Source organism: Artemia sp. Qi Xiang Cuo, chromosome 11, assembly GCF_049724085.1.
Source record: "Artemia sp. Qi Xiang Cuo chromosome 11, ASM4972408v1, whole genome shotgun sequence".
NCBI lineage: Eukaryota > Metazoa > Arthropoda > Branchiopoda > Anostraca > Artemiidae > Artemia > Artemia sp. Qi Xiang Cuo.
This window is the reverse complement of record NC_142804.1, coordinates 50,730,228-50,874,406: the sequence shown is the minus strand read 5'-3', so window position 1 is coordinate 50,874,406 and position 144,179 is coordinate 50,730,228. Positions and strand designations below refer to the sequence as shown.

The following is a 144,179-nucleotide window of genomic DNA, read 5'->3' as shown; positions in this document are numbered from 1 at the left end:
AATGTATATGTACAACAATGTCTTTAAATCTTCACTTTTAGATTTCTTCATCTGTGTATAGGCAGCTGTCGTGAACCACTAATGGTGGTAAATCATTTGGATTCACTGTATATTGATCTTGATTGACTGCAAAGCCAGGGTCACATTTTCTGCAGTACAATGTAACTTCACTCTTGTCATATCTCTTTGTATAGTCAATGATACTATTTGCACTCATATTATGAAATTCACGAGTTTCAATCTGTCTATTTGAAGCAATATCACATACAATTTTTTCAAGTGGTGAATCACATTCGGTAACTGCCAAATAAAAATCACTTGGTTTATAGTCATAGTAGGCAGTGTCGTCACAAACACGAGTGGGGATTACGCCCTTTAAGCCCTCTAAAGACCAGAGGGTCGATTGCGCTTTACTGAAAACTTTTTTTTCTTCGAACAGTGTGTTTTGATTTGTCATAAAAACATAAACAAAAACAGAAAGAAAATCACCAGAATGACCAAGGCTGACTGAACTATGGTTGACAAGGTATACTGAGTGTTTAACATGCAATTATGTTCGTTGTTTAAAGTCACAAAAAGAAAAGACATTTAAAATACATTTTGTCTGTATATTATCAGAGAGCGATTGGCATAATTTACATTTGATACGCCAGTATCAGCAATCTGTATGCACATAGTATGTTTTGATTTAGTTCAACTTTCCCTTCAAAGTTTCCTTAGATGTTCATTTCGATATACTCAGGCTTGGTAGTACTCGCTACAGATGCAGTAGTTCCGGTGATAGAAGTGGTAGAAGAAGTAATAGTAGTTGTGGTAGTAGTAGTTGTGGTAGCAGTAATAGCAGTAGTAGTTGTAGTAGTAGTAATAGTAGTGGTAGTAGCGTGCGAAGATTGTCTTTTCGGTCAATTTATCATGTCGCTTATCATATCCTGACAGTTCCAAATTAATAAACTCATTCATAACGTGTATTTGATTTAGGTCAACACTCCCCTCAACATTCTCTGAAAGGCTCATCTGAATACCCTTCATCTTTTTGGAAGGTAAAGGTCAAATATGTCCACCTTTCTCAATAACATATACCATATATAAACCATGAACGAATTGTCTAACTTATAGTCCTTGCCCTGATGGATGTAGTGGATTTGACATGCTCAACGGCATAATTACTAGACCTTTCAACAATGTTAAACAAAATAGCTATCTCGAAATTTTGATTGGATGTGTTTCGGGAAAACGATGAGCATGGGGAGGGGGATGGTTACCTTCCAATCACTTTCGACTTTTAAAATGGCACTAGAACTTCCCATTTTACCAATCAAATGAGCCCCATCACTATCATTCATCGCTCGTCACGTAAGAAGCACGTGTGCCCGGCGTGTGTTGGATTAAATTATTGCTTTGAAATGAATTTATAATGAGAAGAGCGATTCCGAGCTTGTGTATTCACCGCTGCTGAACTTTGTTCGGGACAATTTAAGTGGTATTCATGAAGCCGTTATTTTATGGAAAGGAGTGGACTTTTTTAAAGATTTGGAAACTATTAAGCCAGAGAAAGCCAAGCTATGGAGTTGTGTGACTGAAGATGATCCCCCCCGTCAGAAGGGGCGCAAATGTAATTCACAATCACTTGCAAGATATTATAGACTTTATGAAGAACTGTGATACCGATGGAGAAGAGCCCTCCTCTTTCGTCATCAAAAAGCCATCAGAAGTTCCTGTGATCCCTGCAACAGCGTTTACGCAGGTTACAGCCGAGCTTACGAGCCTTGAGCAAGCGATTTTGCTAGTTTCTGCCAAGATAGATTCGTACAATCTGAACTTTCCTCAATTACTTGTGATTAGCCAACCTGCTGCGTGTGATACGCATACTACAATTTTGATCTCCGATCCCCTGCTTAAGCATGGTGACCCGCTAAAGCAAAAATCAATAATAGACTCAATTTCTGGTCATCAGCTGTTGACCAGTGTGCGAGCGAATGAAAAGCGGTGGAAGGTGAATATTGAGAGATCTGCAGCTGAGGATTTTTGCAAATCAGCAAATGAGGCTCTGCCTGGTTCTGGTGTGAAAGTATTATCTATAAAACACTCAGGTGTTATTCGAGAATTTCTGTCTGATTTTGAGCTTGAAATGCTACGGACCAGTTCGGTATACTCGGGTCTAGTCGATTTGGAACAAGCAAATCGGTAAGCTTTAATTTGCAGACGCGATTTCCAAAGAATCATTTCTGCGAAACGGTGTGAAGATTAGGTATGAAAACTTCCGTGTTTATGAGTTCGAACAATTGCCAAAGTGTTGCTTCAAGTGTCCTTCTCCTGGCATGTGCGAGTAAAGACCATGTCCGAGTAAAACTCCTAAGTGCGCTAGTTGTGCTGGGCTGCATTTATCTACGAACAGCGATCGTTGTACGGAATCTCCGAAATGTACCAATTGTGGAGGATCTCATCCTTCTTACAGCCTACGATGCCCTGTGATTAAGAAGATCACGGATAAGGTCTATTCTGAGAAATGAAGCCGGAGATAAGTACAGTCTCATTTAATAATAATAGAACGAGAAGCAAGGACCTTTTTATGGATGATTTGTATGTTAATTACGACGTTCTTTGTCTCCAACAACATTCACTGACTGCCTTTAGTGAAAATTTTCTGAGACGAAGCAGTGACCAAATTGTTTTTAAGCGTTCAGCAAAAATTACGCGCGGCCGCCCTCTTGTGATTTAGCTTGTGTTTTTAAGAAAAATATTTCTGGTGCGAGTCCTGTGCTTTTCCAATCAGATGACACTTTTCTTGCTGTGCATCTTGGTAATATTGTATCAGTTAGTGGTTATCTGCCATATAACGATTGTTCCACTCGTTCGCTTAAGAAGTTCTCTTGTGCTTGTAATGGACTTCAAACCTTAATTCAAAAGATATCGGATCATGCGTTGCATTTTGTTATTGCTGGCGATTTTAATACCGATCTGGTTTCTGAATAGAGGATATACTGCACAAATTAAAGGCTGTAATTTCTGTCTTAAAGAGGTGTATGACTCTCACACTCTAGAGGAAACCTAAGCTCCAATGGTCATTATGATAAATGTAATCTGTGGTAGAATATCTATACTGGTAGGATTGGAAAGAATCTTAAACGTAGTTTTAGTTTATTATTAAGAGACTGCTTTCGTCGTGGCTTTAAATTGTTTTGGGAAGAGGAACCATGTCTACGATTCAACTGCTGGAATAACAAAAGAATTTGCTTTCTATGTCATCATTTTAAAGACAATGGCTAGTATGATTATAAGCCTGTTGATTTTTATTTAGATGTTACAGAATGTGATTCACCATTTAAAGAGCACTATATGTGAGACAGTTTAAAATACGTAAATTGAAACACACCAATTTTACAATACGAATGAAATTAGTATCATGGACTATCCAATTTACATGGGTTATATAATCTACACTTTTCATCATACTCGTCAATCCTTGTACAATTCACACATGATAACCAGCTGCCCAGTGTATACATTCATAGTGGACATGTATAGAACATTTTTTCATGTGTTGACACTTTCACCACCTAAATGAAACTGAGATACCATCGGTAATTTGAGAGGGAGAGAGGGAGAGAGAGGAGTAATCGAATGATATCATAAAACCTGTTTGAACAGGATCGTCTAAATTTTCGATTCAGTATTATTTTCATTAAGAAAAATCATAGTCTTAAATTGCTAAGGTAGTGTGTTCAAAAGCAAATCCACAATATCATTTTGTTCTGTTTTGATTAATATATCAATAACGTGTGTAAATGCGTTTGGATCACGACGTAAAAGTTTCATACAATAGGCTAAGGATGGAGAATCATTTTGCATTATATCGTCAAGTATTCTTAGAGAAAATATGTTCCTTTGAAGAGATAACTCTCTAGAATCATCATCTAGAATCAAACATTTTTCCATAAACACAAGATTCCGTATAATTTTCTCTGTCTCAAATCCATCCATTTCTTACAATCCTAACAATCTCACAACCAACTTCAGACTAAGCAGGATTCTTTCTACTTCAAGAATATTCGCTATCCTGCTATAGAATATATTTTCGGTTTAGAAACATTTTTATTAAATATAATTGCAATAACAATAATAATCACTGATACAGCTTATTTTCCTCAATATATTTCACTGTTGTATTTAAAGTAGCTTGAAGTCTATTTATATGCACTACATCAAGTTTTGCTGCAAAGCATAATGGCTCCTCCAATTTAAATTTGCTCAATGATATCACATATCTTGCATACAAATCATCCCATTCAAGGTTTAGTCGAGATCCTCTTGTGATTTCTACTGCTGTGTTTGGTACTCCCATTTTTGTATCGTTGCTTCTGCCTGCTCCACCATCAACTTCTAATAGCGTAAACATAGTACTTATTTTCTATGATATTATCTTGTCAAATAATAGAGTATAAACAAACTATTCTCTCTCTGAATTCAATTCTCTTTCTAATATTATTTGAAAAAAACTACGTTTTCTAAAGAGTTAAAGAGGCTGAGTTACAAGGTCGAACCTTAAAACGTACAGGGATTAGAAGGCACAGTTGGGGGGCTGCCGCCTCCCAACCCCCGCTTTCGCAGCCTTTAAATAAAAAAAAAGTTTTTTAAACTGAAAGTAAGGAGCGACATTAAATCTTAAAACGAACAGAAATTATTCCGTATATGAAAGAGGCTGTGCCCTCCTCAACGCCTAACTCTTTACGCTAAAGTTTTAAGTTTTTTATTGTTTTAAAAAATAAAGTTGTGAGACACAGTCAAACTTTAGCGTAAAGAGCGAGGCGTTGAGGAGGGCACAGCCTCTTTCATATACGGAATAATTTCTGTTCGTTTTAAGATTTAATGTCGCTCCTTACTTTCAGTTTAAAAAACTTTTTTTTATTTAAAGGCTGCGAAAGCGGGGGTTTGGGGGCGGCAGCCCCCAACTGTGCCTTCTAATCCCTGTACGTTTTAAGGTTCGACCTTGTAACTCAGCCTCTTTAACTCTTTAGAAAACGTAGTTTTTTTCAAATAATTTCTGCACGTTTTTGTACAGTTTATTACTTATTATTGCTTGACTAACTGTTAGCTGATCATGTCAGGAGTTAAAGTTGGGGGGCTGCCACCCCCCAAACCCCCCGCTCTTAGAACACTCCTGTGTTAAGGCTTTTAATTCCTGAATACTCAAATCACGTCGTACAGGGTGCCTGAAGCGGGGGTTTGGGGGGTGACAGCCCCCCAACTGCACCTCCTAATCCCCGTACGGTTTAAGGTTCGAACTTGTGACTCAACCTCTTTAACAGCCCCCCAACTGTGCCTCCTAATCCCGGTACGTTTTAAGGGTCGACCGTTGTAACTCAGCCTCTTTAACTCTTTAGAAAACGTAATTTTGTTCAAATAATTTAAAAAGGAAACTGAGTTTCTTTTTTAACGTTTAAATTCAGTATATAAAAAATTTGCTCTGACGGTGAATCGAACCCGAGTTTTCCGCCTGACAGTCTGAAGTATCAACCGCTGGACTAATGAGACACAATTGTAATTGTTTTTTAGTAAATGGAATCTTTTTTCGCAAAGCGAATTCCCACAAAACTTGATATTTGGTTTTTGGAAAACTGGGAAGGAGTGATCAGATTGAGCTGAAATTTCGAGGATAAGCTCCCAGTCCCCAGCAAAGCTTGTCCTCCAAATTTCAGCCCGATCAGACAACGTTAAAGGGGGGTTGTGGTAGGAAAAATTAACATGGGCTATTATAGGAAAACGAGGTTTTTCGTAAATGTAAATTCGGGGGATAATATTTTCGGTCTGAAAATATCAAAAGGCCCTAACAGGTCAAATTCTGCTTCGAATGAGTCCTCATTCACCCGGATCAGTTTCCAACTGTGGCCTGTAGGCGTGGATAAGAAAAAAAAAGAAATGATGATGATGAATTTTAAGTGGCTATATTTGGTTTTTTGAAAACAGGAAAGGAGTGATCGGATTGAGCTGAAATTTCGAGGATGAGCTCCCGGGCCCTAGGCAAGCTTAACCTCTAAATTTCAGCCCAATCGGACAACGTTAAAGGGGGGCTGTGGTGGGAGGGTCGAAACTTCCGGCCCAGTTTACCCCATGAAGATAAAGTCGGAGAAGGATGAAATTTTGCAAGTTTCTTAGTTTGAGCTTGGGCTACAAAATGCGATTACCGCCGTCTCTCTGCGACCTCTAGGACCTGAAATCGCTTAACATTGTGGTGGGTCGCCTCTTTATAGAGGCACAAGTGTGCCTCCTTGATGAATTACAGTCAAAATCACTCCTTATATTGATTCTGGTTGCTATGGATTGGTTGCTATGGCCTCATAGCTACAATATCCCATGAGTACTTATGACGAGCAAATTATGTACCGTCTGTATCCATTGCAGCTGTTAGGCCCTTAGGCTGTTTCTTCACTATGCAGCAATTGGCTAAAAAAAACAGTTTTTTTTAGTTCTGAATGTATAATGGCCTTACTACTCCCCTTCCATAAAATCTTATATGCCCCAGAGCAAGGCCGTATCCAAGGGGGGGGGCTACCCGGTTTGAGCCCCCCCGAAATTTTTGAGCGAGTCAAAAATAAGTCGAAAATTAGTAAACCGAGGTAAAAATCAGTAAAATTAGCCAAAAACTAAGTCAAAAATTAGTAACCCCCCCCCCTGAAAAAAATCTGGATCTGCCCTTGCCCCAGGGGCATAACTTACAACCGTTGACCCCAGGCTCTGGGATTTGTTTCGACCCAAAAGGCTTTGTTATATTATCTATGGACTATTTTGAATAAAATTGCTATCTCAAAATTTCTATCGGATGCATTTGGGGAAAAGAGGATGTGGGGGGGGGGGGAGTCTAGCTGCCTTTTGATCACTTTTGACTCTTAAGAAGGGAACTAGAACTTTTGATTTCCAGTCAAATGAGCCACTTCCGAACTTTATAGGACTTTCCTTGCATAAAAACCTTTTATGTTAATAATGAACACCTAGCATAACTCTTAGCCCTTGTCCTGAGGGCTGTAGGGGGTTGTCATCCCCAAAGACATAATTACTGGATCTTCAAACTATGTTGAACAAAATGCCTATCTCAAAACTTTGATTGGGTGAGTTTGAGGAAATGATGGGCGTAGAGGGGGGGGAACTTTCAATTTTGGATCGAATGAGCCCCTTTTGAAGTTCCTACGGTAACTCCTTTTATACGAGGTGCCCTGGTCTGAAAAAAAATAATAAATTGTGTCAACATCGTTATTTACTTAGGCTGCACTATTGCGCTGCCTAGGACTCTGCTCGTTTTGGGGCCATATACTCAATGATAGTTATTGCTGTTGGTTGTAAGTTAAAACATTATTTGACTTTATTTGTGCTCATCTTAGGTTTAATTTACCTCTTTACCTTTCTTTGAAAACCTAATTTTTGTTCTAACGTTCTGTTCGCTATTAATTAACATTGTTTCTTTATTTGCAGATAAAAGGAATATTCGTAAATTCTATTTTGGTTTTCAGCTTAATAACTAAGATTTTGACTTGCTATTTATATTCTTAAGACATTTGTTAGTTAAAAGTAATTCATATTATTCGGAATTTGTTATTGTCAAAACATAAAAGCTTTTAAAACAGCATTTCAAGAATTTTTCTTTCACGACAAATTATCAAACATTAGATAAATTATCGGCCTCCGAAATGACACCATTAATAAGGATCTCCACTTAAATCGCCCACCTGCTCTGCATAATGTTCGTGTTAGACAAGGTTCCCGATACCTAAGTAATAGAAAGAGGTAAAAACATGGGATAGCACTTAGCACGTGGTGTCATAAAAACTGTGAATTGGCATGTTTTCGTGAGATGTGTAAACTTACTGACACAGGGACTTTTGCCAATTCCTAAAGACATGACAGGACTATGTGGAGATTCCAAATTTGTTGGTGAAAATTTATGCGACGATGTTCAATTCAAACCATCTGACCCAGAAACAATTTTTATGGATGGGTGAGGGCAAGGCCGTACAAAGGGGGTTAGGGGTTTGCCCCCCCCCCGAAATGTTTGTCTGACTCGTAAAAACGTAACATAAATGAATATAAGCAAGTTTATGATAATATTTTGTTTTGTAAGCCACCCCCCAAAAAACTTGATCTAACCCCCCCCCCCGAAAAAAATCCTGGATACGACCCTGGGTGAGGGCATGGGCAGATTTAGAGGAGGGTTAAAGGGCCACCCTCACAAGGTTCAGAGTTATGCTAAGAGGCAAAAATACAAATCGGGTGCCCAAATGTTTTTGGTGTCCCCAAACTTAAATTCTGTATCAGCCCGAGGGTGATGTCGAAAAATAAAAAAAAAATCCAGAGAAAAGCCAAGTACCTAGAACGTTACAAAAATATTATGATATATTATATTTACAATACAAATGACTAAGTTTAATATTGACGACATTGTTAAAGACTTTCAGGCAATTCGGTACCCAAATTATAAAAGACAAAAAGATCTTATTAGAATACACAAATTAAAACTAGTTAGGTTAGTTTTATGGGTACTGTTTTATTAGCTGCAAACTACGCAAGAAGTGAAGTTTGGTTAATGCTAATGAAATAAAACAAAATAGGATGAAAATATAATAGTTTAGAGACAAATTTCGGCTATATATATATATATATATATATATATATATATATATATATATATATATATATATATATATATATATATATATATATATATATATATATATATATATATATATATATATATATATATATATATATATATATATATATATATATATATATATATATATATATATATATATATATATATATATATATATATATATATATATATATATATATATATTTTTATATATATATATATATATATATATATATATATATATATATATATATTTGCAAATTAGGGGTGGGGGTAATGCATAGCATATATTAAATACATAACCTAACCTTACCTAACCTAGGTACCTTTTCCCCACCTAAATCCCAAAAAACAAAAGTTTAAATATTGCAAACGCAATGACAAACCACGGTTTGCAATCCAATTCTCTATTGAAAGAAACCCGTTTGTCTAGTTGCTTAAGCATCTTCCCTATATAATATATCGCGTGGATTCCAACTAGTACAACAGTGCCGTCTTATGTCATATGTTGCAAGCAGTGGTCTGCCACTACACTCTTACATATCAAGTAATATTTTATGTAGTTTGACGTTCATGCTTACGTAAATCTGAAAAATATTAGAAAGTAAAGTAAAAAACTCAAAATCTTTCTAAAGAAAAAGATACCGGAGTCAATTTGGTCATTAGTATTATTTTCAGTACATCACCGTTGAATCGGCACTATAAACTGAGCATTACTTCTGAGATATAACACATAAAACACATTCTGAGCCCAATGTATAACTGTACCTGGAATATCCCCCTTTACAAGGATTATTTTGATGGACTTTGTCTTAAGGAGTACAGGAAAGGCAATAGGAGAACACAGAATCAAATGGGGAGGAAAAAGTCTCCTGGACTTGGATTATGCTGATGGTTTAAGCATCCTAGATGAAAGTGTCAGCAAAATAAATGAACTTTTAGAGGTTTTGCGAGTTCAGGGTGAAGACTAAGAAGACTAAGTCACTAAGGCTAGGAATAAGTGAAGATGAAAAGGTGACGTTGGGTAATAAAAAATTTGATCAGGTGGGCAGCTTCACTTACCTTGGTGGTATTATTACTAAAGACGGTGGGAGCAGTAAAGATGTTAAAAGTAGAATAGCCAAGATTCGGGGTGTTTTTTCAAAGTTAAAAAAGTTTGGAAGAACAGGAAGATAAGTCAGCAAACCAAGAGTAGAATATTAGAAGCTACAGTGATGACATTGGTCAAATATGGCTGTGAAACATGGGCGCTCCAAAAAGCGGATGAAGATTTGGTAGATGTTTTCCAGAGAAATTGCTTAAGGATTGTTATGGGTACCCGGCTGACTGACCGTACTTCAAACAAAAGACCACATTTACGAAAAATGTGGTTCAATACCGCTCTCTAGGGCCATAATGAAAGAAAGGTTGAGGTGGGTAGGGCAAGTTGTGCGGATGAAGGATGACAGATTGCCGAAGATTGTTCTTTTCGGCCAACTGTCCAGGGCTAAACGGAAAGCAAGTCGTCGTCGTCTGGGGTGGGAGGACGTCATAAAGAAAGATTTAAAGGATATTGGAACTTCGTTGGAGGGTATAAAAAGGGAGGCTTTGAATATATTGGGATGGAGGAGGAGCATGCGTAGCTGTGTTGGCCTCAGGCGGCTTAGTGCTGTGGTGAGTTGTTAGTATAGTAGTAGGTTGTCGTATAATATCATCGTATAAGCTTCAGATACGGTCAATTAATTAGAAATCAGGAGTCCTAGTATCCTTTTTAAAGAGGGTGACTAGCCCTGTAAAGAGCAAAGCGTTGAGGAGAGATAGCACTTTCATACACGGAATAATTTATGTTAATTTTAGTTTTAATGTCGCTTCTTACTTTCAGTCAAAAAAAATTTGAAATTTGAAATCGTTTTTCAAATAATACAAAAATACATAAAACAGTTTGATGAAAATTTTAATTACTTTATGTGTTAAAGTTCAATGTTATACCACTTCACTTCCTTTCTGACTAAAATTAGGGGACAACCACGTTTGAACCGGTGATCTTTTGATCTGTAGTACATTTTAGTAACAAGTATTATGTATAAACAATATGGGTAAATTTCATATTTCACAGCCCTTTCCGGTATATGAAGGGGACTGACTTCTTCTCAACACTTCGCTCTTCGCACTAAAGTATTTTAGCACTTTTATTAAAAAATCTTTCAGACATTAGCGTCAAGAGCGAGGTGCTGAGGAGGGGGCAACCCACTTCATATACGTATTATTTCTGTTCGTTTCAGGGTTTAATGTTTCTCCTTACTTTCAGTTGAAAAAACTTGTTTTTTAAATTTATTTTTTGATGGTTTTTAATTATACTGATAAATTTGGCTCTACCTCCACGGAAAAACGTTTCCCCCACAAGAGAAAGATCCTTGAGACAATTCAAACCCGGTGAAAATATACCCCGGGCAATTACCCTTAACATCTCCACGCATAAAATTGAGTCGGCAAAGAGAAAGTACGGCAAATAAAAAGAATTTCGTACAGGAGATCTGGCATATTTGCCAATAACAAATACTACTAAGTAAACAATGGGCAAACTTTATAACTGAAGAACCTTCCTCCAGAGGCTGTGGGGATCATGTTATCTCCATAGGTATAGTTTTTGGATCTTTCAACTATGCTGAACAAAATGGCAATCCCAAAATTTTGATCGGATGATTTGGGAGAAAAGAGGGGGGTGGGAGGGGGCTAGCTGCTCTCCACTCTTTTTGGTTACTTAAAAAGGGCACTAGAACTTTTAATTTCCGTTCATATTATCCTTCTTCCGATGTTATAGGACCATTGGTTCGAAATTATCACCCCTTGGAAAAGCAAGAAACAAAAGAAAAAATAAACACGTATCTGTGACCTTTCTTCTGGCAAAAAATTTACTAAGTTCCACATTTTTGCAGAAAGGAGCTTGAAACCTTTACAGTTGGGTTATCTGATACGCTGAATCAGATGGTGTGGTTTTCACTAAGCCTTTTTGAATTTTAGGGAGTATTCTCACCATTTTCTAAAATCAGGAAAAATATTCTTAGGCTCGTAGCGTCTGATGGGTAATACTAAAGTTAATTAATCTTATATATTTGGAATCAACATGATAAGCTGAATCTTTTGATATATCTATTGATATCAAAATTTTATATTTTAGAGTTTCGGCTACTATTGAGCCGCATCGTTCCTTACTTACAGTTCGTTACCACGAGCTGTTCGATAAAAAAATGTATCAAGTGATGTATTCATTTTCAGCCTTGCTAAATTATTTCAGAAACTTCAAATTTACCGAAATGACAATTTTTTCTCCCAAGACATTTTTTTTCCAGAAAAATATTTTTCACTTTTTGTTACCATACGCTATTTTGAGCCCTCTTAGTCCTTTTGAGGGCTCAAACTGTAATTTCCTCAAAATATGGTTATTGGAGTAAAAAAGAGCATAACCTACTAGAATTTTGATGACGAGGCTTAAAAAAGCTTCGCTAACCTTTCTTGTTTCTCTTCTTTTTATTGGTTCTTACTTCTTTCCATGACTGAAAACAAGATTAAATCGGATCAAATTCACTGAGCACCAGATTTCAAACGTTCAGGTTCTTTATTCTTTATCAGTTGATCGAACTGCTTGAGCTGGTATGCCGTCAACAAATTAGAGATGACGCTATATTCTAGTCACACTACGAACTCAGAAAGGTCGCTGTTGGCAATTTTTTTTTTCTTTCGTATACTAAAGTCAATTCTCTAATAGACAAAGAAACTGTACCACTTCTGTGTGATGCTTTCCGGCTTTTCATGGAAAATTGCGGTTTTCTGTACTGTACGCACAACAGTACGACAATGACTAAAAAAGTGCGACAAAAGCACAAAAGTGCGACAGTTGACAACCCTGCATTGAACTCACTTCGCTCTTTACATAGGTGGTGCTATTGCACTCCCTATGATGGGAGGCTGTTTCACGTGGCAACTCATCGCCATTTTTTTTTACATATGCATAACAACCTACCTATAATAGTTTCTCGATGAAGCTAAAAAGAACCAAGTTTTTCAAAAATAATTCTCATTGTCATCCCAACTCTGGCAGGTAATGTACAGGAAATTTCCCTGTAACCTAATATTCACAAAGACAGGTGCGTTGCGGAAAACGCACTGCGGTGCGTATTCCGCAATGAATCGCCACAGCAGTGAAACCGCAGACTCTGTTCACATAAAAAAATGTAGAAAGGTAAAAAATTTGATTTTGAAAAATGCTGACGATTCCATTCAACCATATACTCTGTATTCTTTTGATGTTACGAAGAGGAAGGAAGAGATTAAGTAAAAAATTTCCACTATTTGTTTTTTAACTTATCTAAAAACATATCAAGGTTAAAAAACAAACTTCGCTTTCAGTGGATTGTGAGCTTTGATCATAATTTGGTGGATAGCTTGCGATTAAAACAGTCTAGTGCACTGTTCAACGCATCCTTACCTGGCAAATTCGTCTGTCTCGAGATATCTTCCCAAGCCTTCCGAATACAATGGGATCTTTTATGCTCAGGATGACTTTTTTAATATTATTTGATGATTTTTTAACGGCTAAAATCAGTCTTTCAATGCCTCCATGTTCTTTCCTTCCGTAATCCGCAAGTATTTTAACCGCATGTGTTGGATTTTGTCAAAACATGAGTCTTAACGCCAGGACTGGAAGTACTTGCTTCTAGAACCTGACTTAGTTGCCCCATTAAATGTTCACAAATAGACGCTGACATTTTTTGAGGCCCATACTTTTTTATGGTAGTAGGAGGAGACAAAATAAAACATCAAAACAGAATAATTACTCCAAGAAAAAAATTGATAAAATTGAAAAGATACTGAATTTTGAGGCGATAAGCTGGCTCAAAGGCCTTCTCCTGCGTGTGCGGTAGCTCCCAATTAAGTTTATGCAAGATTTGGTGCAATTGAAAAGTCTTTATTGGACTTGGGAAAAATCTTACCTTACTGCAGATCGAAGCATAGGCAACTCCACTCACTGACATGGGAACTACATATTGAGTCAACAAAGTAATAATAGTCAGCCATTTTGCATATTCCATAGCCGGCTCAGGAAACTGAATTCGGCAACGCTGGAGACGTCGATAGGTGAACATTTCCACGACGTTTCCATAAACAGCGTAGGGTAGTGCTGCTATTGTGGATGTGAGCCAAATTGACACTACTATCAAAAATCCATGACAGATCCTTAGCCTAGGCTTAAGTGGTTTCATTATAACTTGATACCTGAAGATAATTAAAAAAATTATTTTATGTCTTTAAACAGATTCGAGGGGAAACATATTCGAGAAACTGCTCGTTTTATAAATATAGCGTAATTTTTATACATGGTCGTTTCCTCTAGAGTGATAAAAAAAACAAAAAAGTATAGAATTATGGCTACAGCAGGGTTTATAACACATAATTATCACAGCATATAATTCATAATTAATTTTAGGTTATCCCCTCACTCACAGACAGGTGGACTTATAACTACGACGAAGTATTACGCTGTCTAAAATATGACAAAAACCGGTTTGCCTCTCCGGAATCGGTTAGGATTTGCTTATTTTGAGTGAGAAAACTACGATATAGGTATGTCTCAATTAAATATTTAATATTTAGAGGTGGTTGGGTTTAGGCCAAAGTATCACCTACGGAACAAGTACTGACAAAACTTATCCTCTCCACACAAAAAAGTGACCCTTTGTCCGCGTCTCCGGAGACGATTCCATACCTATGCGAACCTGGCAACTAAATACCGTAGTTACACAATTCAATACAACTTTCCCGGTCACTCGTCGCCTGAATCACGCTCTAGCATAATTTATTGGCTCGTAGCAAAGTACTTTGGCTCGGAGCGATTAAGTCGTACAGCACTTTGTGTCTAGAGGCGCTGAGGTACGCGGGGTCACTTTTGGAGAGTTTTGTCAGTACCTGTTCCGTAGGTGATTATACTTTGGTTTAGGCTAGTTAGGTTAGGTTAAGTGAAGTACCTAATATAATGCGTTCTGCGCGGCTTGCTTTCCATAATTCTTTGTCATAGTTTCTATAATTTTGTTTCTAAAGTATTATGCTATGATTATGATAAAATAAAAGTTCAAATAGGGATAAAAATCCTTTTTAATAGACAGTGTATAGAAATTCACAAAAATACCAGATATTTCGGTCACATATACAGTGACCGTCATCAGCAGTTTTACTACTGATGACGGTCACTGTATATGTGACCGAAATAGCTGGTATTTTTTGTGAATTTCTATACATTGTCTATTAAAAAGTATTTTATCCTTATTTTGAACTTTTATTTTATCGTCATGGAAAGGCAGTGTGGTCACCGAAATTATCTACTATCATTATGTTTTGGTATATTTAATTAGGATTAACCTAACTTCATTTCTTGTGTGTGTTCTGTTTAACAGACAAGTACCTTTTTATATTTAACACTCTATTACCCCCTCCCCCCTTCCCCATATAAAAATAGAATTACAACTACGACCGTTCTTATGACGCAAGCATAAGATAACGTATGAGACTTTTTAAAGACTTTATATATTATTACATATATACAAGACTGAATGACAGCTATCTGTTGAATGACACTAGCCGATGAATAATGAAGAAAAATAAAGATATAACATTAGCAATAGACATTTGAAAGATCGATTGGGTGCATTTTTGTTAACACAATGCTCTCGTTGGTATTTGGAAAATGACAGGTAATTAGTCAACGACAATTGCTGGGATTTACATCAGCGAAAATCTACATTGAAGAAGTGCTAAAAGTAGGTAATTCAACACTATAGAAGTAGACGAGACGAAATGCAACTTCTTGACATGGATATAGCTATGGAAGCAGAGGCCTGCATGTTAAAACGTTTCCCTTGAGGAGATACTGGGAACTAGTACTTGAGGAGAATAAAAGGGCGATTCCTTTCTAATTAAGCATTCTTTTATTTTATTTTAGTTTTTTTAACAGCCCATTTCAGAATCTTTTCTTTTAATAACCTATTATGTAAAAGGCCGATGTATTGCAGTAACCAATTTGGAAATCGCAATTTTAGATTGTCTGATAAAAGTGTATCGCATGTCGAGACCATTTGGAGAGCGCTACTTTAGATCAAACAGCTCGTGGTAACTGTAATTAGGAGCGACTCGGCCCAATAGTAACCGAAACTCTAAAAACGAAATTTCTTACAGGAGCAGATAAACCAAAAGAATGGGCATTTTATGCTGATTGCCAAATATACAGAATTCATTAAGTTTAATGTTACCCACCAAAGGCTACGAGCCTGAGAAAAATTGTTTAATTTTCGAACAAATGGGGAAAACATCACCAAGTAGTCAAAAAATCTTAATGAAAAATCGCACCATCTAATTTAGCATACCAAAGAACCCTGGTGTAGAGGTTGCAAGCTCCCATCTAAAGAAATGTGGAATTTCGTCTTTTTTTACCTGAAGAAAGATCAAGGATGTTGTTTTTTTTTCCCAGGGCTGATCGTATCGTACCAATAGTCCTAGAAGATCGGAAGAGGGCTCATTCAAACCAAAATTCAAAGTTCTAGTGCTCTTTTTAAGTAATCAAAAACATTGAAGTATAGCTAGCCTTCCTCCCATGCCCATTTTCCAAATCGTCCGAACAAAATTTTGTGGCAACCACTAATTTCAATATAGTCGAAAGGTACAATAAGTGTAGCTCTGGAAATTACATGACCCCATACTGCCCCCTGGAGAAAGGGTTGTAAGTTATAAAATTTACCCATTGTTTACATATAGTATAGCCGATGTTATTTGGAAGAATAAAGACAATTTTTGGGAGGGGGGATTTCTACGGAGGGATTTTCCACAGGAAGAATTTTCTATGGGAGGAATTTTATGGGTGGGGGAGGGGGGTTAGGGTTTACAGGGAAAATTATAGACGGGGAAATTTTCCAGAATTTATATATAAAATTCTTTTTACTTGTTTTACTTTCTCTTTGGCGACTCAATTACTAAAAAATGTAAACTTTAGACAGGGAAATTTTCCAGAATTTATATATAAATTCTTTTTACTTGTTTTACTTTCTCTTTGGCGACTCAATTACTAAAAAACGTTAGTGTGAAGAGTTAGATATTGATGATGGAAACACCTAAAGTACGTAATAATTTCTGTTTGTTTTCATTTTTAATGTTGCTCCTTGCTTTCAGTTGTAAAAGCTTGTTTCATATTCAATTTTTAGCCTGGACCCTAAAAATCACTGAATCAACAAAGTAAAAAAAAGAAAAGAAACATTGTCACAGAAAACGTTACAGAAACAAATCTTCCTAAACAGGCAACTCATCCAGGAACAAGGGTTTTGATATGTGAAATAAAAACCAAGGTATAAGTCGTCACAGACACAAAACAAGTTATCCCAGGCAAAGCAACACAGGAACATCCTCACTAGCGCCTTTAAACATTGAGAAAAAACGATCTAGATAGATCGCGACTTTCGGAAAAATCGTTCAGAGCCTTAATTTTGGAAAAAAAAAATCTTTCATGCGAAATGTATATATTATTACTGCATTCGCATATAGATCGATGCTTATTTAACTGGGATATTTTAGAATCCCCCTGCTTTTCGTTTTTGCCCTTTAACTGAGTTAAGTCCCTCTCCCTTCCTGTCAATATTTCTCACCAAACTATATGGTCTAAATTTGCGATTTTATACTTGTAAAATAAATCCTCATAAGGTACATACACAAGTGTTTATTTGGGGAGGGAGGCTGTAAATAAAAGATTTAAGACTAAATTTAGCTTCTTTGGCAATACTAAAAAAACCTAAAAAATGGGACTTTAAAGCCTAAAAAATGGGCGATATGCATCTTTGGTAATCCTATATAATAAATCAAATCGATGAATAGTCTCTTGAATTATATTATTTTGAATTAGCCAATGTACAAACTATTAGGATTGCCGTCCGCGTTCTCTAAAGAATTGTTTGGTTTTATTATTCCACTTAATTTTTTCCCGAGCAACATCCGAGCGTTTTGATTTCCCCTTTGTGCTTTTAATCTGTCAGTTAATTTTAACTTACCAATGTCAATAAGTCAAACACAAAAATAATTTGTAATTCTGCTTATTTTAGCTTTTAATTACCTTTGGCTTTCAATTGATTCATCTGAGAATTTTTTATAATGAACTATATAGTTTTATTAATCTGTTCAATTTACAAATATATTTTGAATATCTCTGCATTTCTGTATATTGACAGACAGTCAGAATATTCTCACTAAGATCGGGTCCTTGGCCCGAGCCACATTTGGTGTTTTTACTGAGGTTCCTGTTTTACCGAGTGTTTTTTTTTTTTTTTACATTTTTTTTCTTTTTTTTAAATCGAGCGTTTTTTTTCGCCGTTGGTACTATAGAGCGTACACACTGGGCACTAAAGAATCTACCGTCACATCTTCTTCAATTGATGCAATTCCTCTGGTAAGTTTTTTCGAAGAAGTTGCCTGTTAAGCAGGAGAAAGTTTACAACTAATTATTCCGTATTTGTTCATTGAACAAAACCTTTTTAAAAATTGAAATAATCAAAAAATAACAAATTTGAAACACATTGAAAAACAAATTGTACGCCCCGCCCCTCTACACGTAAAGGTATTGGGATGAGAAGTGTTTAAACTAGAATTTATTCTGAAAACTAGTAGGTTGAACGTTTGTTAATGTAAATGAATTTAAACTTTGTTAAAATAGCATTTAGTTTAGGGTACATAAATTAGATTAATACTCTTTTTAATTTATGAAAAATAGGCTTTGATTTTCTTAGGGTCGAAGGCAGGGGCTGATTTGGGCTTAAACCCCTGACACTTCAAACTTCCTTGATTTCTGGGCACTTCCACATTAATTTATCTATTTTTTTCTAATGATTACCCTCTCTCTTCCCAGGAAAAAAAAATTCATTTGTGACTTCCAATTTACTTTTTTTTCTTAATGTATGCAAACACATTGTCTCATCAACAGTCGTCAGCGTAAAAAAAACGCCGAGTTTGTATTCTTCCATTTAGTTCCATGGGGTACCATCTCGGCGTAGGCGTTAAACTCAACAATCGCTTATCTTGCTGTTCTTTTATTGCAGCGACAAGGAACGGCTGCATCGCTGCCGTTGACGTTTGTTTTACCGAACATTTTTTACCACCCAATGTGTACGTCGCAACAAGAGCGGATCCGGGATTTTTGTTCGGGGGGTGGTTTTACCCGATTTTTTCCCGTCTTTACTGGTATTTTCGTCTTTGCAGGTATTTTTTAGACTAATTTTCGACTCGGTCAAAAATTTTGAGGGGGGGGGGTTCAAACCGGGTAACCCCCCCCCCCGGGATAAGGCCTTGCGTAGCAATACTAAAGAAACGCTCGGTAAAAAACGCCATTCGTGTCTCGGGCCTTTCGTACACTGGCTTTTGCTCTTTGAGATCTAAAAATGGGGTAGCAGTTTGCTAAATTTGGAACCCAAAGGTATTTAAAGTCAGTATAACCAATTACAAATTCCGGTATATCATGGGAAATCCAGTAATTTGTCCTTTGTTTCCGAAAGATGGGGTTTTTGAGACATTTTTTTTTTTTAATCAAAATTAGTAAGATGCTGCCCCTACTTTTAGACGAATAGAGGCCCAGCTCTGATTGAAGAACCAAATTTAGTTTTATCGCTAAACTAGCAATTATGTCTTAGGAATTGTTTTAAGCTTTTCCCGTCAAAATGGTATTTTTCCTGTTTTGAGGGGATTTTGAAAGCGGAAGACACCAACTCATAATGCTACATTTTATTATTCAAGGTACGCTGCAAAATTTATTTTTCTGTTGTGCACTCAGGAAAAACTTAGTTATTTAAGTTTTTAGACGTTTTGTGCAAAAGAAAAAATGGCTGGTTCTAACTATAGAATAGTCTATCCATGTAAAATATCATTTTCCTTATAGTTCGAGGTTCCTTGTAGTTGCGATTTTTCAAAAAATTCTTGTCGTTATTACAAGAGTAAGTAATAATCACTGGAAAGAAAAATTCTGGAATGTTTTTGACTTACGTTAATGTTTAGAAGAATTTTAATTCCATGTCCTGTATGTAAGATCTGAAATTATATTATTCTAGCAGAATACATTGTAATTCCGTACTGTAAATGTAATTTTTCAAAATATGACAAGTTTTCTTTCAGTAACACTTAATTTAATTAAAATCCAAATTCTACTTACTGGTGAATTAAGTTGCTTCAATTTAAAGGAAACGTTGAAACATGTGGCAAATATTCAATCTGAGCTATAATAATCCACATTAGGGGGGGTTAGGGGTAAAGTAAAGAAAAGCGCTTTTAGGAATGATAGAAGATTACTTATACCATCCCTAAAAGCGCTTTATTTTACTTTATCCCCCCATATTAGCAAAAAGGTAGACAAATTACATATTTTTAAAGCATTTTGCCATATTTCACTCTTTTATTTCAACTTGCTATCAGTAAACGACTAAAAGATACATTATAAATCGTGGTATATGTATCACAGAAAAGATCTGTTTCTTCCTTAAATGACAACAAATCAATACCGTACCCCGAGGGGGGGGGGGGGGTTAGGAGGGTTTCCCCCCCCTCCGAAATATTTGTCTGACTCGTAAAAACGTAAAAACAATAGATATAAACAAATTTTGTACACTTTTTTTATTTATTTTTTTGTGTAACCCCCCCCCCCCCGAATTTTTTTTAGTAAAACACCCTCCGAAAAAAATCCTGGATATATTAAATTTGTAACAAATTAAGACTTTTTGGAATAGTCTATTGTCTAGTAGATGGTAGACATCATAGTTGTTCACCATAATTTAAGTTAAAATTAACCTTAGTTTAAGCATAAAAAGAACCAAATATATAAATGAAGAACTACCAACAGATTTTACAACAAATAATAGTTTTGCATATAATCTATATATAATTACAATTTTAATATAGCCAGTATTTATGAATGTTATCAAAGCTTATGGAGTTATACCGCAAATCATTGATATTTACGTATCGATTTTACGTGGAAATTATCGATACTTATGTGAAACCTGTGTTTATACCCTAATAATTGAACGGCCTAAATTGATTTTAAAAAAGGCGTACCTGTCTATTGCAATACAAGTCATCGTAAGGGTTGAGACATAGGCTGAAGTAACTTGTATATGCGGGACAAGCTGACACATAAAAACACCAAAAGGCCAGTGGTCTGATAAAAGTCTGACCAAGTTAAATGGTATATTTAAGACAGTCATAAGTAAGTCACTAATTGCCAAATTGGTAATAAATAAATTGGTAACAGTTTGTAACTTTTTGTGACGAAAAATGACATAGCACACCAATGTATTTCCAAAAACTGACACTATAACTATTATTGAGTAAGCTAAAATTACACCTTTATATTTTTTGTAGTAGCTGTCATCATCAACTGAGGTACTATTGATAGTGAAATTTACTAATTTTGTCATAAATTCCCAATATATTTCCTTGTTTTCTTCAAAATAATCATCGACATTTATGTTCATTTCATTCACAGAACGATTGTAGTCTTTACTAAACAGTATTTCAAACATAACTACAATGCGTCTCATCTTAATTCCCAAGAAAGTATTAACCTATTTTTGACAGGGCAACTTTTCTTGAGACCGCCCCCTTTTGGAAAATGCGGAAAGGGATTGGTTAACCACATAAGAGTTAAGGACAAGGTTAAGACCGCCCCTTTTTGGAAAATATGGAAAGCGATTGGTTAATGATTTATTACCGGTAAATTTGAAATCAAAATTGGAGCACCCGACACAATTAGCCTTTCCAGGCACTGATTTCAGCATCTCAGTGGGCAAATGATACCAAAACAGTGCCTTTTGCACGAGATTTTCAAAACCAAACGTCATGGACACCAATAGTCAACTGCAGATCTATCTATAGTTGCATGATTGATCTCAACTTATTATTTAGTTCTTTACTTATTATTATTATGTAGTTCTTCCGAAGGAAATGATTGAGGATTTTTTTTTATGATCATGACGAAAGTTGGCGCCGTTTTTGTAAATCGGCGCTAAAAACTCGAGATTTTTTCAACCTCAAATAAGCGCCGAAAAAAGCTACGTAAGTCCGGCCCTTGAAGGAATATCAATCTTTAAATCCAGGAGTATTGGAAGCCAGGGTTGCCACTACTTTGAATTTTTCCAGATTTGGAGATAATTTAATATAATTTATACCAATAAGTGTATCAACACTCGTACAACATAACCCATTTAACTTAACCCCCGTTCAACTAAACCTCTATTTGACCCCCACCCTTCTGATGCAGATGTAAATGGGACCCAATTTTATTACCGTGCATCTGAACCCGTTTAATTTAATCCACATTCAACCGAATCCCCGATTTTTGCATAACCTTCCTTTGTCTCAGCCCTCATGCAACCCAGGAGATATTTTTCAGCAAAAATATCAAAACGCGCAAAGGAGGATATTCTATTTCGAGAAATTCTTGTTCCCACCCATCCTGCGCACTGCGGGGGAGTTTAGTCAGTGTCTACTCATTCTGGGGACGAAATCCAGACTTCGGCTAGGCGACAAAGGAGGTTAAAAAATGGTCATGCTCGAGATAACTTAAAAAGTAGTAATGATAGGGAAATTATTATAGAACTTTTAGGACATGCACACCTCTGACGTCACATCATCCCTGTTTCTAGCACTCAGATAGCAAGATTCCCACCCCTGGCAGCCCACCCAGGATTCCGGGGTTCCTGGCCATTTTTTTGAATATTGTTATCCTGGAAGATCCCCAGGATATCCACGACCAGGTCTAATATGAATGAAACCATTATATCTGACAAGCTAGACTAAAAGGACCCCATGGGCCAATCCCCCCCGAGCACAACACACACGTGCGCTGCGTAATAACGGCGGTGCACATCTTAAGCAATGACACCTAATGGGAGAGGTTGGAAGATAAGTAGTTCATATTACGAGAAGGGTAGACACCCAAACGTTTAAAAAGTATATTTATAGCCCAGTGTGGAATGGGGCTGCCAAACTGTTTTCACACTGGTACCAGCCCTCATAACCTGCTAGTCTTAAGTTTAATATGGCTCTTTACTTTTTCTTGAAAAACTTCATTTTCAGAAAGTTTTTTAATTAATAACAAATTTTACCTGGTCACGTTTTTGTTTAAGCAATTCTTGTTATCTAATTCAGTGGTTCTCAGACTTATTTATACACTGTACCCCTTTTTTCCTACAAAATTTTTTAGTACCCCTTCTCAGTTACTAGTACTAAGTAAACTATAGCTAAAATATAAATAAAATTGCCCGTCCTAGAGTTAAAGGGTTGTTTTATTTTTTGTTGGCTGGCCGCGTTTCCCTCTAATATATCCTTCCAGAACAAATTCTTTACCTAATGCCCCTCCTAAACCAATTTTAAAAGTTGAATTACTCATCCTTTTCACCCACAACTTTACTTTACGACTTTTTGAATACCACAACATCAAGCAATACTTTACAAAAGGCATTTCAGAACAAGTTCTTTGCATAATATCCCACCTAAACCCATTTTACAGGTTGAACTACTCATCTTTTTCAGCCTCAACTTTACTTTAGAGCTTTTTGCATACCCACAACATCAAGCAATACTTTACAAAAGGCATTTCAGAACAAGTTCTTTACGTAATGTCCTTTCAAAACCAATTTTACATGTTGAACTACTCATCTTTTTCACCCACAACTTTACTTTGGGACCTTTTGAATACGATAACATCAAGCAATACTTTTCAAAAGCATTTCAGGACAATTTCCTTTCTTAATGTCCTCCCTAAACCAATTTTACAATTTGAACTAATCATCTTTTTCACCCAAAACATTATATTACTGCTTTTTGCATACCTCAACACCAAGCAAAACTTTTCAAAAAGCATTTTATATTTTTTCAGAACAAGTTCTTCATGTAATGTCCCTCCTAAACCTATTTTACAGGTTGAACTACTCATCTTTTTCAGCCACAACTTTACTTTACTGCGTTTTGCCTCCCCAAAACATCAAGCAATACTTTTCAAAGGGCTTTATTATATTTTTTCAGAACAAGATCTTTAAGTAATGTCCCTTCGAAACCAATTTTACAGGTTGAAGTATTCATCCTTTTCAAAACAACTTTACTTTACGACTTTTTGAATACCACAACATCAAGCAATACTTTTCAAAAGGCTTTTTTATATCTTTTCAGAACAAGTTCTTTATGTAATAACCCTTCCAAACCAAATTTACAAGTAGAACTAGTCATCCTTTTCAGCCAAAACTTTACTTTACGGCTTTTAGAATGCCACAACATTAAGCAATACTTTTCAAAAAGATTTTCAGAACAAGTTCTTTTCTTAATGTCCCTTCTAAACCAATTTTACTAATTGAACTACTCAACCTTTTCACAACAACATTACATTACGGCTTTTTGCATACCCACAACATCAAGCAATACTTTTCAAAGGCTTTTTTACATCTTTTCAAAACAATTTCTTTATGTAATGCCCTTCCCAACCCAATTTTAAAAGTTTAGCTACTCATCCTTTCCACCCACAACTGTACTTTAAGACTATTTGAATACCACAGCATCAAGCAATAGTTTTCAAAAGGCTTTTTATATCATTTCAGAACAAGTTCTTTATGTATAGTCCTCCCAAAACCAATTTTACAAATTGAAGTACTCATCCTTTTCAACACAACTTTACTTTACGACTGTTTGAATACCAGAACATTAGGTATTACTTTTCAAAAGGCATTTCGGAACAAGTTCTTTATGCGTAGTCCTCCCTAAGCCAATATTACAGTTTGAACAACTCATCCTACTTACCCACAACATTACTTTACGACTTTTTGCATACCCCAACATGAATCAATACTTTTCAAAAGGCTTTTTATATTTTTCAGAACAAGTTTTTTATGTAATGTCCCTTCTAAGTCAATTTTACAATTTGAAGCGCGCATCCTTTTCACCACAACTTTACTTTACGACTTTTGAATACCAGAACATCAGGCATTACTTTTAAAAAGGCTTTTTTATATCTTTTCAGAACAAGTTCTTTATGTGTAGTCCTCCCTAAACCAATTTTACAGTGTGAAGTACTCATTTTATTTATCCACCTTTTCACATTACGACTTTTTGCTTCCCCTAACATCAGGCAATTCTTTTCCAAAGGCATTTTTATATCTTTTCAAAAAAACTTCTTTATGTAATGTCCTATCTAAACCAATTTTACAGGTTGAAGCGCGCATCCTTTTCAACACAATTTTATCTTATGACTTTTTGAATACCAAAACATTAAGCAATACTTTTCAAAAGGCTTTTTTATATCTTTTCAGAACAAGTGCTTTAAGCATAGTCCTCCCTAAACCAATTTTACAAATTGAAGTACTCATCTTTTTCACCCAAAACATTACTTTACGACTTTTGCATACCCCAAATTCAAGCAATACTTTACAAAAGGTTTTTTTTATATCTTTTCAGAACAAGTTCTTTACTTAATGTCCCTTCTAAACACATTTTACAAGTTGAAGTACTCATCTTTTTCACCACAACTTTCCTTTACGGGTTTTTGCATTCCCCAACATCAGGCAACACCTTTCAAAAGTTTTTTTTTATATTTTTTCAGAACAAATTCTTTATGTAATGTCCCTTCTAAATCAATTTGACAAGTTGAAGTCCTCATCCTTTTCACCACAACTTTACTTCACGGCTTTTTGAATACCACAACATCAAGCTTACTTTTCAAAAGGCTTTTTTATATTTTTTCAGAACAAGTTCTTTATTTATAGTCCTTCTAAACCAATTTTACTGGTTGCACTACTCATCTTTTTCAGCCACAACTTTACTTTCCTGCTTTTTGAATACCTACAAAATCAAGCAAAACTTTTCAAAAGGCTTTATTATATTTTTTCAAAACAAGTTCTTTATGTAATGTTCCTTCTAAACCAATTTTAAAAGTTGAATTACTAACCCTTCTCACCCACAACTTTACTTTAGGACTTTTTGAATACCAAAACATCAAGTAATACTTTTCGAAAGGCTTTTTCATATCTTTTCAGAACAAGTTCTTTATGTATAGCCCTCCCTAAACCAATTTTACAAGTTGAACTACTCATTTTCTTCATCTAAAACATTATATTACGACTTTTTTGCATACCCCAACATCAAGCAGTACTTTTCAAAAGGCTTTTTTATATTTTTTCAGAACAAGCTCTTTTTTTTATGTCCCTCCTAAACCAATTTTACAATTTTGAAGTACTCATCCTTTTCACTCACAACTTTACTTTATGACTTTTTGAATACCACAATATCAAGCAATACATTTCAAAAGGCCTTTTTATATCCTTTCAGAACAAGTTCTTTTCATAATATCCCTCCTAAACTCATTTTACAATTTGAAGTACGCACCCTTTTCACCGAAACTTTACTTTACGACTTTTTGCATACCCCAATATCAAGCAATCTTTTCAAAAGGCTTTTTATATCCTTTCAGAAAAAGTTCTTTACGCAATATCCCTCCTAAACCAATTTTACTGGTTGAACTACTCATCTTTTTCAGCCACAACTTTACTTTCCTGCTTTTTGCATACCCACAACATCAAGCAATACTTTTCAAAGGCTTTTTTATATTTTTTTCAGAACAAGTTCTTTTCATAATATCCCTCGTAAACCAATTTTACAATTTTAAGTACTCATCCTTTTCACCCAAAACTTTACGACTTTTTGAATTACGTTCTTTTCATAATATCCCACCTAAACCCATTTTAGATGTTGAACTGCTCATCTTTTTCGCCCACAAATTTACTTTAGGAGTTTTTGAATACCCTAACACCAAGCAATACTTTTCAAAGAACATGTCAGAAAAATTTCTTTTCATAATATCCCTCCTAAACCCATTTTACAAGTTAAAGTACATATCTTTTTCACCCACAACTTTACTTTATGACTTTTTGAATACCCCAACACCAAGCAATACTTTTCAAAGGATATTTCAGAACAAGTTCTTTTCTTAATGTCCATCCTAAACCCATCTTACAACTTGAAGTACCAATTTTTTTCACCCACAACTTTACTGCTTTTTGAATACCCTAACACCAAGCAATACTTTTCAAAGGGCATTTCAGAACAAGTTCCCTTCCTAATTTCTCTCCAAATCCATTTTACGAGTTGAACTACATTCCTCTTCACCCACAACTTTACATTACAGCATTTTGAATACCCCAACACCGAGTAATACTTTTCAAAGGTATTTTTGAACAAGTTCTTTACGTATTGTCCTTCCTAAACCATTTCTACAAGTTGAACTACTCATCTTTTTCACCCACAACTTTACTTTACGACTTTTTGAATACCTCAACAACAAGCAATACTTTTCAAAGGCATTTCAGAACAAGTTCATTTCCTAATGTCCATCCTAAACTAAATTTACAAGTTGAACTACTCATCTATTTCAGCTTCAACTTTACTTTACTGCTTTTTAAATACCCCAACATCAAGCAATACTTTTCAAAAGGCATTTCAGAACAAGTTCATCTCTTAATGTCCCTCCTAAACCCATTTTACAAGTTCAAGTACTCATCCTTTTCACTACAACTTTACTTTACGACTTTTTGTATACCCCAAAATCAAGCAATACATTACATAAGGCATTTCAGAACAAGTTCTTTCCTTTATGTCTCTTCTAAACCAATTTTACAAGTTGAAGTACCTATCCTGTTCACCCACAACTTTACTTTATAGCTTTTTGAATACCCCAACACCAAGCAATACTTTTCAATGGCATTTCAGAACAAATTCTTTACGTAATCTCCCTCCTGAACCCATTTTACAACTTGAAGTACTCATCCTTTTCACCACAACATTACTTTACAGCTTTTTGAACACCCCAACACCAAGCAATACCTTTCAAAGACATTTCAGAACAAGTTCTTTTCGTAATGTTCTGCCTAAACCCATTCAAAAGTTGAATTACCCATCCTTATCACCCAGCACTTTACTTTACAGCTTTTTGAATGCCACAACACCAAGTAATACTTTTCAAAAGGTATTTCAGAACAAGTTCCTCTCTTAATGTCCCTCCTAAACCCATTTTACAACTTGAAGTACTCATCCTTTTCACCAACAACTTTACTTTACAACTTTTTGAACACCCCAACATCAAGCAATACTTTACAAAAGGCATTTCAGAGCAAGTTCTTTTCTTAATGTCCCGTCTAAATCAATTTTACAAGTTGAACTACTCATCTTTTTCACCACAACTTTACTTTGTTGCTTTTTGCATACACACAACATCAATCAATACTTTTCAAAAGGCTTTTTTATATCTTTTCAGAACAAGTTCTTTATGTAATGTCTCTCCTAAACCCATTTTACAAGTTTAAGTACTCATTCTTTTCACCCCAACTTTACTTTACAACTTTTTGAATACCACAACATCAAGCAATACTTTTCACCATTTTTATATCTTTTCAGAAAAAGTTCTTTATGTATAGTCCTTCCTAAGCCCAATTTACAAGTTGAACTACTCATCTTTTTCACCCACAACATTACTTTACGACTTTTTGAATACCCCAACATCAAGCAATACCTTTCAAAAGGCTTTTTATATCATTTAAGAAAAAGATTCTTACTTCATGCCTCTTTAAAGCCCATTTTACAGTTTGAAGTACCCATCTTTTTCCACACAACTTTACTTTATAACTTTATGAATAACACAATATCAGGCATTACTAACAAAAAGGCTTTTTTATATCTTTTCAGAACAAATTCTGTATGTATAGTCCTTCCTAAACCAATTTTACAAGTTGAAGTACTCATCCATTTCACCCAAAATATTAATTTACGACTTTTTGCATACCCCAACATCAAGCAATACTTTTCAAAAGGCTTTTTTATATCTTTTCAAAATAAGTTCTTTATGTAATGTCCCTTCTAAACCAATTTTACAAGTTGAAGTACTCATATCTTTTTCACCACAAATTAACTTTACGGGTTTTTGCATACCCCAACATCAAGCAATACCTTTCAAAAGTCTTTTTTATATTTTTTCAGAACAAGTTCTTTATGTAATATCCCTTCAAAACTAATTTGACAAGTTGTAATCCTCATCCTTTTCACCACAACTTTACTTTACGGCTTTTTGAATACCACAACATCAAGCAATTCTTTTCAAAAGCCTTTTTTCTCTTTTGAGAACAAGATCTTTATGTAGAGTCCTCCATAAACCAATTTTACAAGTTGAAGTACTCATCTTTTTCACCCACAACTTTACTTTAGGACTTTTTGCATACCCCAACATCAATCAATATTATTCAAAAGTCTTTTTTATATTTTTTCAGAGCAAGTTCTTTATGTATAGTCGTTCCTAAACCAATTTTACAAGTTGAACTACTCATCTTTTTTAGCCACAACTTTACTTTACTGCTTTTTGCATACCCACAATATCAGGCAAAACTTTTCAAAAGGCTTTATTATGTTTTTTCAAAACAAGTTCTTTATGTAATGTTCCTTCTAAACCAATTTTACAAGTTGAATTACTCATCCTTCTCACCCACAACTTTACCTTACGACTTTTTGAATACCACAAATTTAAGCAATACCTTTCAAAAGGCTTTTTTATATCTTTTCAGAACAAATGCCTTAAGTATAGTCCTTCATAAACCAACTTTACAAGTTGAACCGTTCATCTTTTTAACCTACAACATCACTTTACGACTTTTTTGCATACCTCAACACAAAGCAATACTATTCAAAAGGCTTTTTTATATTTTTTCAGAACAAGTTCTTTTTATTATATCCCTCCTAAACCGATTTTACAATTTGAAGTACTCATCCTTTTCACCCACAACTTTACGACTTTTTGAATACCACAACATCAAGCAATACTTTTCAAAAGGCCTTTTTAGATCCTTTCAGAACAAGTTCTTTTCATAATGTCCCTCCTAAACCCATTTTACAATTTGAAGTACTCATCCTTTACACCAAAACTTTACTTTACGAATTTTTGCATACGCCAACATCAAGCAATCTTTTCAAAAGGCTTTTTATATCCTTTCAGAAAAAGTTCTTTACGTAATGTTCCTCCTAAACCAATTTTACTGGTTGAACTACTCATCTTTTTCAGCCACAACTTTACTTTACTGCTTTTTGCATACCCACAACATCAAGCAATACTTTTCAGATGTTTTTTTTTATATTTTTTCAGAACAACTTCTTTTAATAATATCCCTCGTAAACGAATTTTACAATTTGAAGTACTCATCCTTTTCACCCACAACTTTACTTTACGACTTTTTGAATACCTCAACAACAAGCAATACTTTTCAAAAGGCTTTTTACATCCTTTCAGAAAAAGTTCTTTTCATAATATACCACCTAAACCCATTTTACATGTTGAACTACTCATCTTTTTCATCCAGAACTTTACTTTAGGACTTTTTGAATACCCTAACACCAAGCAATACTTTTCAAAGAACATTTCAGAAAATTTTCTTTTCATAATATCCCTCTTAAACCCATTTTACCAGTTGAAGTACTTATCTTTTTCACCCACAATTTTACTTTATGACTTTTTGAATACCCCAACACCAAGCAATACTTTTCACAGGACATTTCAGAACAAGTTCTTTTCTTAATTTCCATCCTAAACCCATCTTACAACTTGAAGTACCAATGTTTTTCACCCACAATTTTACTTTACAGCTTTTTGAATACCCTAACACCAAGCAATACTTTTTAAAGGATATTTCAGAACAAGTTCCCTTCCTAATGTCTCTCCAAAATCCCTTTTACAAGTTGAACTACCATCCTCTTCACCCACAACTTTACATTACAGCATTTTGAATACCCCAACACCAAGTAATATTTTTCAAAGGTGTTTCTGAACAATTTCTTTACGTATTGTCCTTCCTAAACCATTTCTACAAGTTGAACTACTCATCTTTTTCACCCACAACTTTACTTTAGGACGTTTTGAATACCTCACCAACAAGCAATACTTTTCAAAGGCATTTCAGAACAAGCTCCTTTCCTAATGTCCATCTTAAACTAATTTTAAAAGTTGAACCACTCATCTTTTTCAGCCACAACTTTACTTTTTTGCTTTTTAAATACCCCAAGATCAAGCAATACTTTACAAAAGACATTTCAGACCAAGTTCTTTTCTTAAATTCCCGCCTAAACCCATTTTACAAGTTTAACTACTCGTCTTTTTCACATACAACATTACTTTACTGCTTTTAGGATACCTCAACACCAAGCAATACTTTTCAAAGAGAATTTCAGAACAAATTCTTTTCTTAATGTCCCTTCTAAACTCATTTTACAAGTTGAACTACTCCTCCTTTTCACCCAAAACATTATTTTACAGCTTTTAAGATACCTCAACACCAAGCAGTACTTTTCAAAAGGCATTTCAAAACAAGTATCTTCTTAATGTCACTCCTAAACCCATTTTACAACTTGAAGTACTCGTCCTTTTCACCCACAACATTACTTTACTGCTTTTAAGATACGTCAACACCAAGCAACACTTTTCAAAGGCTTTTCAGAGCAAGTTATTTTCTTAATATCCCTCCTAAACCAATTCTATAAGTTGAACAGCTCATCTTTTTCACCCGCAACTTTACTTTATGACTTTTTGAACACCCCAATATCAAGCAATACTTTTCAAAAGGCATTTCAGAACAAGTTCCATTCTTAATGTCCCTCTTAAACCAATTTTACAACTTGAAGTACTCATCCTTTTCACCAAAACTTTATTTTACAGCTTTTTGAACACCCCAACACAAAGTAATACTTTTCAAAGGAAGTCTCAGAATAAGTTCTTTTCATAATATCCCTGCTAAACCCTTTTAAAAGTTGAAGTACTTATCTTTTTCACCCAAAACTTTAATTTACGACCTTTTGAATTCACCAACACCAGGAAATACTTTTCAAAGGACATTTCAGAACAAGTTCTTTTCTTAATGTCCTCACTAAGACGATTTTGCATGTTGAAGAACTAAACGTTTTCACCCTCAACTTTACTTTATAGCTTTTTGTATAACCTAGCACCAACCACTACTTTTCAAAAGGTATTTCAGAACAAGTTCTTTTCTTATTGCCTCTCCAAAACTCACTTAAAAGTTGAACTACCATCTTTTTCACCCACAACTTTACTTTACAGCATTTTGAATACCCCAAAACCAAAGCAATACTTTCCAAAGCTATTTCAGAACAAGTTCTTTTCTTAGTGTCCCTCCTAAACCCATCTTACAACTTGAAGTACCAATCTTTTTCACCCACAACTTTACTTTACAGCTTTTTGAACACCCCAACATCAACAGAGACATGCAGAAAGCTGGGTTAATTTAGGTTCACTTAGAATGGTGCGCCACTCTAAGTGAACCTAAATTAACCCAGCGTTAAGCATGTCTCTGTTGATGAAATACCTTTTGAAAAGTAATTCTTGGTGTTAGGGTATTCAAAAATCTGTAAAGTAAAGTTGTGAGTGAAAAGGTTGAGTTCTTGAACATGTAAAATTGGTTTAGGGAGGACATTAAGAAAAGAACTTGTTCTGAAATGTCCTTTGAAAAGTATTGCCTGGTGTTGGGGTATTCAAAAAGTTGTAATCCTAAAAACAGTATAAGTAATGTTGTGGGTGAAAAGGATGAGTACTTCAAGTTGTAAAATGGGTTTAAGAGTGACATTAAGAAAATACTTGTTCTGAAATGCCTTTTGAAAAGTATTGCTTGGTGTTGTGGTATCTTAAAAGCTATAAAGTAAAGTTTTGGGTGATAAGGAGGAGTAGTTCAACATAAAATAATGAGTTTAGGAGGGACATTAAGAAAAGAACTTGTTCTGAAATGCTGTTTGAAAAGTATTGCCTGGTGTTGAGGTATCCTAAAAGCAGTAAAGTAATGTTGTGGGTGAAAAAGATGAGTAGTTCAACTTGTAAAATGGGTTTAGGCGTGATATTAAGACAAGAACTTGCTCTGAAATGCCTTTTGTAAAGTATTGCTTGATGTTGGGGTGTTCAAAAAGCTGTAAAGTAACGTTGCGGGTGAAACGTTGCCTTATGTAAAGTATTGCTTGATGTTGGGATATACAAAAAGTCGTAAAGTAAAGTTGTAGTGAAGAGGTTGAGTACTAGAACTTGTAAAATGTGTTTAGGAGGGACGTTAAGAAAGGAACTTGTTCTGAAATGCCTTTTGAAAAGTATTAATTGGTGTTTTGTTATTCAAAAAGCTGTAAAGTAAAGTATTGGGTGACAAGGATGGGTAATTCAACTTTTAAATGGGTTTAGAAAGGACATTACGAAAAGAACTTGTTCTGAAATATCTTTGAAAGGTATTGCTTGGTGTTGGGGTGTTCAAAAAGCTGTAAAGTAATGTTTTGGTGAAAAGGATGAGTGCTTCAAAATGTAAAATGGGTTCAGGAGGGACATTAGGTAAAGAACTTGTTTTGAAATGCCATTGAAAAGTATTGCTTGGTGTTGGGGTATTCAAAAAGCTACAAAGTAAAGTTGTGGGTGAAAATGATAGGTACTTCAACTTGTAAAATTGGTTTAGGAGACACATTAAGGAAAGAACTTGTTTTAAAATGCCTTATGTAAAGTATTGCTCGATGTTGGGGTGTACAAAAAGTCGTAAGTAAAGTTATAGTGAAAAGAATGAGTACTTAAACTTGTAAAATGGGTTTAGGAGGGACATTAAGGAATGAACTTGTTCTGAAATGCCTTTTGAAAAGTATTGCTTGATGTTGGGGTATTTAAAAAGCAGTAAAGTAAAGTTGTGGCTGAAAAAGATGAGTAGTTCAACTTGTAAAATTAGTTTAGGATGGACATTAGGAAAGGAACTTGTTCTGAAATGCCTTTGAAAAGTATTGTTTGTTGTTGAGGTATTCAAAAAGTCTGAAAGTAAAGTTGTGGGTGAAAAAGATGAGTAGTTCTACTTGTAGAAATAGTTTAGGAAGGACAATACGTAAAGAACTTGTTCAGAAATACCTTTGAAAAGTATTACTTGTTGTTGGGGTATTCAAAATGTTGTAATGTAAAGTTGTGGGTGAAGAGGATGGTAGTTCAACTTGTAAAATGGGTTTTGCAGAGACAATAGGAAGGGAACTTGTTCTGAAATGCCCTTTGAAAAGTATTGCTTGGTGTTAGGGTATTCAAAAAGCAGTAAAGTAAAGGTGTGGGTGAAAAAAAATGGTACTTCAAGTTGTAAGATGGGTTTAGGATGGAAATTATGAAAAGAACTTGTTCTGAAATATCCTTTGAAAAGTATTGCTTTGTGTTGGGGTATTCAAAAAGTCATAAAGTAAAGTTGTGGGTGAAAAAGATATGTACTTTAGCTTGTAAAATGGGTTAGGAGGGATATTATGAAAAGAACTTTTTCTAAAATGTTCTTTGAAAAGTATTGCTTGGTGTTAGGGTATTCAAAAAGTCCTAAAGTAAAGTTGTGGGCGAAAAAGATGATTATTTCAACATGTAAAATGGGTTTAGGTGGGATATTATGAAAAGAACTTTTTCTGAAAGGATATAAAAAGCATTTTGAAAAGTATTGCTTGATGTTGAGGTATTCAAAAAGTCGTAAAGTAAAGTTGTGGGTGAAAAGGATGAGTACTTCAAATTGTAAAATTGGTTTACAAGGGACATTATGAAACGAACTTGTTCTGAAAAAAATATAAAAAAGCCTTTTGAAAGGTATTGCTTGATGTTGTGGGTAAGCAAAAAGCAGTAAAGTAAAGTTTTGGCTGAAAAAGATGAGTAGTTCAACCTGTAAAATTGGTTTAGGAGGGACATTACGTAAAGAACTTTTTCTGAAAGGATATAAAAAGCCTTTTGAAAAGATTGCTTGATGTTTTGGTATGCAAAAAGTTGTAAAGTAAAGTTGTGGTGAAAAGGATGAGTACTTCAAATTGTAAAATGGATTTAGGAGGGATATTATGAAAAGAACTTGTTTTGAAAAAATATAAAAAAGCCTTTTGAAAAGTATTGCTTGATGTTGTTGGTGTGCAAAAAGCAGTAAAGTAAAGTTGTGGCTGAAAAAGATGAGTAGTGAAACCTGTAAAATTGGTTTAGAAGGACTATACATAAAGAACTTCTTCTGAAAAAATATAAAAAAGCCTTTTGAAAAGTATTTCTTGATGATGTGGTATTCAAAAAGTCTTAAAGTAATGTTGTGGGTGAAAAAGATGAGTAGTTCAACTTATGAAATTGGGTTAGGGAGGACTATACATAAAGATCTTGTTTTGAAAAGATGTAAAAAAGGCTTTTGAAAAGTATTGCTTGATGTTGTGGTATTCAAAAAGCCGTAAAGTAAAGTTGTGGTGAAAAGGATGAGTACTTCAACTTGTAAAATTGGTTTTGAAGGGACATGACATAAGGAACTTGTTCTGAAAAAATATGAAAAAGCCTTTTGAAAGGTATTGCTTGATGTTGGGGTATGCAAAAACCCGTAAAGTGAAGTTGTGGTGAAAAGTAGGCGTGCTTCAACTTGTAAAGTTAGTTTAGATGGGACGTTACATAAAGAAATCGTTTTAAAAGATATAAAAAAGCCTTTTGAAAAGTATTGCTTCATGGTGGGGTGAACAAAATATCGTAAGTTGAAATTGTAGGTGAAAAAGATGAGTATTTCAGCTTGTAAAATTGGTTTAGGGAGGACTAAACATAAGGAACTTGTTCTTAAAAGATATAAAAAAGCCTTGTTAAAAGTATTGCTTGATTTTGTGGTATTCAAAAGTCGTAAAGTAAAGTTGTGGTGAAAAGGATGCGTACTTCAACTTGTAAAATTGGTTTAGATGGGACATTACAGAAAGAACTCGTTTTTAAAACTATAAAAAAAGCCTTTTGAACGGTATTGCTTGATGTTGGGTTATTCAAAGAGTCGTAATGTAAAGTTGTGTTTGAGTAGAATGGGTAATTCAAGCTTTAATATGGACTTAAGAAGGACAACACGGAATGAGCTTTTTCTGAAAAGATATAAAAAAGCTTTTTGGAAAGTGATGCCTGATGTTTGTTTATTAAAAAAGTTGTAGAGTTAGGTTCGGGGGAAAAGGATGAGTACTTCAACTTGTAAAATTGATTTAGAAGGGACATTACATAAAGAACTTGTTCTTAAAAGATATAAAAAAGCCTTTTGAAAAGTATTGATTGATTTTGTGGGAATGCAAAAAGCATTAAAGTAAAGTTATGGTGAAAAGGATGAGTAGTTCAACTTGTAAAATTAGTTTAGAAGGGACATTACATTAAGAACTTGTTTTGAAAAGATATAAAAAAGCCTTTTGAAAAGTATTCCTTGATGTTGTGGTATTCAAAAAGTCGTAAAGTAAAGTTGTGTTGAAAAGGATGAGTACTTCAACTTGTAAAATGGGTTTTGAGAGGACTATACATAAAGAACTTGTTCTGAAAAGATATAAAAAGCCTTTTGAAAAGTATTGATAGATGTTGCGTGAATGCAAAAAGCAACAAAGTAAAGTTATGGATGAAAAGGATGAGCACTCCAACTTGTAAAATTAATTTGGGAGAGGCATTACGTAAAGAGCTTCTTCTGAAAAGATATAAAAAATCGCTTTGGTAAGTATTGCTTGATGTTGTGGTTTTCAAAAAGTCGTAAAGCAAAGTTGTGATGAAAAGGGTGAGTACTTCAACTTGTAAAATGGGTTTTGGGAGGACTATACATAAAGAACTTTTTCTGAAAGGATATAAAAAGCATTTTGAAAACTATTGCTTGATGTTGTGGTATTCAAAAAGTCTTAAAGTAAAGTTGTGTCTCAAATGCGCAAATAAAAAATATTAAAAATTGGGGCTCAGGGCACCTTTGGGGGCTTGGGGAGGGAGGGGGGGGTCTTTGGGGGCTCGGGGCCTTTGGAGGCCGGGGGGTTCCTTCGGGGTTGGGGTAGGGGGTCAGGGACCTTTTGGGTTGGGGTAGAGGACCTTACAAAATTGTTCAAATGGAACTTGTGTATTATAACGACCACAGAGTTTCACCTTCAAAACATCTTCTAAAATCATCTTCTAAAATGCCTCAAACGGTTTCCCTTAAATCATCTTCTAAAATGCCTCAAACGGTTTCGCTCAAATAATCCCTAAACGTAATTTCTGTGTGTTCCTTTTTTTTGGCATTCCTGCGCTGTCACATTTAAAATTCCTAGGAAACCCTTTCCCGCGTTAATCTCTTCATCTCTAAGATCAAAACATTCTCTCCACCGATAATATGCATGTGCAAACTTTGCCCAAAGACAATTCTCCTGGACGAACATCAACAAATCAATCAACCTTGACATCATCCATCAGACATTAATAAACTTCGCCCTGAGAAAATTCTCCTGGACAAACACCAACAAATCAATCGACCTTGACATCATCCATCAGACATTAATAAAGTTTACCCTGAGACATTTATCCTGGACGAACACCAACAAATCAATTTCTCGGAAACGTGTTCTCCCTGGGGATTCTATGCCCATATATGGTGTACTGTCAGGAGTTATAGGGTCCCCCCTACAAATATCAAACTTCAGGGACAAAGGAAGGTCCCTCTCCAATACATGGAATAATTTCTCTTTATTCTACTGTCAGTCTTTATTTTCATTTGAAAAAAGAAACAACTTTTTTTTATTTAATACAGAAAAAGAGCTAACATTGTCGACCGTTTTGCTTATAGCAATACAAAGTGCTTATAATTTTGTGTTATCTGTTATCTGGGAATGCAAACATTAGCAAATAATTTATTATCATCTATGATAATTCAGTCTGGAACACACTTATAATTTTCAAAAATTTGAATCAGGACCACAACGTGGGAGCAAGTTTTGGCTCAAGCATAAGTACCTTGTAGTTTAAAAATCAGATGCACTAGTCACCTTTTTTAATTAGATCTTCAATTTCCTTCTTAGAAAGTTGCTTTCCTAGCCCCCCACAGCCAGATATGCCAGCAGATGCTACATCCTTATCATCACTTCATTTTACACTTTGAGAAGTGTTCATACTTTGATGAACAGCTTTATCAAGTCCAAGCTTTTTAGAGGCTTTGTCAAACATTTCTCTTTCATATGTGTTTCTATTAATCAATCGGTAAACTTTCACTGTTTCTGATTGTCCAATTCGATGCCACATTACCTGTGCTTGTAAATCATTCTGAGGGTTCCAATCAGAATCATAAATAATCACTGTACCGGCAGCAGTTAAATTAATACCTAAGCCGCCGGCCATTGTACATAAGAGGAATACGAATCGATCTGAGTCCGGTTTTGAATAGCGATCAATCGCCGCTTGCCGGAGGTTACCCGTAATACGACCGTCAATCCTTTCGTAAGGATATTTCTGATAAATAAGATAATCTTCAAGTATATCTAAACATTTGACCATTTGTGAAAATATTGAAACTCGAGGCCCTGCTGCTTTGAGCTTTTGCAGAAATTTATTAACAAGTACAAGTTTGCCAGAGGACTGAACAAGTGATCTAAAATAGAGTTCATCATGATCGAAGTCATGACCATCCACTGATTGCTTCATATCATACTAAATTTGATCTTCAGCACCGTTTAAGACAAAAGGATGAATACAACATCTTCTTACTTACATTATAGTATTCATTAAATTCGGAATGTTTTGATAGTTAGTTCCTTTCTGCAAGAATGCAAAGTTACGTTCTAAAATTCCTCTATAATATTTCTTTTGAATATTAGTCAGTTCAACTTGGACGATGGTCTCAGTTTTGGGAGCCAAAGTTTTCTCAACGTCCTCTTTCAGTCGTCTTAACATCATTGGCTTCAAAAAAGCTTGTAGTTTCTGCACATGCTCTTCTGTCACCAGATCCCCAAACTCCCACAAAAAACTTTCACTATTATTAAACTGCTGAGGCTCAAGGAAATTCAAAAGTGAAAATAACTCACTAATATTATTTTGCAACGGAGTACCAGAGAGAAGAACAAAATGCTCGGTATTCAATAGTCTCAAACCTTCCAGTAATTTACAATTTTTGTTTTTCAGCCTATGAGCTTCATCAATAATACACGATCTCCATGGAAAACTTCTCAGTTCAACACAATCAGTAATAATAACTTCAAAAGTAGTAATTAAAACGTTAAACTTAAAAGCGTCCTTCACTCTTTTCCCGTTTTCATCCTTAAAATACAGCTCATATTCAGTAATCATATTTCTATTATTGGATGATCCATGATAAACAATGACGTTCATATTTGTCCAAGTTTCAATTTCTCTTTGCCGATTCGGAATTATTGATAATGGCGCAACGACAAGGAAAGGACCACGTATACCATACTTGAACACGGCATCAATAAATGTCAGTGACTGGATAGTTTTACCAAGACCCATCTCGTCAGCCAGAATACATATTCCGCCTTAAATCAAAAGATCAATTAAAAATCGCAAGTCTTGAAGGGTTATAGAACATAACTCTTTTTCTTGTCCAAGGATTAATGTTCCAGTAGAGTAATTGAAGTTCTAATGATAATAAATAACGAAAAAAATAAAGCGTTCTGCGTTCCTTAGGCTTATAACAACAAATTTTTTTGTAATCTTTGGGCGTTCCATAGGAAACTACAATTATTGAACTGCGTTCAATAGCTCTTATCAGAACCAATTAAAATAACTATTTGGTTGTTGTGCGTCAAAGCTCAATAAGCTGCAATTCGTTTTTTCTTGATAGAAAATTCTTGTTGTATTTATGTATAGAGAAAAATTGAAAATTAAATTAAAAATCTTCATCGAACATTCTGCCAGAACCTTCCTTAAAAGGTGTTATGGAAATGCAAAATTTTTAACTTTTTATTTTACTTTTTAACTATAATTTTTGGTGCAATGGGAATACCATAGGTGTATAGAGGGAAAGTTATACCAACAGACTTTGGCCTTTTCTTCCAATTATCAAATTATTCACGTAAAATTAACCTTACTGTTCAAATGGCGTTCAATAGAGCATATTACACTCACTCAATAAGTAATTTCAATTAATAAAAATCAGATCTAATTTTTAAAAATCAGATCATATTGTTGATTCAAGGGCACCAACAATAGAAATAACACCAAAACTAATCGATATAATCGAAAATATATCAAGAAACATTAAAATAGACAAGCTAAATGAATGGAGAGACAAAAATGGAACATGGTGAGCAAATAGAAAACAAATACTTAATTTGAAAGAAAACTATATGAAAAGCTTAATAAAAAAGAAAGCAGTATTATGTTTACACTGAGATCTACCCATGCTGGTACCAATGCATATAAAGCCAAGTTCTTAGGTGAAAGTGAAAATTGTGTTAAATGTGGCCAAGTTGAAACTACATAGCACGTATTAATTGGATGCCAAAGATAGAGAACAGAAAAAAAAGAAATAACAGAATTTTAAAGAAAATTAGACGACCACTCAGTTCAACTGTGTTACTATGTGACATAGAAGACGGCAAGCTGGCAGTTGAGACGGTTAAGCTACCGACAAAATTCTTGAAGAAGATTGGAAGAACAGTGACCATCTAAATAAGTCAATCAACAGAAGATTCCGTCCTAAGGCCACCAGACAAGAGAGGACGGTTAATCAACCATCGTCCCCATCATCAAATAAGATCTGTTGAACACGGGGCATGCTTTATATTAGGGGAAACGTTAGATCTTAAAGGACACATACAAAGGATGTTCAAGGAGTGGCTTGTGTTATGAGAAAAAGAATAGGATGCAGTTGTGTTGCACAAATTTAAGAGGTATATTTTTAAACTACAGCTTTAGTCTGTTTTTAAATGGAAGCCCCAGTCAGATCTATTTTCCCTTTACAGCTCTTCTTTTAATGCATGAGAAGAAATATTAGTTTTTGATAAATCGTTATTAATCTGAGATTTGGACTATACATTTTACGCTACTTGTAAGATATTACATGTTCCATCAACAACTAAGAAATACTACTAAGTAAACTCATTTGCACATCTACTTTTATTTATTTTTTTTAATATCAATTTTTGACAACAAAATGAAAGCAAATTAAACTTGGTACATTACTATATCATGGGAAGAGGGGCTGTTTAGGTATTTTCCCTAATAGTGTGCCATTCAAAATATATATATATATATATATATATATATATATATATATATATATATATATATATATATATATATATATATATATATATATATATATATATATATATATATATATATATATATATATATATATATATATATATATATATATATATATATATATTTATATATTTCACTCAATATGATTAGTCACATTTTAGCAACTCAAGAAAGCCAGTTATAGAAAACTTGAACATTTGAATTCATTCACTAGAACGGAAATCAATTTATTTCATCATTTTAGGACAATTTTTCGTTAAAAGACAAAAACAAGCAAGGAAACTCAAAATACTACTAAATCATAGCTAAGGTAATTTTTTTTCAAATGTTATGTCACTCAAACGATAATATTTACCGTTGGAACATTTATAATAATTCATTTTTATGAAAATCTGGCTTAGGCTCAAAATTCGGTAAAATTTGAAATTTTTCAGACATTAGCAAAATTTTGACAATTTGGAAATTAGGCTGAAAATTTGGTTTCCTGAAACGAGATTAACCAACATTTCTGACACGGGGCACGTTTCTCAAACAAACCTTAAGTAGGACCTAAGCTACTATTCTTTTCTCCATTTATTCATGTATTTAGTCACTAAAAGTTCTATAGTTAACTGGGAAACCAAAAAGAAGACTAGTTAAGGGAGCTTAAGTCACGAAACCTGAATATTCACCCTTTATTACATAAGCCTGTATGGCGGTAATCAACTAATTGATTCATATAACGGTAATACAACTGGCAGTTCAAAGCAAATTTAAGTTTTTAGTAAAACTATTATCCAATTTTTTGAAGCACAAATTTTTAGCAGGGAAACAAGCAAAAAATAAGAGTTGCCTGAAATAATTTATATTATACCAGAGTATGGGAGACAATCCAACTACTTCTCTGGTTATGTGACAATCAAACAGTGGTTTTTTTAGACGAAGCTTGCAGCAAGGTATTAACGTTTGAACGCATGTTTTTAAAGAATTTGTGAAAGTAATATATAATATCTTTGGAAGAAATAAGACAAGATACAAGAAAAAGGGAAGCTAGAAATAAGACTTACCCATTATACCAAGAAAAGACGAGCCAGTTGAGACCTTCTAGTTGGCACTCCCGTAATGTATTACCACCCAAATAAACTAGAGACTCTTCAAGCTTTTCCCACTCGTTTGGTTTGAGTCGTGGTTTCTTCTGCAAAATTATGGGATAGTTGATGTGGACGTAGAATTAGAAAATTAAGGTTACAAAATTTGAAACTTGTCAGTTCGATCTGTTCTACTCATAGAACAAACCCTGAGAAGGCAGTGCTCGGTATTAGCATGGCTACAGTCATAATTCTATTCCAAAGGTAAAATTAAGATCAACATATTAATGCACAAAATATTAGACATATTGTAGTGTGTTGAACAGAGCTAAGGAGTTCGTCAAACAGTTCGTGGTAACGAACTGTAAGTAACGAGCGACCCGGCTCAATGGTAACCGAAAATCAAAAAACAGAAATTTGATACCACTAGATACATCAAAAGAATCAAATTTTAATGCTGATTTCAGATATATAAGTTTCATCAAGTTTAGTTATACCCATCAGAAGTTACGCGCCAGAGAAAATTGGGCTCATTTTAGAAAAAAGGGGGAAAGATCCCCTAAAAGTTATAGAACCTTAATGAAAATCACACCATCATATTCAATCTATCAGAGAACCCTACTGTATAGGTTTCAAGCACCTATCTACAAAAATGTGGAATTTTGCATTTTTTGCCAGAAGAAAGATCACGGATGCGTGTTTATTTGGGTTTTTTTTCCCAGGGGTGATCGCATCGACCCAGTGGTCCTAGAATATCGTGGGAGGGCTCGTTGGAACGGAAATTAAAAGTTCTAGTGCCCTTTTTAAGTGACCAAAAAAATGGAGGGCAATTAGGCCCCTCCTAAGCATATTTTTTCCCAAAGTCACCTGATCAAAATTTTGAGATAGCCATTTTGTTCAACATGGTCGAAAATATGATAACTATGTCTTTTAGGATAACTTAATCCCCCGAAATCCCCGGGGGAAGGGCTGAAAGTTATGAACTTTAACCAATATTAACATATAGTGTTGGTTATTGGGAAGTATACAGACGATTTCAGGGGGGATTTTTTTCCGGTAGTGGGGGGAGGGGGTGGGTCGGGGCTTATGTGGGAGGAAATTTCCATGAAAAAAGTTTTCTTGGGGGAAGGGACATTGTTATAAAGGGGGCGCCGGATTTCCCAGCATTATTTAAAAAAAATAAGAAATTATATTAAAAAAAACAAGTTTTCAACTGAAAGTAAGGAGTAACATTAAAACTTAAAACGAACTGAAAATATTACGTATATGATTGGGTTCCCCCGCTGGTTAATACCTCGCTCTTTAATCCCAAAATTTTTATTACTTTCATAAGAGCTATTTATTCTAATTAACGGCCTTTGTGATTAAGGCGTCATTTTTAAAGAATTGGAACAAAATTCGAACTTTAGCTTAAAGAGTAAGGTATTGACTAGGGGGCGAACCCCCTAATATACGTATAAAAATATATGAATATTGAAGTTCGTTACCTAAGTTAATTCGTAAGTTACGTATTATTATTACTAATAAAAATGTTCGTAAATAAAATTAAACAACTTTTGAGAAAGCCATTTAACCAAATAAAAGTAATATAAATATGAAAATTTTGTTGTAATTATTCATGTACGGTTAGCCAAAATCAAAACTTGCATTAATTCAAAAACGTTCAAAAATTAAATAAAAATAACAAGTTTTTTTTAAGTGAAAGTAAGGAACGGCGTTAAAACTTAAAACGAACAGAAATTATTCCGTATATGAAAGGGGCTGTCCCCTCCTCAACGCCTCACTCTTTACGCTAAAGTTTGACTTTCTCACAACTCTATTTTTTTTAAACAATAAAAAACATGAGCGTAAAGGGCAAGGCGTTGAGGAGGGGACAGCCTCTTTCATATACGAAATAAGTTCTGTTCGTTTGAAGTTTTAACGTCGTTCCTTACTTTCAGTTTAAAAAAAAAACTTGTTTTTTTTATTTTCAAATAAATATTTCCTCCAAAACCTGATGATCTACTACTAAGAACCGTCTGGTGAGTGTTAAATTAGCCTTTATATATCTAGTGAGTCAAATTTCCAACTTTATATGAAGCCGTAGATATAAACTATAATTAAGATAAAAATGATCACTATATCCACTTCCATTACCCAAATATACTCAAATAAAGCCAGAGAAAATATTTATTGAAGCAGACTTTAAGGTCATTTGACAGTTCCGTTGGGTGAGTAGAGATCTAAGTTATACTTCTATGGGACATATAGGTAAACATTTCTACGGGACGTATACACCTTTTCAAAGAGAGAGAGAATCCTCTCACTTAGCCTTAAACTTCTATGGAAGCTATAGGAAAAACATTTCTATTATAATATGGTCAAACATGTTTTGAGAGCATGGTCGTAATTATATAACTTGAGCAGGCATGTAAGCCATATATAAATTATGAAGTAAAAATATGGTCTACATGAATTATGTCAAACTGGTATGGTATAAAGTAGTCAAACATGTTTTTGGGAGTATGCACGAAATTATGTAACTCAACCAGACTGGTTTTTCGAGTTTCGAGTCAACATCCGTTTTTTATTCGTTCTTGAAATTCTGTATAAAATGTTCATGCATTACAATTTAATTTTCATTATGTTTTGATATATTCTAGATAATATATCAAATATTATTAACTTTGAAACAATGGATATTTTATTTGTCAATGTGAGTATAGTTTACTGAATTTCTTAATTTATTTCCAAATAAAAATCATTTTACCAGTAAATTCAAATTTCAGTAAATATTCAAAACAGGACAGTCAGTGTCACCATAAAATGGCTCTCTCAAAATTGAGTTATGACATAACTTACGAATTAACTTACATAACGAACTTCTATATTTATATGTTTTTATCACCTGTATTAAGGAGTTTACCCCTAGTCAATACCACGCTCTTTACGCTAAAAGCTGTTAGCACTTTCAAAAAAAGCTTCCTATTCTAATTAAAAAGTTCCTGTTTTTTCGAGTCAACAGTTTTATTACGATAGTCGAAACCTTACGATAGTCGAGTGGCTGAGAGCGTGTGCACTGATCGAAGGTGGGCAGGTTCAAACCCTCCTATCGTAAGGAATTCTTGTAAATGAATATGAAGGTCCAGTTTTTTAACTGTTTGAATTAAGCATGGGTACTGTTTCTGTTCTGTTTTCAAAGTACCTATTTCTGTTCTGTTCATGCAGAAAACAGAACAGAAATAGATGACCTGTTTTTTTGTTTTCCTGTTCTATTTCTGTTTTTATAACAGTTATTTTTCCTATTTCTGTTTTTATCTGAGTCGTTTTTATTATGTTCCCGATTTTATTTTCGTGTACGAGAATGCGATATTCGGGAATTTCTACTACTACTACTATTACTAACAACTCACCGCAGCACCAAGCCGAGAATGATTTACTCGGAAATTTCAGACTTACAAAATAGTGTTTCAAATCGTAAAGAAGCGCGGTTATAAGTTTCTATTGTAAATAAGCATGGTCTTATTCTTTTATTAATTTTCATAAATACATCAGCACAAATTTATATAAATTCTGGAGGGGGGATCGCATAATCTTATATTTACGCCTTTGAAACAGTGGTAGATCCAGAGTTTCTGGAGGAAGAGAGGCTCGGTTTTTCCCTTGGGAATGAACCACAAAAACAGGACTTCATAATCAAAAGAATGCCCATTCGTATTGTTAAAGCAAAACTTTGAAGTATTAACAATGTCAAACTTGTATACCATTTACTTGTATACCATCGGATTGGTTTATCCAAACCAATCCGATAAAAATTATGAGACAGACATTTTGTTAAAAATAGTTCAACCATAAGATAATAAAAGTTCCGGGGTCAACAACGCCCCCCCCAGGACCCAGGGGAAGGCGTTGTAAGTTAAGCCCTGGAGGTCTAGATGGTTCTTATAGAAGAGATGGTGGTGTAAACTTCAGAGAGGGCTCATTTGATTGGAAATTAAAATTTCTAGTGACCTTATTATGAGTCAAAAGGGATTGGAAGTCATCTACCCCCCCCCCCTTCCCCCAATCATCAGATAACAAAAACTTTGGGGTCAACATACCCCCCCAGAGCCCGGAGGAAGGGTTTTAACATATGCCCTGGGGGCATACAACGAATTATATTACAAATATTTTATTTTGTACTTATTCCAACATTGAAAACATTTAATTTAAAAAACTTTCCGAAAAAGTAAATTTAGTAAATTTGCTGCGTACTACGCATTTACTACATTTAGTCAAATTTAATTCAACCCAAATTTTCATGTTTATTTTTAATGTTGTAATAAATATAAAAGGAAATATTTGTAATGTAATTTGTTTTATGCCATTAATAGTAAAATTACCATTAAATTTACTACATATTACGCATGTATTGGTAAATGTAGTAAATTTAGTCCTTAACAGTAATTTCTTGTTATTGCTAGTTTGAATTTTAACAGGCAATTGTATCTGCTGCAACTTAAGTTTATTATGGTGTGGTTTTTTTTTAATTAAATGTTGAAAGTTTCAACATAAAACATGGTAGTATGCATATAGTGCCTTCTGTTTAGTTCAAAATTCGCCTCAACATACCCTGAAAGTTATAACTTAATGTTTTAAGCCGTTCCTGAGATATTGCTGGTAGGCCTACACCCTTTTGACAATCTACATGCCCATAGTGTTTTTATTTAGTTCAACATCCCCCTAAAGATTCACTGAAAGGTTCACTGTAGTTGTAGTAGTAGCAGTAGCATTAGCAGCAGTATGCACATAGCAGCATTCGTTTTTTTTTGCAACATCAAGCTCAGCATGCGTTGAAAGTTTCATCTTAATGCACATAGTGTCTTTTGATTTAGTAGTAGTAGTAGTGTGCACTTATTGCCTTTTCGTCCATTGATCATACCCCTCATAATATTTATAAAATTTCAACTTAGGAGGCTACCCTAAGCCAGGCCTTCCTAAACTATGGGTCGCGACCCCAAATGGGGTTGCGTAGCAAAATCATGGGGTCGCAAGAGATTTTAAAGTCAAATATTTAAATATTAAAGTCAAATATTTACAACATACTACAGGAAAAGACATATATTGTTAACTTGATAAATTTGTAAAGACTGAAGGTCTAAAATGGAAAAATTGCTGTGGAAGATGCACAGATGGTGCAAGAGCGATGAAGAGCAAAAACATTGGTTTAAATCATTTTTTAAGCTACTCATTATGACCATATAACTTTTACTCGCTGTCTTATTCACCAAGAGGCCCTTGCAGCAAAATAAAATTAGCACCATAATTGAAAAATGTGCTTCGGAATGATTAAGATTATAAATTAAGATTATAAATTTTATTTAGAGACACGCCCTTAACAGTGACTTATTTTCAAATTTTTGTAAGGATATATATACCGTCTATAATTCTTTTTTATAATAAATAAAATCTAAATAGTGAAATTTTTTTTCAATCTTGATTCACATATTTAATTGAAGCTTTGTTCGTTTTAAGATTCATTCATGTACGCTTCTTCTCGATCCCAATCTATTTAAAGCCTCACCCTTTACCCCCTCCCATAAAGTTTCCTTTCTCTTAAATATTTCCTTATGAATCTTCCTATTCCATCTGGGGACAACCTGTTTTTTCGTTTTTTTCATCTGTTATTTCTCAACAATTTGTTTTGCAGAATTGCTCAAAATACATTTTGGATGTCTGGTAATACATTATATATGCATAAAATAGGGTATATCCAGCTACTTAAAAATAACACTTTCAGTGCCGTAGACGGTACTTCTGTATTATCCAGTACGCACTCGAGAAGTTTGCTAAATTTAAGATCTAAGAAAGCCAGTTTCATAGTCACAAAGACAAATGACGGGTGACAGAATGCATTGGTAATTCGACATTCTTCGCCTGAAGAATGCACCCTAGCCATCTCAACCTTTCTCTCATTATGGTCCTAGAAAGTGGAATTGGATCCTATTTTTTGTAAAACCTTCTATTTGGATATCTAAATAAATAGGATTGACAAAGTCAAATTCTGCTTCATAATAAATAAAATTTATATTTTACACAGTTTTCGGGGGGAGGGGGGCTTCAGACTCATTTATTATTGCAGAGTAAGACACAAAAAGCCAAAGGAAATATTTGTCTTGCCTCTTCGAAATATCAAGTCCATTTTAAATCTGCATGGTTCCTATTTAGAGTTTGATTCCATGTTATTTAAATGAAATTAAAAAAAAGAGAAACCTTGAAGGTATTTTAGACCGGGAAATTTTCTGAATTCACCTTCCCTCCCCTAGTACAAAATTCACTCACTTTCTTCTCTGTTAATAATATATGATTAATTTTCTATGTTTTATTGACCTCGGTGGTTCTTAATAAATTTACATTGGTCTGTAAAAAAAGTCTTCAAACAGAACGAACAGGGCTCTTCAGAAAGAAAAATCATTGACGTGGTATAAATTTGACTTCAAATAACGAGAACTAGTATTTTCATACTACTTCAAAAAAGCTCATTGATATGCTTTAAGTTTTAGCTCAAATGACTATAATTCTATTTCTAATATTAAACTCAATGAAATAAAATAACTACTTTTCTTAAAAAAATACTTGACCATTTCTTTTCAATCCTTCCCTCCCCTCGTCTTAAAAAAATATCATTTCTTTTCATTAGTGTAAAATACGCCATATTGTATTGGTCTCAAGTGAAAGTAAATCTTTGAACGCCCATAGCCTTCGAAACGTTTTGCGTTCGTTTTGATGCTCTGAGCCACTAAATTTCTCAATGTACAACGTTTAGTATTATTATAGTGTTAGCATGTTATAATGGAATTTTATTGAAGAAATGTTGCTTAAAAGTGAAGACATGAAATGGGATTTGATGTTCATTCTAATATATACTTGAAACAATTTATTACTGGTAAGAAGTACATATATATATATATATATATATATATATATATATATATATATATATATATATATATATATATATATATATATATATATATATATATATATATATATATATATATATATATATATATATATATATATATATATATATATATGTACTTCTTACCATGTTATATATATATATATATATATATATATATATATATATATATATATATATATATATATATATATATATATATATATATATATATATATATATATATATATATATATATATATATATATATATATATATATATATATATATATATATATATATATATATATATATATATATATATATATATATATATATATATATATATATATATATATATATATATATATATATATATATATATATATATATATATATATATATATTATAATGGAATTTTATTGAAGAAATGTTGCTTAAAAGTGAAGACATGAAATGGGATTTGATGTTCATTCTAATATATACTTGAAACAATTTATTACGAAAATAGTAAGAAGTACATATATATATATATATATATATATATATATATATATATATATATATATATATATATATATATATATATATATATATATATATATATATATATATATATATATATATATATATATATATATATATATATATATATATATATATATATATATATATATATATATATATATATATATATATATATATATATATATATATATATATATATATATATATATATATATATATATATATATATATATATATATATATTGTCAAACTAATGATAATATTATCATTGATTTCTTACCTTATATGTACGTTTCAGAAGGTCATGCGTTTTCCCCCCAAAGTCCCGATTTCATATCAAGAAAAAATCAAACAATCACAATACCTATTGCCCAAGTGAATTGGATTTTCCCAAAACCAGCAAACAATTTATGTAATTGGGTTTTCCCCATGTTACCTAGTATTTCAGTGGTTACCCCATATTGAAGGTATATTTTTCCCCAAGGTCTTCCCCTGGTGAGAAACTAATTAGGTTTTCCCAAAATTGTTCCCAAAAACATGTTATGTAACTAGGGTTTTTCCCAAGGTCTCTGTTGACAAAAACATTTCTGGGTTTTCCCCCGTGACCTTGACTTCAAGGCTCAGGGACTTTGGACTCCCTAGCAAACGTGTATAGTGCCATGTATTATGGAAAAGCACATACTACTAAGGCACATATATTTATATATATATATATATATATATATATATATATATATATATATATATATATATATATATATATATATATATATATATATATATATATATATATATATATATATATATATATATATATATATATATATATATATATATATATATATATATATATATATATATATATATATAAATATCTAATGGATTACGAACATTTACCGACAGTTCATTTTTTTTTAAACAGTTCATTTTGTTTGGAAATTCTAGTTTTAAGTTTAAATCTCTCGAAAGCCAAGCAAATTCCTGTTGAGCTTTAAGTGGCATGTGATCAATCTCAGTTAAACCAATACAAATTGGATTTTGAATCCAAGCTACCTTTTTTGAAATAATATTTAATATAAAATATGTACGGAACTAGGTTTCTAGCGCTTTTAAGTAATCTACAATAAATTTTGCAATAAAAGTTTTACAATGATTTCTCATTGTAATTGTAATAATAATCTAATAATAAAGCTGTATAGACGGAATCTATATCCTTACAAAGATTTGAAAATAAGTCACTGTTAAGGGCGTGTCTCTTAATCAAATTTATAATCTTTACGGCATTCCGAAGCCCATCTTTCAATTATGGTGCTAATTTTTTTTGCTGCAAGGGCCTCTCGGTGAATAAGGCAGTGAGTAAAAGTTATATGGTCATAATGAGTAGCTTAAAAAAATGATTTACAACCAATGTTTTTGCCCTTCATCGCTCTTGCACCATCTGTGCATCTTCCACAGCAATTTTCCATTTTAGACCTTCACTCTTTAAAAATTTATCAAGTTAACAATATATGTCTTTTCCTGTCGTATGTTATAAATATTTGACTTTAATATTTAAATATTTGACTTCAAAATCTCTTGCGACCCCATGATTTTGCTACGCGACCACATTTGGGGTCGCGACCCATAGTTTAGGAAGGCCTGGCCTAGGGTAGCCTACTAAGTTGGAATTTTAAAGAATTATGAGGGGGATGCAAATTTACTAAATTTACTTTTTCGTAAAGTTTTTTAAATTAAATGTTTTCAATGTTGGAATAAGTACAAAAGAAAATACTTGTAATATAATTCGTTGTATGCCCCCAGGGCGTAAGTTACAACCCTTCCTCCGGGCTCTGGGGGGGGGGGGTATGTTGACCCCAAAGTTTTTGTTATCTGATGAATGGGGGAAGGGGGGGGGGTGGATGCCTTCCAATCCCTTTTGACTCATAAAAAGGTAACTAGAAATTTCAATTTCCAATCAAATGAGCCCTCTCTGAAGTTTACACCACCATCTCTTCTATAAGAACCATATAGGCCCCCAGGGCTTAACTTACAACGCCTTCCCCTGGGTCCTGGGGGGGGGGGGTGTCGACCCCGGAGTTTTTATTATCTTATGGTTGAACTATTTTTAACAAAATGTCTATCTCATAATTTTTATCGGATTTGTTTGGATAAACCGATCCGATGGTATACAAGTAAATGGTATACAAGTTTGACATTGTTAATACTTCAAACTTTTACTTTAAAAATACGTGTGGGCGTATTTTTACCACTGTTTCAAAGGCGTAAATATAAGATTATGCGATCCCCCCCCCTCCAGAATTCACATAAATTTGTGCTGATGTATTTAAGAAAATTAATAAAAGAAGAAGACCAAGATTATTTACAATATAAACTTATAACCGCACTTCTTTACGATTTGAAACAATATTTTGTAAGTCTGAAATTTCCGAGTAACTCATTCTCGGCTTGGTGCTGCGGTGAATTGTTAGTAGTAGTAGCAGTAGTAGAAATTCCCGAATATTTCATTCTCGTACACTAAAATAAAATCGGGAACAGAAGAAAAACGAGTCAGATAAAAACAGAAATAGGACAAAATAACTGTTATAAAAACAGAAATAGAACAGGAAAACAAAAAAAGGTCATCTATTTCTGTTCTGTTTTCTGCATGAACAGAACAGAAATAGGTACTTTGATAACAGAACAGAAACAGTGCCCATACTTAATTCGAAAAGTTAAAAAATTGGACTTGAGAAATATACATCAGAATTTCCTTACGATAGGAGGGTTTGAACCTGACCACTTTCGATCAGTGCACACGCTCTCAGCCACTCGACTATCGTAAGGAATCAGAATGTCAAATTTTTCTATTACTTTACTCACCTTCTTTCCATAGAAGAGTTATAATACAGTTACCAGTTATAATAAAGTTACTAGTAACCAAAATTACCAACGAATTTAGAAGTAAAGGGAGTTTTTTGGTTTCATAAAAGATAATGATATTCTTTTTTCCCTTTTCTTTGTATTTAAGTGAATAAAAAAAAAAAAAATCGATCGCGAATTTCTTTTGCAACATGACTGTATATTTGCTCTTTTTTCATTTGTTTTTATATTCATAAATTATTATCATAATTTCTGGTATTATAAGATTTACCCAATTACTAATAACCTAAATTAATAGTAAATTTAGAAATGCGAAGGGTTTTGCAGTCTGATAAAAGCTAGTGCTATTCTTTGTCTCCTTTTTCTTGATGTGAAAATTAATCAAATGATATTTTTTCTTTGCGAAGTTCGTCTGTACCATGACTGTGTTAATACTTTTTTCCTCTTCCTTCTTTCCCAAATCCACTAATATTATTTTTTGGTAAAATTTATCGAGTTAGTTATATAGACAAGTGGTTACGACCGCACGCTCTAACCATGGTAAACCAGATTCAAATTCTCGTTATGTCATTACTCTGAACCCTGTGGTAGCACAGTGGATTTGTGCACCACTTGGCGATACAGGGCCTGGGGCTGCATTCCCGCTGCAACAGTTGGGCGACAGGTCTGATATTTTCTCTGTAAAAAGACACAAGTGTTGGTTCAACATCATGTGCGCCGTCAATGGTCCTGAAGGATATCTTTCCCTTTTTATTATTTTCGAATTATCATTTGTAATTTCCTTATAGTATAGAAACACGTCAAATATATACCTGGATGTTTTTCTAGCAACTTCATAGAACTCATCATAGTACCCTTTGTGGGATTAGCTATGTCTATAATATATCGAATTTGTTGAATTTCATAATAAAAATTTTGCACGCCACCTTTTTAGTTAGGCGTCAAGGGTGTAATATTAACTAAGAAAGAACTCAGATAAGGGGGTGGGGGTCGTGTCCTAAAGCATAAACTTTGAAATATTGAAAACGATAAGTGATACGCACAAATGTGCATTTTGATCATATACTAGCTGTAAGAAAATTCTCCCTAACTGTGAGATGTCTGACGCTCTCAAAAAGGAAGCCTATTTACGTCAATGTTTAGGAAGCTCATTCACTGGGATTAATAGGCTGGACAATTACCTTTATATACCTTTTGAAATATATACCTTTTGAAATATCTGCGATAATTATAGAAATAAAAATTTATCGGAAATTTTTAGTTTGCAATTTGCGTGGGGTTATCCTGTTTTCAGGCACGTAGGGCTATCCTCTTTCCTCACCTTCCGTTTGGAGGTACATTTGACCTCAAGTTTTACTTAAGGAGTTTTTGACCCAATATAGGGGAAATTCCATCTCCTTATTTGAAGGTAGAAACCTTTTCACAAATTCAAACTCACTGAAGAAGAGGTAAAAAATGATGAAATTATTATTAAAATTAAAATTCTGAAAATAAAAATTTAAAAAAAAAAAAAACAAGAACTGTCAAAAGAGGAAGTTGATGTACGACAATCCTTCTACAAACAAAATAAACTTTACAATTCTACTTACAAAATAAACTTAACAAAATTTTTTTACTTTTATAACTTTAATAAATCAAATAATTTTAAAATTTTGATTACTAAATATCAGTACATGTATATTAAACTGACAATGCGGATTCATTTGTATTTTTTTAGTAAAGTGCATATTTTGTTCTGGCCTTAGGAAGGTATAGGGGTTTTGTGCCCAACTTATGTTAATTTTTGCTCGTTTTGAGTTTGACTCGGTTATTTACTGTAATTTCTGTTCGTTTAGTGTTTCATTTAGTTATCGATGCTGACTGTGGTTGTTTCACGCTTGGTAGATTATTTGATTTTTTTTTGCTCATTTTTTGTTTAATGGAGCTCTTTACTTTTCTTTGAAAAACTTATTTTGTGGAAAAAGTTCTTTTTAATTAATTTCTGGTCGTTTTATATTTACATAGTCTTTTAAAGGGAAAAAGAAAATAACAATTTAAACTTTTTAGTTTTTTTATACTTTTTAGTTTGGCCTGCTATTGGTGTGCTGGAGAAAAATTTTCAGCCATTTTAAATAACCTACACCATTTTAAAAATCTGGACTTAAATAGTACTATTTAACTTAGTTTCATACCTACTCTAGTTGACCTGAAATGGAAAACTTGATACCATTTGCAAAAAAAATCTGTTTACTTTCTTTGGTAGCTTGGATACACTTATGCTATTTTCATTTGATTAAATTTTAAGAGCAGAAGTAGCCTCGAAAGTTTGAACATAATACCCTCCGTCGTTATTGGTATATTTATGATATGCCTTATTGGCACTTAGATGTATCACTGTGATTTTTTTTTTAATCTTAATGAAACATTTATTTTTTAAACATTGTGGTAAATTGGGTGGGTGGTAGTGGAAGGGGGATTAGTTGCCCTCCAATCACTTTCGACCATTAAAAAGGTTATCATCCCTTTCTATTTTCAACTGAATGAGTCCCTTTTGAAGTTCCCACGACAACTCCTTCTATACAAAGTGCCCTGGTCTAAACAGCAACAACAACAAAAAATATTACTAATCACTTTCGCCTATTACAAAGGGCACTAGCCTTTGAATTTCTAATCGAATTAGCCTTTTTTGAAGTTTTTACGACAACACCTTCTATAAAAACCTTATATGCACCCAGGGCATAATTTAAAACCCTTGCCCTGAGAGTTGTGGGGAAGTGCCCTTGTCAAAAATATATTTTCTATCTGGAAATCACTTTATATATAATTAGGCAGTTAGTTTACCACAGATGACTTCTGGCTCTTCATTCTCGGTGCGAAATAAAAGCTCCTCACACTTATTCATGCATTAGCGGGTTAGTGTGTATGCGTCACAGTTTATATAATTATCTAGTAAGCTTACTGTTTCTATCTGCAAAAACGTTCTCCGGAGCACTCGCACCCCGGTCCGGGTTTTTATAATGGGTGAGATAGGGAATGATCATACTGGATAATTATATAAACTGTGGTATGCGTCAATCATTGAGAAATGGTTTGAAAATGTATTATTCGTAGTTGCGAAAGCAGAAAAAAAAACTATATATAACCCTCAGCCTCACAACCCTCAACCCTCAGGGCAAGGTTTTTAAGCTAAGGCCTGGGGGGATTTAAGGTTCGTATAGAGAGTGTTGCCGCAGAAACTTCAAAACAGGCTGATTCGATTGGAAATTCAAAGGGCTAGTACCCTTTTCAATAGTAAAAAGTGATTGGAGGGTAACAAAACCCCCCCCCCCCCCACGCCCATCATTCCCTCGAACACATCCAATTAAAATTTTGAGATAGCTATTTTGTTCAGCGTAGTTGATTTCCAGAAAGAAAATGTGTTTTTGAGAGGGACACTCCCCCGCATCCCTCATGGCAAGGGTTTTAGGTTATGCCCTGGGGATATATAAGGTTTTTAAAGAAACCGTTGTCGTAGAAACTTCAATAAAAGCTCATTCGACTGGAAATTCAAAGGGCTAGTGCCCTTGTTAATAGTCGGAAGTGATTGGAGGTCAACTAGCCCCCCCCCCCCCCCCATCAGTCCCCCAAACACATCCAATAAAAATTTTGAGATAGCCATTTTGTTCAGGGGAGTTGATTTCCAGATAGAACACATATTTTGCAGGAGGACTCTCCCCCACAACCCACAGGGCAAGGATTATAAGTTATGCCCTCGGGGCTTATAAGGTTTTTATTGAAATCCTTGTCGTAGAAACTTTGAAAAGGGCTCACTCGATTTGAAATTCAAAGGACTCGTACCCTTTTTAATAGTCGAAAGCGATTTGAGGGCAATTAACCCCCCCCCTCCCTCTCACGCCCACCTTTTCTCCAAACACATCCAATCAACATTTTTAGAGAGCAATTCTATTGAACGTAGATGAAAGTTTGGAAAATTAGGTTTTTAAGGCTGACTACCCCTCCTCCCCCCCACAGCCCGCAGTGCCCGGGGTTTAACTTGTGACCGGGGTGCCTATACAGTTTTTTTCGACAGGGTTTTCGTAAAAACTTAAAAATGGCTCATTCAATTGTAAATTGAAAGGCATCGTGCCTTTTTTCATAGTTTACCGTTATTGGCTAGTGACTACGCCCCCCCCTACGCCCCGCATTTCCCCAAACACATCTAATCAAAATTTTGAAATAGCCATTTTATTCAGCGTAGTTGATTTCCAGATAGAAAATATGTTTTTGAGGAGGAAACTCCCCCAAAACCCTTGGGGCAAGGGTTTTAAGTTATGCTCCGAGGGCATATAAGAACGATGTTGGCACAATGTACTATCTATTATTTTTTTCCTTTAGAGCTGGGCACTTCATATAGAAGTGGTCGTCGTAGAAAACTTCAAAAAGTGCTCATTCGATTGGAAATTGAGGGTTCTAGTGCCCTTTTTAATAGTCGACAGTGATTGGAGGGCAACTAGCCCCCCCCCCTACGCCCATCATTCCCCCAAACACATCCAATCAAAATTTTGAGATAGCCATTTTGTTCAGCGTAGTTGATTTCCAGATAGAAAATATGTTATTGAGGAGGACACTCCCCCACAACCCTCAGGGCAAGGGTTTTAAGTTATGCCCTGAGGGCATATAAGAACGATGTTGGTACAATGTACTATTTATTTATTTTTTCTTTAGAGCTGGGCACTTCATATGGAAGGGGTCGTCATAGAAACTTCAAAAAGGGCTCATTGAATTGGAAATTGAGAGTTATAGTGGCCTTTTTCATAGTAGAAAGTAATTGGAGGGCAATTAGCCCCCCCCCCCCAACGCCCATCACTCCCCCAAACACATCCAATCAAAATTTTGAGATAACCATTTTGTTCAGCGTAGTTGATTTCCGGATAGAAAATATGTTATTTAGGATGACACTCCCCCACAAACCTCAGGGCAAGGGTTTTAAGTTATGGCCTGGTGGCATATAAGGTTTTTATAGGAGGCGTTGTCGTAGAAACTTCAAAACAGGCTCATTTGATTAGAAAATCAAAGGGGCTAGTAACTTTTTTAATAATCGGAATTGATTGTTGGGCAACTAGCCCCCCCCCCCCCTCCCTCATTCCCATGATTCCCTCAAACACATCCAATGAAAATTTTGAGATAGCCATTTTGTTCAGCGTAGTTGATTTCCAGATAAAAATATGTTTTTTGAGTAGGACACTCCCCCACAACCCTCAGGATAAGGGTTTTAAGTTATGCCCAGGGGGCATATAAAGTTTTTATAGAAGGCGTTGTTGTAGAGACTTCAAAACAGGCTCACTCGATGGGAAATTCAAAGGGACTAGTAACTTTTTTAATAGTCGAAAGTGGTTGGAGGGCAACTAGCCCCCCCCCCACGCCCATCATCCCCCCAAACACATCCAATCAAAATTGTGAAATAGTCATTCGGTTCAGCGTAGCTGATTTCCAAATAGAAAAAATGTTTCTGAGGAGGAAACTCCCCCACAACCCTCAGGGCAAGGTTTTTAAGCTATAACCTGGGGGGATTTAAGGTTTTTATCGAGAGCGTTGTCGTAGAAACTTTAAAACAGGCTCATTCGATTGGAAACTCAAAGGTTTAGCACCCTTTTTAATAGTCAAAAGTGATTGGAGGGCTACTAGCCCCCCCCCCCTCCACGCCCATCATTCCCCAAACACATCCAATCAAAATTTTGAGATAGCTATTTTGTTCAGCGTAGTTTTTTTCCAGATAAAAAGTACATTTTTGAGGAGGACACTCCCCCGCAACCCTTGGAGCAAGGGTTTTAAGTTATGCCCTGAGGCCATATAAGAAATATGTTGGCACAATGTACTATTTATTTTTATTGATTTCCTTTAGAGCTGGGCACGTCATATGGAAGGGTTCGTCGTAGAAACTTCAAAAGGGGCTCATTCAATTGGAATTGAGAGTTCTAGTGCCCTTTTTAATAGTCGAAAGTGATTGGATGGCTACTAGCCCCCCGCACGTCCATCATTCCCCCAAACACATTCAATCAAAATTTAGAGATAGTCTTTTTTTCAGCGAAGTTGATTTCCAGAAAGAAAATATGTTTTTGAGGAAGATACTCCCCCAAAACCCTCAGGGTCAAGGTTTTATGTTATACCCTAGGGGCATATAAGGTTTTTATAGAAGCCGTTGTCGTAGAAACTTCAAAACAGGCTCATTCGATTCGAAATTAGAAGGTCCAGTACCCTATTTAATAGTCGAAAGTGATTGGATGACAACTAACCCCCCCCCCCCCACGCCCATCATTCCCCCAAACACATCCAATCAAAAATTTTAGATAGACATTTTGTTCAGCGTGGTTGATTTCCAGATAGAAAAACTGTTTTTGAGGAGGACACTCCCCCACAGCCCTCAGGGCAAGTGTTTTAAGTTGTGCCCAGGGGGCATATAAGGTTTTTATAGAAGGCGTTGTTGTAGAAACTTTAAAACAGGCTCACTCGATGGGAAATTCAAAAGGGCTAGTAACCTTTATAATAATCGAAAGTGATTGGAGGGCAACAAGCCCCCCCACGCCCATCATTCCCCCAAACACATCCAATCAAAATTGTGAGATAGTCATTTGGTTCAGTGTAGCTGATTTCCAGATAGAAAATGTTTTTGAGGAGGACACTCCTCCACAACCCTCAGGGCAAGGGGTTTAAGTTAAGACCTGGGGGGATTTAAGGTTTGTATAGAGAGCGTTGTCGTAGAAACTTCAAACCAGGCTCATTCGATGAGAAATTCAAAGGGTTAGTACCCTTTTTAATAGTCAAAAGTGATTGGAGCGCAACTAGCCCCCCCCCCTCCACGCTTATCATTCCCCCAAACACATCCAATCAAAATTTTGAGATAGCTATTTTGTTCAGCGTAGTTGATTTCCAGATAGAAAATGTGTTTTTGAGGAGGACACTCCCCCGCATCCCTCAGGGCAAGGGTTTTAGGTTATGCCCTCGGGGTATATAAGGTTTTTAAAGAAGTCGTTGTCGTAGAAAGTTCAATAAAAGCTCATTCGACTGGAAGTTCAAAGGGCTAGTGCCCTTTTTAATAGTCGAAAAAGATTGGAGGTCAACTAGCCCCTCCCTCACACCCATCAATCCCCCAAACACATCCAATAAAAATTTTGAGATAGACTTTTTGTTCAGGGGAGTTGATTTCCAGATAGAAAACATATTTTTCAGGAGGACTCTCCCCCACAACCCTCAGGGCAAGGATTATAAGTTATGCCCTAGGGGCATATAAGGTTTTTTATTGAAATCCTTGTCGTAGAAACTTTGAAAAGGGCTCACTCGATTTGAAATTCAAATGACTAGTACCCTTTTTAATAGTCGAAAGTGATTTTAGGGCAACTAACCCCCTCTCTCACGCCCACCTTTTCCCCAAACACATCCAATCAAAATTTTTAGATAGCCATTTTATTCAACGTAGTTGAAAGTTTTTGGAAATTAGGTCTTTAAGGATGACAACCCCTCCCCCTCCCCCCACAGCCCTCAGGGCAAGGGTTGCAAATTATGCCCCAGAGGCATATAAAGTTTTTATTGAAAGGGTTGTCTTAGAAACTTCAAAAAGGCACATTCAATTGGAAATTGAAAGGCCTTGTGCCTTTTTTAATAGTTGAAAGTTATTGGATATTGACTACCCCCCCCCCACGCCCCTCATTTCCCCAAACACATCCAATCAAAATTTTGAGATAGCCATTTAATTCAGCGTAGTATGATTTCCAGATAAAAAATATATTTTTGAGGAGTAAACTCCCCCACAACCATTGGAGCAAGGGTTTTAAGTTATGCCCTGAGGTCATATAAGAACGATGTTGGCATAATGTACTATTTATTTTTATTTTTTTCCTTTAGAGCTGGGCACTTCATATGGAAGGGATCATCGTAGAAACTTCAAAAGGGGCTCATTCAATTGGAAATTGAGAGTTCTAGTGCCGAGTTCTAGTGAGAGTTGAATGTACAGATTTTGGACTAACGAAAAAAATGAGCCAACAGTCCCAACACCTTCAAAGCAGTTTGCAAGGACCAAATTTAGTCTATGCGTATGGCAATGAATGTATATTGCTTGTGACGCTTTTGCTCTCTGTCGCGCTTGAACACCAGAGAAGGGCCCGCTCATCACGCTTGCTTCGTCGTAGCACTGATCAACACAATAGTTCCAGTCAAGACCAAGTTTCGCCACTGTGTCGTAAATGAAGCTGGCTAAACTCTTAGCATCCAGGCTTTTCCTATGGTAGCATCCTATTGGTCTTTCTCGTACTTTTCCCTCGTCGAAGTACCTCAGAGGAATGGCGAGCTGTTCTTTTTTCGAATTATCTTTTGTCTCGTCGGCAAGAACAGCAAAGTATTTGGCACGCTTAACTTCTTGCACTATTGTAGACCGAAGTCTAGATCCGATAACTGAAATTAGATCGTTCTGGTATTCGTGGGACGTATAGTGGCTGTATCGTCTTTGTAGCTTATTGAAAAGCGAGGGGGAATATTCGGCGAGAACATTGCATGTTTCTACGAAATTTCCTTTGTTTGCCGAAGATTCAGTCTCATCGTGGCTACGAAAGGCTGTACCCAGTCGCTCCAGTAGGGCTGTTACTTTCAGTAAAGCCTTTACGTGTTCTCTATTTTCATTCATCTCCTGATTCCTGTCCGTTTACAAAACAGATGCGTCGGGTTGCATCTCCTTGGCTTGTATAGATTTGAACTTCGTCCACAAAACTGCACTGTCCCTGTGGCGGTCACTTTTTGCATGCTCTTCTAGAACGCTTGAGATGTCCTTCCATCTTCTAACACCAATCTCGATGAAAGGCCTCGCCCCGTATGTTTTTCTGCGAAGGGTTGACGTGCCGCCAAAGTGTCTGCAACAGAAACAGAAAACCGAATTTTGCTTAACTGAGTACTCAAGCCAAGGATGCTTTCCATAATACGAAATATTAAATGACCGTCTTAGCTTGCCGTTTCCTGAAACCTGTGCAGGGTACCGTAGCAGCTGTGGTTGACATGGATGGTCTTGGGAGGATGAAGAAATATCAGTAGGACCACTTGAACGATGGTGCTCTTCATCTCGAGTCGTATCTCGTCCAGATTGTGCCTCTTGAGCAGTGACAGGCGCAGTGTCTCTTTGAGTCGTCTCGTTTTCTACTAGCTCGGTCTGACCGACCACCACGTCCTTTGAAGGACCCAAAGCGACGGCAATGGATTGTTCGGGTAATGGGTCAGGCACCTGAAAGATATACCCAAAGGTTAAAAGCTACTCTTGTACTTTGAAGCACTATTGAACTCATTTTCAACATTTAAACAGTTGCTTTTTTTTTTAGTATGTTAAGTCCAAACTGCGTAGCAGTTTCCGTTTTAGGCACAGCAGTTCGGGAAAAATAGTGCTAGAACTCCTCCATGGTGTGACAGTTTACTAAAGTATATCGAACTTCGGAAAAATAAAACAGGAAATTTCAGCAAAGCCAAAGAGGGTGTTTTTCGGATGACTATACACGCGTTGATCCTTATCTACCCGTAAAGACAATAATAAATGCTTTGGGCTTATTACAATAGCAATCCAAATGGCAAAAAGCCTTTACAGTAGTCCTTGAATGAATGATTCGGATGTCATGATAGATTGCAAATAAGCTAAACGCGCGTTCGATTTGCTGTAGTTTCAATTACGTCCTTCTCCGTTTTATGCTTAATTGTATTTTTTCTGCCACGTTCTCCCATTTAGCCTGAAGAAATACTGATAATGTGACCGCCAAACAGGTTTATAATTTTGGACCAAATGGCGAAAAGTGAAGCCTGACTACAGCAAATCAAATGCAGCTTCATGTCACCAGTCAACATTGTAGCATATCGAATGCTACAATGCCGAATAAGCACTGCCAAACTAAAAATCGAATAAACACTGCCAAACTGTGTGGTTCCATCAATAAAAAAAAGAAAGAAAAGAAAAAAAACGTGTTATCCATAAAAATAACAGTACTTTGCAGAAGAAAAAAAGAACAAAACAAAACAACATAGAGTTAATCTTAATCAAACAGTTCGTTGTAACGAACTCTAAGTAAGGAGCGACCCGGCTCATTGGTAACCGAAACTCTAGAAAACGGGTTTTTGATACCTATAGATACATCAAAAGAATCATATTTCAATGCTGATTTCAAATATATAACTTTCATCAAGTTTAGTTTTACCCATCAAAAGTTAAGCGCCTGAGAAAATTTGGCTGATTTTCAAAAAAAGGGGGAAAGGGCCCTTAAATGTTATAGAACCTTAATGAAAATCACACCATCATATTCATCGTCTCAGAGAACCCTACTGTAGAGGTTTCAAGCTCCTATCTACAAAAATGTGGAATTTTGCATTTTTTTTGCCAGAAGAAAGATCACGGATGCGTGTTTATTTATTTTTTTATTTTTTTCCAGGGGTGATTGTATCGACCCAGTGGTCCTAGAATATCTTGGGAGGGCTCATGGAACGGAAATTAAAAGTTCTAGTGCCCTTTTTAATTGACCAAAAAATGGAGAGTAACTAGGCCCCCTCCCACGCTATTTTTCCCAAAGTCACCCGATCAAAATTTTGAGATAGCCATTTTGTTCAGCATGGTCGAAAATATGATAACTATGTCTTTTAGGGTGACTTAATCCCCCGATGTCCCTAGGGGGAGGGCTAAAAGTTATGAACTTTACCCAATGTTGACATATAGTATTAGTTATTGGGAAGTATACAGAAGTTTTCGGGAGGATTTTTTTCTGGTAGTGGGGGGTGGGGGGGGGGGTTGGGGGTTTTGTTGGTGGATCTGTCCCTGAAGGAAGTTTTCATGGGGGAAGGGAAATTGCCATGAAGGGGGTGCCGGACTTGCCAGCATTATTTATTGGTTATTGGGAAGTATACAGACATTTTCAAGACGGATTTTTTTCTGGAGGGGGGGATGGAGGAGGGGGTTACTCGGGAGAATCTCTCCGTGGAGGATGTTTATTTGGGGGAAGGGACATTTCTATGAAGGGGGTGCCGGATTTCCAAGCATTATTTAAAAAACGATCAGAAATTAAGTACAAAAAAAACAAGTTTTTTCAACTGGAAAGTAAGGAGCAACATTAAAACTTAAAACGAACAGAAATTATAACTTATATGAGGGGGTTCTCCCACAAGTCAATACCTCGCTCTTTACGCTACAGTTTTTTTTAGTGGTTTCAAAAGAGCTATCTATTCTAATTCAACGTTCTTTGTGATTCAGAGGTTTGTGAATTAAATTTTGTTTTAACTTTTAACGTAAAAAGCGTGGTATTGACTAAGGAGGGAGCCGCCTCATATACGTAATAACATATACGTAATAAAAAAACAAGTTATACGGCTCAATAGTGATCGAAACTTTTAAAAACGGAATTTTGATGTCAATAAATGTATCAAAAGAATGGGTTTATAATGATGATTCTAAATATATAAATTTTATTAAGTTTAGTATTATTCATCAAAGGCTACGATCCTGAGAAAATTTACCCGATCTTTTAGAGAGGGGGGAAACATCCCCTACAAGTGAAAGAATTTTAATGAAAATCACACCGTCAGGTTCAGCGTATCAGAAAACCCTATTACATAGGTTTCAAGCTCATATCTGCAAGAATCTGCAACTTTGTATTTTTTGCCAGAAGAAAAATATACGAATATTGAAGTTAGTTACGTAAGTTAATTTGTAAATTACGTCATAACCAAATTTAAAGACATCAATTTAGCAAAAGAAAAGTAAATTTTTATGCAAATTTTGTTTACTCATTCAATGACGGTGAGCCAAAATAAAAGCTGCATTAACTAAAAAACGATCAGATATTAAATAAAAAAAATTAGTTTTTTAAACTGAAAGTAAGGAGCGATATTAAAACTTAAAACGAACAGAAATTATTCCGTGTATGAAAGGGGCTGTCCCTCCTCAACGCCTCGCTCTTTACGCTAAAGTTTGACTCTGTCTCACAACTTTATTTTTTAAAACAATAAAAAACTTTAGCGGAAAGAGCGAAGCGTTGAGGAGGGGACAGCCCCTTTCATATACGGAATAATTTCTGTTCGTTTTAAGTTTTAATGTCGCTCCTTACTTTCAGTTTAAAAAACTTGCTTTTTTTAATTAATTTATTGGAAACCAGGTCTACTGCATATTCAGTATTATTTTGTATTGATTATTTTCTGTAAAAGGCTAGTTAATTTTAAAGATAACTATACTGCATTGGTTGAGGGGCTATAATTTTTCTTTTATTAAAGAAGAATTAAATGACAGAAAAAAAGGAAAGATCTAGGAAGAAAACTAGGAAGTAAAAGAGGCTACTTAACTTCTGAATTAACTTTTTTACAACAGTAAAAAACAATTCGCTTTTTTTTAGCGTCATAGGGAGTTCCCAAAGGGACCAAGCTGGTCAACTGATAATTCCTTTGAGGTGATTTTCGGCGTTTTCCTAGCAGGTATGCTGGAACATTTTGAGGGACTGTCCTTTCCTGAACTTTAAGAAGAAAATTTACTCCGATTAATAGAAAAAATAGGCTTTCCGATTATATATGTTTCATTAAAACTGAACATCTCTATCTCCGGGACCAACCGCGAGAAGTTATATGGTTTTTCAAAGATTTCCGGGAAAGTAGGAGTCGGCTTTTAGTTTTTGTCGATTATTTGAATCTCTTATCCAAGCTCCACAAGCCAGGGCAAGACTGCTCAATCAATTCTAAATAATTTGGCCAGACAAACTAAAAAAAAGTCTATAATTGGCGAGATAGGGTGAACATTTAAGGTACCGCATCCCCTTAACACCATATAAACTACCCAGCCCGGTTCAGAATAGTAAATTTGGTCCACCAGATCACGAAAAAAAGAAACGACTTAATAAAACACAAATACTGTAGGTTACTTACTTGCCGAGCCGGTTCACTTGGCTTTTGCTTCTTAATCCATCTGTTCAGAGAAAATTGCTTTTCTGCTTCTTTATCCTTCTTCAATGCTGCCAATTTACGCTTTTGAGCTCCTTGCAAACTCATGAATTCTCAATGGCTCTTCAGCTGCTGATATTAGATAGTAAACTGGCAAACTGGGCGAATAATACATGGGTTATATATGGATGGTCTTACGGTTTTAAACAAATTCATTCATTTAAACTGATCTTTATAATTTCCCGAATTTCCTTTTTGCCGCTCCCGACAAAGATTCCGCTCCCGACAAAGTTTCCCCTCCCGACAAAGATGCCGCTTCTAAAAACAATTGCACCCTTTAGTTCTATAAGACATTATAGGATTACAATTCAACGGAATCAAAACCAAAATACTTGGCCGGCACAAAAACTTAAGCCCCCAAAAATAAGAAGAAAGTAAGTATATAAGTAGATTTAATATTTGGAAGTAGAAAAGTCCAAAAATAAGTATTCTACTGCCAAAATAAGTAGAAGTGGAAATACTGCTAATGATAGCACATAAGAAAGATGTTGAATCAATAAAATCAGAAACTGATCTGTCACTTCAACCCTTGCACGACCCAGTTGCACTATTAATCTCACTATTATCTAAGTTAATCTACATATAAATGTAGCAGTTTAAAAATTTTGACTAATTGCTAATTGTAATTTTGTTCCTGTATATTTTGTAAAAGAAAAAAAAAGCCTTTTTGGTAGGAAGCTTGGGCCCCCAGAAAAATTAGGGTGGGCAATGGCCCACCCCTGCTCCCCCCAAATGGCGCCCCTGCTTTAAGCTAAAGTTCGAATTTTGTTCCAATTCTTTGAAAATGACCCCTTAATCACAAATGCCGTTAATTAGAATAAATAGCTCTTATGAAAGTACTAAATAATCTTTGGCTTAAAAAGCGAGGTATTGACTAGGGGATGAACCCAATCATATACGTAATGTTTTCTGTCGTTTTAAGTTTTGATGTTGCTCCTTACTTTCAGTGAAAAAACTTGTTTTTTTATATATAATTTCTGATCTTTATTTAAATAATGCTGGGAAATCCGGCGCCCCCTTCATAGCAATATCCCTTCTCCCATAAGAACTTCCTTCATGGTAAGATCCTCTCAAATAACCTCCGACCCATTCCCCCAACTACCAAAAAAATCCCTTCTGAAAACGTCTGTATACTTCCCAATAACCATTATTACATGTTAATATTAGGTAAATTCATAACTTTCAGCCCTCCCCCCGGGGACTTCGGGGGATTAAGTCATCCTAAAAGACATAGTTATCATATTTTCAACCATGCTGAACAAAATTGCTATCTCAAAATTTTGATTGGGTGACTGTGGGAGAAAAATGAGCGGTGGGAGGGGGCCTAGTTAACCTCCATTTTTTTTGGTCACTTAAAAAGGACACTAGAACTTTTAATTTCCGTTCGAATGAGCCCTCCCACGATATTCTAGGACCACTGGGTCGATACGATCACCACTGGAAAAAAAAACAAACAAACAAATAAATAAACACGCATCCGTGATCTTTCTTCTGGCAAAAAATGCAAAATTCCACATTTGTGTAGATAGCAGCTTGAAACCTCCGCAGCAGGGTTCTCTTTTCTAACTTTTAATTTCCGTTCGAATGAGCCCTCCCATGATATTCTAGGACCACTGGGTTGATACGATCACCAATGAAAAAAACAAACAAACAAACAAATAAATAAACACGCATCCGTGATCTTTCTTCTGGCAAAAATTGCAAAATTCCACATTTGTGTAGATAGCAGCTTGAAACCTCCGCAGCAGGGTTCTCTGATACGCTGAATATGATGGTGTGATTTTCATTAAGGTTCTATAAATTTTAGGGGGTCTTTCCCCCTTTTTTCGAAAATCAGCCCAATTTTGTCAGGCGTGCAACTTTTGATAGGTAGGACTAAACTTGATGAAACTTATATATTTGAAATCAGCATTAAAATCTTATTCTTTTGATGTAACTATTGGTATCAAAATTCCGTTTTCTACAGTTTTGGTTACCATTGAGCCTGGTCGCTCCTTACTTACAATTCGTTAGCACGAACTGTAATCCCGCCGACACTTTCCCTTGTCATGCACATTATATGCTAATGTTCCGCGTCAAATGTCAATGAAAAGTTTCCCTCCTCAGCATTTTTTTAAGATTTCTAGAGTGACACAATACTTCAATATATTGCGTCATATATTTATCAATGAGAAGTTTTCAATTGTGCTCAGCAATACTATGTAGTAGTAGAGATACTTTCTGGAAGGAGATTTTTCACAATTCTCCAAAATTGGTCTCCGCAATAAATTCTACTATTAAAATAAACTTATATAAAAGTTGTCATTCCCTTAAATGATTTTTTTTTCTCATTAGACAGTTTTTTTCTCAAAGGGTGTTTTCAAATTTTTAGTCACTGGGCCGTAGGCTCTACTGAATAATTTGTAGTTGTATTATAAATGCTACGTTTCAAACGACGTATTTTCGACGTAACACCTTGAATTAGGTATTCTTTTCTTAGACTACACTGCCGTTCTATTACGAACAAATAAATTTTCAAATAGAGGTAAATGCATTTATTTAGACAGTGAAAAAATACAAAACTCCAGATAATTGATCTGGACTTTTATACAGCGAAAAATTTAGTTGAAACTAGCATATTTATACACAACAAAACAAAATAACTTTTCGGGCCATTCACAAAATAATGAACTTCTGGATTATTCACTAGATTATTTTCAGAGAAAGTTCAATGACAAAGTTCAAAGTCTTGATGTAAATTTCCTTCTTTAATCTTGCTCAAAAGTAAAACAAATTTCAATACAGGCTTAATCACCTTCACTGGAAATTTATTTTACTTTTGGGCAAGATTAAATAAGGAAATTTACTTCAAGACTTTTAATGAACTCTTTCTGATAATCTAGCGAATAATCCAGAAGTTCATTATTTTGTGAATGACCAAAAAAGTTATTTGTTTTGTTGCGTTTAAATATGCTAGTTTCAAGTGTATTTTATTTAGTAATTTTACCAATGATGGTCGCTGTATGTGTGATCGAATATCTGGACGTTTGTACCTGTTTTTTTTCACTGTCTAACTAAATGGATTTATCCCCGTTTGAAAATTTATTTGTTGTATATTTTAAAATAACTTCTCCTGCCTATTAGCTGAAAAATAAGGATGATGACTCCATGATTGTCCATTATATACTGAATTGTCGCATGGGAATACTAGAGATAGAAGAGGAGGAGCCAGAGAAGAGTAAAGAAAAAACGGAAGAGGACGTTACACAGGATGAGGTAAAAGAGAAAAGGCCAGCGAAAACAGTCGAGGTAGAAGAGTTCTTTGTGAAATATAAGGATTTGTCCTATCTTCATTCTGAATGGCGGACGGAAGAGGAACTGTTGAAATGCGACAAAAGGATATCTCAGAAGATCAAAAGGTTTAAATTGAAGAGGTCGCAATCTTCAAATATCTTTGAATTTGTGAGTTTCTTCATTTTTTTTGTTTTTTTTAAATGAACTAAAAACTTAATTTAAAATAGTAGAGTCAGTAATCATTCTCTGCTCAGATTGTGGATCTCTTGTTTGTACCCACATCCTATGTAGAGACATGCGAGTATTTTAGAAGAAAAAGTGAATTTTAAACTTTCAGTTAATTTCTGAATGTAAATATCCCAAGCTTGAAAACGAGGAAAAAAAAAATCATATTTGCTTCTGTTGAAACGTTACAACATTTTTTAAGATTTGGGGACACTACAAATATAGGACGACTAGACAACCAGTACCTGATGAAAGAAGTCACTTAAAGACAGACACATATAAGTTAGATACATAACAGGTACATGTAACCTAGAGAATAAACCGGGCCATTGGCAATCAGCGTACCCAGTACTTCTGATGTGCCTGGCTCGGCAAAACTTGTTAAAAAAAGTGATACTTTTCGTAAACTTTTCCAGATATTATCTTCATTGTAATCTGGTTCTGTGAAAAAAGGTCAGCTTTGCAGACCAGTGTACTGTAGATGAACTATTTGCATTTTTCTTTGAATACTTAAATCACCCAAGTAGAGATCTAAGTTATAATTCTATGGGACATATAGGTAAACATTTCTAAGGGACGTATACACCTTTTCAAAGAGAGTGAGTTTCCTCTCACATAGCCTTAAACTTCTATGGAAGCTATAGGAAAAACATTTCTATTATAATATGGTCAAACATGTTTTGAGAGCATGGTCGTAATTATATAACTTGAGCAGGCATGAAAGCCATATATATATTATGAAGTAGAAATCTGGTCTACATGAATTATGCCAAACTGGTAGGGTATAAAGTAGTCAAACATGTTTTTGGGAGTATGCACGACATTATGTAACTCAACCAGACTGGTTTTTCGAGTCAACATCCGTTTTTTATTCGTCCTTGAAATTCTGTATAAAATGTTCATGCATTACAATTTAATTTTCATTATCTTTTGATATATTCTAGATAATATATCGAATATTATTAACTTTGAAACAATGGATATTTCATTTGTCAATGTGAGTATAGTTTACTGAATTTCTTAATTTATTTCCAAATAAAAATCATTTTACCAGTAAATTCAAATTTGAGTAAACATTTAAAACCGGACATTCAGTTTCACCATAAAATAGCTTTCTCCAAATTGAGATATTAAATAAATAAATAATTAAATGACACAACTAATTTATATATTTATTTGATCTTATAATGTTTATTAATTATTTTGTACCTTTGCCACAACTATTTATTAACTATAAAGCATTAAAAACTTTCAAAAAAGCAAACCAGGATAAATAAAAAGTCACTGTTTTTTGTCGTAAAATTTCAGTAAAATATTCAAAACAGGGCTGTCAGTTTCGATCAAAAATGTCTTTCTCGAAATTGAGGTATGATATAGCTTACAAATTAACTTACATATCGAAACTTCTATATTTATATCCTTTTATCACAGGAATTAAGGAGGTTACCCCTAGTCAATACCTCGCTCTATACGCTAAATTTCGAATTTTGTTCGAATCACGAACTCTTGAATCACAAAGGCCAGTTAATTAGAATAGATACCTCTTTTGAAAGTGCTAAAAAAAACTTTAGCGTAAAGGGGTGAGGTATTGACTAGAGGGCGAACCCCTTCATATACTTAATAATTTCTTTCTCAAAATTGAGTTATGACATAACTTACGAATTAACTTACACAACGAACTTCTATATTTATATGTTTTTATCATGTGTATTAAGGAGTTTGCCTCTAGTTAATACTTCGTTCTTTACGCTAAAATATGTTAGAATTTTCAAAAAAAGCTTCTTATTCTAATTAAAAAAGTCACTGTTTTTTTTTCTTCAAATTTAAGTAAAATACTAAAAACATGGCAGTCAGTTTCGCCATAAAATGGCTTTCTCAAAATTGAGTTATGACATGACTTACGAATTAACTTACATAACCAAACTTCTATATTTATATGTTTTTATCACGTGTATTAAGGAGTTTACCCCTAGTCAATACCTCGCTCTTTACGCTAAAGTTCGAATTTTGTTCGAATCACGAACTCTTTAATCACAAAGGCCGGTTAATTAGAATAGATACCTCTTTTGAAAGTGCTAAAAAAACTTTAGCGTAAAAGGGTGAGGTATTGACTAGAGGGCGAACCCCTTCATATACTTAATAATTTTTTGGTTTAGGATATGTCTAGGAGTCTTCTTTCTTCCTTTTTTCTGTGATTTTAAGTATTTCGCAATCTAGATATGTAAGTTTTAAAAGCTCTGCATATAAAATTGAAAAAAAAGATCTATAATTGTCAACTTTTTGTGTTTGGTACTATGGAATTGAAAGGCCCAATGCCCTCCATTAATATTCTGAATAAGTAAGAATTGAACGAGCTAATTAAATTGTGTCATTCTTTCAACTTTTGTGACTTTGGTTCGGCGGTATTGTAGGGGGGTGCCCTCTCGTATGATAAATATTTTCAAAGCTTAAAATTATTTTTTTTTTTTAGAATTATCTTGATCAGTAATTGCACCAAAGCGTTCAAAGTTGGATTAATCCCAGGACAAAATTGAGACGGGGTTAGTCGAGTCATTCAATGCACTAAAGACAAGTGTAATTTGCTTCGCACCACATTCCGAAGGGAAGAAGGAATCTGGCGAGCTGGCTGTGATTTTTTACGTAAGTGGAAATAGATATTCTGAAAATATTTTAATAATTTATTAAATAGATATCTTCTACGCTTGAAGCTAATTATGCTCTTTGACGATTGAGCTGTAAAAAATATAGGACGCAATATAGCTGAATTAGCATATATATTTGGGATAATGAGATGTAAGAGCCTTCTGGGTGTTACAAATTTATAGCCTCGTCAGCTTCATCTATGCTTGAGATATCTGGATTATTTTGATTTTTATTCTTGTTCTTTTTTTTTGTTTAATGGAGTTTTCTACTTTTCTTTGAAAAACTTATTTTGTAGAAAAGGTGTTTTTAATTAATTCTTTATAAACTACGCTTGAATTGAATAATGCTTTTTGGCGATTGAGTTGTAAAAAAATATAGGACGCAATATAACTGAAATTAGCATGTATATTTGGGATAGGGGAGATGCAGGAGTCTTCTGGATGTTACAAATTTATAGGCCCGTCAGCTTCATCTATGCTTGAGATATCTAGATTATTTTAATGGAGTTTTCTAATTTTCTTTGAAAAACTTGTTTTGTAGAAAAAGTGTTTTTAATTAATTCTTTATAAACGACGTTTGAAACACAAGGATGGTTCAATTAGAACAATAAGTAACTTTTTTTTGAATATTCGTCTTCGATATTCAACCGATTTTTAATGTTTAAATTTTTGTGTTAATAATTCTAGAGTGTGCTTTGTTTAACACAGAAAAATTCCGGGTAATGTTTGAAGAACTTCATAATATTTGAAACAATCAAATGAAACATCTTAGATAACGGTGAAGGCTACTTTAATAATAAAAGTTGTTACAAGAGTCGCCATCGGGGGTATTTACCTAAGCTTTAATTCTTGAATTGATTGTAAATTTTTAAAGCTTTTCCTTTGAAAAGAAAAATTGTGTCCTGTGGAATTGGTAAAACCACCCTCAGTAGGTTTCAATTATGAAGAAACAAACATCTCTTACTATCAAAAGCAAGCTAATATTCATTAATCAAAATTTTTTTCAGGAATTATGCGTTAACAGCCAGAAATTCAATCTCCATTAATTTAGTAAAAACAATTGTTATGATTAGTGAAGCATAAATTGCACTAATTATTTTCATTATTATCTTATTCAGTTAATAATCATAGTTGTTGCAAGAGTCACCATCGTGATTCTCATGGCAAATTTTACGGCAGTATTAGGTGTAATCACGAGCAAAATCAAAATTTATTACTTTATTGTTCGTGCAGGGAAAAATCGAAATGGAGGCGTTGTGCAAAGGCACTTTAATTCTGGGGAGGGGCGCCCATTAATTATTGATATGGAAGGAGAAAAAAGTTCTTCTTCTTATAATGATTTATTTAGTCCAGGTTTACTGCTACCAGCACTTCAATCAAATCCATCACCAAGCGACATAATAGTTTCAATCATGAAGAAACGAGCATCGCTTACTATCAAAAGCAAGCTGATATTCATTAGTAAAAATTTTTGTCAGGAATTATGAGTTAACAGCCAGAAATTCAATCTCCATTAATTTAGTAAAAAAAATTGTTATGATTAGTGAAGCAAAAATTGCACTAATTATTTTCATTATTAACTTATTCAGTTAATAATCATAGTTGTTGCAAGAGTCGCCATCGGAGTTCTCATGGCAAATTTTACGGCAGTATTAGGTGTAATCACGAGCAAAATCAAAATTTATTACTTTCTTGTTCGTGCAGGGAAAAATAGAAATGGAGGCATTATGCAAAGGCACTTTAATTCCGGGGGGGGGGGCCCGTTAATTGTTGATATGGAAGGAGAAAAAAGTTTTTCTTCTTACAATGATTTATTTAGTCCAGGTTTACTGCTACCAGCACTTCAATCAAATCCATCACCAAGCGACATAATATATTATGCATTTGTTCTGTAAATAGGGCTATAAGCAAAAATTCGTAATTTATTATGCATTTGTTTGATAAACAAGAATCAAATTCATTCAAGAAATTATGAAAAAATTGTAAGTAAGGGTTCAGTTGTAATCAATAGGCTCATCAAAAGAAACCATAGTGGAGGGCGAGTTTAGGTGAAACTTAAGTCCAGGTATGGATCGAAAAATAAACTGAGCTAATAAGGGTTTAAGAATCTGAGCTAATAAGGGTTTTTGATCATAAACTCTAGTGATGTTTTTGAAATTCCCATTCCCCCCCCCAAACTCAAAGTTTTCCCAAATTTTACTTTAGAAGATTTTTTTGAATATTTCTAATGCACTAAGACATAGAGCACTACAAACATCAGAAACAACTTTAGAGGGCAATTTATCTGTAAAAGAGGGGTTATTATTTCCTTACTAAATTTTTCTTCTTTTTTTAAGGAGGAAGTGGATTCATGCAATTACTCTACCCCTGAAAAGGGACCAAGATGGAACGATACCACAACGATGCAAGCTACCAAAATAAACGGTGAAAATATCCTTTTACACATTCACAACGATTCGAGTGAAACAAGAAAACGGTTAAGGACACTTGTAAAAACACAGAAAAAGGACAAAAATAGCCTTCTGTATAATGGTAGAGACGTAAGACGCTTTAGTCAAGTAAATCAAGCAATGAAATACCCTGTGATATCGTTATGCTAAGCATTCCAAAACACGAAAATGCTTCAGCGACCAAAGAGATTTTTTTTAATGTTTCTGTACATTATAATTTAGAAATTAAAGGCTATAAAATGTTTCACAAGTTCAAAACGGTTAATAGGCGACTCGAATTTCACTTTAAGTAATTGTGACAATAGTAGATTTTCAACGGATGATAAATCTTCCATCAAATCATGAGAAGAAAATACACTTTCAGATCCAGCATGCCAGGAAACACACTTTCAGATTCAGCATGTAGGAGAACCCTAAATGGTCATCCCTAAAAAGGTAAGTTAACCCTAAATGGTTAACGAATTCCTCTGAAATTACATTTTCATATCCAGCATGCCGGAGAAATTATACAATACTTTTCAACTTCTTGTATATCCCAACACCAAATTTTCGCAATGAAACAGAAATATGTTACACATCAATTCTGATTTTTTCCTGAGAAAATAAAAAGGTTCCACTTCAATTCCAATTTTTCTCAAAGAGATGAAAAATTTAAAGTTCTTTTCAAAATTTTTCATAGAAAATAGAAAAAAGTTTTACTTTGTTCGTGAATATTCGCCATGAAGATAAAGAGCTCAACTTTAATTCTGAGTTTTCTCGAAGAAGTGCAAAATGTTCAAGTTCTCTTCTGAGTTTTCTTAAAGAAGAGAAAAAGTTAGCTCAATTCTGAATTACACCAATGAAAATGAAAAAAAGCTTCCACTTCAGCTCTTAATTTCTCAAAGACATAAAAAAAATTTACAGTTCTGTTCTAAATTTTTCCATATAAGATAGGAAAAGTCATACTATGATGGTGAATATTTTCCATAAAGATAAAAAGTTTCACTTTGATTCTGAATTTTCCTAAATTTAGTTCCGATTTTTCTCAATATAAAAGAAAAATTTAAAGTTCTTTTCAAAATTTGTCATAGAAAATAGAAAAAAAGTTTTACTTTGATCGTGAATATTTGCCATGAAGATAAGCAGCTCCACTTTAATTCTGAGTTTTCTCGAAGAAGTGCAAAATTTTCAAGTTCTCTTCTGAATTTTCTTAAAGAAGAGAAAAAGATAGCTCAATTCTGAAATTTACCAAAGAAAATGAAAAGGGCTTCCACTGCAGTTCTTAATTTCTCGAAGACTTAGAAAAAATTTAAAGTTCTGTTCTAAATTTTTCCATAGAAGATAGGAAAAGTCATACTATGACTGTGTATATTTTCCATGAAGATAAAAAGTTTCACTTTAATTCTAAATTTTCTTAAATTCAGTTTCAATTTTTCTCAAAGAGATGAAAAATTTTAAGTCCTGTTCCAAATTTTTTCATAGAAGATAGAAAAAAGTTATACTTTGATCGTGTATATTCACCATGAAGATAAGGAGCACCACTTTAATTCTGAGTTTTCTCAAATAAGTGAAGAAAAGTTCAAGCTCTATTCTGAATGTTTTCCCCGAGAAGAGAAAAAGTTCAACTTTCATTCTGAGTTATCACAGCGAAGTGAAGAAAAGTTCATGTTTTCTTCTGAATTTTGTCAAAGAAAAGAAAAATGCTATAGTCCAATTCTAATTTTCTCCAAAGAAAATAGGAAATTTAAAGTTCTCTTCTGAATGTTTTCCCTGAGAAGAGAAAAGGTTCCACTTTAATTCTGAGTTTTTACAGCAAAGTGAAGAAAAGTTCAAGTTCTCTTCTGAATTTTCTCAGAGAAAAGAAAAAAAGTTATAGTTCAATTCTAATTTTTTTCCAATGAAAACGAAAAATTTACGACTTTTCAATAAACAGTCCAAGCGCTTGACAAACTATAGTCTCCTAAAATAATAGAAATTAAAAAAATTAATTCGTAAATATTTTTATTGAAATAACAGCATGTATAATATTAACATGAAAATATGTTACAGACATGATTATACGTTACTATCATCATTGAACAACGTTCAACATTCTGAATCTGTTCCATAAAATAATTTATCATGTTTTCTCTGGATACTAGAGTTAGTCGTTTCTCTTAGTTAATAACCACTATATTAATAATTCATCCATTTTGAGTCATATACAATTTTTACTGGGATTTCACATACTGGTTCAATACATGTTTCATCCTTGGTATTATTTAATTCATTGACTATATGATCAATGGTAGTAATAATGCTCACTTGTGCTTCATTTTCCAATCAAATTTTCATTATATTCATTAGTGATATTGTCTGCCAATGCTCTTTTTATTTTTCCTGCAATTTCACTGTCTATTATCACATTATTTTTACAGTGGTAATAGTTCTGGCTCGTTGACAAGATATGATTTATAATGTTGGTGCAGCAGTAGGCCTTTCTTTTCCTCTCTGATTTCATTCGATTGCTAACACCGGAAAGATGGCAATAAGACCTATCAACGGCTAACATGTTACCACAACCATTAGCTAGAAGTTGCCCCTCTTTATCAACTATTATTTTTATGATGGCATTCTGTTTGAGTACTAACTTCTCTGGAAATAATACTTTCACATATCCACCTTTTGAGTGATGAAAATTCTTGACTACTCCAAAGGAATTTAACTCTTCACTGTCGTGACAACGTAGGCATACATTCCCAATAAGATCTCCACTACTACTTGTTCCATAGTTCAAATATATCTCTTTGTCAGCATTCAAGGCAACATTGAATTTATCATGTGCAAATACTTTCTTCGAATAATTCATTTTCACGTCTTTAAAAAAAAATATGGTGTAGGTGTTTATCTCTCCAATTGGAAAACATTACTGATTTAATACATGTAATAAACTAGATAGTCTCGATAACCTACCATGAGTACCACTGGGAAAGCCTTTTCCAATATAAGAGCAACCATAGAGTACGTTTGATACGGCCGCAAGCATACATAGCGAGAGAGACATACAAAGACGACATAGATGATTAATAAAAAAGCTCTAATGATTAATAATAAAGATTTATTATCCGTTGAAAATCTACTGTTGTTACAATTACTTAAAGTGAAATTCGAGTCGTCTATTAACCGTTTTGAACTTGTGAAACATTTAATAGCCTTTAATTTCTACATTATAATGTACATAAACATTAAAAAAAATTTCTTTTTGGTCGCTGAAGCATTTTCGTGTTTTGGAATGCTTAGCATAACGATATCACGGGGTATAATGATATCACAGGGTATTTCATTGCGTGATTTAATTAACTAAAGCGTCTCACATCTCTACCATTATACAAAAGGCTATGTTTGTCCTTTTTGTGTCTTTTTACAAGTGTCCTTAACCGTTTTCTTGTTTCACTCGAATCGTTGTCAATGTGTAAAAGGATATTTTCACCGTGTATTTTGGTAGCTTGCATCGATGTGGTATCGTTCCATCTTGGTCCCTTTTCAGGGGGAGAGTAATTGCATGAATCCACTTCCTTCTTAAAAAAAAGAAAAATTTAGTAAGGAAATAATAACCCCTCTTTTACAGATATTTTGCCCTCTAAAGTTGATTCTGATGTTTGTAGCGCTCTATGTCTTAGTGCATTGAAAATATTCAAAAAAAATCTACTAAAGCAAAATTTGGGAAAATTTTGAGTTTGGGGGGAATGGGGATTTCAAAAACATCACTAGAGTTTATGATCAAAAACCCTTATTAGCTCAGATTCTACAGAAATAGTTTATTTTCAATCCATACTTGGACTTAAGTTTCACCTAAACTCACCCTCCACTATGGTTTCTTTTGATGAGCCTACTGATTACAACGGAACCCTTACTTACAACTTTTTCATAATTTCTTGAATAAATTGGATTCTTATTTATCAAACAAATGCATAATAAATTACGAATTTTTGCTTATAGCATTATTTACAGAACAAATGCATAATATATTATGTCGCTTGGTGATGGATTTGATTGTAGTGCTGGTAGCAGTAAACCTGGACTAAATAAATCATTGAAATAAGAAGAACTTTTTTCTCCCTCCGTATCAACATTTAAAGTGCCCCCCGGAATTAAAGTGCCTTTGCATAACGCCTCCATTTCGATTTTTCCCTGCACGAACAAGAAAGTAATAAATTTTGATTTTGCTCGTGATTACACATAATACTGCCGTAAAATTTACCATGAGAATCCCGATGGCGACTCTTGCAACAACTATGATCATTAACTGAATAAGATAATAATGGAAATAATTAGTGCAATTTGTACCTCACTAATCATAACAATTGTTTTTACTAAATTAATGGAGATTGAATTTCTGGTTGTTAACGCATAATTCCTGACAAAAATTTTGATTAATGAATATCAGCTTGCTTTTGATAGTAAGCGATGTTTGTTTCTTCATGATTGAAACTATTATGTCGCTTGGTGATGAATTTGATTGAAGTGCTGGTAGCAGTAAACCTGGACTAAATAAATCATTGTAAGAAGATAGAACTTTTTTCTCCTTCCATATCAATAATAGAAGTGCCCCCCCCCGGAATTAAAGTGCCTTTGCATACTGCCTCCATTTCTATTTTTCCCTTCAAGAACAAGAAAGTAATAAATTTTGATTTTGCTCGTGATTACACATAATACTGCCGTAAAATTTGCCATGAGAACCCCGATGGCGACTCTTGCAACAACTATGATTATTAACTGAATAAGATAATAATGAAAATAATTAGTGCAGTTTGTGCTTCACTAATCATAACAATTGTTTTTACTAAACAATTGGAGATTGTATTTCCGGTTGTTAACGCATAATTCCTCAAAAAAATTTTGATTAATGAATATTAGATTGCTTTTGATATTAAGAGATGTTTGTTTCTTCATAATTGAAACATATAGAGGGTGGTTTTACAAGTTACGCAGGACACAATTTTTCTTTTCAAAGGAAAAGCTTTAAAATTTACAAACGATTTAAGAATTAAAGTTTAGGTAAATATCCCCGATGGCGACTCTTGTAACAACTTTTATTATTAAAGTAGCCTTCACTGTTATCTAAGATTTTTCTTTTGATTGTTTCAAAAATTATGAAGTTCTTCAAACATTACCCGGAACTTGTCTCTGTTAAACGAAACACAAACTAGAATTATTAACACAAAAATTTAAACATTAAAAATCGGTTGAATATCGAAGACGAATATTCAAAAAAAATTTACTTATTGTTCTAATTAAACCATCCTTGCGCTTCAAACGTCGTTTATAAAGAATTATTTGAAAACACTTTTTCTACAAAATAAGTTTTTCAAAGAAAAGTAGAAAACTCCATTAAAATAATCTAGATATCTCAAGCATAGATGAAGCGGAAGGGGCGATTAATGTTTAACGTCTAGAAGACTTCTGTATCTCCCCTATCCCAAATATATATGCTAATTTCAGTTATATTGCGTCCTACATTTTTTTATAGCTCAATCACCAAAAAGCATTATTCACTTCAAGCGTAGTTTATAAAGAATTAATTAAAAACACTTTTTCTACAAAATAAGTTTTTCAAAGAAAAGTAGAAAACTCCATTAAACAAAAAAAAGAACAAGAATAAAAATCAAAATAATCCAAATATCCCAGCATAGATGAATCTGACGAGGCTACAAAGTTGCAACGCCCAGACGGCTCTTGCTTGGGATCTCATTATACCAAATATATATATGCTAATTCAACTATATTGCGTCCTATATTTTTTACAGCTAAATCGCCAAAGAACATAATTCGCTCCAAACGTAGAAGATATCTATTTAATAAATTATTAAAATATTTTCAGAATATCTATTTCCACTTACGTAGAAAATCACAGCCAGCTTGCTAGATTCCTTCTTCCTTTCAGAATGTGGAGCGAAGTAAATTACAATTGGCCTGATTGCATTTAATGATTCGATTAATCCTGTCTCAATGTTGTCCTGGGATTCATCCAATTTTGCACGCTTTTGTTGCGATGACTGATCAACAGCATTCTAAAATAAAAATCATTTTCAGTTTTCAAACTATTTAGCTTACGAGAGGCCCCCCCCTTCAATACGACACTACCAAACTCCCAAAAGTTGAAAAATGACACAATTTAATTAGCTAGTTCAATTCTTACTTATTTAGAATATTAATGGAGGGCATTGGGTCTTCAATTCCATAGTACCAAACACAAAAATTTTACAATTATATATCTTTTTTTTTAAACTTTATATGCAAATATTTTAAAACTTTATATACCTAAATTGCGAAATACTTAAAATCGAAGAAAAAAGGAAGAAAGAAAACTCCTAGACATAACCTAAACCAAAAAATTATTAAGTATATGAAGGGGTTCGCCCTCTAGTCAATACCTCACCCCTTTACGCTAAAGTTTTTTCTTAGCACTTTCAAAAGAGGTACCTGTTCTAATTAACCGGCCTGTGTGATTTAAGAGTTTGTGATTCGAACAAAATTTGGACTTTAACGTAAAGGGCGAGTTATTAAATATGGTTAAACCCCTTAATTTCTGTGATAAAAACATATAAATGTAGAAGTTCGTTATGTAAGTTAATTTGTAAGCTATGCCATAACTCAATTTTGAGAAAGCCATTTTATGGCGAAACTGACTGTCATTTTTTGAGTATTTACTGAAATTTGAAGAAAAAAAACAGGGACTTTTTAATTAGAATAGAAAGCTTTTTTTTAAAGTGCTAACAGCTTATAGCTTAAAGAGTGAGGTATTGACTAGGGGTAAACTCCTTAATACACGTGATAAAAACATATAGATATAGAAGTTCGTTATGTAAGTTAATTCGTAAGTTGTGTCATAACTCAATTTTGAGAAAGAAATTATTAAGTAGATGAAGGGGTTCGCCCTCTAGTCAGTACCTCACCCCTTTACGCTAAAGTTTTTTTAGCACTTCCAAAAGAGGTATCTATTCAAATTCACCGGTCTTTGTGATTTAAGAGTTCGTGATTCGAACAAAATTTAGACTTTAGCGTTAAGAGTAATGTATTGCCTATAGGTAAACTCCTTAATATCTGTGATAAAAAGGTATAAATATAGAAGTTCGATATGTAAGTTAATTCGTAAGTTATGTCATACCTCAATTTCGAGAAAGCCATTTTTTGGTGAAACTGACTGCCCTGTTTTGAATATTTTAATCAAATTTGACTAAAAAAAAGGGACTTTTTAATTAGAATAGGAAGCTTTTTTTTGAAAGTGCTAACAGCTTTTAGCGTAAAGAGCGAGGTATTGACTAGGGGTAAACTCCTCAATACACATGATAAAACATATAAATATATACAGTCTTTGTGTAAGTTAATTCGTTAGTTATGTCATAACTCAATTTTTAGAGAGCCATTTTATGGTGAAACTGACTGTCCTGTTTTAAATATTTAATGAAATTTGAATTTACTGGTAAAATGATTTTTATTTGGAAATAAATTAAGAAATTCAGTAAACTATACTCACATTGACAAATGAAATATCCATTGTTTCAAAGTTAATAATATTCGATATATTATCTAGAATATATCAAAAGATAATGAAAATTAATTTGTAATGCATGAACATTTTATACAGAATTTCAAGGACGAATAAAAAACGGATGTTGACTCGAAAAACCAGTCTGGTTGAGTTACATAATTTCGTGCATACTCCCAAAAACATGTTTGACTACTTTATACCATACCAGTTTGACATAATTCATGTAGACCAGATTTCTACTTCATAATATATATATGGCTTTCATGCCTGCTCAAGTTATATAATTACGACCATGCTGTCAAAACATGTTTGACCATATTATAATAGAAACATTTTTCCTATAGATTCCATAGAAGTTTAAGGCTATTTGAGAGGATTCTCTCTCTCTTTGAAAAGGTGTATACGTCCCGTAGATGTCCCTATATGTCCCATAGAAGTATAACTTAGATCTCTACTCACCCAACGGAACTGTCAAATGACCTTAAAGTCTGCTGCAATAAATATTTTCTTTGGCTTTATTTGAGTATATTTGGGTAATGGAAGTGGATATAGTGATCATTTTTATCTTAATTATAGTTTATATCTACGGCTTCATCTAAAGTTGGAAATTCGACTTACTAGATATATAAAGGCTAATTTAACACTCACCAGACGGTTCTTAGTAGTAGAACATCAGGTTTTGGAGGAAATCTTTATTTGAGAAAAAAAACAAGTTTTTTTTTAAACTGAAAGTAAGGAACGACGTTAAAACTTCAAACGAACAGAACTTATTTCGTATATGAAAGAGGCTGTCCCCTCCTCAACGCCTTGCCCTTTACGCTCATGTTTTTTATTGTTTAAAAAAAATAGAGTTGTGAGAAAGTCAAACTTTAGCGTAAAGAGTGAGGCGTTGAGGAGGGGACAGCCCCTTTCATATACGGAATAATTTCTGTTCGTTTTAAGTTTTAACGCCGTTCCTTACTTTCAGTAAAAAAAAAACTTGTTATTTTTATTTAATTTTTGAACGTTTTTGAACTAATGCAGGTTTATTTTGGCTAACCTTACATGAATAATTACAACAAAATTTTCATATTTATATTACTTTTATTTGGTTAAATGGCTTTCTCGAAAGTTGTTTAATTTTATTTACGAACATTTTTATTAGTAATAAATATACGTAACTTACGAATTAACTTAGGTAACGAACTTCTATATGCATATATTTTTATACGTATATTAGGGTGTTCGCCCCCAAGTCAATACCTTGCTCTTTAAGCTAAAGTTCGAATTTTGTTCCAATTCTTTAAAAATGACCCCTTAATAACAAAGGCCGTTAATTAGAATAAATAGCTCTTATGAAAGTAATAAAAAATTTTTGGCTTAAAGAGCGAGGTATTGACTAGCGGGTGAACCCAATCATATACGTAATAATTTCTGTTCGTTTTATGTTTTAATGTTGCTCCTTACTTTCAGTTGAAAACTTGTTTTTTCTTATTTAATTTCTGATTTTTTTTTTAAATAATGCTTGAAAATCCGGCGACCCCTTTATAACAATGTCCCTTCCCCCATGAAAACTTCCTTCATGGAAAGATCCTCCCACATAACCCCCGACCCACCCCCTCCCCCCACTACCAGAAAAAAATCCCCCCTGAAAACGTCTGTATACTTCCCAATAACCAATACTATATGGTAACATTGGGTAAAGTTCATAACTTTCAGCCCTTCCCCTGGGGATTTCGGGGGATCAAGTCATCCTAAAAGAAATAGTTATCATATTTTCGACCATGTTGAACAAAATGGCTATCTCAAAATTTTGATCGGGTGACTTTGGGAAAAAATATGCTTAGGAGGGGCTTAGTTGCCCTCCATTTTTTTTGTCATTTAAAAAGGGCACTAGAACTTTTAATTTTCGTTCCAAGAAGCCCTCCCACGATATTCTAGGACCACCGGGTCGATACGATCACCCCTGGGAAAAAAACAAATAAACACGCATCCGTGATCTTTCTTCTGGCAAAAAATGCAAAATTCCACATTTTTATAGATAGGTGCTTGAAACCTCTACAGTAGGGTTCTGTGATAGACTGAATATGATGGTGTGATTTTCATTAAGGTTCTAAAACTTTTAGGGGGTCTTTCCCCTTTTTTCTAAAATGAGCCCAATTTTCTCAGGCGCATAACTTCTGATGGGTATAACTAAACTTGATGAAACTTATATATTTGAAATCAGCATTAAAATTTGATTCTTTTGATGCATCTAGTGGTATCAAATTTCTGTTTTTTTATTTTCGGTTACCATTGAGCCGGGTCGCTCGTTACTTACCGTTCGTTACCACGAACTGTTTGATGAACTCCTTAGCTCTGTTCAAGACACTACAATATGTCTAATATTTTGTGCATTAATATGTTGATCTTAATTTTACCTTTGGAATAGAATTATGACTGTAGCCATGCTAATACCGAGCACTGTCTTCTCAGGGTTTGTTCTATGAGTAGAACAGATCGAACTGACAAGTTTCAAATTTTGTAACCTTAATTTTCTAATTCTACGTCCACATCAACTATCCCATAATTTTACAGAAGAAATCACGACCCAAACCAAACGAGTGGAAAAAGCTTGAAGAGTCTCCAGTTTATTTGGGTGGTAATACATTACGGGAGTACCAACTAGAAGGTCTCAACTGGCTCTTCTTTTCCTGGTATAATGGGTAAGTCTTATTTCTAGCTTCCCTTTTTCTTGTATCTTGTCTTATTTCTTCCAAAGAAATTATCTATTACTTTCACAAATTCTTTAAAAACATGTGTTCAAACGTTAATACCTTGCTGCAAGCTTCGTCTAAAAAAACAACTGTTTGATTGTCACATATCCAGAGAAGTGGTTGGATTGTCAGTAGAGAGGGGGGTAGCACCCCGAGACGATTCACCCCTGCTGCCACCTACAACTTTTTTTAACATCAAATATGGGCATAGAGTCCCTAGGGCAGATGGATTTCTGAGAAAGTGATTGCGTAATCAATTGGGAATTTGGAACACCTGTGCTGTCAGTCATTAATCAAATTGTTTCCAGGCAAAGTTTAATAATGTCTGACAGGTACTGTCAACATTTCTCCAGGAATAGATCCAAGTCATTAATGTCTTTGCCTCGGAAACAACTCTTTTGGTCGAACTCCAAATGATATTAATAACCAAACGCCATGGAAACAATTCTTCAAGAAACATCTTAGCGATGAATTGTTTTAGCGCGCGAAAAGGTTTCTTTGTAATTTCAAATGCGTCAGCGCAGAGATGCCAAAAACAAAAGGAACACGCTGAAATTACGTTTAGGGATTATTTGGGCGAAACAGTTTTAGACAGGTTATGGAATTATTTCGGCGAAACAGTTAGAGACATTTTAAAAGATGATTTAAAAGATGATTTTAGAAGAGGATTTGAGGGTGAAACTCTGTGGTCGTTATACTACACAAGTTGTATTTTAACAGTGTTGTGAGGTCCTCTACCCCAACCCCAAAGGGTTCCTCATACCCCACCCCAACCCCGAAGGAAGCCCCCGGTCCCCAAAGGTCCACCGGGCTCCCAAAAGACCACCAGGCTCCCAAAGGCCCTCCACCGGACCCCAAAGCTCCACCGTGCTCCCAAAGGACCAATCGGCCCTCAAGTGCCCCCCAGACCCCCAAAGGCCCATCGGACTCCCAAAAGACCACCGGGCTTCCAAAGGGTCCCCCGGACCCCCAAAGGCCCTCACCCGGTCCTCCAAGGTCCACCGGGCTCCCAAAGGACCAATCGGCGCTCAAGTGCCCCCAGACCTCCAACGGCCCTCCCCGGGCCCCCAAAGGCCCACCGGGCTCCCAAACGACCACCGGACTCTCAAAGGGACCCCCGGACCCCCCAAGGCCCCCCCGGCGCCCCAAGGACCCCCCGACCCGAAAGGGCCCCCCCCGAGACTCTCAAAGGACCCCCAGCTCCCCAAAGGCCCCTGAGTCTCCATTTTTTAATAATTTTTTTGGCTTTATTATATCTTTTCAGAACAAGTTATTTTCTTAATGTCTATCCTAAACCCATTTTACAAGTTGAAGTACCCATCCCTTTCACCCACAACTTTACTATACTAATTTTTGAATGCTCCAACACCAAGAAATACTTTTCAAAAGGCACTTCAGAACCAGTTCCTTTCTTAATGTCCCTCCTAAACCAATTTTACAAATTGAAGTACTCATCCTTTTCACCTAAAATTTTACTTTACAGCTTTTTGAATGCTCCAACGCCAAGCAATACTTTTCAAAGGGCATTTCAGAACAATTTCTTTTCTTAATGTCCCTCCTAAACCCATTTTACAAGTTTAAGTACCCAACTTTTTCACCCAGAACTATACTTCACAGCTTTTCGAATGCCCACAACACCAAGCAATACTTTCAAAAGGCATTTCAGAACAAGTTATTTTCTTAATGTCCTTCCTAAACCCATTTTACATGTTGAAGTTCCCAACCTTTTCACCCGCAACTATACTTTACAGTTTTTTGGATACCTCAACACCAAGAAATACTTTTCAAAAGACATTTCAGAGCAAGTTCCTTCTTAATGTCCTTTCTAAACCCATTTTATAAGTTGAAGCATCCTTCCTTTTCACCCACAACTTTACTTTAGAGCTTTTTGGATACCCCAACACCAAGAAATACCTTTCAAAAGACGTTTCAGAGCAACGTCTCTTCTTAATGTTCATTCTAAACCCATTTTCCAACTTGAAGCACCCAACTTTTTCACCCAGAACTATACTTCACAGCTTTTCGGATACCTCAACATCAAGAAATACGTTTCAAAAGGCATTTCAGAGCAAGTTCCTTTCTTAATGTCCCTGTCCAAACCAATTTTACAACTTGAAGTACCAATCCTTTTCATCCACAACTTTACTTTACAGCTTTTTGAATGCCCCAACACCAAGCAATACCTTTCAAAGGCATTTCAGAGCAACTTATTTTCTTAATGTCACTTCTAAACCCATTCTCCAACTTGAAGTACCCATCCTTTTCACTTACAACTTTACTTTACAGCTTTTTGGATACCTCAACACCAAGAAATACTTTTCAAAAGGCATTTCGGAGCAAGTTCCTTTCTTAATATCCCTCCTAAAACCATTTTACAAGTTGAAGCATCCATCCATTTCACCCAAAACTTTACTTTACAGCTTTTTGGATACCTCAACACCAAAATATACCTTTCAAAAGGCATTTCAGAGCAACATCCTTTCATAATGTCCCTTCTAAACCCATTTTCCAACTTGAAGCACCCGTCTTTTTCACCACAACTTTACTTTACGACTTTTTTCCACACCCAAACATCAAGCAATACTTTTCAAAAGGCTCTATTATATTTTTTCAGAACAAGTTTTTTCTTAATGTCCTTCATAAACCAATTTTACAAGTTGAAGTAGTTATCTTTTTCACACAACTTTATTTTACGACTTTTTGCACACCTCAAGATCAAGCAATACTTTTCAAAAGACATTTCAGAGCAAGTTCCTTTGCTAATGTCCCTCCAAAACCCATTTTACAAGTTAAAGTACTTATCTTTTTCCCCACGACTTTACTTTACGACTTTTTTCCACACCCAAACATCAAGCAATACTTTTCAAAGGCATTTCAGAACAAGTTTTTTTCTTAATGTCCTTCCTAAACCAATTTTACAAGTTTAAGTAACCATCTTTTTCACCCACAACTTTACTTTACAGCTTTTTGAATGCTCCAACATCAAGCAATACTTTTCAAAAGACATTTCAGAACAAGTTCTTTTCTTAGTGACCGTCCTAAATCAATTGTACAAATTGAAGTACCCATCCTTTTCCTCACAACTCTACTATAAGGCTTTTCGAATACCCCAACATCAAGCAATACTTTTCAAAAGCATTTCAGAACAAGTTCTTTTCTTAATGTCCTTCCTAAACCCATTTTACAAGTTGAAGTAGCAATCCTTTACAACCAATACCAAGCAATACTTTTCAAAAGGCATTTCACAACAAGTTCCTTTCTTAATGTCCCTCCTAAACCCATTTTACAAGTTGAAGTACTCATCCTTTTCACTACAACTTTACTTTACGACTTTTTTCTTCATGTCCCTCCTAAACCCATTTTACAATTTGAAGTACCCAACTTTTTCACCCAGAACTATACTTCACAACTTTTTGAATGCCCACAACACCAAGCAATACTTTTCAAAAGGTATTTCAGAACAAGTTATTTTCTTAATGTCCTTCCTAAACCCATTTTACAAGTTGAAGTTCCCAACCTTTTCACCCGCAACTATACTTTACAACTTTTGTGCACACCACAATATCATGCAAGTTTCCACTTCAGTTCAGATTTTTTTTTGTGCACGCCACAATATTATGCAAGTTTCCACTTCAGTTCAGATTTTTCTCAAAGAGATGAAAAAATTTAAAATACTGTTCCAAATTTTTTCATAGAAGATGGAAAGTTCAAGTTATCTTCTGAATTTTATTAAAGAACTTACAGTTCAATTCTAATTTCTCCAAAAAAATAAAAATCTTCCATTTCAGTTCTTAATTTCACAAAGACACAAGGAAATTTAAAGTTCTATTTAAAATTTCTCAATGAAGTGAAGAAAAGTTCAAGCTCTCTTCTGAATTTTCTCAATGAAAAAGATATTAGTTTTTGATCAATTCTATTTTTCCTAATAATATAAAAAGGTTCCACTTCAGTTCAGATGTTTCCCCAAAGACATAAATTTTAAATTCTCCTCCAAATTTTTTTGTAAAAGATAGAAAAAGTTACACATTGATCGTGAATATTTCTCTATGAAGATAAGGAGCTAATTTTCTCATTGATGTGAAGAAAAGTTCAAGTTCTTTTCCTAACTATCCATATGAGAAGAAATAAGTTACAGATCAATTCTATTTTTCAAGAAAAATAAAAATTTTCCACTTCAGTTCAGATTTTTCTCAAAGAGATGGAAAAATATTAAATTACTATTCTAAATTTTTCATAGAAGATAGAAAAAGTTATACATTGATCATGAAAAGTTAACTCAAGTCTGAATTTTATTAAAGAACTCACAGTTCAATTCTAATTTCTCCAGAGAAAAATAAAAATCTTCCACTTCAGTTCTTAATTTCACAAAGACACAAAGAAATTTAAAGTTCTCTTCTGAATTTTCTTAGAGAAAAGAAAAAAGTTATAGTTCAATTCTAATTTTTTTCAAAGAAAATAAAAAATCTCCAACAAGCATGCATAGTGAGAGAGAAATACAAAGTCAACCTGGGGGGATTTTCCGGCAAGTATGGTTAGGTTAGATTAGGTTAGACTAGATTAAGTTAGGTTAGACCAGATTAAGTTAGGTTAGATTAAGTTAGGTTAAGGCAGGTTAGGTAGGTTAGGTTAGGTTAGCTAGCTAACCGTCTCTCCATATTTAAGTTAGGTTAGGTTAGGCTAGATTAAGTTATGTTAGGTTAGGTTAAGTTAGGTTAGGTTAGCCTACGTACGCGCGCGTACGTAGGCTAACCTAACCTAACTTAACCTAACCTAACATAACTTAATCTAGCCTAACCTAACCTAACTTAAATATGGAGAGACGTTTCTTGAGGTGTGCAAAAAGTCGTAAAATAAAGTTGTGGTGGAAAAGATAACTACTTCAACTTGTAAAATTGGTTTATGAAGGACATTAAGAAAAAACTTGTTCTGAAAAAATATAATAGAGCCTTTTGAAAAGTATTGCTTGATGTTTGGGTGTGGAAAAAAGTCGTAAGGTAAAGTTGTGGTGAAAAAGACGGGTAATTCAAGTTGAAAAATTGGCTTAGAAGGGACATTAAGATAGGATGGTGCTCTGAAATGCCTTTTGAAAGGTATATTTTGGTGTTGAGGTATCCAAAAAACTGTAAATTATAGTGTCTGTTGAAATGAAAGTATGCTCTAACTTTTAATATGGGTTTAGGAAGGACATTAAGAAAGTAACTTGCTCTGAAATGTCTTTTGAAAAGTATTTCTTGGTGTTGAGGTATCCAGAATGCTGTAAAGTAAAGTTGTGGGTGAAAAGGATGGGTACTTCAAGTTGGAAAATGTGTTTAGAAGTGAAATTAAGAAAATAAGTTGCTCTGAAATGTCTTTTGTAAGGTATTGCTTTGTGTTGGAACATTCAAAAAGATGTAAAGTAAAGTTGTGGATGAAAAGGATTGGTACTTCAAGTTGTAAAATGGGTTTGGAAAGGGACATTAAGAAAGGAACTTGCTCTGAAATGCCTTTTGAAAGGTATTTCTTGATGTTGAGGTATCCGAAAAGCTGTGAAGTATAGTTCTGGGTGAAAAAGTTGGGTGCTTCAAGTTGGAAAATGGGTTTAGAATGAACATTAAGAAGAGACGTTGCTCTGAAATGTCTTTTGAAAGGTATTTCTTGGTGTTGGGGTATCCAAAAAGCTTTAAAGTAAAGTTGTTGGTGAAAAGGCATGATGCTTCAACTTATAAAATGAGTTTAAAACGGACATTAAGAAGGAACTTGCTCTGAAATGTCTTTTGAAAAGTATTTCTTGGTGTTGAGGTATCCAAAAAGCTGTAAAGTATAGTTGCGGGTGAAAAGGTTGGTAACTTCAACATTTAAAATGGGCTTAGGAAGGACATTAAGAAAATAACTTGTTCTGAAATGCCTTTTGAAAAGTATTGCTTGGTGTTGTGGGCATTCGAAAAGCTGTGAAGTATAGTTCTGGGTGAAAAAGTTGGGTACTTAAACTTGTAAAATGGGTTTAATAGGGACATTAAGAAAAGAACTTGTTCTGAAATGCCCTTTGAAAAGTATTGCTTGGTGTAGGAGCATTCAAAAAGCTGTAAAGTAAAATTTTAGGTGAAAAGGATGAGTACTTCAATTTGTAAAATGGGTTTAAGACGGTCACTAAGAAAAGAACTTGTTCTGAAATGTCTTTGAAAAGTATTGTTTGATGTTGGAGCATTCAAAAAGCTGTAGAGTAAAGTTGTGGATGAAAAGGATGGTTACTTCAACTTGTAAAATGGGTTTATAATTGAAATTATTAAAAGAACTTGTTCTTAAATGTCTTTGAAAAGTATTGCATGATATTGTCACATTCAAAAGAGCAAAACATCTGTCAAGTAAAGTTGTAGGTGAAATGGGTTGATGCTTCAACTTGTAAAATGGGTGTAGGAGTAATTTGCAGAAAGAAACTTGCTCCTAAATGCCCTTTGAAATGTATTGCTTGGTTTTGAGATATCCAAAAAGTTGTAAAGTAAAGTTGTGGGTGAAAAGAATGGCTACTTCAAGTTGTAAAATAGGTTTAGAAGGGACATTAAGAAAAGAAGTTGCTCTGAAATGTCTTTTGAATGGTATTTCTTGGTGTTGAGGCATCCAAAAAGCTGTAAAGTAAAATTGTGAGTGAAAAGGATGGATGCTTCAACTTGTAAAATTGGTTTAGGAGGGACATTAAGAAAGGAACTTGTAAAATTGGTTTAGGAGGGACATTAAGAAAGGAACTTGCTCTGAAATGACATTTGAAAAGTATTGCTTGGTGTTGAGATATCCAAAAAGCTGTAAAGTAAAGTTGTGGGTGAAAAGGATGGGTACTTCAAGTTCTAAAATGGGTTCAGAAGGGACATTAGCAAAGGAACTTGCTCTGAAATGTCTTTTGAAAAGTATTGCTTGATCTTGAGGTGTGCAAAAAGTCGTAAAATTAAGTTGTGTTGAAAAAGATAACTACTTCAACTTGTAAAATTGGTTTATGAAGGACATTAAGAAAAAACTTGTTCTGAAAAAATATAATAGAGCCTTTTGAAAAGTATTGCTTGATGTTTAGGTGTGGAAAAAAGTCGTAAAGTAAAGTTGTGGTGAAAAAGACGGGTACTTCAAGTTGGAAAATGGGTTTAGAAGGGACATTAAGAAAGGATGTTGCTCTGAAATGCCTTTTGAAAGGTATATTTTGGTGTTGAGGTATCCAAAAAGCTGTAAAGTAAAGTTTTGGGTGAAATGGATGGATGCTTCAACTTGTAATATGGTTTTAGGAGGGATATTAAGAAAGGAACTTGCTCTGAAATGCCTTTTGAAAAGTATTTCTTGGTGTTGAGGTATCCAAAAAGCTGTAAAGTAAAGTTGTGAGTGAAAAGGATGGGTACTTCAAGTTGGAAAATGGGTTTAGAAGTGACATTAAGAAAAGAAGTTGCTCTGAAATGTCTTTTGAAAGGTATTGCTTGGTGTTGGAGCATTCAAAACCTGTAAAGTAAAGTTGTGGGTGAAAAGGATTGGTACTTCAAGTTGGAAAATGGGTTTAGAAAGGGACATTAAGAAAGGAACTTGCTCTGAAATGCCTTTTGAAAAGTATTTCTTGGTGTTGAGGCATCCAAAAAGCTGTAAAGTAAAGTTGTGAGTGAAAAGGTTGGATGCTTCAACTTGTAAAATTGGTTTAGGAGGGACATTAAGAAAGGAACTTGCTCTGAAATGCCCTTTGAAAAGTATTCCTTGGTGTTGTGGGCATTCGAAAAGCTGTGAAGTATAGTTCTGGGTGAAAAAGTTGGGTACTTAAACTTGTAAAATGGGTTTAGGAGGGACATTAAGAAAAGAACTTGTTCTGAAATGCCGTTTGAAAAGTATTGCTTGGTGTTGGAGCATTCAAAATGCTGTAAAGTAAAATTTTAGGTGAAAAGGATGAGTACTTCAATTTATAAAATGGGTTTAGGAGGGACATAAAGAAAGGAACTGGTTCTGAAGTGCCTTTTGAAAAGTATTTCTTGGTGTTAGAGCATTCAAAAATTAGTAAAGTAAAGTTATGGGTGAAAGGGATGGGTACTTCAACTTGTAAAATGGGTTTAGGATGGATATTAAGAAAATAACATGTTCTGAAAAGATATAATAAAGCCAAAAAAAGTATTAAAAAATGGAGACTCAGGGGCCTTTGGGGTGCTGGGGGTCCTTTGGGAGTCTGGGGGGGCCCTTGAGGGCCGGGGGGGCCTTGGGGCGCCTGGGGGGCCTTGGGGGGTCCGGGGGTCCCTTTGAGAGTCCGGTGGTCTTTTGGGAGCCCGGGGGGCCTTGGGGGGCCGGGGGCGGCCCTTTGGGGGTCTGGGGGGCACTTGAGGGCCGATTGGTCCTTTGGGAGCCCGGTGGACCTTTGGGGACCGGGTGAGGGCCTTTGGGGGTCCGGGGGGCCCTTTGGGAGCCCGGTGGTCTTTTGGGAGTCCGATGGGCCTTTGGGGGTCTGGGGGGCACTTGAGGGCCGATTGGTCCTTTGGGAGCCCGGTGGACCTTTGGGGACCGGGGGCTTCCTTCGGGGTTGGGGTGGGGTATGAGGAACCCTTTGGGGTTGGGGTAGAGGACCTCACAACACTGTTAAAATACAACTTGTGTAGTATAACGACCACAGAGTTTCACCCTCAAATCCTCTTCTAAAATCTTCTTTTAAAATGTCTAACTGGTTCACCGAAATAATTCCATAACCTGTCTAAAACAGTTTCGCCCAAATAATCCCTAAACGTAATTTCAGCGTGTTCCTTTTGTTTTTGGCATCTCTGCGCTGACGCATTTGAAATTACAAAGAAACCTTTTCGCGCGCTAAAACAATTCATCGCTAAGATGTTTCTTGGAGAATTGTTTCCATGGCGTTTGGTTATTAATATCATTTGGAGTTCGACCAAAAGAGTTGTTTCCGAGGCAAAGACATTAATGACTTGGATCTATTCCTGGAGAAATGTTGACATTACCTGTCAGACATTATTAAGCTTTGCCTGGAAACAATTTGATTAATGACTGACAGCACAGGTGTTCCAAATTCCCAATTGATTACGCAATCACTTTCTCAGAAATCCATCTGCCCTAGGGACTCTATGCCCATATTTGATGTTAAAAAAAGTTGTAGGTGGCAGCAGGGGTGAATCGTGGGGCTGGTACCCCCTCTCTACTATTGTCTCCCATACTCTGGTATAATATAAATTATTTCAGGCAACTCTTATTTTTTGCTTGTTTCCCTGCTAAAAATTTGTGCTTCAAAAAATTGGATAATAGTTTTACTAAAAACTTAGTTAAATTTGCTTTGAACTACCAGTTGTATTACCGTTATATGAATCAATTAGTTGATTACCGCCATACAGGCTTATGTTAATAAAGGGTGAATATTCAGGTTTCGTGAATTAAGCTCCCTTAACTAGTCTTCTTTTTGATTTCCCAGTTAACTATAGAACTTTTAGTGACTAAATACATGAATAAATGGAGAAAAGAATAATAGCTTAGGTCCTACTTAAGGTTTGTTTTAGAAACGTGCCCCGTGTCAGAAATGTTGGTTAATCTCGTTTCAGGAAACCAAATTTTCAGCCTAATTTCCAAATTTTCAAAATTTTGCTTATGTCAAAAAAATTTCAAATTTTACCGAATTTTCAGCCTAAGCCAGATTTTCATATTAATGAATTATTATAAATGTTCCAACGGTAAATATTATCGTTTGAGTGACATAACATTTGAAAAAAAAATTTACCTTAGCTATGATTTAGTAGTATTTTGAGTTTCCTTGCTTGTTTTTGTCTTTTAACGAAAAATTGTCCTAAAATGATGAAATAAATTGATTTCCGTTCTAGTGAATGAATTCAAATGTTCAAGTTTTCTATAACTGGCTTTCTTGAGTTTTTAAAATGTGACTAATCATATTAAGTGAAATATATATATATATATATATATATATATATATATATATATATATATATATATATATATATATATATATATATATATATATATATATATATATATATATATATATATATATATATATATATATACATATATATATATATATATATATATATATATATATATATATATATATATATATATATATATATATATATATATGTATATATATTTATATATTTATATATATATTTTGAATGGCACACTATTAGGGAAAATACCTAAACAGCACCTCTTCCCATGATATAGTAATGTACCAAGTTTAATTTGCTTTCATTTTCTTGTCAAAAATTGATATTAAAAAAAAAATAAAATAAAAATAGATGTGCAAATGAGTTTACTTAGTAGTATTTCTTAGCTGTTGATGGAACATGTAATATCTTACAAATAGCGTAAAATGTATAGTCTAAATCTCAGATTAATAACGATTTATCAAAAACTAATATTTTTTCTCATGCATTAAAAGAAGAGCTGTGAAGGGAAAATGGATCTGACAGGGGCTTCCATTTAAAAACAGACTAAAGCTGTAGTTTAAAAATATACCTCTTAAGTGTGTGCAACACAAGCGCATCCTACTCTTTTTTTCATAACACAAGCCACTCCTTGAACATCCTTTGTGTGTGTCCTTTAAGTTCTAACGTTTCCCCTAATATAAAGCATGCCCCGTGTTCAACAGATCTTATTTGATGATGGGGACGATGGTTGATTAACCGTCCTCTCTTGTCTGGTGGCCTTAGGACGGAATCTTCTGTTGATTGATTTATTTAGATGGTCACTGTTCTTCCAATCTTCTTCAAGAATTTTGTTGGTAGCTTAACCGTCTCAACTGCCAGCTTGCCGTCTTCTATGTCACATAGTAACACAGTTGAACTGAGTGGTCTTCTAATTTTCTTTAAGAATTCTGTTATTTCTTTTTTTTCTGTTCTCTATCTTTGGCATCCAATTAATACGTGCTATGTAGTTTCAACTTGGCCCCATTTAACACAATTTTCACTTTCACCTAAGAACTTGGCTTTATATGCATGGGTACCAGCATGGGTAGATCTCAGTGTAAACATAATACTGCTTTCTTTTTTATTAAGCTTTTCATATAGTTTTCTTTCAAATTAAGTATTTGTTTTCTATTTGCTCACCATGTTCCATTTTTGTCTCTCCATTCATTTAGCTTGTCTATTTTAATGTTTCTTGATATATTTTCGATTATATCGATTAGTTTTGGTGTTATTTCTATTGTTGGTGCCCTTGAATCACAAATATGATCTGATTTTTACAAATTAGATCTGATTTTCATTAATTGAAATTACTTTTTGAGTGAGTGTAATATGCTCTATTGAACGCCATTTGAACAGTAAGGTTAATTTTACGTGAATAATTTGATAATTGGAAGAAAAGGCCAAAGTCTATTGGTATAACTTTCCCTCTATACACCTATGGTATTCCCATTGCAGCAAAAATTATAGTTAAAAAGTAAAAAAAAAATTAAAAATTTTGCATTTCCATAACACCTTTTAAGGAAGATTCTGGCAGAATGTTCGATGAAGATTTTTAATTTAATTTTTAATTTTTCTCTATACATAAATACAACAAGAATTTTCTATCAAGAAAAAACGAATTGCAGCCTATTGAGCTTTGACGCAGTACAACCAAATAATTATTTTAATTGGTTCTGATAAGCGCTATTGAACGCAGTTCAATAATTGCAGTTTCCTATGGAACGCCCAAAGATTACAAAAACATTTGTTGCTACAAGCCTATGGAACGCAGAACGCTTTATTTTTTTCGTTATTTATTATCATTAGAATTTCAATCACTCTTTTGGAACATTAATCCTTGGACAAGAAAAAGAGTTATGTTCTATAACCCTTCAAGACTTGCGATTTTTAATTGATATCTTTTGATTTAAGGCGGAATATGTATTCTGGCTGACGAGATGGGTCTTGGTAAAACTAGCCAGTCACTGACATTTATTGATGCCGTGTTCAAGTGTGGTATACGTGGTCCTTTCCTTGTCGTTGCGCCATTATCAACAATTCCGAATTGGCAAAGAGAAATTGTGAAACTTGGACAAATATGACCGTCATTGTTTATCATGGATCATCCAATAGTAGAAATATGATTACTGAATATGAGCCACAGTTTATAGACAGTAAGCTTATCGCAGATCATTTCTGGTCATCGTGAACAAAAAGCTCCTCCCACTTCTTTCTACCTTAGCTTGTTTAGCCTGTTTCTGAATATACCAGTAAGCTTAACGCAGATCATTTCTGGTCATCGTGAACAAAAAGCTCCTCCCACTTCTTTCTGCCTTAGCTTGTTTAGCCTGTTTCTTTCCACTCGCACCCCTGTCCGGGTTTTTATAATGGGAGAGATAGAGAATGATCATACTGCTATATTCTGTCTACTGTAATATGAGCTGTATTTTAAGGATGAAAACGGGAAAAGAGTGAAGGACGCTTTTAAGTTTAACGTTTTAATTACTACTTTTGAAGTTATTATTACAGATTGCGTTGAACTGAGAAGTTTTCCATGGAGATTGTGTATTATTGATGAAGCTCATAGGCTGAAAAACAAAAATTGTAAATTACTGAAAGGTTTGAGACTGTTGAATACCGAGCATCGTGTTCTTCTCTCTGGTACTCCGTTGCAAAATAATATTAGTGAGTTATTTTCACTTTTGAATTTCCTTGAGCCTCAGCAGTTTAATAATAGTGAATGTTTTTTGTGGGAGTTTGGGGATCTGGTGACAGAAGAGCATGTGCAGAAACTATAAGCTTTATTGAAGCCAATGATGTTAAGACGACTGAAAGAGGACGTTGAGAAAAATTTGGCTCCCAAAACTGAGACCATCGTCCAAGTTGAACTGACTAATATTCAAAAGAAATATTATAGAGGAATATTATAACGTAACTTTTCATTCTTGCAGAAAAGAACTAACTATCAAAACATTCCGAATTTAATTAACACTATGATGTAAGTAAGAAAATGTTGTATTCATCATTTTCTCTTAAACGGTGCTGAAGATCAAATTCAGTATGATATGAAGCAATCAGTGGATGGTCATGACTTCGATCATGATGAACTCTATTTTAGGTCACTTGTTCAGTCCTCTGGCAAACTTGTACTTGTTAATAAATTGCTGCAAAAGCTCAAAGCAGCAGGACATCGAGTTTTAATATTTTCACAAATTGTCAAATGTTTAGATATACTTGAAGATTATCTTATTTATCAGAAATATCCTTACGAAAGGATTGACGGTCGTATTACGGGTAACCTCCGGCAAGCGGCGATTGATCGCTATTCAAAACCGGACTCAGATCGATTCGTATTCCTCTTATGTACAATGGCCGGCGGCTTAGGTATTAATTTAACTGCTGCCGGTACAGTGATTATTTATGATTCTGATTGGAACCCTCAGAATGATTTACAAGCACAGGCAAGGTGACATCGGATTGGACAATCAGAAACAGTGAAAGTTTACCGATTGATTACTAGAAACACATATGAAAGAGAAATGTTTGACAAAGCCTCTAAAAAGCTTGGACTTGATAAAGCTTTTCTTCAAAGTATGAACACTTCTCAAAGTGCAAAATGAAGTGATGATAAGGATGTAGCATCTGCTGGCATATCTGGCTGTGGGAGGCTAGGAAAGCAACTTTCTAAGAAGGAAATTGAAGATCTAATTAAAAAAGGTGACTAGTGCATCTGATTTTTAAACTACAAGGAACTTATGCTTGAGCCAAAACTTGCTCCCACGTTGTGGTCCTGATTCAAATTTTTGAAAATTATAAGTGTGTTCCAGACTGAATTATCATAGATGATAATAAATTATTTGCTAATGTTTGCATTCCCAGATAACAGATAACACATAATTATAAGCACTTTGTATTGCTATAAGCAAAACGGTCGACAATGTTAGCTCTTTTTCTGTATTAAATAAAAAAAAGTTGTTTCTTTTTTCAAATGAAAATAAAGACTGACAGTAGAATAAAGAGAAATTATTCCATGTATTGGAGAGGGACCTTCCTTTGACCCTGAAGTTTGATATTTGTAGGGGGGACCCTATAACTCCTGACAGTACACCATATATGGGCATAGAATCCCCAGGGAGAACACGTTTCCAAGGAATTGATTTGTTGGTGTTCGTCCAGGAGAATTATCTCCGGGTGAAGTTTATTAATGTCTGATGGATGATGACAAGGTTGATTGATTTGTTGGTGTTCGTCTAGGAGAATTGTCTCCGGGCGAAGTTTATTAATGACTGATGGATGATGTCAAGGTCGATTGATTTGTTGATATTCGTCCAGGAGAATTGTCTCTGGGCAGAAGTTTGCACATGCATATTAACGGTGGGGAAAATGTTTTGATTTTAGAGCTGAAAAGATTAACGCGGGAAAGGGTTTCCTAGGAATTTTAAATGTGACAGCGAAGGGATGCCAAAACAAAAGGAAAACGCAGAAATTACGTTTTGGGATTATTTGGGCGAAACCATTTTAGACATTTTAGAAGATGATTTAAGCGAAACCGTTTGAGGCATTTTAGAAGATGATTTTAGAAGATGTTTTGAAGGTGAAACTCTGTGGTCGTTGTAATACACAAGTTGCATTTGAACAGTGTTGTAAGGTCCTCTACCCCAACTCCAAAGGGCCCTGACCCCCTACCCCAACCCCGAAGGAACCCCCCGGCCTCCAAAGGCCCCGAGCCCCCAAAGACCCCTCCCTCCCCAGGCCCCCAAAAGCGCCCCGATGCCCCATTTTTTAGTATTTTTTATTTGCGCATTTGAGACACAAAAGTGCCCCAACCCCCAACATTTTGGTTCCCCTCAAATATATCATTTCAGAACAAGTTCTTACCTAATGTCCCTCCTAAACCAATTTTACAAGTTGAATTACTCATCCTTTTCACCCACAACTCTACTCTAAGAATTTTTGAATACCAAAACATCAAGCAATACTTTACAAAAGCCATTTCAGAACAAGTTCTTTTCATAATATCCCACCTAAACCCATTTTACAGGTTGAACTACTCATCTTTTTCAGCCTCAACTTTACTTTACAGCTTTTTGCATACCCACAAAATCAAGCAATACTTTACAAAAGGCATTTCAGAACAAGTTCTTTACGTAATGTCCTTCCCAAACCAATTTTACATGTTGAACTACTCATCTTTTTCGCCCCCAACTTTACTTTAGGACTTTTTGAATACCCTAACACCAAGCAATACTTTTCAAAAGGCATTTCAGAACGAGTTCCTTTCTTAATGTCCCTTCTAAACCAATTTTACAAGTTGAACTACTCATCCTTTTCACCACAGCTTTACTTTACTGCTTTTCGCATACCCACAACATCAAGCAATAAATTTCAAAAGGCTTTTTATATTTTTTCAGAACAAGTTCTTTATGTAATGTCCCTCCTAAAACAATTTTACAACTTGAACTGCTTATCCTTTTCATCAACAACTTTACTTTACTGCTTTTTGCATACCCAAAACATCTAGCAATACTTTTCAAAGGGCTTTATTATATTTTGTCAGAACAAGATCTTTACGTAATGTCTCTTCTAAACATATTTTACGGTTTGAACTATACATCCTTTTCACCCCAACTTTACTTTGTAACTTTTTGAATGCCACAACATCAGGCAATACTTACCAAAAGGAATTATTATAATTTTTCAGAACAAGTTCTTTATGTAATGTCCCTCCCAAACCATATTTACAAGTAGAACTAGTCATCCTTTTCACCATAACTTTAATTTAAGACTTTTTGAATACCACAACATCAAGCAATACTTTTCAAAAAGATTTTCAGAACAAGTTCCTTTCTTAATGTCCCTTCTAAACCAATTTTACTGATTGAACTACTCAACCTTTTCACCACAACATTACATTACGGCTTTTTGCATACCCACAACATCAAGCAATACTTTCAAAGGCTTTTTTATATCTTTTCAGAACAATTTCTTTACGTAATGTCCTGTCTAAATCAATTTTAAAAGTTGAACTACTCATGCTTTCCAACCACAACTTTACTCTATGACTTTTTTAATACCCCAACATCAAGCAATACTTTTTTATATCCTTTCAGAACAAGCTCTTTATGCATAGTCCTCTCTAAACCAACTTTACAATTTGAACCACTCATCCTTTTCAACACAACTTTACTTTAAGACTTTTTGAATAACACAACATCAGGCATTACATTTCAAAATACTTTTTTATATATTTTCAGAACAATTTCTTTATGTGATGCCCCTTCTAAACCAATTTTACAAGTTGAACTACTCATCCTTTTCACCAGAACTTTACTTTAATGCTTTTTGAATAACCACAACATCAAGCAATACTTTTCAAAAGGCTTTTTCATATCTTTTCAGAACAAGTTCTTTATGTATAGTCCTCCCTAAACCAATTTTACAGGTTGAACTACTCATCTTTTTCACCCACAACATTACTTTACGACTTTTTGTATACCACAACATCAAGCAATTCTTTTCCAAAGGCTTTTTAATATTTTTAAAAACGAGTTCTTTATGTAATGTCCCTTCTAAACCAATTTTACAAGTTGAAGTACGCATCCTTTTCCCCAGAACTTAAGTTTACGACTTTTTGAATAACAGAACATCAGGTATTACTATTCAAAATGCTTTTTCATATCTTTTAAGAACAATTTCTTTATGTATTGTACTCATTAAATCTATTTTAAAGGTTGAAGTACTCATTCTTTCTAACCAAAATTTCACACTACGACATTTTGATTACTCCAAAACATCAAGCAATACTTTTCAAAAGGCTTTTTTATATCTTTTCAAAACAATTTCTTTATGTAATGTCCCTTCTAAACCAATTTTACAAGTTGAAGTACTCATCTTTTTACCAAAAATTAACTTTACGGGTTTTTGCATACCCCAACATCAAGCAATACCTTTCAAAAGGCTTTTTTATATTTTTTCAGAACAAGTTCCTTATGTAATGTCCCTTCTAAACCAATTTGACAAGTTGAAGGTACCCATCCTTTTCACCACAACTTTACTTTACGGGTTTTTGCATACCCCAACATCAAGCAATACCTTTCAAAAGGCTTTTTTATATTTTTTTCAGAACAAGTTCGTTTCATAATGAACCTTCTAAACCAATTTTACAATTTGAAGTACTCATCCTTTTCACCAACAACTTTACTTTACGACTTTTTGAATACCTCAACATCAAGCAATACTTTTCAAAAGGCTTTTTATATCCTTTCAGAAAAAGTTCTTTTCATAATATCCCACCTAAACCCATTTTACATGTTGAAATAATCATCTTTTTCGCCCACAACTTTACTTTAGGACTTTTTGAATACCCTAACACCAAGCAATTGTTTTCAAAGAACATTTCAGAAAAAGTTTTTTTCATAATATCCCTCCTAAACCCATTTTACAAGTTGAAGTACATATCTTTTTCACCCACAACTTTACTTTATGACTTTTTGAATACCCCAACACCAAGCAATACTTTTCAAAGGACATTTCAAAACAAGTTCTTTTCTTAAGTTCCATCCTAAACCCATCTTACAACTTGAAGTACCAATTTTTTTCACCCACAACTTTACTTTACTGCTTTTTGAATACCCTAACACCAAGCAATACTTTTCAAAGGGCATTTCGGAACAAGTTCCCTTCCTAATGTCTCTCCAAAACCCATTTTACAAGTTGAACTACCATCCTCTTCACCGATAACTTTATATTACAGCATTTTGAATACCCCAACACCAAGTAATACTTTTCAAAAGTATTTCTGAACAAGTTCTTTACGTATTGTCCTTCCTAAACTATTTCTACAAGTTGAACTACTCATCTTTTTCACCCACAACTTTACTTTCCGACTTTTTGAATACCTCAACAACAAACAATACTTTTCAAAGTAATTTCAGAACAAGTTCCTTTCCTAATGTCCATCCTAAACTAATTTTACAAGTTGAACTACTCATCTTTTTCAGCCACAACTTTACTTTACTGCTTTTTAAATACCCCAACATCAAGCAATATTTTACATAAGGCATTTCAGAACAAGTTCTTTCCTTAATGTCTCTCCTAAACTCATTTTACAAGTTCAAGTACTCATCCTTTTCACTACAACTTTACTTTACGACTTTTTGTATCCCCCAAAATCAAGCAATATTTTACATAAGGCATTTCAGAACAAGTTCTTTCCTTAATGTCTCTCCTAAACCAATTTTACAAGTTGAAGTACCTATCATTTTTACCCAAAACTTTACTTTGTAGCTTTTTGAATACCCCAACACCAAGCAATACTTTTCAATGGCATTTTAGAACAAGTTCTTTACGTAATGTCCCCCCTGAACCCATTTTACAACTTGAAGAACTCATCCTTTTTACCAAAACAATAATTTACAGCTTTTTGAACACCCCAACAGCAAGCAATACCTTTCAAAGACATTTCAGAACAAGTTCTTTTCGTAATGTCCCTCCTAAACCCATTTAAAAGTAGAATTACCCATCCTTGTCACCCAATACTTTACTTTACAGCTTTTTGAATAACACAACACCAGGTAATACTTTTAAAAAGGCATTTCAGAACAATTTCTTTTCTTAACGTCCCTCCTAAACCCATTTTACAACTTGAACTACTCATCTTTTTCACCCACAACATTACTTTACTGATTTTTGAACACCCCAACATCAAGCAATAATTTACAAAAGGCATTTCAGAGCAAGTTCTTGTCTTAATATCCCGCCTAAACCCATTTTACAAGTTGAACTACTCATGTTTTTCACCCACAACATTACTTTACTGCTTTTAGGATACCTCGACACCAAGCAATACTTTTCAAAGAGCATTTCAGAATAAGATCTTTTCTTAATGTTCCTCCTAAACTCATTTTACAAGTTGAACTACTCCTCCTTATCACCCAAAACTTTACTTTACAGCTATTAAGGTACCTCAACACCAAGCAATACTTTTCAAAAGGCATTTCAGAACAATTATTTTCTCAATGTCACTCCTAAACCCATTTTAACCCTTGAAGTACTCATCCTTTTCACCCACAACATTACTTTACTGCTTTGAGGATACCTCAACACCAAGCAATACTTTTCAAAAGCTTTTCAGAGCAATTTTTTTTTCTTAATCTCCCTCCTAAACCAATTCTATAAGCTGGACAGCTCATCTTTTTCACCCGCAACTTTACTCTATGACTTTTTGAACACCCCAACATCAAGCAATAGTTTTCAAAAGGCGTTTCTGAACAAGTTCCTTTCTTAATATCGCTCCTAAACCCATTTTGCAACTTGACGTACTCATCCTTTTCACCAAAACTTTATTTTACAGCCTTTTGAACACCCCAACACCAAGTAATAGTTTTCAAAGGACATCTCAGAAAAAGTTCTTTTCATAATATCAATGCTAAACCCTTTTAAAAGTTGAAGTACTTATCTTTTTCACCCACAACTTTAATTTACGACCTTTTGAATACCCCAACACCAGGCAATACTTTTCAAAGGACATTTCAGAACCAGTTCTTTTCTTAATGTCCTCCCTAAACCAATTTTACATGTTGAAGAACTCAACCTCTTCACCCACAACTTTACTTTGCAGCTTTTTGAATACCCTAACACCAAGTATTACTTTTCAAAAGGTATTTCAGAACAAGTTCTTTTCTTATTGCCTCTCCAAAACCCATTTTACAAGTTGAACTACCATCTTTTTCACCCGCAACTTTAATTTACAGCATTTTGAATACCCCAACACCAAAGTAATACTTTCCAAATCTATTTCAGAACAAGTTCTTTTATTAATGTCCCTCCTAAACCCATCTTATAACTTGAAGTACCAATTTTTTTCACCCACAACTTTACTTTACAGCTTTCTGAACACCCCAACATCAACAGAGACATGCAGAAAGCTGGGCTAATTTAGGTTCACTTAGAGTGGCGCACCATTCTAAGTTAACCTAAATTAACCCAGCTTTCTGCATGTCTCTGGTGATGTTGGGGTGTTCAAAAAGCTGTAAAGTAAAGTTGTGGGTGAAAAAGATTCGTACTTCAAGTTGTAAGATGGGCTTAGGAGGAACACTAAGAAAAGAACTTGTTCTTAAATAGCTTTGGAAAGTATATCTTTGGTTTTGGGGTATTCAAAATGCTGTAAAGTAAAATTGCGGGTGAAAAAGATGGTAGTTCAACTTTTAAACTGAGTTTTGGAGAGGCAATAAGAAAAGAACTTGTTCTGAAATACCTTTTGAAAAGTAATGCTTGGTGCTAGGTTATACAAAAAGCTATAAAGTAAAGTTGAGGGTGAAAACGTTTAGTTCTTCAACATGCAAAATCGGCTTAGGGAGGACATTAAGAATAGAACTTGTTCTGAAATGTCCTTTGAAAAGTATTGCCTGGTGTTGGGGTATTCAAAAGGTCGTAAATTAAAGTTGTGGGTGAAAAAGATAAGTACTTCAACTTTTAAAAGGGTTTAGCAGGGATATTATGAAAAGAACTTTTTCTGAGATTTCCTTTGAAAACTATTACTTGGTGTTGGGGTGTTCAAAAAGCTGTAAAATAAAGTTTTGGTGAAAAGGATGAGTACTTCAAGTTGCAAAATGGGTTTAGGAGGGACATTAAGAAAGGAACTTGTTCTGAAACGCCTTTTGAAAACTATTGCTTGATGTTGGGGTGTTCAAAAAGTCATAAAGTAAAGTTGCGGGTGAAAAAGATGAGCTGTTCAACTTATAGAATTGGTTTAGGAGGGATATTAAGAAAAGAACTTGCTCTGAAAAGCCTTTGAAAAGTATTGCTTGGTATTGAGGTATCCTAAAAGCAGTAAAGTAATGTTGTGGGTGAAAAGGATGAGTACTTCAAGTTGTAAAATGGGTTTAGGATTGACATTAAGAAAATACTTGTTCTGAAATGCCTTTTGAAAAGTATTGCTTGGTGTTGAAGTACCTTAATAGCTGTAAAGTAAAGTTTTGGGTGAAAAGGAGGAGTAGTTCAACTTGTAAAATGAGTTTAGGAGGAACATTAAGAAAAGAATTTGTTCTGAAATGCCCTTTGAAAAGTATTGCTTGGTGTTGAGGTATCCTAAAAGCAGTAAAGTAATGTTGTGGGTGAAAAAGACGAGTAGTTAAACTTGTAAAATGGGTTTAGGCGGGAATTTAAGAAAAGAACTTGCTCTGAAATGCCTTTTGTAAAGTATTGCTTGATCTTGGGGTATTTAAAAAGCAAAAAAGTAAAGTTGTGGCTGAAAAAGATGAGTAGTTCAACTTGTAGAAATGTTTTAGGAAGGACAATACGTAAAGAAACTGTTCAGAAATACTTTAAAAAAATATTACTTGGTGTTGGGGTATTCAAAATGCTGTAATGTAAAGTTGTGGGTGAAGAGGATGGTAGTTCAACTTGTAAAATGGGTTTTGGAGAGACATTAGGAAGGGAACCTGTTCTGAAATGTCCTTTGAAAAGTATTGCTTGGTGTTAGGGTATTCAAAAAGCTGTAAAGTAAAGTTGTGGGTGAAAAAGATTGGTACTTCAAGTTGTAAGATGGATTTAGGATGGAGATTAAGAAAAAAACTTGTTCTGAAATGCCCTGTGAAAAGTATTGCTTGGTGTTGGGGTATTCAAAAATTCATAAAGTAAAGTTGTGGGTGAAAAAGATCTGTACTTCAACTTGTAAATTGGGTTTATGAGGGATATTATGAAAAGAAACTTTTCTGAAATGTACTTTGAAAAGTATTGCTTGGTGTTAGGGTATTCAAAAAGTCCTAAGGTAAAGTTGTGGGTGAAAAAGATGAGTAGTTCAACATGTAAAATGGGTTTAGGTGGGATATTATGAAAAGAACTTTTTCTGAAAGGATATAAAAAGCCTTTTGAAAAGTATTGCTTGATGTTGAGGTATTCAAAAAGTCGTAAAGTAAAGTTGTTGGTGAAAAGGATGAGTAGTTCAAATTGTAAAATTGGTTTAGGAGGGATATTAGTAAAAGAATTTGTTCTGAAAAAATATAAAAAAAAACCTCTGAAAAGTATTGCTTGATGTTGTGGGTATGTAAAAAGCAGTAAAGTAAAGTTGTGGCTGAAAAAGATGAGTAGTTCAACTTGTAGAAATGGTTTAGGAAGGACAATACGTAAAGAAATTGTTCAGAAATACTTTTGAAAAATATTACTTGGTGTTGGGGTATTCAAAATGCTGTAATGTAAAGTTGTGGGTGAAGAGGATGGTAGTTCAACTTGTAAAATGGGTTTTGGAGAGACATTAGGAAGGGAACCTGTTCTGAAATGTCCTTTGAAAAGTATTGCTTGGTGTTAGGGTATTCAAAAAGCTGTAAAGTAAAGTTGTGGGTGAAAAAGATTGGTACTTCAAGTTGTAAGATGGATTTAGGATTCAACTTGTAGAAATGGTTTAGGAAGGACAATACGTAAAGAAATTGTTCAGAAATACTTTTGAAAAATATTACTTGGTGTTGGGGTATTCAAAATGCTGTAATGTAAAGTTGTGGGTGAAGAGGATGGTAGTTCAACTTGTAAAATGGGTTTTGGAGAGACATTAGGAAGGGAACCTGTTCTGAAATGTCCTTTGAAAAGTATTGCTTGGTGTTAGGGTATTCAAAAAGCTGTAAAGTAAAGTTGTGGGTGAAAAAGATTGGTACTTCAAGTTGTAAGATGGATTTAGGATGGTAATTAAGAAAAAAACTTGTTCTGAAATGCCCTGTGAAAAGTATTGCTTGGTGTTGGGGTATTCAAAAAGTCATAAAGTAAAGTTGTGGGTGAAAAAGATATGTACTTCAACTTGTAAATTGGGTTTAGGAGGGATATTATGAAAAGAAAATTTTCTGAAATGTTCTTTGAAAAGTATTGCTTGGTGTTAGGGTATTCAAAAAGTCCAAAGGTAAAGTTGTGGGTGAAAAGGATGAGCAGTTCAACATCTAACATGGGTTTAGGTGGGATATTATGAAAAGAACTTTTTCTGAAAGGATATAAAATGCATTTTGAAAAGTATTGCTTGTTGTTGAGGTATTCAAAAAGTCGTAAAGTAAAGTTTTGGGTGAAAAGGATGAGTAGTTCAAATTGTAAAATTCGTTTACGAGGGATATTATTAAAAGAAGTTGTTCTGAAAAAATATAAAAAAAAACATCTGAAAAGTATTGCTTGATGTTGTGGGTATGCAAAAAGCAGTAAAGTAAAGTTGTGGCTGAAAAAGATGAGTAGTTCAACCAGTAGAAATGGTTTAGGAAGGACAATACGTAAAGAAATTGTTCAGAAAGGATATATAAAGCCTTTTGAAAAGATTGCTTGACGTTGGGGTATGCAAAAAGTCGTAAAGTAAAGTTGTGGTGAAAAGAATGAGTACTTCAAATTGTAAAATGGGTTTAGGAGGGAAATTATGAAAAGAACTTGTTCTGAAAGGATATAAAAAGGCCTTTTGAAAAGTATTGCTTGATTTTGTGGTATTCAAAAAGTCGTAAAGTAAAGTTGTGGGTGAAAAGGATGAGTACTTCAAATTGTAAAATAGGTTTAGGAGGGATATAATAAAAAGAACTTGTTCTGAAAAAATATAAAAATGTCTTTGGAAAAGTATTGCTTGATGTTGGGGTATGCAAAAAGTCGCAATGTAATGTTGTTGATAAATAAGATGAGTAATTCAAACTTTAAAATTGGTTTAGGGAGGACAATACATAATGAATTTGTTCTGAAAAAATATAAAAAAGCCTTTTTAATAGTGTTGATTGATGTTGTGGTATTAAAAAAGTTGTAAAGTAAAGTTGTGGGTGAAAAGGATGAGCAATTCAAATTGTAAAATTGGTTTAGAAGGAACATTACATAAAGAACTTGTTTTGAAAAAAACATAATAAAGCCTTTTGAAAAGTTTTGCTTGATGTTGTGGGTATGCAAAAAGCAGTAAAGTAAAGTTGTGGCTGAAAAAGATGAGTAGTTGAACCTGTAAAATTGGTTTAGAAGGACTATACATAAAGAACTTGTTCTGAAAAGATATAAAAAAAGCCTTTTGAAAAGTATTGCTTGATGTTGTGGTATTCAAAAAGTCGTAAAGTAATGTTGTGGGTGAAAAAGATGAGTACTTCAACTTGTAAAATGGGTTTAGGAAGGACTTTACAGAAAGAACTTGTTTTAAAAAGAAAAAAAAGCCTTTTGAAAAGTATTGCTTGATGTTGTGGTATTCAAAAGCCGTAAAATTGTGGTGAAAAGGATGAGTACTTCAACCAAATTGGTTTAGAAGGGACATTACATAAAGAACTTGTTCTGAAAAAATATAAAAAAGCCTTTTGAAAGGTGTTGCTTGATTTTGGGGTATGCAAAAACCCGTAAAGTTGTGGTGAAAAATAGGAGTACTTCAACTTGTAAAATTGGTTTAGAAGGGACGTTACATAAAGAAATTGTTTTGAAAAGATATAAAAAAGCCTTTTGAAAAGTATTGCTTGATGTTGGGGTATTCAAAAGTAGTAATGTAATGTGGTGGGTGAAAAAGATGAGTAGATCACGCTTTAAAATGGGCTTAGGGAGGACAACACATAAAGAACTTTTTTTGAAAAGATGTAAAAAAGCCTTTTGAATAGTAATGCCTGATGTTGTGGTATTCAAAAAGTCGTAAAGTAAAGTTGTGGTGAAAAGGATGAGTACTTCAACTTGTAAAATTGGTTTAGAAGGGACATTACATAAAGAACTTGTTTTGAAAAGATATAAAAAAGCCTTTTGAAAAGTATTGCTTGATGTTGGGGTATGCAAAAAGTCGTAAGGTAAAGTTGTGGGTGAAAAAGATGAGTACTTTGACTTGTAGAATTGGTTTAGGGAGGACTATACATAAAGAACTTGCTCTGAAAAGATATAAAAAAGTCTTTTGAATAGTATTGCTTGATGTTGGGGTATGCAAAAAGTCGTAAAGTAATGTTGTGGTTGAAAAAGATGAGTACTTCAACTTGTAAAATGTGTTTAGAAGGGACATTAAATAAAGAACTTGTTCTGAAAAGATATAAAAAAAGCCTTTTGAAAATTATTGATTGTTTTTGTGGGTATGCAAAAAGCAATAAAGTAAATTTGTGGTGAAAAAGATGAGTAGTTCAACTTGTAAAATGGGTTTAGGCGGGATATTAAGAAAAGAACTTGCTCTGAAATGCCTTTTGTAAAGTATTGCTTGATGTTGGGGTGTTCAAAAAGTTGTAAAGTAAAGTTGTTGGTGAAAAGGATGAGTACTTAAAGTTGTAAAATGGGTTTAGGAGGGACATTAAGAGAGGAACTTGTTCTGAAATACCTTTTGAAAAGTATTACTTGGTGTTGTGGCATTCAAAAAGCTGTAAAGTAAAGTGCTGGGTGATAAGGATGGGTAATTCAACTTTTGAATGGGTTTAGGCAGAACATTACGAAAAGAACTTGTTCTGAAATGTCTTTGAAAGGTATTGCTTTGTGTTGGGGTGTTCAAAAAGCTGTAAAGTAATGTTGTGGGTGAAAAAGATGAGCAGTTCAACATGTAAAATGGGTTTAGGTGGGATATTATGAAAAGAACTTTTTCTGAAAGGATATAAAAAGCCTTTTGAAAAATATTGCTTGCTGTTGAGGTATTCAAAAAGTCGTAAAGTAAAGTTTTGGGTGAAAAGGATGAGTAATTAAAATTGTAAAATTGGTTTACGAGGGATATTATTAAAAGAGGTTGTTCTGAAAAAAATATATAAAAAAACCTCTGAAAAGTATTGCTTGATGTTGTGGGTATGCAAAAAGCAAAAAAGTAAAGTTGTGAAAGGATAGTAATGTTGTGGTGAAAAGGATGAGTAGTTCAACATGTAAAATGGGTTTAGGTGGGATATTATGAAAAGAACTTGTTCTGAAATGCCATTGAAAAGTATTGCTTGGTTCTGGGGTATTCAAAAAGCTATAAAGTAAAGTTTTGAAATATCTTTCTGATGAGTACTTCGGAAAGACATCGTTCGGAAAACGATGAGTACTTCAAGTTGTAAAATGGGTTCAGGAGGGACATTACGTAAAGAACTTGTTCTGAAATGCCATTGAAAAGTATTGCTTGGTGTTGGGGTATTCAAAAAGCTATAAAGTAAAGTTTTGGGTGAAAAGGATAGGTACTTCAACTTGTAAAATTGGTTTAGAAGAGACATTAAGGAAAGAACTTGTTCTGAAATGCCTTATGTAAAGTATTGCTTGATGTTGGGGTTTGCAAAAAGTCGTACAGTAAATTTGTAGCGAAAAGGATGACTACTAGAACTTGTAAAATGGGTTTAGGAGGGACATTAAGAAATGAACTTGTTCTGAAAAGCCTTTTGAAAAGTATTGCTTGATGTTGGGGTATTTAAAAAGCAGTAAAGTAAAGTTGTGGCTGAAATAGATGAGTAGTTCAACTTGTAAATTTAGTTTAGGATGGACATTAGGAAAGGAACTTGTTCTGAAATGCCTTTGAAAAGTATTGCTTGTTGTTGAGGTATTCAAAAAGTCGTAAAGTAAAGTTGTGGGTGAAAAAGATGAGTAGTTCAACTTGTAGAAATGGTTTAGGAAGGACAATACGTAAAGAAATTGTTCAAAAATACCTTTGAAAAGTATTACTTGGTGTTGGGGTATTCAAAATGCTGTAATGTAAAGTTGTGGGTGAAGAGGAATGTAGTTCAACTTGTAAAATGGGTTTTGGAGAGAGACAATAGGAAGGGAACTTGTTCTGAAATGCCCTTTGAAAAGTATTGCTTGGTGTTAGGGTATTCAAAAAGCAGTAAAGTAAAGTTGTGGGTGAAAAAAATTGGTACTTCAAGTTGTAAGATGGGTTTAGGATGGATATTATGAAAAGAAATTTTTCTGAAATGTTCTTTGAAAAGTATTGCTTGGTGTTAGGGTATTCAAAAAGTCCTAAAGTAAATTTGTGGGTGAAAAAAATATGTACTTCAAGTTGTAAGACGGGTTTAGGAGGGATATTATGAAAAGAAATTTTTCTGAAATGTTCTTTGAAAAGTATTGCTTGGTGTTAGGGTATTCAAAAACTCCTAAAGTAAATTTGTGGGCGAAAAAGTTGAGCAGTTCAACATGTAAAATGGGTTTAGGTGGGATATTATGAAAAGAACTTTTTCTGAAAGGATATAAAAAGGCTTTTGAAAAGTATTGCTTGATGTTGAGGTATTCAAAAAGTCGTAAAGTAAAGTTGTGGGTGAAAAGGATGAGTAATTCAAATTGTAAAATTTGGTTTACGAGGGATATTATGAAAAGAACTTTTTCTGAAAAAATATAAAAAAGCCTTTGAAAAGTATTGCTTGATGTTGTGGGTATGCAAAAAGCAGGAAAGTAAAGTTGTGGCTGAAAAAGATGAGTAGCTCAACCAGTAAAATTGGTTTAGGAGGGACATTACGTAAAAAACTTTTTCTGAAAGGATATTAAAAGCCTTTTTAAAAGATTGCTTGATATTGGGGTATGCAAAAAGTCGTAAAGTAAAGTTGCGGTGAAAAGGGTGCGTACTTCAAATTGTAAAATGAGTTTAGGAGGGATATTATGAAAAGAACTTGTTCTGAAAGGATATAAAAAGGCCTTTTGAAAAGTATTGCTTGATGTTGAGGTATTCAAAAAGTCAAAGAGTAAAGTTGTGGGTGAAAAGGATGAGTAGTTCAAATTGTAAAATTGGTTTAGGAGGGACATAAAAAAAAGAGCTTGTTCTGAAAAAATATAGAAAAGCCTTTTGAATAGTACTGCTTGATGTTGGGGTATGCAAAAAATCCGTAATGTAATGTTGTGGGTGAAAAAGATGAGTAGTTCAACTTGTAAAATAGGTTTTGGGAGGGCTATACATAAAGAACTTGTTCTGAAAAGATATAAAAAACCCTTTTGAAAAGTATTACTTGATGTTTTGGTATTCAAAAAGTCGTAAAGTAAAGTTGAGGGTGAAAATGATGAGTAGTTCAACTTGTAAAATTGGTTTAGAAGGGACAGTACATAAAGAACTTGTTTTGAAATTATATAATAAAGCCTTTTGAAAAGTTTTGCTTGATGTTGTAGGTATGCAAAAAGCAGGAAAGTAAAGTTGTGGCTGAAAAATATGAGTAGTGCAACCTGTAAAATTGGTTTAGAAGGACTATACATAAAGAACTTGTTCTGAAAAAATATAAAAAAGCCTTATGAAAAGTATTGCTTGATTTTGTGGCATTCAAAAAGTTGTAAAGTAATTTTGTGGGTGAAAAAGATGAGTACTTCAACTTATAAAATTGGTTTAGGGAGGACTATACATAAAGAAATTGCTTTAAAAAGATATAAAAAAGCCTTTTGAAAAGTAAGCTTGATGTTGTGGTTTTCAAAAAGCCGTGAAGTAAAGTTGTGGTGAAAAGGATGAGGACTTCAACTTGTCAAATTAGTTTAGAAGGGACATTACATAAAGAACTTGTTCTGAAAAAATATAAAAAAGCCTTTTGAAAGGTGTTGCTTGATGTTGGGGTATGCAAAAACCCGTAAAGTAAAGTTTTGGTGAAAAAGATGAGTACTTCAACTTGTAAAATTGGTTTAGAAGGGACATTAAATAAAGAACTTGTTTCGAAAAGATATAAAAAAAACCTTTTGTAAAGTATTGCTTGATGTCGGGGTATGCAAAAAGTCGTAAAGTAATGTTTTGGGTGAAAAAGAATAGTACTTCATCTTGTAAAATTGGTTTAGGGAGGACTATACATAAAGAATTGTTCTGAAAATATATAAAAAAGCCTTTTGAAAAGTATTGCTTGATGTTGTGGTATTCAAAAAGTCGTAAAGTAAAGTTGTGGTGAAAAGGATGAGTAATTCAAATTGTAAAATTGGTTTACGAGGGATATTATGAAAAGAACTTTTTCTGAAAAAATTTAAAAAAGCCTTTGAAAAGTATTGCTTGATGTTGTGGGTATGCAAAAAGCAGGAAAGTAAAGTTGTGGCTGAAAAAGATGAGTAGCTCAACCAGTAAAATTGGTTTAGGAGGGACATTACGTAAAAAACTTTTTCTGAAAGGATATTAAAAGCCTTTTGAAAAGATTGCTTGATATTGGGGTATGCAAAAAGTCGTAAAGTAAAGTTGCGGTGAAAAGGATGCGTACTTCAAATTGTAAAATGAGTTTAGGAGGAATATTATGAAAAGAACTTGTTCTGAAAGGATATAAAAAGGCCTTTTGAAAAGTCTTGCTTGATGTTGTGGTATTCAAAAAGTCATAAAGTAAAGTTGTGAGTGAAAAGGATGAGTACTTCAAATTGTAAAATTGGTTTAGGAGGGATATAAAAAAAAGAGCTTGTTCTGAAAAAATATAGAAAAGCCTTTTGAATAGTACTGCTTGATGTTGGGGTATGCAAAAAATCCGTAATGTAATGTTGTGGGTGAAAAAGATGAGTAGTTCAACTTGTAAAATAGGTTTTGGGAGGGCTATACATAAAGAACTTGTTCTGAAAAGATATAAAAAACCCTTTTGATAAGTATTGCCTGATGTTGTGGCATTCAAAAAGTCATAAAGTAAAGTTCTGGTGAAAAGGATGAATACTTCAAACTGTAAAATAGGTTTAGAAGAGGCATTACGTAAAGAACTTGTTCTGAAAAAATATAATAAAGCCCATTGAAAAGTATTGCTTGATGTTTTGGGTATGCAAAACGCAGTAAAGTAAAGTTGTGGCTGAAAAAGATGAGTAGTTCAACCTGTAAAATTGGTTTAGGAGGGACATTACATAAAGAACTTGTTCTGAAAAAATATAATAAAGCCCTTTGAAAAGTATTACATGATGTTGTGGGTATGCAAAAAGCAGTAAAGTAAAGTTGTGGTGAAAAGGATGAGTAGTTCAACTTGTAAAATTGATTTAGAAGGGACATTAAAAAAGGAACTCGTTCTGAAATGCCTTTTGAAAAGAATTGCTTGATGTTAGGGTATTCAAAAGTCCCAAAGTAATGTTGTGGGTGAAAAAGATGAGTAGTTCAACATGTAAAATGGATTTAGGAAGGACTTTACAGAAAGAACTTTTTCTGAAATGCCTTTTGTAAAGTATTGCTTGATGTTGTGGGTATGAAAAAATCTGTAAAGTAAAGTTGAGACTGAAAAAGATGAGTGGTTCAACCTGTAAAATGGGTTTAGGAGGGATATCATGAAAAGAACTTGTTCTGAAATGTCTTTTGAAAAGTATTGCTTGATGTTGAGGTATTCAAAAAGTCGTAAAGTAAAATTGTGGGTGAAAAGGATGAGTAGTTCAAATTGTAAAATTGGTTTAGGAGGGTCATTACGTAAAGAACTTGTTCTGAAAGGATATATTTGAGCGGAACCAAAAATTTGGGGGGATGGGGCCCTTCTGTGTCTCAAATGCGCAAATAAAAAATATTAAAAAATGGGGGCTTGGGGCGCCTTTGGGGGCCTGGGGAGGGAGGGGGGGTCTTTGGGGGCTCTAGGCCTTTGGAGGCCGGGGGGTTCCTTCGGGGTTGGGAGAGGGGCGTCGGGACCCTTTGGGGTTGGGATAGAGGACCTTACAACACTGTTCAAATGGAACTTGTGAATTATAACGACAGAGTTTCACCCTCAAAATATCTTCTAAATCATCTTCTAAAATCATCTTCTAAAATGCCTCAAACGGTTTCGCTTAAATCATCTTCTAAAATGTCTAAAACGGTTTCGCCAAAATAATTCCTAAACGTAATTTCTGCGTGTTCCATTTGTTTTGGCATCCCTGCGCTGTCACATTTGAAATTCCTAGAAAACCTTTTTCTGCGTTAATCTCTTCATCTCTAAGATCAAAACATTCTCCCCACCGCTAATATGCATGTGCAAACTTCGCCCAGAGACAATTCTCCCGGATGAACATTAACAAATCAATCGACCTTGACATCATCCATCAGACATTAATAAACTTCGCCCGGAGACAATGCTCCTGGACGAACACCAACAAATCAATCAACCTTGACATCATCCATCAGACATTAATTAACTTTGCCCGGAGACAATTCTCTTGGACGAACACCAACAAATCCCCCTGGAAATTCTATGACCATATATGGTGTACTGTCAGGAGTTTTAGGGTCCCCCCTACTGATATTTATATGCCAAAAGTATTTATAAGTGCAACAATTTTTTTAATGGCTAATTGCAAGTGTTCATTTACTAATTGCCTATTAAAATATTTGAACTGTTATAAGCTCTGTTTAAAGTAAATATTTAATAAGCTCTTCATTCTTAATATATTGTAAAAAAATAATTTTTATCCCATTCCAACTGTCCTTGTGCTCTTAAAGCATTGGGAACTAAAATTTAAACTAGTTTAAAACGCAAGGGCTTAAGGATGGGGCTGTCCCCTAATAGATGCAGTAATATCTGTTCCTTTTAAGTTTCAATGCTACTCTTTGTTTTCATTTGAATTATTTTAAAGTTTTTTCGTTTTTAATTATGATACCCTGAGTTACCATAAGTACAGATAAGAGTAGCACCCACTCAAGCCCTCAATTAGTAGTATCTGCTTATCGAAATAAAATATAGTTATCTAAAACAAACTACCTTCTTTATAATTCTTTGTATTAAAATTTTCCTTGCAACAATGCCTTGAGAATGATCCTCATACTCAGCCCTAAAAAATGTACTCCTAATATTTTTTAGGAGGGGGTCTCGATTGTAAAAAATTAATTATAAGTTCATCCATGGTTTTCAAGCCCAGTTTTTCAAGCAACCCTTTTCGGGGATTTTCGCATATACGCAGGCGGGGGGCAATACCCCCTGTAAAACAAGAAAACATAAAAAGGAAATCCATATAAATAGGAAAATGAGAAACATTGTTTTTTAAATCTTGTTGGAAACAAAGCTCCTGGGAAATATCTTGGCAGCGCTCATGATGTCCCCCACCTTCCCACATTTTTTGGCGGTAAAAATACGAGTGTTATCTTTAATGTTACATAGGAGAAAAAACAATTTTGCAATACAAGGCGAGCTATCATCCAGTAGCATCCATATTGCAGGCTTAGCTGGAAAGTATTTCTGACAATGAAAGGAGATAAAAGATTTGTTTCTAAAGCCTATTCTCCCAAAAAACTTCTATATGTATCTCAAGGCTTATGGAAATGTAGAAAAATTGGGCTAAAAAGATGCACTGAGACGTATGCGCCACAGTGTATTATTACTGCCTCTGAAACTGGGAAGCTCAAAATGAATTTTTCTGATTTTTTCAAATAGATTTGTTTTCTCAGAATATTGACTCGACATCTTTTTGGCCTTCTTTGAGCCAAAATTGTTGTTTTTTGCACCAGTTTTGCTGCACAAAAAGACACTTTGTTGTGGCACAATCCTTTTTGCTACTTAAAAAGGGCACTTCCGAATTCCGATGCTCTTGGATGATTGCTTCAATGTGGCCACCTGTAGGGACAAGCATCATCAAACATATAAACACGCATCTATGATCATACTTTTCCAAAAAAAATCACCCATTTTTTGTAGATAAGTGCTTAAAATGTCTGCAGTAGGGCTCTCCATTAGGCTGAATTTGATGGTGTAATTGTCATTAAGATCGGTCATGTCTTTGTGAGAACTTTCCTCATTTTTCTAAAGTTAGGTAAATGTTCTGAGGCTTGTGGGTAACTATAGCAAATTTTGTATATATATAATCACCATTAAAAGCCAATTTTTATTTTGTATTTGTTATTATCTTGTTATCTGTTAGCTTGAGTTGATTCTTACTTACATCTTGTTACCACCCACTGTTTAATTATAGAAATTTTAGGGTCTAGATTTGTCTTTATCTGCTATTCTAGGCTGAAGGTAGTAAAAAATAACTAACGTTCATTAATGACAATTGAGTCCTGGAATACAATCTGTGAGTATTTTATGCCTGTGATATTGCGCCTACAAATTTTCGTATTTATAAATAATTATTATCAACTACCCTACTCATGACTGCCTTTTATTCAACAGAGTCAATATAGTTTCTAACCTTTGGTGAGGACTACTGTTGATTGGATAGTCTGGGCTATTTTCACTTTTATTAGCTCCTTTCATTTTCTTAGAGAAATCTTCTTTTAAAGAGATTAATTTTAAGATTAGAAGATTTAGATGTTACAAGATTATATTTAAGGTTAAACTGATATCAGTATTACTCGGGTTGATGTAGTTAATCAAGAAGAAAAGCGAATGTTTTCAGTTGTACTCTATGAACTATTGCACATTGAAGATACTTATTATTCTAAACCAAATTTAATATTACCAATTCATTGTACCAATTGAGTATTGCAGCCTAGTTGTACCGATCTGCTTTTTCAAAATACTAAATGAATACACTTTTGTAAATAGAACATGTCGCAGTGAATTTAACATGTGGGTAAACTTGTCTCTTGTCCTAATATCAAGTTATTTTCCCAACCTTTTTCGTAGATTTATGTGCTTGTATTATTTAAGGCGCATATGGAGCAATAATGGACGACGATAGTGCTGCTGACAAGTTTTGTGAAGAGGACATTGATCAAATTCTAGAGAGACGAACTCAAGTAATTGCAATTGAGTCTGAAAAAGGTTCTTCGTTCTCCAAAGCGACTTTCTCTTCTAAGAGGGACCAGATTGACATTGACATTGACGATCCCGACTTCTGGAAGAAATGGGCCAAAAAGGCAGAAATTTATGTAGACAAAGATGAAAAGGTTTTTTTTCACGTTTTTCTATTTTTCCAGGGTTACCTTGTGGATAGTTTGGCTATTAATCCCAAACAGAAAGAAAGAGAACTATCAAAAATGGGGTTTTGAGTAGTAAGCGCCCAATTACTTGAAAACCTACAAAAAAAACCTACATGAATATGCGTGTAGTTTAACCGGTACATTGGGTTACCAGGGCCAGTTACCTATTACTATGAACCCTATATGGCTTGGCAGACAGGTTTTCTAATGTGACACCCATTTTTTGGTGGTCAAACTCATGGATACATGTTTATTTTTTATTTTTTTTTAAACTGGTATTTTTTCAATGAAGCCCATAACACTTTGCAGAAACCCGTGAATGTAGGACTGAAAGTCCGTTCGTAGTATATCTGAATCCAATTACTAATCAAGTTAGTGTGACCGGCATTTTTTGATCTGGCTAGGTGGATATAATCTGGTTTGGATCGTTATTGCGATATGGTTACTCAATTTACATCTTAGTGTTAACTGGGCGATGACTTAGTCTAATTGCGTAGGTACTAAAGGAACATTTGAAGGTGGAGAAAAAAAGGGGTAATTAGTGATTTGATAATTTTAAGAAGAAATTGCGTAGGTACTAAAGGAACATTGAATATTTTTTCCGATTTTGTGTTTTCGCAAGAAAACAGCTTGTCTATAGCAAATTGAGCCATAGCTAGTTGAAACTCTGCATAAATATCTTCATTTTCTGTCTAATTGCGTAGGTACTAAAGGAACATTTAATATTTTTTCTGATTTTGTGTGTTTTCGCAAGAAAATAACTGGTCTTTTACCAAACTTAGCCATAGCTAGTTGAAACTCTGCATAAATATCTTCATTTTTAATCTAATTGCGTAGGTACTAAAGGAACATTGAACATTTTTTCTGATTTTGTGTGACCACCCGGCGCCCCAATGGCTCCTGAGTCCCCCATTATAATACTTTTTAAGGCTTTATTATATCTTTTCAGAACAAATTATTATTTTAGGGAATTATTTTGGTGAAACAGTTAGAGACATTTTAAAAGATGACTTAAAAGATGATTTTAGAAGAGGATTTGAGGGTGAAACTCTGTGGTCGTTATAATAAACAAGTTCCATTTGAACAGTGTTGCGAGGTCTCTTACCACAACCCCAAAGAGCTCCGATCCCCCCACCCCAACCCCGAAGGACACCCCCGGTCCTCAAAGGTTCTCTGGGCCCCCAAAGGGCCCCCCGCGCCCCAAAGGCTCCTGAGTCCCCACTTATAAAAATTTTTAAGGCTTTATCATATATTTTAAGAAAAAATTATTATTTTAGGGGATTATTTCGGTGAAAGAGTTAGAGACATTTTAAAAGATGACTTAAAAGATGATTTTAGAAGAGGATTTGAGGGTGAAACTCTGTGCTCGTTATAATACACAAGTTCCATTTGAACAGTGTTGTGAGGTCCCTTACCACAACCCCAAAGGGCTCCGATCCCCCCACCCCAACCCCGAAGGAAACCCCTGGTCCTCAAAGGTTCTCTGGGCTCCCAAAGGGCCCCCGGCGCCCCAATGGCTCCTGAACCCCCCATTAAAATACTTTTTAAGGCTTCATTATATCTTTTCAGAACAAATTATTATTTTAGGGAATTATTTCGGTGAAACAGTTAGAGACATTTTAAAAGATTATTTAATAGATGATTTTAGAAGAGGATTTGAGGGTGAAACTCGGTGGTCATTATAATACACAAGTTCCATTTGAACAGTGTTGTGAGGTGCCCGACCACAATCCCCGACGGCTCCGAAACCCCCCCACCCCAACCCCCAACGAAGCCCTCGGTCCGCAAAGGTTCTCAGGGCTCCCAAACGGCCCCCGGCGCCCCAATGGCTCCTGAGTCCCCCATTATAATACTTTTTAAGGCTTTATTATATCTTTTCAGAATAAATTATTATTTTAGGGAATTATTTCGGTGAAACAGTTAGAGACATTTTAAAAGATGACTTAAAAGATGATTTTAGAAGAGGATTTGAGGGTGAAACTCTGTGCTCGTTATAATACACAAGTTCCATTTAAACAGTGTTGTGAGGTCTCTTACCACAACCCCAAAGGGCTCCGATCCCCCCCCCCCAACCCCGAAGGAAACCCCCGGGCATCAAAGGTTCTCTGGGCTCCCAAAGGGCCCCCGCCACCCCAATGACTCCTGAGTCCCCCATTGTAATACTTTTTTAGGCTTTATTTTATCTTTTCAGAACAAATTATTATTTTAGGGAATTATTTCGGTGAAACAGTTAGAGACATTTTAAAAGATGATTTAATAGATGTTTTTAGAAGAGGATTTGAGGGTGAAACTCGGTGGTCGTTATAATACACAAGTTCCATTTGAACAGTGTTGTGAGGCCCCCTACCACAACTCCAAAGGGCTCCGATGCCCCCCCCCCAAACTCCAAGGAAACCCCCGGTCCTCAAAGGTTCTCCGGGCTCCCAAAGGGCCCCCGGCTCCCCAATGGCTCCTGAGTCCCCCATTATACTACTTTTTAAGGCTTTATTTTATCTTTTCAGAACAAATTGTTATTTTAGGGAATTATTTCGGTGAAACAGTTAGAGACATTTTAAAAGATGATTTAATAGATGATTTTAGAAGAGGATTTGAGGGTGAAACTCGTTCGTAGTCATTACGCGATAGTCAGATACCTAAATTAAGGGCCTATAAATATTTTTGTACCTACAATTTGCTTAGAATGAAGTGTTTTTTATAGCAGATATCAAGATTCTTAGCAGTTCGTAGCCATTAGGAGATAGTCAGATACCTAAATTAAGGGCCTATAAATCTTTTTGTTCGTACAATTTGTTTAGAATTAAGTGTTTTTTATAGCAGATATCAAGATTCTTAGCAGTTCTTAGCCATTACGAGATAGTCAGATACCTAAATTAAGGGCCTATAAATCATTTTGTACATACAATTTGTTTAGAATGAAGTGTTTTTTATAGTACATATCAAGATTCTTAGCAGTTCGTACTCATTACGCGATAGTCAGGTACCTAAATTAAGGGCCTATTAATCTTATTCTATTTACAATTTGTTTAGAATAAAGTGTTTTTTATAGCAGATATCAAGATTCTTATCAGTTTGTAGCCATTGGGGATGGGGCGATGACAGAGTGGATGTCTTAGATGTGGATGTCTTAGACTAGTGATAGTGCTGTACTGTGGCACGAATTTCTTGAGAAAAACCCAAATGAATTAGTTGAAAATAAAGTTTTAACAAGAAATGTCTGAAAAGTATTTTTTTTTTTGGGGGGGGGGGGGGGGGGCGCGATGACAGAGTGGATGTCTTAGACTAGTTATAGTGCTGTACTCTGGCATGAACTGCTTTCGAAAACCCGGATGAATTAGTTGAAAATAAAGTTTTAACAAGAAATGTCTGAAAAGTATTTTTTTTTTTGGGGGGGGGGGAATCTGAGCTAATTAGGGTTTTTGACCGTAAACTCTAGTTTTTTTTTGCAAGAAAATTATCCAGATCTTGAGTCTAGCGCCTTAACCACTCGGCCAACCTGACTTGTAAACAATTCCTGATCATATTCATATTGTAATTCAGTTTCATTCTGTGCGCGCACGTAACCTCGTCTAAATTAACCTTAAAAAAATGAAATAAAGCTATGTCGACTTTGCATATTTTATTCAACATATCCGAGAAAGCGCTGGAGGGGAGCATTCCTGTCGACATTTGGAGGATGTTTCCCCCATTTTTCGATAATCAGGCAATTTTCTCAAGCTCTTTTCTCAAGATCATAGCTTTTAACTGACAACACTAACATCAAAACTTGACTTGTTGTGCTTTACCTTGTCACAGTTACATTCTGTTGATTTTCATAGTTCATTTTGAATTTCATTCATTGAAATGCAAGAGCTTTTCGAAGTTCATGAGAGAGACGACAAACACACAGAGACAACACACACACAAAGAGACGCCACACACAGAATGAAACTGAATTACAATATGAATATGATCAGGAATTGTTTACAAGTCAGGTTGGCCGAGTGGTTAAGGCGCTAGACTCAAGATCTGGTTCATTGACTTTGAAGACTTTGTCGCCCTCCACTATAACTTCACTAATACATCCTTCTGCCAATCAAACCATCTCCCCCAAAACACCTTTCAGTCATTTCTTGTTAAAATTTTTTATTTCAACTCACCCACACGGGTTTTTCTACATTCGAACCAGAGAATGGAACTAAGTTTCACATTTGAACGATAGAATTGTATTTTCCATAATTTTCTTATAGGAAACTAGAGTTTATGGTCAAAAATCACACACACACATACACACAGAAACTTACACACACAAAAACTTACACACACACACACACACAAACACAAACTTACACACATACACACACAAAAACTTACATAAACACAAAAACTTACACTCACACAAAAACTTACACACACATAAAAACTTACACACACACACACAAAAAAACTTACACACACCCAAAAAAAAAATTACACACACACACAAAAAACTTACACACACATAAAAACTTACACACAAACACACAAACAAAAAAAAATTTTACACACACACACACAAAAAAAAACTTACACACAAAAAAAAACAAACTTACACCCACGCACACACAACTAACACAAACACACAAAAAAACTTACCCACACAAAAAAAAACTTCTCTGAGTGTTGAAAGTGATTTCATGACATTATTTTCGTTTTTTTTATTGTCCCAAACTATTTTTTTAACATGAAGCGTTTAGAGACCAATTTGATCAACTTGGAGAAAGTTCAAATAGAATCATTACTGATATTGATATTAGTGCGTAAACTACAAACCGAGAAAAATATTCGGAACTTTTTTTTTCTTATAGCCTTGACTCAAAAAACTAGAGTTTACTGTCAAAAACCCTTAATAGCTCAGATTTTACGGAAATAGTGTGTCTGACAATAGATGTACGCAAATTCCTTTTCCTTCATATCCGATGTTTTAATATACATTCTAAATGCTTGATACGCTAGCTTACTCTAAAAAATAATGAACACGTAACAATTTAATATTTTTAATGAAATAATGCTATGTAGAATATTAATACAAAAATATATTATGATACATTATTAATATCAATGATTAACTTTGGACATTTTGAATCTGTTCCATAAAATAGTTCACCATGTTCTCTCTTGATATTGTAGTTATTGTCTTCTCTTAGTTCGTAATCAGAAGAATAATCATTATTCAATTTTGAATCATACACAATTTTTACTGGTGTCTCATGAACAGGCTCAATATGCTTTTCGTCTTTGCTATTATTTGATTCCTTGACTGTTTGATCAATGCCAGTAATGTTTGCTGGTGCTTTGTTCTTCATCGTTTCATCTTTATATTCCGTAGTGATATATTTTGACAATGCCATTTTTATTTTTCTTGCAATTTCATTGTCTATTAACACATTATTTTTACACAGGTAGCAGTTTCGGCACGTAAACAAGATATGGTTTACGATATTAGTAGCAGAGTAGGCCTTTCTTTTATTAGCCTTCCGTTGAATGCTAATACCCGAAAGCTGATGATTGTATGTATCCGTAGGTAATGTGTTACCTGCAGCAGTAACAAGGAGTTGTCCTCTATCATCAACAATTATTTTTATGTTAGCATTCTCTTTGAGTGCAATCATCTCTGGAGATCTCAATCTCACATAAACACTATCATAAGAGTTGAATTTTTTCGGTATCCCAAAGTAATTTAATTCCTTACTGTCATGACAATGCATGCATACATTTCCAATAGTGCTACCTCTTGTACTTGTTTCATAGTTTAAATACTTCTCCTTGTCGGCATTCAATGCTACAATAACCTTGTTATGTGAACACACTCTATCAAAATGTTCCATCTTCACTTTCTTTTTTAAAAGATATGACTTATGTGTTTATCGTTCCACTGTGTAAAAAATACTGATTTAATACATGCAGTAGGCTAGGTAGTGACGATAAGCGGTCATAGAATATCAGTGGGAAAGCCACATCGTATCTCTGACCAATCATAGAGCACAATTGTTAGAACCGTAAGCATACTTTGACATTTTAAGATAGATACAAAAAGAAAAAAATAAATAAAGTTGAAAAATTTCGAAATTTAAAAAAAAAAAAGAAGTTTGTTTTTATGAAAAAAATATTGAATTATTAGTTCAGATTTTACGGATATAGTTTTATTTTTCAATCCAAAAAAGGACTTAAGTTTCACATTTGAACCATAGAATTGTATTTTCCATAATTTTCTTTCAAAAAACTAGAGTTTACAGTCAAAAACCCTTATTAGCTCAGATTTTACAGAAATAGTTTAATTTTTCGAACCAAAAATGGACTTAAGTTTCACCTATGAACCAGAGAATTGTATTTTCCATAATTTTCTTGCAAAAAAAACTATAGTTTACGGTCAAAAACCCTTATTAGCTCAGATTTTACGGAAATAGTTTATTTTTTCGATCCAAAAATGGACTTAAGTTTCACATTTGAACCAGAGAATTGTATTTTCCATAATTTTCTTGCAAAAAACTAGAATTTACGGTCAAAAACCCTTATTAGCTCAGATTTTACAGAAACAGTTAATTTTTTCGATCCTAAAAAGGACTTAAGTTTCACATTTGAACCAGAGAATTGTATTTTCCATAATTTTCTTGCAAAAAAAAAACTAGAGTTTACGGTCAAAAAACCCTAATTAGCTCAGATTCCCCCCCCCCAAAAAAAAATACTTTTCAGACATTTCTTGTTAAAACTTTATTTTCAACTAATTCATCCGGGTTTTCGAAAGCAGTTCATGCCACAGTACAGCACTATAACTAGTCTAAGACATCCACTCTGTCATCGCCCCCATCCCCCCCCCCCAAAAAAAGTACTTTTCAGACATTTTTTGTTAAAACTTTATTTTCAACTAATTCATTTGGGTTTTTCACAAGAAATTCGTGCCACAGTACAGCACTATCACTAGTCTAAGACATCCACATCTAAGACATCCACTCTGTCATCGCCCCATCCCCAATGGCTACAAACTGATAAGAATCTTGATATCTGCTATAAAAAACACTTCATTCTAAAAAAATTGTAAATAGAAAAAGATTAATAGGCCCTTAATTTAGGTACCTGACTATCGCGTAATGAGTACGAACTGCTAAGAATCTTGATATGTACTATAAAAAACACTTCATTCTAAACAAATTGTATGTACAAAAGGATTTATAGGCCCTTAATTTAGGTATCTGACTATCTCGTAATGGCTACGAATTACTAAGAATCTTGATATCTGCTATAAAAAACACTTAATTCTAAACAAATTGTACGAACAAAAAGATTTATAGGCCCTTAATTTAGGTATCTGACTATCTCGTAATCGCTACGAACTGCTAAGAATCTTGATATCTGCTATAAAAAACACTTCATTCTAAGCAAATTGTAGGTACAAAAATATTTATAGGCCCTTAATTTAGGTATCTGACTATCGCGTAATGACTACGAACGAGTTTCACCCTCAAATCCTCTTCTAAAATCATCTATTAAATCATCTTTTAAAATGTCTCTAACTGTTTCACCGAAATAATTCCCTAAAATAACAATTTGTTCTGAAAAGATAAAATAAAGCCTTAAAAAGTATTATAATGGGGGACTCAGGAGCCATTGGGGCGCCGGGGGCCCTTTGGGAGCCCAGAGAACCTTTGACGCCCGGGGGTTACCTGCGGGGTTGGGGTGGGGGGATCGGATCCCTTTGGGGTTGTGGTAGGGGACCTCACAAAACTGTTCAAATGGAACTTGTGTATTATAACGACCACCGAGTTTCACCTTCAAATCCTCTTCTAAAATCATCTGTTAAATCATCTTTTAAAATGTCTCTAACTGTTTCACCGAAATAATTCCCTAAAATAATAATTTGTTCTGAAAAGATAAAATAAAGCCTTAAAAAGTATTACAATGGGGGACTCAGGAGCCATTGGGGCGGCGGGGGCCCTTTGGGAGCCCATAGAACCTTTGATGACCGGGGGTTTCCTGGGGGGGTGGGATGGGGGGATTGGAGCCCTTTGTGGTTGTGGTAGGGAACATCACAGCACTGTTCAAATGGAAGTTGTGTATTCTAACCAGCATAGAGTTTTACCCTCAAATCCTCTTGTAAAGTCATCTTTTAAATCATCTTTTAAATTGTCTCTAACTGTTTTACCGAAATTAGTCCCTAAAATAGTAATTTGTTCTGAAAAGATATAATAAAGCCTTAAAAAGTATTATAATGGGGGACTCAGGCGTCATTGGGGGGCCGGGGGCCCTTTGGGAGCCCAGAGAACCTTTGAGGACCGTGGGCTTCGTTGGGGGTTGGGGTGTGGGGGGATCGGAGCCCTTTGGGGTTGTGGTAGGGGACCTCACAACACTGTTCAAATGGAACTTGTGTATTATAATGACCACCGAGTTTCACCCTCAAATCCTCTTCTAAAATCATCTTTTAAATCATCTTTTAAAATGACTCTAACTGTTTCACCGAAATAATTCCCTAAAATAATAATTTGTTCTGAAAATATTTAATAAAGCCTTAAAAAGTATTATAATGGGGGCCTCCGGCGCCTTTGGGGCGCCGGGGCCCTTTGGGAGCCCAGAGACCCTTTGAGGACTGGGGGTTTCGTGGGGGGTTGGGGTGGGGGATCGGAGCCCTTTGGGGTTGTGGTAAGGGACCTCACAACACTGTTCAAATGGAACTTGTGTATTATAACGAGCACAGAGTTTCACCCTCAAATCCTCTTCTAATTCATCTTTTAAGCCATCTTTTAAAATGTCTCTAACTGTTTCACCGAAATAATTCCCTAAAATAATAATTTGTTCTGAAAAGATATAATAAAGCCTTAAAAAGTATTATAATGGGGGACTCAGGAGCCATTGGGGCGCCGGGGGCCATTTGGGAGCCCAGAGAACATTTGTGGACCGGGGGTTTCCTTGGGGGTTGGGGGGGGGGGATCGGAGCCCTTTGGGGTTGTGGTAAGGGACCTCACAACACTGTTCAAATGGAACTTGTGTATTATAACGAGCACAGAGTTTCACCCTCAAATCCTCTTCTAAAATCATCTTTTAAGTCATCTTTTAAAATGTCTCTAACTGTTTCACCGAAATAATTCCCTAAAATAATAATTTGCTCTGAAAAGATATAATAAAGCCTTAAAAAGTATTATAATGGGGGACTCGGGAGCCATTGGGGTGCCGGGGGCCCTTTGGGAGCCCAGAGAACCTTTGAGGACCGGGGGCTTCCTTCGGGGTTTGGGTGGGGGGGGGGGGTCAGAGCCCTTTGGGGTTGTGGTAAGGGACCTCGCAACACTGTTCAAATGGAACTTGTGTATTATAGCGACCACAGAGTTTCACCCTCAAATCCTCTTCTAAAATCATCTTTTAAGTCATCTTTTAAAATGTCTCTAACTGTTTCACCGAAATAATTCCCTAAAATAATAATTTGTTCTGAAAAGATATAATAAAGCCTTAAAAAGTATTATAATTGGGGGCTCAGGAGCCATTGGGGCGCCGGGTGGTCACACAAAATCAGAAAAAATGTTCGATGCTCCTTTAGTACCTACGCACTTAGATTAAAAATGAAGATATTTATGCAGAGTTTCAACTAGCTATGGCTAAGTTTGCTAAAAGACCAGTTATTTTCATGCAAAAACACACAAAATCTGAAAAAATATTCAATGTTCCTTTAATACCTACGCAATTAGACTAAAAATGAAGATATTTATGCAGAGTTTCAACTAGCTATGGCTAAGTTTGCTAAAGACCAGCTATTTTCTTGCGAAAACACAAAATCAGAAAAAATATTCAATGTTCCTTTAGTACCTACGCAATTTCTTGTTAAAATTATCCAATCACTAATTACCCCTTTTTTTCTCCACCTTCAAATGTTCCTTTAGTACCTACGCAATTAGACTAAGTCATCGCCCAGTTAACACTAAGATGTAAATTGAGTAATCCTATCTCAATAACAAACTAAACCAGATTATACCCACCTAACCAGATCAAAAATTGGCGGTCACAATAACTTGATTAGTAATTGGATTCAGATATACTACGAACGGACTTTCAGTCCTACATTCACGGGTTTCTGCAAAGTGTTATGGGCTTCATTGAAAAAATACCAGTTTAAAAAAAAAATAATAATAAACATGTATCCATGAGTTTGACCACCAAAAAATGGGTGTCACATTAGAAAACCTGTCTGCCAAGCCATGTAGGGTTCATAGTAATAGGTAACTGGCCCTGGTAACCCAATGTACCGGTTAAACTACACACATATTCATGTAGGTTTTTTTTGTAGGTTTTCAAGTAATTGGGCGCTTACTACTCAAAACCCCATTTTTGATAGTTCTCTTTCTTTCTGTTTGGGATTAATAGCCAAACTATCCACAAGGTATCCCTGGAAAAATAGAAAAACGTGAAAAAAAAACCTTTTCATCTTTGTCTACATAAATTTATGCCTTTTTGGCCCATTTCTTCCAGAAGTCGGGATCGTCAATCCGGTCCTTCTTAGAAGAGAAAGTCGCTTTGGAGAACGAAGAACCTTTCTCAGACTCAATTGCTATTTCTTGAGTTCGTCTCTCTAGAATTTGATCAATGTCCTCTTCACAAAACTTGTCAGCCATTATTGGCTGACAAGCTAATCGTCGTCCATTATTGCTCCATATGCGCCTTAAATAATACGAAAAAGGTTGGGAAAATAACTTGATATTAGGACAAGAGACAAGTTTACCCACATGTTAAATTCACTGCGACATGTTCTATTTACAAATGTGTAAATAGAAGATCGGTACAACTAGGCTGCAATACTCAATTGGTACAATGAATTGGTAATATTAAATTTGGTTTAGAATAATAAGTATCTTCAATGTGCAATAGTTCATAGAGTACAACTGAAAACATTCGCTTTTCCTCTTGATTAACTACATCAACCCGAGTAATACTGATATCAGTTTAACCTTAAATATAATCTTGTAACATCTAAATCTTCTAATCTTAAAATTAATCTTTTTAAAAGAAGATTTCTCTAAGAAAATGAAAGGAGCTAATAAAAGTGAAAATAGCCCAGACTATCCAATCAACAGTAGTCCTCACCAAAGGTTAGAAACTAATTATTTATAAATACGAAAATTTGTAGGCGCAATATCACAGGCATAAAATACTCACAGATTGTATTCCAGGACTCAATTGTCATTAATGAACGTTAGTTATTTTTTACTACCTTCAGCCTAGAATAGCAGATAAAGACAAATCTAGACCCTAAAATTTCTATAATTAAACAGTGGGTGGTAACAAGATGTAAGTAAGAATCAACTCAAGCTAACAGATAACAAGATAATAACAAATACAAAATAAAAATTGGCTTTTAATGGTGATTATATATATACAAAATTTGCTATAGTTACCCACAAGCCTCAGAACATTTACCTAACTTTAGAAAAATGAGGAAAGTTCTCACAAAGACATGACCGATCTTAATGACAATTACACCATCAAATTCAGCCTAATGGAGAGCCCTACTGCAGACATTTTAAGCCCTTATCTACAAAAATGCGATTTTTTTTTTGGAAAAGTATGATCATAGATGCGTGTTTATATGTTTGATGATGCTTTTCCCTACAGGTGGCCACATTGAAGCAATCATCCAAGAGCATCGGAATTCGAAAGTGCCCTTTTTAAGTAGTAAAAAGGATTGTGCCACAACAAAGTGTCTTTTTGTGCAGCAAAGCTGGTGTAAAAAACAACAATTTTGGCTCAAAGAAGGCCAAAAAGATGTCGAGTCAAAATTCTGAGAAAACAAATCTATTTGAAAAAATCAGAAAAATTCATTTTGAGCTTCCCAGTTTCAGAGGCAGTAATAATACACTGTGGCGCATACGTCTCAGTGCATCTTTTTAGTCCAATTTTTCTACATTTCCATAAGCCTTGAGATATATATAGAAGTTTTTTGGGAGAATAGGCTTTAGAAACAAATCTTTTATCTCCTTTCATTGTCAGAAATACTTTCCAGCTAAGCCTGCAATATGGATGCTACTGGATGATAGCTCGCCTTGTATTGCAAAATTGTTTTTTCTCCTATGTAACATTAAAGATTACACTCGTATTTTTACCGCCAAAAAATGTGGGAAGGTGGGGGACATTATGAGCGCTGCCAAGATATTTCCCAGGAGCTTTGTTTCCAACAAGATTTAAAAAACAATGTTTCTCATTTTCCTATTTATATGGATTTCCTTTTTATGTTTTCTTGTTTTACAGGGGGTATTGCCCCCCGCCTGCGTATATGCGAAAATCCCCGAAAAGGGTTGCTTGAAAAACTGGGCTTGAAAACCATGGATGAACTTATAATTAATTTTTTACAATCGAGACCCCGTCTTAAAAAATATTAGGAGTACATTTTTTAGGGCTGAGTATGAGGATCATTCTCAAGGCATTGTTGCACGGAAAATTTTAATACAAAGAATTATAAAGAATGTAGTTTGTTTTAGATAACTATATTTTATTTCGATAAGCAGATACTACTAATTGAGGGCTTGAGTGGGTGCTACTCTTATCTGCACTTATGGTAACTCAGGGTATCATAATTAAAAACGAAAAAACTTTAAAATAATTCAAATGAAAACAAAGAGTAGCATTGAAACTTAAAAGGAACAGATATTACTGCATCTATTAGGGGACAGCCCCATCCTTAAGCCCTTGCGTTTTAAACTAGTTTAAATTTTAGTTCCTAATGCTTTAAGAGCACAAGGACTGTTGGAATGGGATAAAAATTATTTTTTTACAATATATTAAGAATGAAGAGCTTATTAAATATTTACTTTAAACAGAGCTTATAACAGTTCAAATATTTTAATAGGCAATTAGTAAATGAACACTTGCAATTAGCCATTACAAAAATTGTTGCACTTATAAATACTTTTGGCATATAAATATCAGTAGGGGGGACCCTAAAACTCCTGAGAGTATACCATATATGGTCATAGAATTTCCAGGGGTAACACGTTTCCGGGAAATTGATTTGTTGGTGTTCGTCCAAGAGAATTGTCTCCGGGCAAAGTTAATTAATGTCTGATGGATGATGTCAAGGTTGATTGATTTGTTGGTGTTCGTCCAGGAGAATTGTCTCCGGGAAAAGTTTATTAATGTCTGATGGATAATGTCAAGGTCGATTGATTTGTTGATGTTCATCCGGGAGAATTGTCTCTTGGCGAAGTTTGCACATGCATATTAACGGTGGGGAGAATGTTTTGATCTTAGAGATGAAGAGATTAACGCAGAAAAAGGTTTTCTAGGAATTTCAAATGTGACAGCGCAGGGATGCCAAAACAAATGGAACACGCAGAAATTACGTTTAGGAATTATTTTGGCGAAACCGTTTTAGACATTTTAGAAGATGATTTAAGCGAAACCGTTTGAGGCATTTTAGAAGATGATTTTAGAAGATGATTTAGAAGATATTTTGAGGGTGAAACTCTGTCGTTATAATTCACAAGTTCCATTTGAACAGTGTTGTAAGGTCCTCTATCCCAACCCCAAAGGGTCCCGACGCCCCTCTCCCAACCCCGAAGGAACCCCCCGGCCTCCAAAGGCCTCAAGCCCCCAAAGACCCACCCCTCCCTCCCCAGGCCCCCAAAGGCGCCCCAAGCCCCCATTTTTTAATATTTTTCATTTGTGCATTTGAGACACAGAAGGGCGCCATCCCCCCAAATTTTTGGTTCCGCTCAAATATATCCTTTCAGACCAAGTTCTTCACCTAATGTCCCTTCTAAGCCAATTTTACAAGTTGAATTACTCATCCTTTTCACCCACAACTTTACTTTATGACTTTTTAAATACCACAACATCAAGCAATACTTTTCAAAAGGCATTTCAGAACAAGTTCTTTACATAATATCCCTCCTAAACCCATTTTACAGGTTGAACCACTCATCTTTTTCAGTCTCAACTTTACTTTAGAGATTTTTGCATACCCACAACATCAAGCAATACTTTACAAAAGGCATTTCAGAAAAAGTTCTTTACGTAATGTCCTTTCCAAACCAATTTTACATGTTGAACTACTCATGTTTTTCACCCACAACTTTACTTTGGGACTTTTGAATACCCTAACACCAAGCAATTCTTTTCAAAAGGCATTTCAGAACGAGTTCCTTTTTTAATGTCCCTTCTAAATCAATTATACAAGTTGAACTACTCATCCTTTTCACCACAACTTTAGAACTGAAAAGAGAATACATGGAGACTGTAGATCGTCTGATTGCGGAATTCGACAGACGGTTTACAGATAACCTTCCAGTGCTCAGTGCACTCGAAGCTCTGGCCCTTAGCTCGACCAAGTTCATGGATGCAGGGCTCCTCAAGCAATTCTCTGAACTTTATTCTGAAATGGGCATTGACCAGATTCTTCTTGAGGCCAAAGCTGGTATTGCCAAGCGGTTTTTGCTCTAGGAGGAGGCAAAGGCGAAGAACTTCATGGACGTCATCGATAATATCGAGACACTTCCAGTGGCCTATTCAGAAATTATCAAAGTTCTTCATATTGCTGCCACACTTCCTGTCACGACAGCCAGCAATGAACGCTTGTTTTCTGGGCTGGAAATCGTGAAGAACTGTCTATGCTCGACCACAGGAGACGATCGTCTTAGTCACCTGCTTTTGATCTTTGCAGAGAAGGATTTAGTTAAAAACTTGGATTTTGACCAGCTTGTTGACGACTTTGCGAAGGTGAAACCACGACGGTTCCCCTTGTTACCTTGAGTGTTCACTAATCTGTTTCAAAATTTTGTTGTATTTTTTAATTTTTTAAATATAATTAATCAGGCAAATTTTTGCATTGTCATAGCCGGAGCGTGAATCCAACAAGGACTAAAGTATTTACTGTAAGCAGCGAGCTGAAGAATTTGGCTACAAAATATACTTTAGTCAAAGCGTGAGTTTCTACAGAGGTTCGGTTTTCGTCAAGTTATAGGTTCGGAAAAGTGGAAGATTCCCAAACGGCTGTTTTTTTAACATCGCAAATACCGTTTCCGCTTTCTTCAGATATCTGGCCTTTTCCGAACCTATGGCATAAGAACGAAAGAAGAAAAGGCAAAGCAATTGAGACATTTTCCTTAATTTATACGGTTACTCCCACGAAAGGTAGTTTTTTTTTCGGATAAATCTCGAGGCAATTTTTTTTTTTATACAAGCCTGCTGTGGGGCCCATGTCGAGTGCTTTCCCACCCTAAGGTTTGGCTGAAATGGCGCATCTGGCTTAAAGAGCACGGTATTGACGAGGGCGCGAACCCTCTAATATACGTAATAAAAACCTAAGAATATAGAGGTTCCTTATGAAAGTTAATTCATAAGTTAAGTATATTCATTACTAATAAAAACGTTCGTAAATATAATTAAACAGGTTTCAAGAAAGCCATTTAACCAAATAAAAGTGAAATTAATATATTTTTTTTAATTATTCATGTGCGGTGAGCCAAAATCAAAACCTGCATTAATTCAAAAACGTTCAAAAATTTAATAAAAAACAAGTTTTTTAACTGAAAGTAAGGAACGATGTTAAAACTTAAAACGAACAGAAATAATTTAGTATATGAAAGGGGCTGTCCCTTCCTTAACGCCTCGCTCATTACGCTAAAGATTGACTTTCTCACAACTCTTTTTTTAAACAATTAAAAAATTTAGAATACAGAGAGAGAGGGATTTAATATACTTAATAATTTATTTTCTTTTTTTTTTTTAACATCTTTACTTAATTTAAGTTAAAAAAACTTTTTTTTTTTATTTATTAAGAAAGAAGAAGCGAATTTGGCAATACTCTAGCTCAGTATAGACGTCTGGAAATAAACATTGCCTTAATCTGCAAGAATCTTTCTATAAATTACTTTACGACTTACGAAATGGACCTTACACTTATTCTTAGAAAACACGGTACCACCCCGCAAAAGGGACAGAAGCACAGATAAATTTTATATACCATAAATGTCCGACTGCCCTATACTGTAATTAATTAAAAAAACTTTTCACACAAAATAATTTTTCAAAGAAAAGTAAAGAACTCCATTAAAATAAAATGATCAAAAATAAAATCAAATAATCTAACAAGCTTGAAACTACCGCAAATCAGCATCGATAAATAAATGAAACCCAAAACGAAAAGAAATTACAATAATTAACCGAGTCAAACTCAAAACGAGCAGAAATTAAAATAAGCTGGGAAAAAAACCCCTATACCTTTCCAAGGGCGGAACAAAATATGCACTTTGGTGAAAAAAATATAAATGTTTCTACTCTTATAACCGTAATAAATAAGTAATATTAAAATTTTGATTACTAAATATCAGTATATGTATATTAAACTGACAATACACATTCATTTGTATTTTTTTTTCAGTAAAGTGCAAATTTTATTCTGGCCTTGGGAAGGCATAGGGGTTTTGCGCCCAAATTGTGTTAATTTCTGCTCGTTTTGAGTTTGACTCGGTTACTTATTGTATTTTCTGTTCGTTTTGGGTTTAATTAATTTATCGATGCTGATTTTTGGTAGTTTCACGCTTGGTAGATTATTTGATTTTATTTTTGTTCATTTTATTTTAATGGAGTTCTTTACTTTTCTTTGAAAAACTTATTTTGTGGAAAAAGTTTTTTAAATTAATTTCTGTTCGTTTTATATTGACATAGTCTTTTCAGGGAAAAAGAAAATAATACTTTAAATCTTTTCGTTTTTTAAAACTTTATAGTTTGGCCTGCTATTTGTATGCTGGAGAAAATATTTCAGCAAATTTTAACAACATACACCCTTTTAAAAATCTGGACACAAATAGTACTCTTTAATTTAGTTTCATACCTCCTCTGGTTGACCTGAAATGGAAAACTTGATACCATTCGCAAAAAAATCTGTTTACTTTCTTTGAGAGCTTGGATACACTTACGCTATTTTGATTAGGTTAAATTTTAAGAGCAGATATTGGGGGGGGAGGGGGTTGGTTTGGGAGTGGAAGGAGGATTAGTTACCCTCAAATCCCTTTCGACTATTACAAAGGGCATCAGCCCTTTCTATTTTCAATCGAATGATCCCTTTTCGAAGTTCCCACGACAAGTCCTTCGATACGAAGTGCCCTGGTCTAAACAACAACAACAACACCAATAAGAAAGTATACCCACTTTTATATTTACTATAAAAAAGTCAAGCCTTCAAATCAATTTTTAATATTATAAACGGCACTAGGCCTTTCGATTTGCAATCGAATGAACATTTATGGAAACGACACCGCTTTCTATAAACACCTTATATGCTCCCAGTGCAACAATTGCCCCCCTTCCCCTAAGGTCTGTTAGGGTGGTTGTCATCCTCTAAGACCAAATTTCCAGAACTTTCAACCACGTTAAACAACTTGGTTATCTAAAAATTTTGATTGGACGTGTTTGGGGATATGGTGGGCTTGAGAGGGGTGTTAGTGACACTCCAATCGCTTTCGACTATTAAAAAGGGCACAAGCCACTCCAATTACCAATTGAATGAGCGCTTTTCGAAGTTTCTACGACAACTTCTTCAATACGAAGTGTCCTGCTCTAAAGGAAAAAGTTAATGAATAATACATTTTGCCAACATCGTTCTTATATGCCCCCAAGGAATAACCTAATACCCTTGCCCTGAGGGTTGTGGGGGAGTGTCCTCCTCTTTACTTAGTACCCGTTTCTTGTTTCGTTCTCGAGTGTCCCCTTTCTTTACTTAGGCAGCGCGATCGTGCTGCCTTTGATTTATACAACCATTTTCTATATAAACCTTATATACCCCCAGGGCATAACTTACAACCCTGGGACTGAGGGTTCTGATGGAGTTATCATCCTGAAAGACCTAATTTCCAGACCGTTCAACTACGTTGAACAAAATAGATATCTCAAAATCTTGATTGGATGTGTTTTGGAAAATGGTGGAAGTGAGAGGGGCGTTAGTCGCTATCCAATCACTTTCAACTAATAAAAAAGGCACTAGCGCTTTCAATTTCCAATTGTGTTTGGGAAAAAGGTGGGTGTGAAAGGGGGTTAGTTGCCCTCAAATCACTTTGGACTATTAAAAAGGGTACTATCCATTTAAATTTCAAATCGAGTGAGCCCTTTTCCAAGTTCCTAAGACAAAGATTTCAATAAAAACCATATATGCCCCCAGGGCATAACTTATAATCCTTGCCCTGAGGGTTGTGGGGGAATGACCTCCTCAAAAATATATGTTGTATTTGGAAATCAACTACGCTGAACAAAATGGCTATCTCAAAATTTTAATTTAATTCACAAACCCCTGAATCACAAAGGCCGTTGAATTAGAATAGATAGCTCTTTTGAAACCACTAAAAAAACTGTAGCGTAAAGAGCGAGGTATTGACTTGTGGGAAAACCCTCTCATATAAGTTATAATTTCTGTTCGTTTTAAGTTCTAATGTTGCTTCTTACTTTCAGTTGAAAAAACTTGTTTTTTTTGTATTTAATTTCTGATCGTTTTTTAAATAATGCTTGGAAATCCGGCACCCCCTTCATAGAAATATCCCTTCCCCCAACGAAACATCCTCCACGGAAAGCTTCTCCCGAGTAACCCCCTCCAGAAAAAATCCGTCCTGAAAATGTATGTATACTTCCCAATAACCAATAAATATTGCTGGCAAGTCCGGCCCCCCCTGCATGGCGCTTTCCCTTCCCCCATGAAAAATTCCTTCATGGAAAGGTCCACCAACAAAACCGCCCACCCCCCCCCTACCAGCAAAAAACCCTCCTGAAATCTTCTGTATACTTCCCAATAACCAATACTATATGTTAACATTGGGTAAAGTTCATAACTTTTAGCCCTCCCGCCAGGGACTTCGGGGGATTAAGTCATCCTAAAAGACATAGTTATCATATTTTCGACCATGCTGAACAAAATGGCTATCTCAAAATTTTGATCGGGTGACTTTGGGAAAAAAATGAGCGTGGGAGGGGGCCTAGTTACCCTCCATTTTTTTGGTCACTTAAGAAGAGCACTAGAACTTTTAATTTCCGTTCCAATGAGCCCTCCCAAGATATTCTAGGACCACTGGGTCGATAAGATCACCCCTGAAAAAAAAAAAAATAAACACGCATCCGTGATCTTTCAATGCAAAAATGCAAAATTCCACATCTTTGTAGATAGGAGCTTGAAACCTCTACAGTAGGGTTTTCTGAGACGCTGAATATGATTTTCATTAAGGTTCTATAACATTTAAGGGCCTTTTCCCCCTTTTTTTGAAAATCAGCCAAATTTTCTCAGGCGCGTAACTTTTGATGGGTAGCACTAAACTTGATGAAAGTTATATATTTGAAATCAGCATTGAAATATGATTCTTTTGATGTATCTATTTGTATCAAAAACGTTTCCTAGAGTTTAGGCTACCATTGAGCAGGGTCGTTCCTTGCTTACAGGTTGTTACAACGAACTGTTCGATTAAGATTAGCTCTATGTTGTTTTGTTTTGTTCTTTTTCTTCTGCAAAGCACTATCAATTTTATGGATAATAATGCTTCTTGGGTTGAGGGGAATAAGCCAAACATTGTCGTTTTTTTTCTTTTCTTTCTTTTTTTTATTGATGGAAACACACAGTTTTGAAGTGCTTATATCACTATATATTCTACAATGCCGACTGGTGACATGAAGCTGCATTCGATTTGCTGTAGTCAGGCTTCACTTTTCGCCATTTGGTCCAAAATTATAAACCTGTTTGGCGGTCACATTATCAGTATTTCTTCAGGCTAAATGGGAGAACGTGGCAGAAAAAATACAAATAAGCCTACAACGGAGAAGGACGTAACTGAAACTACAGCAAATCGAACGCGCCTTTAGCTTATTTGCAATCTATCATGACACCCGAATCATTCATTCAAGGACTACTGCAAAGGCTTTTTGCCATTTGGGTTGCTATTGTATTAAGCCCAAAGCATTTATTATTGTCTTTACGGGTAGATAAGGATCAACGCATGTATAATCATCCGAAAAACACCCTCTTTGGCTTTGCTGAAATTTCCTGTTTTTTTTCCGAAGTTCGATATACTTTAGTAAACTGTCACACCATGGAGGAGTTCTAGCACTATTTTTCCCGAACTGCCGTGCCTAAAACGGAAACTGCTACGCAGTTTGGACTTAACATACTAAAAAAAAGCAACTGTTTAAATGTTGAAAATGAGTTCAATAGTGCTTCAAAGTACAAGAGTAGCTTTTAACCTTTGGGTATATCTTTCAGGTGCCTGACCCATTACCCGAACAATCCATTGCCGTCACTTTGGGTCCTTCAAAGGACGTGGTGGTCGGTCAGACCAAGCTAGTAGAAAACGAGACGACTCAAAGAGACACTGCGCCTGTCACTGCTCAAGAGGCACAATCTGGACGAGATACGACTCGAGATGAAGAGCACCATCGTTCAAGTGGTCCTACTGATATTTCTTCATCCTCCCACGACCATCCATGGCAGCCACAGCTGCTACGGTACCCTGCATAGGTTTCAGCAAACGGCAAGCTAAGACGGTCATTTAATATTTCGTATTATGGAAAGCATCCTGGGCTTGAGTACTCAGTTAAGGAAAATTCGGTTTTCTGTTTCTGCTGCAGACACTTTGGCGGCACGTCAACCCTTCGCGGACAGACATACAGGGCGAGGCCTTTCATCGAGATTGGTGTTAGAAGATGGAAGGACATCTCAAGCGTTCTGGAAGAGCATGCAAAAAGTGACCACCACAGGGACAGCGCAGTTTCGTGGACGAAGTTCAAAGCTATACAAGCCAAGGAGATGCAACCCATCGCATCTGTTTTTTAAACGGACAGGAATAAGGAGATGAATGAAAATAGAGAACACGTAAAGGCTTTACTGAAAGTAACAGCCCTACTGGGGCGACTGGGTACAGCCTTTCGCAGCCACGATGAGACTGAATCTTCGGCAAACAAAGGAAATTTCGTCGAAACATGCAATGTTCTCGCCGAGTATTCTCCCATGCTTTTCAACAAGCTACAAAGACGATACAGCCACTATACGTCCCACGAATACCAGAACGATCTAATTTCAGTTATCGGATCTAGGCTTCGGTCTACAATAGTGCAAGAAGTTAAGCGTGTCAAATACTTTTCTGTTCTTGCCGACGAGACAAAAGATAATTCGAAAAAAGAACAGCTCGCCATTCCTCTGAGGTACTTCGACGAGGGAAAAGTACGAGAAAGACCAATAGGATGCTACCATAGGAAAAGCCTGGATGCTAAGAGTTTAGCCAGCTTCATTTACGACACAGTGGCGAAACTTGGTCTCGACTGGAACTATTGTGTTGATCAGTGCTACGACGGAGCAAGCGTGATGAGCTGGCCCTTCTCTGGTGTTCAAGCGCGACAGAGAGCGAAAGCGTCACAAGCAATATACATTCATTGCCATGCGCATAGACTAAATTTGGTCATTGCAAACTGCGTTGAAGGTGTTGGGACTGTTGGCTCATTTTTTTCGTTAGTCCAAAATCTGTACATTTTCATTTCCAGCAGCAACACCAGACATCAGCTTTTTGTCGAGTCCCAAAAGGCTACTCAACTGCCAGTCCTGGAATTAGAAAGGATTGCTGCGACAAGATGGTCATAAGATAAGACTCCGATATCAATTTGTTCTGGCTGTACTGTCTGCACTCAGCGAGGGAGCTGATAGTGAAGCTCGAGCAGAAGCAGCTGGGATCCAGAGATAAATGGAATCTTTCACAATTATATTCCAGTTGCAATTCTATATGGGAACAATTCTGAGGAAGAAAAACTCCTATTATTAGCATCTTCAGGCAGTTGATCTGGTAATATTCAGGTCCCACACCTTGATTCAAGCAACAAGGAAGGAAATAGCTGAACTGTGCTCTGACACTTCATTTGCATCGCTTTTGGAGAAGGCAAAAGAGTTCGCTGAAGGTCTTGAAATTGAAGTACCTGACATGTATGGACCCGCGACTGGATCCTCCTCTGTGGGTCAGAAGGGACGACCTAGAAGAACCCAAAAAATTATGAAACACGTGACAGAAGTCATGACCACTTCAACGTTAGGAAAAAACTTTGTTGAATCCGACAATAGAGCTCCAACTCTAGCGGAAGAACTGAAAAGAGAATACATGGAGACTGTAGATCGTCTGATTGCGGAATTCGACAGACGGTTTACAGATAACCTTCCAGTGCTCAGTGCACTCGAAGCTCTGGCCCTTAGCTCTACCAAGTTCATGGATGCAGGGCTCCTCAAGCAATTCTCTGAACTTTATTCTGAAATGGGCATTGACCAGATTCTTCTTGAGGCCAAAGCTGGTATTGCCAAGCGGTTTTTTCTCTAGGAGGAGGCAAAGGCAAAGAACTTAATGGACGTTATTAATAATATCAAGACACTTCCAGTGGCCTATTCAGAAATTCAGAATTAAGGGTCTTCATATTGCTGCCACACTTCCTGTCACGACAGCCAGCAATGAACGCTTGTTTTCTGGGCTGGAAATTGTGAAGAACTATCTATGCTCGACCACAGGAGACGATCGTCTTAGTCACCTGCTTTTGATCTTTGCAGAGAAGGATTTAGTTAAAAACTTGGATTTTGACCAGCTTGTTGACGACTTTGCAAAGGTGAAACCACGACGGTTCTCCTTGTTGCCTTGAGTGTTCACTAATCTGTTTCAAAATTTTGTTGTATTTTTTAATTTTTTAAATATAATTAATCAGGCAAAGTTTTGCATCGTCATAGCCGGAGCGTGAATCCAACATGGACTAAAGTATTTACTGTAAGCAGCGAGCTGAAGAATTTGGCTACAAAATATACTTTAGTCAAAGCGTGAGTTTCTACAGAGGTTCGGCTTTCGTCAAGTTATAGGTTCGGAAAAGTGGAAGATTCCCAAACGGCTGTTTTCTTAACATCGCACATACCGCTTCCGCTTTCTTCAGATATCTGGCCTTTTCCGAACCTATGGCATAAGAACGAAAGAAGAAAAGGCAAAGCAATTGAGACAATTTCCTTAATTTCTAAGGTTACTCTCAAGAATGGCAGTTTTTTTTTCGGATAAATATAGCGGCAATTTTTTTTTTTATACAGTCCTGCTGTGGGGCCCATGTCGAGTGCTTTCCCACCCTCAGGTTTGGCTTAAATGGCGCATCTGGCTTAAAGAGCACGGTATTGACGAGGGCGCGAACCCTATAATATACGTATTAAAAACCTAAGAATATAGAGGTTCCTTATGAAAGTTAATTCGTAAGTTAAGTATATTCACTACTAATAAAAACGTTCGTAAATATAATTAAGCAGGTTTCGAGAAAGCCATTTAACCAAATAAAAGTGAAATTAATATTTTTTTTTTAATTATTCATGTGCGGTGAGCCAAAATCAAAACCTGCACTAATTCAAAAACGTTCAAAAATTTTATAAAAAACAAGTTTTTTAACTGAAAGCAAGGAACGATGGTAAAAATTAAAACTAACAGAAATAATTTAGTATTTGAAAAGTGCTGTCCCTTCCTTAACGCCTCGGTCTGTACGCTAAAGATTGACTGTCTCACAACTCTTTTTTTTAAACAATTAAAAAAATTAGCATAATTAGAGAGAGGTATTTAATATACTTAATAATTTATTTTCTTTTTTGTTTTTAACATCGTTACTTACTTTCAGTTAAAAAAACTTGTTTTTTTTTTATTTATTAAGAAAGAATAAGCGAATTTGGCAATACTATAGCTCAGTATAGACGTCTGGAAATAAACATTGCCTTAATCTGCAAGAATCTTTCTATAAATTACTTTACGACTTACGAAATGGACCTTACACTTATTCTTAGAAAACACGGTACCACCCCGCAAAAGGGACAGAAGCACAGATAAATTTTATATACCATAAATGTCCGACTGCCCTATACTGTAATTAATTAAAAAAACTTTTTCCACAAAATAATTTTTAAAAGAAAAGTAAAGAACTACATTAAAATAAAATGAGCAAAAATAAAATCAAATAATCTAACAAGATTGAAACTACCGCAAATCAGCATTGATAAATAAATGAAACCCAAAACGAAAAGAAATTACAATAATTAACCGAGTCAAACTCAAAACGAGCAGAAATTAACATAAGCTGGGAGCAAAACCCCTATGCCTTCCCAAGGGCAGAATAAAATATGCACTTTAGTGAAAAAAGTATAAATGTTTTTACTTTTATAACTTTAATAAATCAAATAATATTAACATTTTGATTACTAAATATCAGTATATGTATATTAAACTGACAATACACATTCATTTGTATTTTTTTTTTCAGTAAAATGCAAATTTTATTCTGGCCTTGGGAAGGCATAGGGGTTTTGCGCCCAAATTGAGTTAATTTCTGCTCGTTTTGAGTTTGACTCGGTTATTTATTGTAATTTCTGTTCGTTTTGGGTTTAATTAATTTATCGATGCTGATTTTTGGTAGTTTCACGCTTGGTAGATTATTTGATTTTATTATTGTTCATTTTATTTTAATGGAGTTCTTTACTTTTCTTTGAAAAACTTATTTTGTGGAAAAAGTTTTTTAAATTAATTTCTGTTCGTTTTATATTGACATACTCTTTTCAGGAAAAAATAAAATAATACTTTAAATCTTTTTTTTTTTTACAACTTTATAGTTTGGCCTGCTATTTGTATGCTGGAGAAAATTTTTCAGCAGTTTTTAACAACTACACCCTTTTAAAAATATGGACACAAATAGTACTCTTTAATTTAGTTTCATACCTCCTCTAGGTGACCTGAAATGGAAAACTTGATACCATTCGCAAAAAAATCTGTTTACTTTCTTTGAGAGCTTGGATACACTTACGCTATTTTGATTAGGTTAAATTTTAAGAGCAGTTCTTGGGGGGGCGGGGGTTGGTGTGGGAGTGGAGGGGGGATTAGTTACCCTCAAATCCCTTTCGACTATTAAAAAGGGCATCAGCCCTTTCTATTTTCAATCGAATGATCCCTTTTCGAAGTTCCCACGACAACTCCTTCGATAAGAAGTGCCCTGGTCTAAACAACAACAACAACAACCAATAATACATTATACCCACTTCGATCTTTACTATAAAAATGTCAAGCCTTCTAATCACTTTCGACTATTAAAAAGGGCACTAGGCCTTTCGGTTTCCAATCAAATGAGCCCTTTTGGAAACAACAACGCTTTCTATAAACACCTTATATGCCCCCAGGGCATAAATTACCACCCTTACCCTAAGGTCTGTTAGGGTGGTTGTCATCCTCTAAGACCAAATTTCCAGAACTTTCAACCACGTTAAACAACTTGGTTATCTAAAAATTTTGATTGGACGTGTTTGGAGATTTGGTGGGCGTGAGAGGGGTGCTAGTGACCCTGCGATCACTTTCGACTATTAAAAAGGGCAAAAGCCACTCAAATTAAAATTAGAATGAGCGCTTTTCGAAGTTTCTACGACAACTTCTTCAATACGAAGTGTCCTGCTCTAAAGGAAAAAGTTAATGAATAATACATTTTGCCAACTTCGTTCTTATATGCCCCCAAGGAATAAATTTTGATTGGATGTGGTTGGGGAAATGAGGGGCATGGGGGGGGGGGGGCGATTCATAAGCCCATAACGTTAAAATATGAAAAAAGTCACTATGCCTTTCAATTTACAATAGAATGTGCCATTTTTAAGTTTCTACGAAAACCCTGTCAAAAAAACCGGTATAGTCACCCCGGTCACAAGTTACACACCGGGCACTGAGGGCGGTGGGGGGGAGGAGGGGTAGTCAGCCTTAAAAACCTAATTTCCCAAACGTTCATCTACGGTCAAGAGAATGGCTCTCTAAAAATGTTGATTGGATGTGTTTGGGGAAAAGGTGGGCGTGAGAGGGAGGGGGGGGTTAATTGCCCTCAAATCGCTTTCGACTATTAAAAAGGGTACTAGAACTTTGAATTTCAAATCGAGTGAGCCCTTTTCCAAGGTTCTACGACAAGGATTTCAATAAAAACCTTATATCCTTAAAAACTTATAATCCTTGCCCTGAGGGTTGTGGGGGAGTGTCCTCCTGAAAAATATGTTTTCTATCTGGAAATCAACTCCCCTGAACAAAAAGTCTATCTCAAAATTTTTATTGGATGTGTTTGGGGGAATGATGGGTGTGGGGGGGGGCTAGTTCACCTCCAATCACTTCCGACTATTAAAAAGGGCACTAGCCCTTTGAATTTCCAGTCGAATGAGCTTTTATTGAAGTTTCTACGACAACGGTTTCTTTGAAAACCTTATATATCCCCAGGGCATAACCTAAAACCCTTGCCATGAGGGCTGTATGGGAGTGTTCCCCTCATAAACAAATTTTCTTTATGGAAATCAACTACGCTGAACAAAATACATATCTCAATATTTTAATTTGATGTGTGCGAGGGAATGATGGGCGTGGGGGGGGGGGGGTTAGTTACCCTAAATTTTGAATATTTAAAAGTGTTATAGCCCTTTGAATTTCCAATCGAATGAGCCTGTTTTGAAGTTTCTACGGCAACACTCTCTATAAAAACCTTAACTCCCCCCAGGCCATAGCTTAAAAACCTTGCCCTGAGGGTTGTGGGGGAGTTTCCTCCTCAAAAACATTTTTTCTATCTGGAAATCAGCTACGCTGAACCGAATGACTATTTCACAATTTTGAGTGGATGTGTTTGGGGGAATGATGGGCATGGGGGGGGGGGCTAGTTGCCCTCCAATCACTTTCGACTATTAAAAAAGTTACTAGCCCTCTGAATTTCCCATTTAATTTTCTATGACAACGCCTTCTACAAAAACCTTATATGCCCCCAGGGCATAACTTAAAACCCTT

At 34.9% G+C, this 144,179-nt stretch overlaps 3 protein-coding genes and 2 pseudogenes across 5 annotated transcripts in view; 2 read left to right on the top strand and 3 right to left on the bottom strand.

Moving 5' to 3' along the window:
* Positions 1–21,165, bottom strand: part of LOC148947099 (G protein-coupled receptor 83-like) — a 40,353-nt gene extending 19,188 nt beyond the window's left edge. The window contains exons 1-2 of the mRNA XM_089097263.1: positions 20,747–21,165; positions 13,612–13,894 (exon numbers count right to left, since the gene is read on the bottom strand). Coding sequence (XP_088953389.1) covers positions 13,612–13,894; positions 20,747–21,165 — 702 coding nt within the window. The remainder of the gene's footprint in view (positions 1–13,611; positions 13,895–20,746) is intronic.
* Positions 21,166–37,595: 16,430 nt separating this feature from the next.
* Positions 37,596–38,150, bottom strand: LOC148947098 (ATP-dependent chromatin remodeler CHD8 pseudogene; annotated as a pseudogene).
* A 44-nt stretch (positions 38,151–38,194) lies between these two features.
* Positions 38,195–41,896, bottom strand: LOC148947097 (ATP-dependent chromatin remodeler CHD8-like). The gene is made up of 2 exons (XM_089097262.1): positions 41,780–41,896; positions 38,195–38,998 (listed from the first exon to the last, which is right to left on the bottom strand). Exons 1-2 carry the CDS (start codon positions 41,781–41,783, stop codon positions 38,214–38,216), a joined length of 789 nt encoding a protein of 262 aa, XP_088953388.1. The 5' UTR covers positions 41,784–41,896; the 3' UTR covers positions 38,195–38,213.
* Positions 41,897–48,626: 6,730 nt separating this feature from the next.
* LOC148947096 (ATP-dependent chromatin remodeler CHD9-like) lies at positions 48,627–95,849 on the top strand. 3 transcript variants are annotated; one of them, XM_089097260.1, is made up of 4 exons: positions 48,627–48,704; positions 68,181–68,498; positions 83,714–83,841; positions 95,709–95,849. In XM_089097260.1, exons 2-4 carry the CDS (start codon positions 68,205–68,207, stop codon positions 95,728–95,730), a joined length of 444 nt encoding a protein of 147 aa, XP_088953386.1. In that variant the 5' UTR covers positions 48,627–48,704; positions 68,181–68,204; the 3' UTR covers positions 95,731–95,849. The 3 variants fall into 3 exon arrangements, with proteins under 3 accessions (XP_088953386.1, XP_088953385.1, XP_088953387.1); XM_089097259.1 differs by lacking the exon at positions 48,627–48,704 and having other exon boundaries at positions 68,176–68,498; XM_089097261.1 differs by lacking the exon at positions 48,627–48,704 and having other exon boundaries at positions 68,340–68,455.
* Positions 95,850–96,841: 992 nt separating this feature from the next.
* LOC148947095 (ATP-dependent chromatin remodeler CHD8 pseudogene) lies at positions 96,842–97,246 on the top strand (annotated as a pseudogene).
* Positions 97,247–144,179: the final 46,933 nt, after the last annotated feature.

Excerpts from the sequence above, each read along its gene's own strand:
- LOC148947096 (XM_089097260.1), top strand. The coding sequence starts at position 68,205 with ATGATTGTCCATTATATACTGAATTGTCGCATGGGAATACTAGAGATA. Across the intron at positions 68,499-83,713 it reads CTTCAAATATCTTTGAATTT|AAGAAATCACGACCCAAACC; the intron begins GTGAGTTTCTTC and ends ATAATTTTACAG. Across the intron at positions 83,842-95,708 it reads TTCTTTTCCTGGTATAATGG|GCGGAATATGTATTCTGGCT; the intron begins GTAAGTCTTATT and ends TTTTGATTTAAG.